Source organism: Mauremys mutica, chromosome 5, assembly GCF_020497125.1.
Source record: "Mauremys mutica isolate MM-2020 ecotype Southern chromosome 5, ASM2049712v1, whole genome shotgun sequence".
Lineage (NCBI taxonomy): Eukaryota > Metazoa > Chordata > Testudines > Geoemydidae > Mauremys > Mauremys mutica.
Window position 1 is genome coordinate 39,346,344 of NC_059076.1, and position 133,582 is coordinate 39,479,925.

Below are 133,582 nucleotides of genomic sequence, written 5' to 3' on the forward strand. Positions count from 1 at the left end.
TGGAGATGGCAGGGAGAGGACCTGGGAAGAAAAGTTAGTTCAGTATTAGCCAGCTTGTGTGAGATATCCCACATGATACTTAAGAAAAACAGATTTGTGACTGGATTGAAGGGGGAAGGTCAGGATGGACAGAGAGAGTTGTGAATCTTTGGTACAGAAATAACTGCTTGTAGCCATGTGAGTCACGGAGTAGGTTGCCCAGGGATAATATACACTGGGGGGAAAAGAGGAGATTTAGCATCTAAACCTAAGTCCCAGTTTTAGGCACCATTGTGATCCACAAGCCTCCTGCCGAACCCTGTAGGCACCTAAGTTTTTGCCTCTGGGCACATACATTGCTGCCTTGCTCTAGGTGTCTGGATGCCTATTTCCTGCCTAAGCCCCAGAGTAATCCATGAATCGACGGAAGGTGGGTGCTCCCTCATGATCTTGAGTGCACAGCCTGATCTTATAGGCATTCTCACTCCCTCTCTGGCCCAATGACTATTTAATATTTATCACAGTGGAGCAGTCATTGAACTAGAGAGAGAATGACTTTATACTCCAGTGGTTAGGGCACCTGTATGGGGAGTGGGAGACCCCTGGGCTAGTCCCCCTGCTCAAATCACTCTTTCATTATTTATCTGCAGTGGAACAGCTTTAACAGGAGAGATGGAGGAAGCCCCACATAAGAATATCCCATAAGTCAATGGTTTGAGCACCTCTTTGAGAGGTGTAATGGTTCAAAAAAAGCTAGATAAGTTCATAGAGGGATAGGTCCATCAATGGCTGTTAGCCAGGATAGGCAGGGATAGTGTCCCTAGGCTCTGTTTGCCAGAAGTTGGGCATTGGCGACGGGGGATGCATCACTTGATGATTACTGCTCTGTTCGTTCCCTCTGGGGCACTTGGCATTGGCCACTGTAAGCAGAGAGGATACTGGGCTAGATGGACCTTTGGTCTGACCCAGTATGGCCGTTCTTATGTTAAGTGTGAGACCCTTATTCAGATTATTTTTCCCTTTCAGGTAGAAAGAGGAGCTAAACCTGGGTGTCACATATGTGAGGCGAGTCCTCTAACCACTGGGCTACTGTTATATGGTGGGCAACACCATCTCCTGCAGCTGTTTTTGTGTGGAGTGAGACAGGTGTCTAACTCATTCCCACAAGAATAGCTTAGGCCCCTAAGCTGCTTGACTCCTGGAGAAGGCTTCCCATTTATGGATCACTAAACAGAGAAAGGTGCCTTCCTGTAGCCTGGACTTGGGGAGCTATCTCCGTGAGAGGGCTTAGCTCACACCCCTTTCATCAGGATCTCCCAGTGGCTAGCATAGGTGGTTCCCCACGTAGGATACTAGCTTTTGTGGATCCCATTCCAAGGGCCTATCTATTTCCATTCATTGTACAGGCACTCTAGGCACCTAACTCAGGCTTTGTGGATCACAGTGGTGTTCCTGTGATTTTCTAGGCATCATGAGGCTGAGTGTTGTAATGCCAAAGTCCCTTTGTGGTTCCAGGCCTAAGTCCTGAGGGATTCTGAGAGGAGTTATAAGAAGAGCCACCATAGGGGAGACAGAATGGCCTGAGCTGTAGGAGAAGAACCAGGAGAGATTAAAGCCATAGACTCTGCTCAGAAGAAGCAAGTGTGTAGCTGTACAAAGGCACAGACTATTCAGGGATGTTTAGGATGGAGAAAAAGCCGTGAGATTTCTCCAGGAGAAAGTTACTGGAGATCTTAAAGCAATTTCAATGAAAACTGTACAGTGCTTTAGTACTCTACATTCTAGCACATCTTAAAATAATTTAAAATTTAAAACTCTTTTAAATTGACGTCTCTACTAAAGAAAGGTCAGAAATATGGGTTGCACTTGACTGATCTTCCAGTCATTCCCAAAGAGCACAATCTTCCAGCCAAATGAGATTATAGATCATGGAATCTTATACCTGTAGAATGTGATGGAACAAAAATTAAAACCACATTTCATCAGAGTCTGTAATTTGTATAAATCTATTTGTGATTTTTGAGGGACTAGTAGAGGAATCTCCTAACAAATGAAGATAGTGACAGAGGTACTGAACGACTGAAAATATAGAGGTGTTGTACCTGTCTGTCAAAAGGGTAAAAATGAAACTAGAAATAGAAGGTAAATGCCTGATGTCTGTTCCCAGCAAACAATCAGGGCATAATGTAAGCAAGAATTGTATGTTTTTGGAAGCAATATATTTTATAACTGCCAAAAAATTGGATTATCATAAATGAGTAAATAATTTGTCTGGCAAAACCTAATCTATATGTATCTAATTAATCTAGCTCTAGTATTTCTAAGGCATCTATCACCTAATTACCAAGGTAGGACTTGATCCTACAATATGTTATGCATGGGCTAATCCTTGTGTTCATTCAGATCCCCATTGACATCAATGGGGCAACTTGTGGTTAAAGTTTGGCACATGTTTAAGTAACTAGCTGAACTGGGGCCTACTACAGCCTTATTGCTGTTGTTTTTACAATCTGTGCGAATCCTCCTCTCTTCTAAGATACACAGATCTTGCAATACACATGTTGTTATAAGTGTTTATGGATCCTGAAAAGCATTGTGTGTCAAGGGATTAGTGAAAGCAGATTTGAACACTACATATCAGATGCTTACAGCAAGCTACAGTTGACTTTGTAGGTAATAATGTATTCCTTGGAAAAATTGGCTAAGTGTTCTTTAATAGGGTTTTTTTGCATTGCTATAGGTGTGTTAATCCAGCATCTTTCACCAACACTAAATTCACTTAGATTTTAAAAACCATGTACAAGAGGAAAAAGGATTTGTGATCCTGCTCGTAGCTAACCATAAAGGAAAGGGTGGTGGTTGTAACACCATCTGGACCTCTTGCTAACCCCCAGATTGAGAACTTTTAACTGAAGGCTATTCTGTGCTCATGCTATTTTTACATCTATGTAACTCTATTGACTTACACTGTAATGCCTGTTTTTACATTCATGTCGGTGAGGACAGAATTTATACTGTCAACTCTTTGTGACAGGGACATTTATCATTTACTTGTCTGTATTGCACTGTGCATAGGTTTGGCATTGCAAACAGAATTATAAAAGTAATAATGTTTAGCCCCATTTCAATCAGTCATAATGAATTTCTATTTGTCACTGATTAATTTCAAATGATCAGTTCATGAGGACTCCAATGACTACTCCAAACTACATTATTAGATGGAGAAATAAGCAACATTTTTACAAAATTATCTATCAGTCCGTCTATCTATCATCTTATTAAAGTTGGTGAAAGAGTGGTGCCTTTAGGGCTGATCCATAAAAAGTTCTATTAGAAAGAAAAGTTTATTTGAAAAAAAAAATCATCTCAGTGTGAACCACCTGTGTATTTTTCAAAATTACACTTGAAGTAAATTACACAATTCTTGAGCTGCTTAAATTCATTTACTTGCAAGTAGCTTCAAAATTTTCATCTTGAAATGAAAGATGTTTCATTTTGAATTGTGAGAAGTAAAACAACAGAAGTGAAGCCATGGAGGAGTGAGGGGGGGCATACCAGGGGAGGTGATGGCAGTGTAGTTTGGGTGCTTCTGGTTAGCTGATTTACATAGAAAACATGGGGCTGGTCTTTGAAATGGCAGCTCAGTGATCTTGCTAACTGTAGAACGAGAAACAGCGATGCCAACTGTCCATTAAAAGGAGAGGGATTTAAGAATATAAAGAAGAAAAGAGATCCTGAGAGGGGTGCATGAGACTTCTGAGAAACTGATGTTTAAATTCTGCCTTCATTTACATCTGTTCAATCTCACTTAATTCACCTCCCCTCTGAAAACTAACATCTTTGGGGTTCCATGGATGCAAATAATGGCATTATTTGGTCTTTATTGGGCTAATTGGACCTACTTTTTTTTTTTTTTACTTTTAAGTCCACTACTCTTTGGTGGCCAACTTGATACAGCTAAGCCCTGATTTTTTTCCCCCAGAGGTATTGATCACTTGCAATTTCAGCTGATTTCCATGGGAGCTGTGGCCTCCCAGCATCACTGAAAATCAGACCCTACATGTCTCAAATTTCAAGTTGGCTGTCTGTAATTAGTTGGCAGTTTTGAAAACTAAGGGACACTTTTTACATTTATGTCAGCCACACAGTGAATCTATGGCAGAGCCAGGAATAGACCCCACAAGTCTTGACCCCTGACCTCAGGCTCTAACCATCACTTGCGTGCCCTCTTGTTTCAAATAAGCTTGCCCATAGCATGACATTTCCACCTGACATTTCCACCTGACAGGGAAATTCTAGGATTTCTACTCCTGGGCCAGACGCTCGACTAGGGTTCATTGGCATAGCTTACTGACATCAGTAAGAGCTATGCAATTTTATACCACTTTAAGATCTGGCCCAGTGAAATCCGATCAATGGAGCGATGCTAATTTATATCAGTGGAGAATCTGGTCACATGAGGCAGAGTCCTAAATGCAGAGCTACCCTATTGCCTCAATAGAGAACTTTCCTGGAAAAACATTTTTATTTATATAGAATAATATATAAATTTGTTTTATATATATTTATATAGGAGATACCTTGATGTGACATACACCAAAAAAGTAGATGATCACTAGATTTTTTTTAAGCAGTTCGCATAGCCTTTAAAATGTTCATTTCATGCAATGTAGAGTTTCCCTCTAGAGAAACTGTGCCTACCAAACTAATTTTTTTTTCTTATTCCACCATGTGTGCATGAAGGTACTATCAGGCCTGGCGTGAAAAGCCTTTATCAGGATGTTTGTTTTTATATGAGAAATAGCTTTTTAAAATAGACTAAAATTATAAGGAGATGATTTAAAAAAATCTATTTAATCATGGCTTGTTTTTTTTTCCTGACTAGCTGTGTTTATAGAGGTCTCTTTTGTGGACTTTCCTTAATAGGAATTAATACTTCATGCATACAATTCTGTTTAGAGGAAATAATGTATTATTTAACTTCCACATTTTGTCATTTGGAAAAATGATGATTTGTAACTATTTCAAAGACTTAATAAAAATAAATACATTCGAACATCTTCTGCTAGCCCCAAATTATTTGATAAGCATAGAAAATGTTTGCTTTGATTGTAACTAAGTATGTTTTTATTTCAAATGCAGGCGTAGGCGGTGTATTATGTTCACCTTATTTTTAGAAGATTGTCAGTTTTGTTGTTTCCGTAACTATGGAGTCAGTGTAAGTAAGCCATTACCTTCTATTACCCAGCTGTTGGGCTAAAACCCTTTAGGAATTTCCATTATGTCCAGCTGTTAGGGTAAAATATCTTCAGAAACAAGTGCACTGGAATGATACCATGTAGTATCCATTAGGACATTTATCACTTCTGGAGTAACACTGGCCTCAGAGACTTTCTTTTGCCGACAGCTCCATTTGATTTAATTTCAAGGGACACTCTCAAAGTTGTCAAAGTCGAAAACTTGACCTAGTGAGACAGTTGTTCCATCTGAAAGGACTTATTTTTAATAATGCAGCTACATAGATTTTCTCAGTCTATGCTAGTGCCAGATGAGTAATTTTTTTAAAAAAGCCCAATCATATGAGTGTCTTAGGGGGACTGACTTACTCATGGTAAACAAACTTGTGCATGTTCTCATAAAAGATAGAAAAAGTTAGCATTATTGTATTTTTGGGTACCTTGCTCTCCAACTGAGTGGTAATAATGAGGTGATCCTGTACAATTGTAAAACATTTTATAAGTGTTACTATTTTTTTTGAAAAAGGGGCATGTGTTCTGCTACATTTCCATACAAAGGGCCCAATCCTACAAGCATGTGCCCCAACTTTGGGCATGGGAAAAGTTCTTAACAGTTGTATATTATAAATTTGAGAGGGAGGCTGGTCACGTAGTTTAGGTGTTGGTCTGGGACACCTGCCACAGACATCCTGTATGGATGTACTGGAGCACTTAAGGCTCCTATCCTGCATTGAGAAGTCAGTAGTGCTCTAAGTGGGTGGTGGTGTCTGCCTGTGCTGATCACAGTATGTGTGCGTGTGTCTTTGTGTGAATACATAGCACAACAGCACTCTGTTCTCATATTTGATCTGTAGATGCTACAATATGCAAATAATAGACAAGATGGGTCAGGTAATAGCTTTTATTGGACTAACTTCTGTTGGTTAGAGACAAGTTTTTGAGCTTACACAGAGCTCTTCTTCAGGTCTGGGACCACCATGGCTACAACACTGCGTATAAATAATAAATAGTAATAATAAGACATTGAAATAAAAAAGTTATTTAAAAACAATTAAGATTGCTAATACAGCAGTGTAGTTACCTGACACATCATTTACAAAATCAAAGCACTTAAAACCAGGGAAATGAGTAGTTAAGCACAACCTAAAACTTACACTGTCCAATGTCTTATAAAAGAAAAGCATTTCTCATCACAACAGAAAAGCCTTAACTCTGCCCTCTGGATTATTGGGATTTTAATATATTATTTTTTCTTGATATTGGTATCTAAATATTTTCCTTTACGGGATACTGTAAATTATGGAACTTTATTAGTTAAGATATTTATCAATTGACAGAATAATTTCTTTGCAATTAACATTTATGATTGTTTCTTGAGAAATGCTGGAGAGATGATTTAACAGGAAAAGTGTATAATAATAATGTCAGTGGTTTATGGGAAATGTCCTGTGTGGATTTGCATTTGAGGCTGCTTAAGCTGCATCATTAATGTGTATATGTATTATTCATTTATTTGCATTTAATTGCTTGGGTTTTATAAATGACTTGATAGGTAACTTTGTATAATAATTTAGCAACCTAAACAAGTCATTATGCTGAAGTTTTGTGTTTGGGAATTTACTGGGTTTCTTTAATATAGTCTTTTTTCTTTTCTTTTTTTTTTTTTTGGTAGGACATAAAGACTGAGTGTAGAAAATTTTAAATAAATGGGATGGATAGTTCATCAGATAATTAAGTTCAAGGAGTGAGCAACACTGGCCACACTAATATTAGCTCTTACAGAGCCCTGTCTCATTCAGTCACACCTGCCAAGATATGCTGTTTCACTGGGTAGCTAAGTTAGCCATGCATACTCAGCACAGCCAAACTACATTCTGATTTCTGGGTAAAAGTGCTAAAAATTATGAGGTAGGTCTGACACTTAAGTTGCTATGTGGTGCTGCCACTAATGCCTAATACACTAGGTCCTCAACCTTTTCCATACCGAGACTCCTTTTGGACATTCTTAAACTTCATGAGGTCCTCCTCTGATCTACCTGGGCTCCTTCTCCCTCTTAGCAATATGGGAAGGGCAGGAAGGATTGTGATACCCAGACTGAGAACGCCAGTACTAGGTCATAGTCATGGGTGTAATTTTAAGGAAGTGACAAGGGGCATTTCCATCTCAACTTTGAGCTTGGGGAGGAAATGACACTATAGTACTTACAACCAATTTTCAGCCCTAGTTGGAGGGGAGAGCAGGTGGAAGAGGAGGAAGCAATCAGAGGCTGTAGCTTAGTGCAACTCAGAACTTTCACTGCACCTTACTAACTGATCAGCTGGGTAAAGAGGCATCTACAGCCTCTTGCCCTTAGGGGTCATTCTGTCCCTGCTGGTTCTGGAGAAGACACTGAGCCTTTATGATAGGGGAATTGGCACTGTAGCTGATGGGGCACTGGACTGTACACAGTATTAGGGGGAGGATCTTGGGGAGTCACAATATTCATAATTAATACCTATGGAGGTCTTAGGAAAAAGACCCAGGCTTAAAGGGGTATCTTGTGGGAGGGGAGCTGTGGGTGGGACAGAGCCTCAGATGAGACACTGGAGGCAGAAGAGTTGGGAGGAGGGCACAGACTCAGAGAGAGCCTTGAGAAGGGAAGCTGAGCAGGGAGACAGCTTGGGGGTGTCTTGGGTATGTGGGTAGCAGCTGGTTTGGGAGTGGGGGTTTGGTGGGGGAGAGAAGGAATGTTTGGTGAGAAGGAGGTGTCCAGAGCCTTATTGGTAGGGAGTTGCAGGAAAGGAAGAGGAAATGTGTATGACTGGGGGCCTCTGAGGGGTCTCATGGTACAGCAAGGATCTGTCTCTCCCCAGCTTTGCTGGCAAAATTACTCTACTGGCCACATAGTGCATTTTCATCTCTGGACCGCTAACCACTTTACAAAGGTGAGTACATCTTAATATCCCAATTACACAACTAGTTGAAGCAATTTATATAAAGCTGTGGTTTTCAACCTGTGATCTGCAGACCCCTGGGGTCCACAGACTATGTCTAAGATTTCTGAAGGGGTCTGCACCTATATTTGAAAATTTGTAGGGATCTGCAAATGAAAAAGGTTGAAAACAACTGGTATAAAAGGTACTGTGATCTAGTGGCTTAGGGATGGGGCTGCTACTCCAGAGATAAGGTCTCTGTTTCCAGCAGTGCCACAAACTTACAGTGTAAAATAGTTGGACAACTTTAAACTTTCCAGACTCCATCTTCTTGACCTTCAGAGTAACCAGGTCAATTTTCAGACCAAACCAATTTTCCAAGCCAAAGATGTAATGGAACTAAAACAGGGCTATATAATGGAAGCTGCTCACATCCCTTATTATAAATACCTGTGGGTTGGTGGGTTTTTTTGGTTTTTTGGTTTTTTTTCTAATTTGACTTAACTTTTAAAAAGTTGTAAGTAATCATCAGATATTCAGTATGTAGCACAGGAGTGTGATTTGCATCCGTTCAAATTGAATTCAGAAAAGAACATTCCCACCAATTCAAACTGAATTCAGAAAAGAACATTCCTATCAATTGTAATTGATTTTCTAGTATTTTTCAAGATTTCTCCTGCTGATGTTGAAGATTGTTCCCATTCACAAATTAATTTATCTATTTGAATCCTGCATGAAGTTATATCTCTGTGTTTCCAGTGTGACATTATTGCTATAACAACTGTGACATCACAACGGAAGCTTTATAATGTCTTTGCCGGTAAGGAATGAAGACAGGCTTTCAGCATTTTGCATGGCTAGAGAGGTATGATTCCCCACCTTCAGAATAGAGTGTAGTGGATCTTGTAGGCCGCATAATGGATTCTGTGGCTGTGTAAGAGGCCCAAATGGCTTCTGTGTGGGGTAAAACAAGATTTTAGCTTGATTATCAATTAGGTGCAGAGTTGAGTTCCATGCGTAGAGTGTACATTCTTTATCTGCCCTTCCTTCTCCAATCCTGCTCCTCCTTTGCATCACAGAACCTTACAAGTTCCACTTCAGGGAAAGACTACTTGGCTATGGACAAAAGGGCAGCATTTATCCCTGTGATGGGATGCACCTGGCCTTTGTGGACCCCTGCTGGAGGCCCTATGGTCCTACTACACCCCACCCCAGGAAAGGAGCAGCAAAGGTGGGTCCTCCAGGCCTGTCTAGAGAGGCCTCATGGAAGCAACCAATCAGCACCCACAGGCTGAGATAAAAGGAGCTGCAGGACCATCAGATCCTGGTTGGGGTCAGAGGGGTGGGGAACAGTGCTCCTCTCTGGCCAAAAGAGCTTGAAAAATAATCAGAGTTTGGTTCTGGCTGTGTTTGCTTAGGCTGGGAGAGAGGATCTAGGAACTTTAATCCTGAGGTGAGGGGTGAGAGTGCCAGGAAAGTAACAATAAGGAATTTAGGTGAGTAGTACATGGCTGCTATTTATAGGGTCCCAGGGTTGGAATCAGGAGTAGTGGACAGGCCTGGGTTCCACCATTGGGGCAAAGTGGTATAAACCCCAAGAAGAGAACAAGGCTCATTTGGAAGCCTGAGCAAAGGGCTGAATTTGAAGGCCCAAGAGCTGGGGCTGAAGACCCTCACGAGGGTTGATAGACAGTTTTGTTGGACTCTTTGCTACCCGGAAGGGGTGCATTTTGTTGTGACACCTGGCTGGAGGACTGAGCCACTGAAGACCCACCAAGCAAGGTTGACAATCTGCAAGGGGTGCCAGGAGCAGGAAGGGGCCTGCAGTACCGTGTGCAGCAGCAGAAGGAACTCAAGAGGTGAGCGTCCCCCAATTACCACCCCTTAGAGAATAAAACTACCCAAAACACACAAATAACAACCAATAAAAACCAAGCGTGAAAGAAGGATTTTTGTTTATTTTATTTTGCCCCATTTTATTTTTAGGCTCTGGCAAAAAATGTGCTGTAGCATCAACGGTGTATTTGGGAAATACAGTAATCAGCCCATAAATTCCTGTTTATAGTTCTAAAACAAACAGATTAGCTGTTTGTGTTGAACAGACTGGCAGTTTTGTGCTTTATATCAGGATAAGGATTTTGGGGGTGGGGGGGGGTGCATATGTGGGACAATCCAAATGCTTTTTCTGCCTGATTTCATTTTCTGAAATGCAACTTATCCTAGGTTATTTGAGCCCAGCACTTACACTAGACACTCTGTCCTATGGAATGATAAATAATGTGGATCACTTGGGAAAGTAGTGTGTTCTGTGATGGGAAATAGTTGTTTGTTTATTACATTGTAATAACTGCAAAATGAATAACAAATACAGTATTTTTTTTCAGCCAAGGTTGGTCCTGTAAAACCCTTACTCTCACAAATAATCCTTACTGCCCTGAGTAGTACTGTTGATTTCAGTAGAACTACTTGTGTGAGTAATGATAACTTAGGCTCCTCTTTTAGTCTAAATAAGTAATCTCCCATAGAGGAGAATACTAGAATTTTCTCTCTCCTGACTGGACCTGCTAGATGGTGCATTCACAACTAATTTTCAAGACTTTAAAACTAATCATATTTCATACTGTTGCTACAGTGAGTGCTCATCTCTAGAAATGTGCCTGCTTTGATGCTTCGTCGTTACATGAAGTTTCAGAGTGTGATCTTCCAACACGATCAGCATTGGCTTAACTTTGCTTCCATTGAAGTCAATAGGCATTCTTCAATTTATGTCAGTGGGAGAAGAGCTAGGCCAACGCGGAACACTCTTGAAAATTTCATCCTAAATTTTTAATCAAACATGTCTAACCATAGCACTCCATAAAAAAAAAAAAAAAGATAGATGATACTTAGGCTAAAAAAAAATTGTAAAAATACACCCTGCTTTTGATTAAACAGACAGCAGTGAGCAACCAAGAATTAATGGTCCTCCTTAGAATGATGCTGCTGTGTATTTAAATGAGAACTGGTTAGTTTTTTAACAAATGGCTGTCTCTAAATGTATTTATAAATAATCATTCTTTTTACAGCATAATTGTTCTAACTGAAAATCAGAAGCATGGGCTTCTATATTCCCACTTTGAGAAAAATATGAATGTCTTTCTGCTAATGGAAAAAAAATGGAAATCATACCTCCCAAGGGGGAGTGAATGAATTGCCTCCAAACTGTTTTGTTTTTGTTTTTTTCTTAGCTTTTTACAAAAGTCTTAAATATATGTAAATATGTAAACACTATGCACATAATAAGAGTTTGATCCTGGGCCTGTTGCAAGTCAATGACAAACTTCCCATTGATTTCAACAGTGCAGGATCAGGCGCTGAGCTAGTACAGTACATAGACGCCTAAGTCACTCAGGGGGCCATGGGTTCAGTAAAATGAAAGAACAGGTGCCCATTTCAAAACCAGCTGTCGGAGGAGTCAGACTGAGTGCTGAAAACCTTCCTGCACATGTTGGAGTTCTCTTGATGGAGAGGGTATTCAGAACCTGCCAGCAGTTTGACTTTTCCTTTCCGAGAGGTGTACCGTTTGCCAGATGGCAGGCTTTCGTATTTAGTCACATATTGCCTGCAAAGACACAACATTGTTATCTAGTATGGCAAAACTGATATAAAATCTGCATCCCTACATGTGAATCTAGGTAAGGGCATACCACATCCTTGCCTGATTGATTGGTTTCAGTAGGACTAGTGGTTTGTATATATAATCAGCATACATATCAGTACAACTAATACCATGTTTTCAGAGAGATGGGATTCCTGGGAGAGCTTTAGGAAATTCCCCTATTGGGCCAATCATTGTAAACATTGTCCTCTGGCCAAGCAGCACTGAATGGAAGCCTTTCTCACAGGGACAGAGAATGCTGTCACCAGACCATTCTCAATTCTTAGCAGATATGGACCAAGACAGAAAAGCAAACCTAGGCATCTTACATGGCAATGCAGTGCTACCACTTGCCCCTTGGAAAACATCTTTTACTTTATTGTATAGTTATTTTAAATTTCAAGGTGGAAAACTGACTGTAGTCAAAAAAATATTTCCAAACCTATTGAAGTTCTGTATCTACTGTAGAGCATGATAATTGATCTGAGCACTAAATATTCTGGCTAATTTCACAAGCATCAGGAAGCAGTAGGTCGTAAAGGTAACCTTGCAGGCTCAAGTGCTTTACAGCTAAGCACTTGCACCGTCATTGGCCTAATGAACAGAGGATAGACATTGCCGGTGGTGCTGCTTTGTTTGACACTCAGGTTTTTTCACCATCTATAATGATGACATGTTGAGGTAATTTAGTGAGGTTATTTCACTTGGTTTTTACTTCTAAAAGCTGGGTAGAAAATGTAACAAAAATGAGAAATCAAAGCAAGTGCAGTGGTGGTTGTCAAAGTCTCTACTAAACATTTATCCATATTTCTGGTATGTTGTAGGTCAAGGATGAATGGCATTAGCAGAGACATTTGTGTGTGGGAGTGATCTTGCACAGCACTTCCTTGTACTATGCTTAAATCTAGTCTCTGTTTTTAATCCCTCATGTTTGTGAACATCAAACATATGGAGGGAAAAAAGATCTGGAGTTCCCAAATGGTTAATTGGAAATCTCAGATAGTGTTTTTATTTCTTACCTGAATGGAGATTCAGTTTTGTCCATCTGAATGCAAACTAAAAATGGATATTCTGAAAACTGCACTGTGGAGATGAAGTTTAGTGTTGCCTCTGTTTCAAAACTGGTTTCCATACCAGCCTTCACAAAGAAGGAATCCACAAAGATGTTACCAACTACCACCATGGCTCCCCTACAAGTAAATTCAGATATTAGAATGTATTATTAACAGGGCTCAGAAACAAACAGGAGGTTAAACTGCAAACAGTCCTAACACTTGAACAGTATAATATTGACTGTTCTCTTGGAGTTTGTTCTTATGTAAGTGTAGCTAGAGAACTGGGGATTGACACCACTGGGGATTGTGCCACGTGTGCGTGCACACACACACATGCAGACGCAGAGAGGAGAAAAGAACCATTAATGTTGGGTGGAACATGCATCCTTTATGACTGGAGCTTGCTGCAAAAGCATGGTGCGTAGGCTGTTGTGATGTCCAGGGCTGATTCCTCAAAGGGCCTCCTTTAGTTATCTACATGAGGTAAAGAGAGGTAAAATACTACCCTGTTGATCTGGTAGTATTTTATACTCATTTTGTACTGGTGCACATGACCACACCAGGTGTCTCTGGAAGGGCCAGCTCCAGCTTTTTTGCTGCCCCAAGTGGCGAAGGAAAAAAAAATCCTATTGAGTTGCCGCCGAAGACTGAAGCGGAGGGACTGAAGGACTCACTGCCGAATTGCTGCCGGAGACCCGAACATGCCGCCCCAATAATGCACGGAGTGCCGCCCCTTTCTGTTGGCTGCCCTAGGCACCTGCTTCCTTCGCTGGTGCCTGGAGCTGGCCCTGGTCTCTGGCAAATTTATACCCAAAATCTTTGCTCACTGGCATTTTTGACAAAGCTGTCCGGGGCTTGCAGAACTTACAAAACGTCATTGTCGAGGAGTGAAACTCAGACTTGGTGGAAATGGGACCAGTGGAGATGCACCCACTTACACTAGGATGTCTCTGTTTCAGGGTTATCTTTGAAAGCAGTGGCATCCGTTTTGTAATTGCTTTATTGGTCACCAGTCAAGAACCATACTATATGGATGGGTAAACTTCACTCACTATCTAGGAGAGGGATCCTTGCCATTCAATGCTGGTAAAAGCCAGTAAGGAGAGCCTAAATCTATTATTAATGACAGTCATCGTTAATGTAAAACACACTACCCTAAAGCAAGTTGTGTTTAGATCTTGTTCAAGAAATCATAAGTGAACATTAACAACCTTGCCCATTTTCCCTCTTCTCTCAAACACCAACCCTTCTGGACTTCATCATGCTTTTCTCCCACATCCAAAATGCCCATGGAAGTCAACACAACTTGAGGGTGCTCAGCATCCTACAGGAGATGCTCGGCACCTTGCACGGGCAGACATCTTTTCCGCTCCCTTTGGAGACTAGTATCTCATAACTCCAGTTTCCATTCAGAGGGCTAAAGATGTAATTCTCTCAAGGGAGGCCATATCCTTACTTCTGGTCAGGATTGAGTGAGTAAACTTCTGCTGTACTGCTTCAAGCTACAGTTCCAGTAATATCAAATCCATTCTCAAATTCTAAAGAGGCAGCATAATCTATCAGGTTAGACATGAGTTTGGAAGCAAGGAACTCCTGTATTTTAATCCTTATTCTGACACTGATTTGCTGTATATTGGGTAAATTGATCTCTCTGCCTCTCTTTCCCCACTTTAAAGTGATGATAATTATTTCACAGGTGAGGATTAACTAATTAATTAGGGAGGTAACATTTTCAAAAGAGATTTAGGCACCTAAGGGCCTAACTCCCACTGACTTTCAATGAGACTTAAGTACCTGTCATTTTTGAAAATGGGATCTAGGTTCCTAAATCACGTAGGCACTTTGGAAAAATTTACCCAGCATATTTATAGCACTTTGAACACCTGGGGTCAAGTTCAGTTCTCACATCCACTGAGATAATTTCACAGAGACCGATGGAGCTGTCTCAATCTAAAAGAGGGCAGAATGTAGCCTTTGAAGCAATAACGTTCATTCAGATTTTCTATAACAGGTTAAAGGTGATTCATTTTTATATCTTTTCTTTCACTGGCATTTCCATACAGACAACATACTTATTGCCACATTATTTTCCCCCTGAAATGTGACTCTAATTTTAAAAGGCATTTAATAAAACTCTCCCTTAATTTTAATGAAAATGCAAGGTTGTTTCTGTTTTGAAAGCCTCAAAATAGAACAGCTCATTTTACATTTTTCATATTTCAGAGTATAAGGTTACTGCGTGTACTGTAAGTATCTCACCGGTTCTTAACACTGGTTTTGGATTCTCTGTACCAAAGACTGAACTCCATTCCACCTGAAATGTCAATAGCCAGACCACCCTGGAACTCTGCACTGGCCTTCAGCCCAGACTGTAACTGAATGACCTGAAAGCATACAAGAACAGAGATCACACTCCATTTTGCTAAATACAGATCAAAACGGTGTTCATTTTCTTTTTTCTTTGAGGGCTGTTCAAGTGGGGAGAAAGCACATGGCGTTCCCCTCTATCCTCTTCCATCCTTGTGGAGAGGATGAACAGAACTTCACTGGGGAGCATACATAGCCTCTGCTCTTGCCCAGCACCCTTATGAAAAGGAGGGGGTGAGATTGGGACCACGAGCGTGTCCTTCCTCCCACCTCACCCACCATACACCATTACTGGTCTGGTGCAGAACAGGGAGCATCCTGCCCCCTTCTCACAAAGTGTGACAGAGCTACCACACAGGTCTGCACCTCCCAGGAAAACCACGGTGGCATTCTGGCTTACTCTTAGTTTGTCTTGAAGGAGCCTGCTAGCAGGGAGCACCCAGTATAGTGTGTTGCCCCATAATGGCAATAAAATACCCACTGTTGCCAGCAGGACCATCTAGAATGATACAGAACTATAGTGGACGGATCTGATCTGATCAATCAGGTGGCTACCACAAATAGAGAGATTTTGCTATCAGTGCACTTTTTGCCAGCACTGGGCATGCTTCTGGCTGCTTGAAACCTTTACAGCTGGACTGGAAATGCATTGCCTGGAGTCAGGTTCGGAAGTGATAATAGCTCAGCCTCACAGCAGCTTGTTACATTTGAATTTTGACAGTCCGCCAAGTTTTTAAAGTTCACACGACTTGGTAATCTGATTTGCCTTATATAACTGCCCCACTCACCTTAAAACTAGATCATCTCATTCATTTTTTAAAAAGTAAATTTCATTTTGAAAAAGGGTGATTTAGGCCATAACTCCCCACCACCTAACTTTGCAGTGTCAATGGCTGGCACCAATCAGTAAATCAAACTTTTTGCTAAGGTCCATGGAACAGCATTGGTGGAGAGAGAGGTACAGCATAATGTACTGAGCACAGACCAGGGAGACAGGAACTCCCCAGTTCTAATCCTGGCTCCGACACTGAGTCCCTTTATGGCCTTGGTCAAGTCCCTTAGGGCCTGATCCAGAGCCCACTGAAATCAATAAAAAGACTCCAGTTGACTTCAGTGGGCTTTGGATAAGGGTTTTAATCTCTCTGCCTCAGTTCACCTTCTGTGCAGTTAAGATGATTAGAGCTATGCAGAGGATAATTTTATGAAGTATTTTTAAATTTGCTTCATTTTTAATTGGAATGAAACACAAACATTTCAAAATTCTCCAATAAGGTAAATTCGGGGGGAAGGGAGGAGTGTTGGATCAATCAAAATGTTTTGTTTTATACTTTTTAAAAAAAATACATTAAAATATTTCACAACAGAAAAAACAAATCCCAAAGGTTTATTCTGAAAGGTTTATTTATGGGACATTTTGATATTTTCACGTTTTTGTTTTCTCCAAAACAAAATCTGGGTGAAATCAACAGGGATTTTGCAAAGCATTCTGATTTTGAGGGACCTGCATTTTCCAGCAAAAAATGGATTTGTTGGTCTGACTAACACTAAAAATGATGATTTTCTACCTGATTTAGAATTAGTGAATTAAAGCAGCGCTCTGAACCTCACTTGGGAGAAGATAGTGGTTGCCCAGTACATTTTTAACTTTTAAAAACTGTGTGAATGTATGGGCCCTCGGAGCACCTCTCCCCGGCTACTGAAGTCTGACAGGCAGCCTAGGCCTCCCTTGTGGCAGCAGCAGCAGGAGGCCAGCCAGGCATCTGAGGGTACGTCTACACTGCAATAACACACCTGTGGCTGGCCCACATCTAGCTCGGGCTGTGGAGCTATAAAATTGTAGCCCGAATGTCTACACTGCAATTTTATAGCCCCGCAGCCCAAGCCCCATGAGCTAACTCGGGCTAGCCACGGGTGTGTTATTGCAGTGTAGACATACTCTGAGAAGCCACTGGGTATAAAGACCACTGGCTCCTCCATTCCTTCTGGGGCTTGAAGAAGCAGGATCAAGCTGCACCCTCCTCCAAAAACACCAGCAGTAATGGTGGGGGCAGGAGCCTCTGTCCCCTTTGCGCCTGAAGGAAATAGCAGGTGTGGGGCGTAGGCAGTGGGCACTCTGCCCGGAGAACAGTCACAGGAGAAACGAGAATGGGAGCAGCCACTTTCAATACCATGGGAGCTGGCTTTTCTTTCCCCTCCATTCAGGCAGCGGGCCTGTCAGCCCTCACTGTTGAGGGAAGAGGGGCCTGTGGCTGGCCATCTTTCACCCCTGTTGTCCTAGGGAGATGAATTCCCCCACGCTGAGCAGGGCTAGCCGTGTGAGAGGGGCTGGCCGGTGGAGGATGTACACACAAGCTGCTGGTGTCTACGCTCAGTGAAATCTGCCGCTCTCTTTCTTCTTTTCCCCTGTGACCATCTTTGGGATGGGGATACTTGTCCTCCCTCCTCCCGACCTGGGTCCCTCCCTCTGCCAGTTTCTCTGCTCCTGTGTTGTTCCCTGTACTACTGCAGGTGTCTGCAGCATGCAGGAGTGCTTGATGCTTCTGCCCCCCTTGCACGCCTAGGCTGGACAAAGGAGTCTCTCTATGTCCTTCCCTTGCTAGCTGCTCAGCAGCTCTGCTGTCTCCTGCGGAACACGCTGCCATGAGAAAGACCTAGGTTCCCTCCCCAACTCAATCAGCAGGGGCTGGTGCTTAAAGAGGTTGGTTGGGAGGGAGGGTCTTAAAACCTTCCACTCACAGTGTATGGAGCCTGGAGAAATGTGGTGACTGTATCTGGTTACTTCACCTTTTAAGGTCTGAATCATTCTGTGTGGCAGAGTTCAATAGGCTTGTCACTTGGCAGTCAGTTGCTATTGGAGTGGGCTGGAGATTTAACCTAAGAATGCAGTGGGCGTGGATGTAGCTTATAAACAAGGATGCCCCTCACTAGCCTGATCACATGTTGTTGTCCTGTATTCTTGTTATCTAGTTAAAGTCATTGGGTGAAATCCTGGCCCAACTGACATGAAAGGGAATTTTGCCATTGATTTTAATGGTCCCAGGATTTCACCCATGGTAGCTAATTAAAAATGTCTGGCTCATTTGGATCTAGAGACATTCCATGCCTCTCTTTTAAAAATTAGAACCGGACTGGGCTATAACTGAATGTATGTGAGTGTGTAATAGCATGCATTCTGAAAGTCATTTGTGCACAAACAGGGCAGCAGATTTTTTGAGATGCATGTCAAATTGCATTTAAGTATTTGAGTGAGGGATCAGTTTGTAAAGGCTGAATTATTAAATTTAACAGTTACTGTGGATGTGATTATTTAGGACTTCAAAAGCTGCAATAGTTAAGTTAAATTTGCCATTAAAACTCAAAGAAAATCTCATGAACACCCGTGTCTGTTTAATGTTTTTATGAGATTTGACAACAAGGTTGACCTGATCATCCATTACTTACTCCAGGGCTGAATTCTATCCTCAGTTAAACATGTGCAAATCCCAGTAAAGCCAATGGGAGTTGGCCTTTTAGATGCACTCCTTTCCTTTGCCTTTCTATTTAAAGCTTAACAGCGTCCTTTGTAACAGAAGACATGATATGAAAAACTGGGATCAATGTCTTGGTACTGATTCAAAATGCTGAAGTAGACCACATTTCAACAAAAACCCCACTACTGTACTACTGGAATGGGATGCAAATGGCAGGGCTGAAAAAGGCACTTATTTGGGGGTGGGGGCATCTGGTTTTCAAATGGCTGCTTTGACCTACTCATAAAATATTTGGTTTCCCTGCTCTTCTGGCAGGTGCGATACCGAGAAGAAATATTGTTCCTACACCCAGGAGCGTTAATGCAGGTGTCTTTGGGGCTCAAAAATAATTCTGAGAGAGCGGTTTCTTTTATGAAGAGGACTATGATTTCACTCTTAACCCTTGAACGGAGTCGGGAAAGGTGGTAATAGATGCATAGTGCACCTGAGGATTTTTGTTTGTAGATTTTTGGAATATCCTCTCACACAAAAACACTGCATCATGGGTAGTGGGCAGGAGCAGGAGTTTAAAGGGACATCATCAACTTAGAATTCACATCTGTCTGAGAATGCTGTCTACTATAGTAATGACTACTACCGCTGAAAGGAACTAGTGAAAGAAAACTCTTTTTCCTGGTATTTTTATGTTGTATATTTGACACTCTTTTCACCTGTTTAGTCAGTTAGCAGTGGAGCAACTACTACCTGAAGTGATCCATATACAGATGAACAAAAGAGTAGAAAACCCTTTATAACAGTTCTAAAGGACTTTTTAAAAAAAAATCAGACTATACAGTTTTGAGACCCTATAAAATAGAATATTCTGAAATTAGTTTTCAAAAGTTCAATTGGCCAGTTTTCAATTCCTCCTTTCAGCTTTCAAGTCATTCTCCTATAAATAGGATAGCAACTGTGCTATCTACATCCTTTACTGTTACACATTTGTTCCTGTCTGTGCTTGAAACCATATTGCCCCACGCCATGACTGACTGTGGATCAGGCTAGCAGGTAGCTGACCACTGGGCACTATAGAGAAGGATGAACAATGTTATAAACTCTTTTATAAAGCCATACCATTGGCCAGTATGGTTTACAGGGGCTGTGTGCCACTCTCCATGCTGGCCAAGGAAACAGAGTTAGTACCTTGGTAGCAAAAACCATGGGTAAGAAGCTATGTGAATCATGGCTATGGGTGAAATGGCGCAGCACAAGTGCAGGGAGTGACACTTTTCCTCTCTCAGATCTAGATTCTTAAATGCCAGTCTTACCATTCAATTAAGGCTCCATCTACACTTTTTACACAGTTTCCTGATACAGTTCTAGTTCTAAGCACAGTTTAAAGGCACTTCAGGTGAAAATATTTCTAACACAGTGTAGTGGGCTTATATGGAAGTGGCAAACCAATGTTAAGGCTGTTTCTAATCTTAAACATGATTGTTAAAAATAGTCTCAGTCAGCCCCATACACACTGACCAGCTGTACTGTGAAAAAAACAGTTTAGCCTGAAGCTTTTCTTTTTTTTAAACAGTCTTGTAAAGCAGTTGAGGACCCTGTGTGGATGGGGCTTAAAAGGAACCAGTGGTTTTCTGGCTAGGAGGGATCAGTTGAGGTATCTGCTACCTGGAACCCAGCTTGCTTGCACAGCAACTGTGCTGTCAGTGACACAGAAGAGAAAGCAGAGAGTGATCCCATCTGCTCACTGTGCTGTTACAGAGCTTCTACTGCCAAAGCGTCCTGAATTTCAGTGACTGACCTAAAATGATATGCCCTGCTGTTGTGAGGGATGGCATGCAGTTCCAACACTGGAGTGCCCTGCACTCTTACTAGGTTATCTGAAGTTAAGGAGTCCAGAATCCACTGGCTGGCAGAGTTCTCGGGGTGCTTAGCCAAGTGATTCTGCCAGAATATTTAGGGAGCTTTGGGCATGCACGGCAGTTGGAAAGATTTAGTTCTGGAAACACCGCCCTTATGTGATCTGAGCTTGAGAACATAAAGGTCTGATCATGTTTCCCACCTGCCAGGTTTGTAAAATAAGTCACTGACACACTGTCTGATAGCTGGACCTCTGGCGTGTGATCTTGTTAGAACCCAACCAGTTTTCTCAGTGAACTTGAGTTCACAGTTTGTGTACTGGATGTGAAACTCTTAGCTGACAGAACCATTTAAAAGTGGCTGTGCTTGAGTTGAAATGCAAATGCCAATCCTCTGGTGCAGAAGACTTGGGGCTCAGGATCATTTCTGGTTGGTATTGTCAAGGCTACAATGTTAGGCAGACTGTCTTTGAACAGTTTGACATTCTCCTCCACCAAAAAGTAGGGGAGATTAATGAGATTCTGTGAAGTGAGAAGTTCCACTACCTGAGCCTCTCTGAAATTTTTCAGTGGGAGCACTTTGCACCATGCTTGCCCAGTAATCCAATACAGTACTACTTTGGGATAAAACTGGAGCCTACTGTTCTTTATAGGTTGATTTCTACCATTAGATCTCCCAGTTCCACACACCTGTATTTGAGCAGAACAGAAAAATCAATCCAAATGCTGTCTCTTTGATCTAGGTTAAGTGTCCTAGATTTGTGCTACTCGGATGCCTGGTTGTTCCATATCTGAAGCTAGATATACGTATGAAGTAAGTAGAAAAACATATAACATAATGAACCATATCTTCATATGGTGTTCGTTAAAGATGAAAAGATTATCTGCAGTGCTATAGTCGGCACAGGAGTGACAGCTACATCTAAAGTTGTATAATAGCTTCAATTTTAAATCCCTGTTTTCAGATGGTTATAACTGTCTGAATCCTTCGCCTTTGGTGATTTCCATCTGAAGAGGAATTGTTTGGGAAAGTTTGACCAAATATAATTCAGTGGCTTAGCAATACAAGGACAGTGAAAAACACTTGGCCCATCACACAAAAAGAAAATATCTTGTAACTTTTTTTTTTTTTTTAGCATCTCTGGTACCAGTTTGATTGAGGGAAGAATGTTTACTGAGAAGAGCCTTTTAGACTTTCGATGACAGATCATTTTGATGTCACTGACTTATTTTCAAGGACTCATTGCACTCTGTGCATTCACGGTACATTCTGAATAATGTTAGCACTAAGCTTGTAAAGTGAGCAGTTAAGGAAGATCACACGGTGCATGCAAGCCTGGGTAACTTAGCTGAGCATTTGACAACATGAAGAAGATGAGTGTCAGATCACTGGATAACTTCTGCGCTATAAAAACAGATGGCTATTGGTGACCCCACCACTTTAATAGGAACTGTACATTACAAAATAACTGGGTAGAGAGGAGGCTGTATCTACTACTAATATGTTGGGAGTCAGCAGGGTTTTTCCACAGGGAACTGGTTTTTTTTTATAGTATTAATGTGGTTTTTTTTAGAGTGATATGTATTTGCAGCTTTTATCTTAACTCTCTTCTATCCAGGCTGATTTTCTGTCTTCTGATTTCATGCAATATATAATTTCCCTTTTAATAGAAAAGTAAGTAAAGTCCTATAGACTCTTCAGTATAAAATAAGTGGAGCAAACCGTCAGATTAATATAATGTGTCTGGAGGGGCAGGGCTAGGAGAGAGAGAGAGAGAGTGTGTGTGTGTGCGCCTCAGAGACTGAAAAAGTTTAGAATGAGATATTAGTACCTGTGAGTAATCTGTCAGAAGGATAAGTCCTTTCACCACATTCATAGGGTCTCCACTTGCCGAGAACATTTTAGACATTAAATCTCCATACCCTTGGAAAAAGGTAACGGGCCTGAGCTGAACATCCAACAAGATTGCTGACATGCCAGCAAAGGACTCCAGGTTTTCCTCGCCTTCATCAGCAGATGCAGCTATTATGGATTCTAGACCTTGAGCTTCAATCACAACCTAAAAGGCAAAAGTGAGACACTATCCATGACAAAGTGCCTAATCTGGAATTTTAAACACTACAAGTATTTCTAGTACACAATAGTTGAACTTTAAAGTTAACTTAATTTTTTTTTAAATTTTACTGTAGGTGAAAAAAGCATCTGATCAAAATATAACAGTGTTTAAAAGCAGTAGGAGAAACAGACAGTAAAGTAGTCTCATACCAGCTATTGCTATTAATTAGTTGTGGGTGAAATTTGCGCCTAGCAGTAGACTATATTGTCTTTCCCTAGAAGTAAAACTTTGGACCTGTTATATAAGGAACTGCCTTTCTTTTGTATCTCATTGTCAGCATTTTTTTCTGTTGGTGGCATATTCTCTGTCTGACCCAATAGTCCTTAAATGCGCACGCACACACATGCACTGGTTTTCAATAGGAGATACGTTAGCTTAAAGGCTGCCAGAACAGGCCCATATGCTAGCTCAGTGTTTACATAGTGCACAACAGTTACCTGGCTGGCATGAAGTTGAGCATTTTTATTGAAAAGAAGGATGTTCATGTTACTACTTCTTAAAATCCCAGAGCCTGAGTAGAGGATGTCAAGGCTGTACGTGGATGATGCATCAGGACCACCTTAATCGACAAAGACACCAGATATGAATCATGCCTGCAACTAAGTCAAGTTACCAGCAACATAAACAGGCTTAAAAAGTCATTTTTCTGGTTACATACGTGTCAGGTAGCCAGAATAGGCAGAAGACGACCCAGTCTTGGAGAAGCGATCATAGTTATGCACAACCATGTCCTTCAGAACTTTACGAATCATTTTGCTGCAGTATTAAAAAATAAAAAAACTAGTTTGCTACTGTACTGTCTTCCACGAGAACATTAAGAATGTTGGCCTATTGGGAAAGAGAAGATTTAACTTTGCTCACACTACTCTATGCCTGACTCAAAGCCTACTGAAGTCAATGGGAGTCTTTTCATTGACTTCACTGTACTTTGGATCATCAGTTCCTAAAACCTGACGATAAACAGATACGGGATAATAGATGGTATTTCAGAAACCACCTAAGAGATTTAGGAGCACAAGTCCCATTGAATCACTTATGCACTTCTGAAAATTCCACCCGATGTTGATTATTTCCTTATTCTTGAAAGAATTTTAAGGTCGTAGACGGACAAACCGCTGGGGAGTAAAGTTCTTATCCACAAAACAGGTATTATCTGACTTTTTGGTGCTTCACTTTGCACCTTTAATGTTCTTTTGAGTGTAAGATTTTTAATCTGTTTAGATAAATTGATATTTCAATAAAATAAATCTAAAAGATTACTACTGAAAGATTTTTTTGTTAAGTACCTGGCTGGCTTAATTGTTGAGATACTTTCTTAAGGTCTTGGCCACAGATCTGGGTTTGGTTGTAGGAAGGTTAGCAATTAAAATAGTTTTATTTGAAAACTAATATAGTCTAGAATGAAAGATATTTCAATGATTTTCTTTTAATGCTGCAACTTTTCAAAGAGCTTCACTTTTTGGAAACATAAGACATAAGCTCCATTGAACATCAAGAATGAAGACCAGGTGGGAAGATTTTCAAAGGCACAAACGGCAGGGAACCACCTAACCAATCGAAAATCAGCAGGGAGCTAGGCGCCTCACTGCCATTTGTCCCTTTGAAAATCTCCTGTCAGGCGTTCAGTGTCTGCCACTGGAATATATGGATTTATTTTAAAATGGCAGTACCCAAAAACAGAAAGATGAGCATGTGCCCACTTATTACCTCTTAAAAACTACATGTTTCTTAGCTATTAACTGAATACGCTTTGTTTTTATCCCGTGTCACATGAGTACAGAGAGCAATACGTTTGTGTATATCTGTGTATGCCTGTACGTTTGTGTGTGTGTGTATATACACATATATTAAACATAATGTACCTTGCAGGCATTTCAAAATGAAGTATATCTTGGACTAATGAGAGCATGTACTTGTTCATTTCCAATGGCAGTTCTCCAATAGAAAGCAAGATGTTTTTCACTTCCATGTAGGATGGCTTATTGCTGAAGATAATGGCAGCTGCTGTAGTTCTGAGGGTCTTTTCATAAATTTTATGATTCTGGTGATAAATCCGGTTCATGGTTTCCTTCACCTAATCAGAAAACAGAACATTCACCTAATAAGTCACAGGTATCCATAGAAAATGGAATCATACTAATTTATGATGTCAGAGATGCAAACACATAGCCTGACTCCTGCCTAGTCTAGGTCCATAGCTAATATATTTGAGTATGTTTTAATATAGTGCTTTTTATGCTCCCAGTGTCACTTTCCATGTTAAACACTAGTAGTACAGTAATTGTGTGGGACAATGGAGCTGCCGTTATGTTTTCAACAATAGCTCACACGTAGCCTTACACATTAGCACTGACAGCAAGATTGTTGGCCAGAGCATAGTGCAGGAGAATTAATACAAGGCTGACAATGGCTAAGGAGATTTCTTTAAATGGTTAAGAGAAGAGGTATCTTTAAAAATAATCGTACATTTTCCACAAGCTAAGGATTGTCTGCTACTGAGATATCCTACCATGAAGGGCTGCAGAGCTACTTCCTAACTAATGGAGTGACAGAGTGAAGCAGTCATGGTCTGCTGATGGACTGAGATGGTTGTGTGGTGAAACTGCATCATGGCAATGCAAGGTCAGCAGTGGTTGGTGCAGAACAGCAACAGAAGTACACAGGGCAATGCAATGATGTCAGGACTTTGCTCTGGGATCATCTTCTGTAGTTCCGTATCAGAGGGGTAGCCATGTTAGTCTGGATCTGTAAAAGCAGCAAAGAATCCTGTGGCGCCTTATAAACTACCAGACATTTTGGAGCATGAGCTTTCGTGGGTGAATACCCGACGAAGTTATTCACCCACGAAAGCTCATGCTCCAAAATGTCTGTTAGTCTATAAGGTGCCACAGGACTCTTTGCTGCTTCTGTAGTTCCATTTGCCATAATCTCTCAGTATTCCTCTTGACCAATCCCTTTCCTGGCTGCTGGGAAGGAAGACAGAGGTGCCTCTCTCTCTCTTCTTTCCACCCATTTTCCTTTGCTACTTGGGGGGCAAGGAAGGATCCTGTTTACTCTCATTCACATGTTCAGCATTCCCAGCATGTCTTTTGTGTGCCAAACAGCAAAGCGAGCACATCTGTGAATGGAGTTCAGATCAGAGCCGGGATCTCCACATGCTGTACCATAATTGTTGCATGTGACTCTGGAGCCACAGGTTAATTCTAGATACTGCTCTGTGGGAAGAGAGATGTGTAGAGATCAAAACTGCCATGAATAGTTTTCTGGCTACACCATGAAAGGGTATAAAATACCATTTATTGAAAGAAAAAATATCTAGTGTAAATTGAAATAGGGTGGGACAGGAAGAATGGGCTCCACTTAATTTACATTTGATTTTAAATGTCCGCTCTTGTCTTTTTTCCCTTGCAGTAAATCTTCTCACCTCGCTGGTGATGAAAGAGTTGCCGTATCTCTGCAGAGCTGTGGCAGCAATATTACTGAAGGGCCCTTCTCCTGATTCCGCATATTTTAGCAGCAGCGGAATTGCTTCAGGCAGAAGGGCGTTCTTCATTCCCAGCAGGTACATCTTCACATCATCCTCTTTCTTTGCCCTGTCTAATCCTCCTAGGATCAGCTTCTTAGCTCGCACAACAGCCTGAAAAGAAAATAGATGCCACATTTAAGATTTGATCCTCCAAGGTGCCGAGCACTTCCTGCAAGGTGCTAAGCTTGCTCAACGCCCAGGACTGGGGCTGGGCTGCAGGACTGGGTCCGGATACCTTTGGCTGCTTTAAAACATAACTGGTCACATTTAGCAAAGGTATGACTTTTCAACTGCATACTGAAAACTTCCTTACATCTACAGGCATGCCCTGATGCATGATTCCTAAACATGCCACTCACTCAGCATGCACCTGTTGATTCAAGGAACATACTGACTCCGCTGCTGAGGCCAACAGACACAATTTAAATAATTGTGACAGAAAGAAATGACACGGGAAATGTTCCTTCGTGCCTATTAACACAGCAGTATAGGAACGCATGGTACTTAACAGAAAAATAAAAGGTGTAAATCCTTGGATGCTGGCTGGATGCTTGAGACACTTCAGCAGTGCAAAGGAGTCTTACATCCAGCAGATCTGACCAGCTGAGGATTCCTTGTCCCTCAGGTTGCTATACTTCTTGTCATGACCCATAGAATGGCATAGAATCTGTCCTAGGAGCTCCCTGCACTGAGCACAGATTAGACACAGTCCACCACTTGGACCAGTATTCCGACTCCAGTGAATCTGTAATCTACGTTGTTTCCATGTTTTAGGTAGACCCTGACTGTGCAAAGTTCTTAGGGGATGCCAAAAACTTCTGTAAAACCAGACAAAAGTACCATGTCTACTGCCAGGCTAGGAACATACAGGCATTTGGGATTAGAGAGAGGTCTGATGTTAGTTACCCTAGTGTAAATCAGGAGGAGTTAGCGTTATCTGCATGCACAACAGATGTAACTGAGATCAGAATCTGGCCCCCAGAGCACAAAATAAAACCTCTTCTAAAGAAAGTCTGTCCGTCGTATTAAAGGTAGGTGTCAGTGAGCTACGTTTAAAACATGAGGGCAAATTTTGAGGGATGCTTGCATGGGTCTCCCAATACTTTCAGCAGGGGTTGTGCATGTGCATCCAATGGCAGAATTTGGCCAGTAGAAAAACAGCAAATACTTACTGGCAGTTTGCAGCCTCCCTTGTCACACAGCTTTTTGACGAGTGCACCAATGATGATGGTAACAGTTTCTCTGATTTCACTATTTCCAATCTGGCCCTGGAGTCTATTCTGGTATTGAAAGGGAACACTGTTAGCCTTCACATCGAAATAGAATGGTACAAATCCTGCAATGTGCTGAGCGCCCTCCACTCCTGTTGACTTCCCTGGGAGAGGAGGGTGCTCATCACCTTACAGGACTGCACTTGTACTCAGCAGAATACTGCTCTGCCGTCGAGTGTAATAACCAAATGTAGGTTTTTTTCCCTTTTAAGTTTCATTCAGAATATCTGGCACAGCAGTTCCTTATGAAGCTGATGTCAACAGATAATAGAAATACTTAGCTCTTATATATTTCATCTCTGAATTGGTATACTAACAAGAACAATTTGTAAAATGTTGCTTGATCTGGTAGTGTCTAGGATGGGTGGGCAAACTACGGCCCGCCAGCTGTTTTAATCCAGCCCATTGAGATCCCGATGGGGAGCGAGGTCTGGGGCTTTCCCCACTCCAGCTGGGGAGCAGGGTCAGGGGCCACTCCACATGATTCCCAGAAGCAGCAGCATGTCCCCTCTGTGACTCTTACGCGCAGGTGCAGCCAGGGGGCTCCGTTCCGCATGCTGCCCCCACCCCAAGCACTGCCTCCCGCAGCTCCCATTGCCTGGGAACCATGGTCAATGGGAGCTGTAGGGGTGGCACCTGTGGACGGGGCAGCGCGCAGCAGAGCCACCTGGCTGCGCCTCTGCATAGGAGCTGGAGAGAGGACATGCCGCTGCTTCTGGGAGCCACTTGAGATAAGCGCTGCCCTGAGCTACCCCCCGGTACCTCAACCCCCTACCCCAGCCCTGATCCTCCTCCCACCCTCCGAACCCCTTGGTCCCAGCCTGGAGCACCCTTCTACACCCCAAACCCCTCATCCCCAGAGCCCACACTCCTAGCTGGAGACCTCACCCCCCCTCGCACCCCACCCTCCCTACCCCAGCCTGGACCCCCCTCTCACACCCTGAACTCCTTGTTTCTGGCCCCACTCTGGAGCCTGCACCTCCAGTCAGAGCCCTCACTCCCGTGCGCACCCCAACCCCCAATTTTGTGAGCATTCATGTCCCACCATACAATTTCTATACCCAGATGTGGCCCTTGGGCCAAAAAGTTTGCCCACCCTGCTCTAGGAGAACTGGGGACGTACCTACATATTGTTATGTAATAGGGTTTCTGTGGTGTAAGCAGAGGTGACATTTTACGAAGTAGATATAGGTTCTGTATCAAAGTCGTATGCATTGTGGGTACTGTATGAGCCACAGCCTGCAGCAGAATATGCATACCTCAAAGTTATGAGATGCTTGAACAACACTCCTTCCCTCCCCTCTCAGCATGGCTTAGGCTCTTTGAGTAATAAATGAGCTTGGGTTTTTTTCTGCCATTTTGACTTACAATTAAAGATTTCAGTAGCAACTCATTGGGGTGGGAAGCAAATCCACAGGCATATAGGAACCGCTCCTGCAGGACAGAGCTGCTTCCATTCTTAAAGTCCAGGAACTCCAGCATGGCCTCCAGTGAGGCTGGGGTCTGAGCAGAGGTTACAGCATCCACCAGCTGAGGACTGTAAAGGGAGGAGTGGAAATTAATAAGTTATTGAAGTGTGTTAGGCAATGTATTGAAAAGACACGGCTACTTACAGAAACAAAGAGGTTGAGCTATTAACAGGTCTGATCATGGAAAGTAGTAAATCATAAGTCAAATTTATTACTCTTTTTGGCTGCTACTGCTTTCAGCATTTACATTTTTAGCAAAACCAGTGCTCCTGAAATCTTCCAGGACAAGATAGTTGAAGGACAGCAAGGGGCATCCATACATGTAGATGATATTTTGTTTTATGCCAATACAGAGGAAGAGTATGACAAAAGGCTTAGAAGTGTTCTTAGTGTTTTTAAGTCCACAGGATTAAATCTGAAAAAGGAAAAGTGTGTCTGTAAAAAGAAAAGAGCTATAACTGCAGATGGAGTTTCCACTCAGCTTGAGTTCCAGCTTTGACTCTGTTGTTTACCAGAGACCACACTGTCTGGGATGCTATACAGTTGCCAAAGGTATCTAGGGGCTGAATAATAAACTGGAAGAACATATTATTGCAGAAGCAAGCACTATCCTAAAAAAACTTCCCCTTCCCTGTAGATAGAAAAGTGTTAACTATTACAGATCCAGCATATCACTAATATGACTACACATGTATGTGGATGAGTTACTCTCTCCCATGCACCCACCCCACATTTTTTGTGTTTTATAAACCCTTTAGTACAGCATAAAAGTTTGCTCTTCGTGACTTACAGTACTTCATTTCTTTCACTTCTAAGAATTTGAAGTATCTCCTCTTTCGTAGCTTCCCTGAGATTCTGAATGAAGGACAAAAAACTTCTTGTTGCTTCAGCTTTGGCAAGGTTTTCAGGTTCCAATTGTTTCCTGATAGCCTGCCAGTGCTCAGAAATCTGCAAAATAATTAAACAAATTGATGTCAAACCTTGTGCACTGGTTTCAATTCTCAGAAATCAGTCCCATGATAGATATGTTGAGTATAGTTTATACTAGTTGAAATCTCATATACTGGAGATTCCCTAGATATCATTTAATATGCCTCTGCTATGGTACCATGTGTTTCTTAAACCTTTTCCAGGTCCCAGCAATTACATTACTGCAGCGAAACCAAAATTGAGCGTCTCATTGAAGTCTACAGTATCACTTGAATACTACATAATATCTGAAATGTGATATATTTTGGTCCAAAACATGGTTGCCCAGCCTCTGTAAATACAGTGTTCTCATGATATGTCTCTAGTTTTCTTGAAACTTCACTATTGAAAGAAATGTGAAATGTCACGTTGACATTTTTTTTTAGAAGATGGCACTTTTGTAAGAAGCCTTTGCAGATGCCCCCATACGACTTTCCCATTCTGTCTTCTACAATTGTGTATGGTGATGAGAGGTAGCAATTTGTGGCTGCTTTATAAAATGGTAGTTAGCAGAGTATTGGAAACAGGATGCTTTTGCATGCTTTCAGTTGTTGAATCATTAATATGTTACATGTATATAGCACATGTCATCCCAAAGTATCTTTAAAGTGCCCCACAAACTATACCCATATACCATTGAAATACAACTACCTCTGCTGTTGTGGATAGCAATCAAGTGGGGCATAGCATGCTGCACGACAGTTGTAGAAGGGAAAGGGGGTGAAATTTAGGCCACGATAAAGAGTCAGTCAAAAGTGATGTACCAGCACTACAGGAACACAAGAATAGCCATACTAAATCAGACCACGTCTGGTTCGTCTAGTCAAGTATCCTGTGCACAGAGGTGGGAAGTACAAGATACCTGAGAGGGAGGGGCAAGAAATCCTGCAGTAGGCAGTTATGGGACAATATGTCCAAAAGAAAAGTTTCTTCCTTCCGTCTGTGGTTAGAGATTAGTTTATGTCCTGAATTGTGAGGCTTTATATCCCATCCAATTGTTGTCATCTTCTCTCTCTCTCTTTTTTAATTAAATCCTTACTATTGTACCTCTGGATGTTCCTGTTAGTGATATAAATGTCCAGTCCCTTTTTTCAATCCAGCTAAACTCTCGGCATCGATTTTATACATTTCCAGGCTTCCCATTGCAGTGTTTTAGAAGCCCATGTTCAACGTTAAGAAATCTAAAGATGGAGAGGGTTACTTTCAGATGCCCTTTGGTAAGAAATCTGTACAGATATTTTGACCTTTTCTCTAGTCTATCACCTGCCTCCAGTTCTGTTATCTAGTATTATCTAGGACATTCCTTGGTGAAAACGCATCTGTTCTTTGCAGCAGTGTTTATTGCAGTTCTCCGAAGTGGGAAATCACATCAATACCAGTTCAATCTTTGCTAAAATATTCTACCTTCACAGAGTTTGTATTAAGCTATAGCACTTGAACCTGCCTGCAAACAGAAATATCACTTCAGTGGTACAGAGTGTAATTTCCATGAACTGTCACAGACAGTAATTAAGCAACAATGACAGAGGCACTGGGTATTTCCTGGGGATTAATGACCATCTGGGAGGAATTGATGGCCTGGGGCACAGATGGGGGCTGTTAATCTCTGCTGGTCACTGATGCCCAGCATCAAGGTCAGTATCACTATTGTAATCTGAAAATGAATAAATATACAGCGTAGAGAAATGAATGTTTGTGGTGAGTGATGCCCTTCGGTTGGTGTGCTCTAGACAATCAATGTCTTTTGCATTACTTTAGATTACGCTAAATCATCTTTTAACATTCATCCAGCTATAATGATTCTTTTGCATTTTCCGGCAGCTGACCAGTTTGAGGCGGCTAGACCCCAAGAAGAAGCTTGGGGTCTTGAATTCTGGCTCGTCATTAATTGCCAGGAAATGCTTCACCAGTTGCAGTTAGAAATCATGTAAAACGAATAAAGAAAAATTATAAGGCAGTTACTATTTTTATATGTTGACAGGTTAATAGTTAAACTACATGAGAAGCAGCTTCAAATTTCAACTGTGAATCAAATTTACTCTTTAGCTTGGGGAAAGTTCTGTAAGCCAAAATTTTCAAATGTGCGTGACTAAAGTAGCCATCTTAATAGATGGCTTGATTCCCAGAAATGTTGAGCACCCATTTAAGTAAGAACAATGATTGCTCAGCACTTCTGAAAATCAAGTGACTTATGTGAGGTGCCTAAAAATGAATTTACATGCCTAACTTTAAGGTTCCAAGTTTAAAAATGTTGGCATTCCTTTCTCTGTATCTAGGCTTCCTACTTGTAAAATGGAGATAATGGTTACTTTTACTAATCCTAACCTACTTGTAAAATGGAGATAATGGTTACTTTTACTAATCCTAACCACACCTAAGTGAACTAGGTAATGTTTGTGAAGGCCTTTGACAATGTAAAGGTGTGTGGCATACTATAACAGTGTGGCATTAATATATATTATAATATGGAAGTACTAAATATTATGATGTTGCTGTTCTGGATATAGTGGTCTATTTATAGACCCAGTCTTTGTATAGCAGTTACAGTAAAATACGGTAGGATAGTAGGACTCCATTGTCACCGTTCCACTAGGTTTACAGTGAGAATGCCATGCCTCATTCCTCATACAGTGCTCTGTAAATATACCCCATGATTTTTAATTTGGCCTGGAAATTCTCTCTACAACTGTTATGACAAATTCAGATCCAAATGATTTGACCTCAGCTCTCACAATAAGAAGTGAGAAACTGTTCATTGTAAACATTCATAAGCACAACCCCATGGGGAAGGAGGGCACTTCTCTTTCTCAGCTGTTTGCCTCCCATTGATGTACCCACCCCTTCAGAACTTCTTTACTACTCATGCAATATCCCTTCTGTTTAGCCATACAAACTCTAGGAAAAAACATTACAGCATGATTTTACTGCAAAATAATTTACACAGGCTCCAGACCAGCAAGGTATTTTAAGTGCATGAATAGACCCATTAAGGCTTCAAATTATGCACATACTTCAGTGTCTTGCTGAACTGGAGCCATACCTTCCACATCAAAAAGTTTTTAGAATCATAACTTCTAAATTGTAGGGTATCTGTTCACTGAAAAGAAACCCATTCAATATCAGTTAAAATATTTGTTGACAATATCAATACTTTAAAAAAAAAGTAGCTTTTACCGTAGATTTTGCTAGTGTGTACGTCAAATATAAAAAAATCAAGATTGTTTTGCTAGAGGGAGTGGGAAGAAAGATTAGACTTTCCAAAATATATATATAAAGGCCCATTTTATTTGAAAGTGATTATAATTAATACATTTATGAATTTACTTGTAAATTCTCAGAAACTCCATTCTCTATTTTTAAGAATATGTGCTGTAAGTTTAGAGGGAGATACATGATATTATTCACAGAAAATAAAACGGATTAATTCCACTTTAAGTGCAAAACTCAACTCAGCCTTGGTTGTTGACTCATTACAGCACTACCATAATGTTCAGATGTTTTGGGGAATTCCTGTGGCATTTATAATGATATATTACACATCTTTCTTTGGCATATCTGTTGGATAGAAATTTCTTTTTCAAACCTGTTCTGCTCACCTCCTTGAATGTAAGTCTCTAACAGTGTGGTTACTTACTGAGGGACAGTTTTTGCATTCAGTCTTCACTGGCTCTGCCACTAGTGGCACTGCTTTGTAATTAGAGTCCAAAGTATTGATAACGCTGGCAACCTGCTTCCCAGCAATCACCCTAGGGCCAGCTTCTGTTGACTTCAATTCCAGTTTCTGCCTGCAGCCACACATTGGAAAAAACACTGTTAAGTCGGAATGTGTTTTGAAGAGGTAAATGAATTATGTGGAGAACGAAATATATTATCCCATTGATGTGAATCACAGAATCAATGAATTTCTCATTTGAGAAGTTATAGGAAAACACTGTAAATCTTTTTTTCCATTTTAAGCTATTAGGAGGATTTAATACTAGTGGAGTTGCTGCTGGAGGGAAATGGAGGAAATTGATCTGTATAATTAATAAGGTGCCCAAGTATTAGGCTATCTAGGATTCAACTCCATAACATATGGGAAACAGCCTTCCAGAACTTGTAGGTGTAAATATACCTTACTGCCAGATAATTTAAAGTGGGGTCTTTAGTCTGAAATATTTCATGTGCTTCGGTATATGAAGCTTCTGACTACTGAAATGGCAAATGCCCTGCTTTCTTGAAACCATGTTATGCTTCTACCATAATGCTAGGGGCTTGTCTACACTGAGACTTAGTGCACTGCAAGCTGGGGTGTAAATCCACAGCACTAACTGTCCATGTGGACCCTGCCACCTAAACAGTAGTATGTCAGTGCTCACTGTGGATCTTTCAGTGTGCAGCAGCAGGGTCCACACGCCCTAAGCATGTTCCCGCACCAATTCCCCAGATATGAATGTCTTCAAACTTCGGTGGGGATTTTGGAGTCTGGACTCAGACATTGTTCCAAATTTTGCAGTTGATCCCGATCTATATAACAGGCCATGATCCAAACACCTCTGAACTTTCAGATGGTGGAAGTCTAGATGTGGAGCTGCATCTTGCAACTTGAGTCAATCTCTGTTTAAAATTCTACTGAAGAAATGAGAGGATGCAGAAATGGAATGACTACAAAACTAGAATGTTGTTATGGCTTAATACCTCCATTAAGAATGTGATCAAAAACTGGGGGGGGAAAAATCAGTAGCTGGAAAATCAGCACTCTTTAAAAAAAAAAAAAAATAATAATTCATGGACACCAGGGCTGCCGGGAGGGGGAGTCGCAATCGGCAGCACTTAGGCTGCTCTACTGCCGCCGCTTCATTCTTCAGCAGCAATTCGGCGGCGGGTCCTTCCCTCCGAGAGGGACCCACCGCCGAAGACCCAGCCCTGCCCCAGGCTCCCTCTGGGCGGCCCTGATGGACACTGAATTTTTCAAAATGGTCTGACCAGCTCCAACTATTATTATTTCATTATTTATTACTTGCAGCATGATAGTACATTTGCGCCCCATTGAACTAGGTACTCCACAAACATAGAGGTTAGACAGAAATCCTTTCTGAAAAGTTTATGGTCTTAGGCCATGATCGTGCAGACACTTTACTCACACAAGCAGTCTCATTGCAGTCAATGGCACTGCTTGCATGAATAAAATACAAGTGTTTGCAGACATGAGCTCTAATTTAAGACAAGACACCACAAATGTGTATAACAAACAATAGGAAATAGGGAGGGAGGGAGGGAGAATGATGACAGAAGTGACTGCAAAGTATAGTTACATACACTAAATATATACACTAGTCAGTGGTTTTCTATTTTAATTATAAGGTTAAGTAAACATCTAAAACACATATAATTAATGATTCCTACCCAGCCATTATTAGTTGGATTTAACAGTTAAACGTTTAAAAAAAATCAAATTAGCCACCTTACTTGGAAACTATTTTGGCATTTGTTGTTTGCCGGAAATTCAAAGACAAAACATGATTTTCTTCTGCTCTCACGGATTTAATAAAGCTGTCTTCTAGGACATAAATTGTAGCAGATGTGACTTTTGTTCTGACATCTAAAAGCTGAAAAATAATAACAAACAAGACAATAGGGCCAGATCCTACAGTCCAAACCCAAGGCAAAACTCTAACTGAACTAAGGCCCTGTTGAGGAATGTGGGACTGGGCCTATCCCCTGGTATAGGAAAGGGATCTAAGCCCAGGACTGGGAGCCAAGATCTCCAGAGTTCTCATTTCATTTCTGACATGATCACCTTATCTGTGACCATGAGCCAATCACTTCCCCATTATTTGTCTCAAATTTTTCATTGGCAAATTGCAATAATGCTTCCCTACCTCACAGAGGGTGGTGGGAAGAGAATTGAATATTGCTGAAAAGACACCTAATAATTTGTAGATCAAGGTGTTTTCTTTTTTTCTTTTTTCTTTTTAAAGGCAACCATCAGAAAAGAAGATTATCAAGCAAATCAGTGGGACAACTCCTAAGTTGTGAGTTGGTGTTGCTGGATCTGGCCCAACATGGTAGGCCTCCCATATCTAGAACATACTGTGGAAAGCAAACTAGCTATCTACTCTAATGACCTGTTCAGAAACAACTTGAATTCTGTGTGGTAAGCTTGAAATACTAGGCGCTCAATGCTTAGATCCAGCCGGACTGCCCTCGGTGCAAGAAGGAGCAGGACAAAGATGTCTGTATACCACCTTTGCACTTTATGGATCTCCTCAGCGGACAAGGACATGTTTGGCCTCTTGGGTTAGCTCGAGTATCCTTAGGATGGTTCTAATTTGCACTTGTTAGTAACAGCCTAAAAGGGGCATTTATGCTAGGGATGGATCACTAGGGCACAGCCACTTTGTGGCCACATCCATTATATACCATACCACCTTTGTCATGCCAGGGGAACCAGCTGTGCAGTTAGGCCAAATTTACTACCTCCCTATGCCAACGAAGTGCCATACCAGGGGTCGGGATCTGGCCCTACATCTGCAGTATGTACTAAACACATATATAATAGCTGGGGAAGGGTTTACAATTATTGCTAGCACTGCCAACATATATAGACGCATTACCCACATAGAAAGAAACACACATTAATTAAAATCACAAAGAAGACAGGACATCCTGGAAGTTTCCATAGACAATGCAAGTAAAATACATCCTGGATCAGATCACCAGCAGGTATACATGTTATTATTCCATTGACTTCAGTTGAACGATGACATTTTACGCTGGTTGAGGATCTACCCCCATATTTTCATTTGCTGGTAATGCACATAGTATTTGGGGATAAAGCATATACTAGGAAGTGTCCTACATGAAACATGAAGCTGTAGCATGCGCTCTACAATGCAAGGAAGGGAATAATGAGAGCAAGTAAAGAGGTATAATAAAAATGTATTTTAAGGTCAAACAAGTAATGTACATTAAAATGACTTCCATTGGTCACATATATCTACCACTGCATATGGGCAAACATAAAATAAACTATCACTCAGAGCTGGCTATTTTAATTTTAGACATTTATCTGACATGCTGATTCTTGTATTTATGTTTTCAAAAATGAACCACTTTGTACCTCATTATGGCTGGTAAATCCTGTCTTTTCTATTTCACAGGTGCCCAGGGCTTTAATTTTAGTCACTTGACTTTCTCGAGCATGGTAAGTAACATTGCATTTCCCAGAGACATCCACCTTGAAAAAGGAAAAGGAAAAATTATTTTCAGTGTCACCCATTTCTGATTTGTTGTCATGTTTTTGATGTTTGTTTTTTCCCCTCTCATACACATACACTGTCTATGCTGGATGGCAGGCTTGTAGTGTTTGCAACTGGGTAGGCACCTGCAGGAATCTTAACAACATGTCCAGGGGCAATTACTTGAATCAATCTGTTGTGCTATAGAGTGCACTCCAAAGATTATCTGTTTTCTTAACTCTTGGGTACTTGTGTGAGAGGTGGTGTATTGTCTGAGGTTGATTTTCATTTTGGGTTCATTATTTTCTAGTGGGGGGGGTAAGAGAGGCTGTTGGTTTTATTTTTGTTTGTATGATTGTTTTTAAATTATGCAAAAAGTACTTTCTCTTGGATGGGCAGAGATTATTTTTTATAAGCGGCATGTGAAGCAAAGTAAACATTAATTAAACAAATGTTAAATTATAAACAGTTGATGATGGCACTGCATTTGCCTGTGCTGGAGTGAATTTTGGCAAGACTCTGGCCTTGTCCATGTTCAAAGTCTCATGAGTTTAGCTCAATGTATTATTTTAAACTGATGTACTTAAACCATTGCTAATCCTGCCTGAACACTCTTAATTCTATTTAAACCTCATTTAGGATGATTTAGTTTAAGTTGAGTCTTTAGTGAACTAAACTAAATTGAAAAAAGGGACTTTTAAATCAAATTAAGTGTGTCCAGACAGGGGTAGCTCTGGTTTCACTAAATTAGTTTTTAAACCTTATAAAGTTAAACATCTGCAACTTTGAATATAGCCAAACACAATGTACCAAAGGCTCCACCGATGAACTTTGTAATCACAAGTTCAAGTTTAAACTAAAAGGCCAAATTCTGTCCTGGCCTTTAAATACTTGTGAAGTCAGTGGGAGCCACATACATACATTCAGGACTCTATCAAATTGTACTCTATATCAATCTGATTATCTCTATATTGCTGATGTAGTGCAGTACCTCCTTGGCAGCACCAGAGTGCAGCTGTATCTGAAATAGACTAGCCAGACCTCTCTTGAGATTTTGAATAACTGCTGGTTCATTTTTGTAGGAGTAGAAGTTTTTAACCTGTGGAAACAAAACCAAACAGTAAATCTATACATCTGATTCAATCAGAGAAACACCACGTGATCACCTGCAAACCTCCTTCCAGTTTCCAGAGTTCAGCTCAGGAAACTGAGCTTATTGGACCTTATCCTGTAGCTCTTTCTTAAGCAAAACTCCACTGACTGCAAGATCCAGCCCATAACTGAAGGGGGTGATGATGTTTCAAGCCTCTGGCAAAAACTAAATAAGGCCTCACCTGAGAAGACTTTCTGTGTGCTAATGAGACAGAATTTAGAAAGGAAATGGAAAACTAAATATAAGATCACAAGTGGTTCACTCTTACATGCATGTTGAAATGGGTCCCCTACAGCATTATTCTCTCAAAGATGTGGCCAAAACCATCACATCCCATAGTAATCCCTCCCTTCACACCCCATTCCCTCCCCACATACATCTAGTACCCATTGCACTTTAACCACAAGTTTACAAAAAGTCAGAATGAATCATAACTAAATCAGAGTTGGAGACACTTAAATGACGTGTCAAGCATGCGCCAACCTTTGAACCACAAGGGAAGACTGTCCTGTCTGAGCTTTTTGTTTAGTAACAAAAGACTTTGCACCTTCAATCTGCATTTAAGGAGCTTTTATACTGCCCTTCTTCCTAGAAACTGTAAATGTAATCAATATGTTATCTGTTAGTGTTGCAGCATTAGAGGGAACAGGCATGGAAGAGGAGATCTTGTCATTGTGACAGGGGATAGCATAGGGTGACCAGATGTCCTGATTTTATAGGGATAGTCCTGATTTTTGGGTCTTTTTCTTATATAGGCACCTATTACCCCCCACCCCATCCCGATTTTTCACATTTGCTGACTGGTCACCCTAGGATAGAGTAACATACTAGTTGGCAAGAAAAAGAGTTTTTAGAAAGCGCTATATGGAAAACTACATCTCAGCCTCTAGTACAAGAGCTGCATCTGCCAACATATTTGCAGTGTATTGGGAGCAGATGTTTTCAGTTTGTGTTACTCTGATACTTTAATCCTGGTTTAGAGATGTGTACAGTGGAGAGTCAGTGCCATTCTGTTCCTTTTTATGTTTTGTAAAACTGATGACAAGGCTAAGTTTGAAACTTACTGAGCAGGCCTGATGGCATCTGCAATGGGGCAGGCCAAGCTGACAGCCAGTGTATGTGCTCAGAACCTGTTTACAGCAGTAGGTGAAGATCTTTGAGGGTTAGATTGTCACAACCCTTAGTCAACTTTGCAGAGGGCTGAAAAGGAGTGACCCCCTCCGCTCCACCTCCCCCTAACCCCACATACTTCCTGCTCAGCACAACGCAGGTTTGTCACTGGCTGCAGTTGGGAAAGCAGCGGCTGCTTCCCGATACTCTCTGTGAGCCAGTGGGTAGGAAGGGAATAGAGAGGAAGTGGGAGTAATCTTGGCTCCACCCTCCCCATTCATTGGTCAAAGTAGCTGGCTGGACACACTGAGGAAACTAAGCTGCTCCATGAAAGAGGGTGAAGTAACTTATTCCTTCCCCTGAGTAAATGGGAGCTCTCTCTGAGTCACCACGGGTTCTCCGAGCTGTTCCTGTGGCACTGTAGCTATGTGCTACCCTTTACTTGGGACAGGTTGTAAAATGACAATCCAGCCCCTTGCCAGTGGGGGGAAAAAAATATTTTTTTTCTCCCTGATTCTTGATGAAAATTTTACAGTACAGACACAACACAGAAGATTTCAGATTTTCAATCTCAGGATATTTTATCTAATTATTTTGTAACCAGTGGAGGCTCTACATGATGATCTGACGCGAGTGCTGTGTTGGATGGTGATCTCGGATAAAGTTTTCGTAAACACATACGTGAATTACAACCTACGCCACGTTTTCAAAAGTGAATTAGACAGTCAGGAGCCTACATCTCACTGAAATCATTGAAGATTCAGGGTTTTGGATATCATGCCTAATTAACTTATCTGACTACAATAATCTGCTGTAGACAGTAGGGATATACTCAAGTACTCACCTGAGTGATTAACATTGCTCCAGACTAGACTCAGTATTGTCTGTCTTCATGGTAAATAATATCTCCTCTTCTCCCTCTACCTCTTGGGTGAAATCCTGGCCCCACTGAAATCAGTGACACAACTCCCATTGATTTCAGTAGAACCAGGATTTCACCCCTTATCATTGGATGATATCATTCAGTTTTACAGCTTCAGTTACTGCCTGTATACTGATAACTCCCCAATCTACCTCCTCCTCTCTGTTCCTCTGGGATGCTGTGGCCTGCTCTCTCTGCTGTGCCATGCCCAGCAAGTCTGTGGGCTGGAGGGGGTGCAGCCATGGCTTTGCTTTTTCCTGGCCCTCTTTGCATAGCTGCGTGCCTCCAGATGTGCACAGAGAAAGCAGGGACTAGTTTTGGCTGGCCCCTATGCAAGGTATTAAGAGCTGGTGTAAAGAGCTGCACAGAGGAAGCTATCGGCAATGCAAAAAAAGCCAGTTTTATTGATCCTACCTAGGAACTATGCTACATATTCTTGAATGATATCTCCTGGCCCGTCCCCTGAACAATTTACATATATACAGACATAGAGCACTCTCATAACACAAGAATCCAGGTTCCTTATGTCTTCCCCACAACGCATCCAAATAATGGCAAGGCACAATCTAGCCCCAAATGAATATATTTTATGTACAAAAGTAAGACAGGATGGTGTATTAGTAATCTAAAGAGACAACAAATTACTAAATCTTTTCATGCCAACAAGAAATTACTTGTTCAGGGCTTCACCAAGGAGTATGCATGAACTTTAAAAGGCAGGGACTTACCTTTCCACGGGTCCATTGGAGAACTACAGGCCTTTGTAAAGCTGACAGATATTCCTTTCCAATTATATTTTCTGAGTGTTTCCCTTTAAAGATGTTTTTTGCTGCTGGACGTTCATTCACATTTTCAATCTTAACATCTTTTATCTAGAAAAGTAAAAGCAAACAACAACATAGGGAGCAATCATAGGGAGGAAGGCACCTAACTGAAATGGGTAGATTTTCAAAAGTATCTAGCAAATCTCATTGTTCTCAACAAGAGCTGCTGGATGCTGAGCACATCTGACAATCTGGCCAGCTCATGTTGGTACCTAAATGGAAGCTGTTGGGTGCGGAGCTGTTATGTTAATCTGGCCTATGTTTTGGTACCACATAGTGATTTTATATTCTGTAGGCAGCTACTGAACTTACAAAACTAATTTTAGTTGGCGAGACTCAGATAGGATGGCATGGTGATATGTTCATCTTCTAAAAAAGAAGTGTACCCCAACAGGAAACATTTCTTCAAGATCTATCTGCCTATACTGTCAATTAAACAGAACCTACTAGAATATCTGCAACTCCTAATAATGTTTACAACAGGGTCATACGTAATGACTGTTCGATAAGGCAGTTAGATCTTTTTTTGTATAGACAGATCTTGGAAAACTTTATTTTTAGTTTGGATGGAGATTTGTTTAGAATCTGAGCATCACTCCGGCAAAGTATAATCACTCCAGTAAACAAAACATTACGTGGTGCCAAAATATTACATATGTTACATAGACATAATGGAGGACTTGTCATAGAGTCAAAACTTAGGATGGAAAGGACCTATTAGATCTTGTCCTCACATGGATGTTTCCTATAGCAACAGGAGGTGCTCAGAACATTGTAGTGCCTGGCCTTTACCTCAGATATCTTGTTTCAACAGGTAACAGATTTCTGGCTTGTAGATGTGTAACAATCTCTTTTGTTTGAGTAATTCATCTCAATTTTGATAAACACTCTTAATTTATTGTACATGTCACAAAGCAGCACACAATGGGAATAGACGACTGAAAAAGGTGTGGTCTTTAAGTAATTTGTCTGCTTTTATATGCTTTTGAAAACTCCTACCATAATTTTGATCAATTGGTCATCATCATTGTTGGGGTTTCTCCATACTAGGTTGACATCCACACCGGATGAAATCCGGTAGCCCACGCTATCCTCTGGTAATCGTTTAACCCTGTCGATAAACACTTCTGTTGAATAGATGAATTTGTATAGCTTGTCATTATTTATTCTTGGTCCTGTAGTGTGCCCTGGGTGGAAAAAGACAAAAAATGCACATGGCATCATTTTAGCAATCACCACAGACCCAAATTATCTGTCATTTTCTCTCTAACGTGTAGAATCAGCTTTAGAAGAACTAAAGACCTTTTCTCTAACAAAGGATTCAGTGTCTGAACCTGCAACCTTTACTGAGTTACATTGACTTTAATGGGACTGCTTTTGAGAGTTAGGCAATTAGACCAGAATATCCGTAAAAAACCTTTGTAACTTTACACAGAGATGATAGACGATTTGGCTTAAGTTCCAATTCTTCCCTTTGGATGGGTTTTTTAAAAAAATGAATTCAGAGTGAGCTCAGAATATAAAGAATTTCCTATCACTAGAAAGCAATCTGTCTGGCAACCTGAGAAGTGCTGAGTGCCTTGATCTCCCATGGGAGTTAATGGAAGTTGAAGGCACTCAGCCTATATTAGGAATCACTCCTCATCTTTCAGGACCTTGCCTGTAGTCACTGCATTGAGACTCCATCCAAGGGATGACACAAATGAAAGTAATGAAGATCAGTAGAAAACAGTGGGGTTGTTTTTTGCACTCAGAGCAGTAAACCCATTTTCTTCAAATAAAATACATGTCTCTGGGAGTTATCACTTGATTTTGTTACGTTTAGACCACACAATGTATTTTAAAAGACACATGTCCCCACAATAAATAAAATAAAATCACAGACCCAGCTTTCAAATTAGGCATCTAATTTAGGGCACCCCCTGCCATAGGTGTGCTCCTATTGATACTTCCAGTGCTTCTGCACCAGCAAAAATGGCACATATTGTTCCCCAGCGGTTCAGCTCTGCTATTGCTAATGTAGGCCGAAGCTGGAGTGTGTAGACAAGGCTCAAGAGTTTTTTCCACCATCTCAGCTAACCTGCCCAGAGTGCCCAATGCCCTATCCCCTCCTCCCTTCTCCTCTGCACAGCTACGGCAGGGGGACACATCACACCCCAGTTCCACTGTCAAGGATCCCTCCCCAGCCTCAGAAGTGGGAGCTAGCTTTGCCGTAGGCCTGATATGAGAGTCACACTGCATGGAGGTTTCACTCACTTTAATTGCAGCACATGGAACGGTTACCCCATTTGATCCATAAAGTGTCTTGAGTAAAGTGTTTGTTTTTAAAAGGATGCTATCAATTGGAATTTTTTAAACTCACCTTTTTAAAAAAAAAAAGTTTCTGGTAGCACATCCTTTAAATGGTATGCCGTGAAATAAATGTATAAAATTCCCTTTAAATAAATGTTTACAAGGGTTTTTCTCCTCTCTTGTTGATCATTATAAAGGCCTTTTCTGTGCAAGGGAGTATTGACTAATTCACTCATCATATAGAGGCTGGGGCTGGAGATGGGATGTGAAACTGACTGACTATGTACAAAGTGCTGCCAACAGGGCACTGGAACAATTTGTATTGTGGGGTTGCTCAGAGCCACTGAACCCAACTGTAAACCCTGGATATAATAGAAACCACTTTAAGCCAGGGGGTGGGGGCTGGGGCAGCACCCCTAGTTTCAACACCTCTGGCTGCCAAAGGCACAAAGTAAAGTAACTGGACAAAAATGAGATCCCTCCTCCCCCTTGCCCTCCAAATTACTTTGCATTATAATGATTTGACGTTCTATTTGTAACTAAAGCGCTGAGCCCTATTAGGCTCCAATCCTACACCAAGGGAGGCTTGCCATGGACTTCAATGGGTGCAGGATCAGACCCTTAAACTGAAGAAACTGCATTCAAACCTCTGCAGCAGAGTTAAACTGGAAAAGGTAGTATTGTTTTCTACAGGACGGACGAATAAGTCTCTTGGGAAACACAGAAAAGGAAAATCCCCCACATCACCTCAGACAGAGTCTCAAACCAACTGGAACTCAGTCAGTGTGTTCTATGTTCCTGTCAGAGAATTGACAGTACTAGGGTTTCCCAATTTGTATAATGTCTTGCACCATTTGATATGACGTGGCTAAATACAAGTTTCAATACATCTAATCAAGAAAAAATGCAAAGTTTGTTTTTGTTCAAATGGAAGATAAAAGTTTAAATTCTTCTTTTGATTAGATACATCTTGGAAATCCACCATGACAGGATGGATTTCTTTTTTTAAAAATCAAGTGTCCATAAGTTTAAAAAAAAAAATCTCTCAAGGCACTTCACACTCCCATTTTTTGGTCAAATGTTTTCAAATGTGATAGTCAATAGCAGGCTAAGGTACAGTCAAACGGAACCGAAACGTACTTCTCTAAGGGAGGCTGTACTCCCAAAGAGCCAGATCTTCAGCCACTGTAAATTGGCTTAGCACCATAGAAGTTCAATAGAACAACGCTGATTTGCACCAGCTGAGGATCTGGCCCTGAGATTTTGCAGGCCCTGATATTGAGACCTACTACCCTAGAGCTGAAAGTTGGGGCTGTTGTCTTGTTTTCTTGCTACAGTAATGATGCTGGGAAGCACTTCCTTGTGGGCAAGAGGGTTTTCTTTAAAAATCAGAGCTTTACAAATAAAGGGCCTGCTCCTGAAAGGGTCTGCGAGTGCTTCCTGTGAAGTGCTGAGCACCCTCTGCTCCTATCAACTTCAGTGGCAGGTGCTCAGCACCTCATAAAAGCTTGTCAACACTATCAGACCCCAATTCCTGGAAATAAATCTTTGCTGAAGTCCCATGGCTTGTTTTACGTGTACTGTAACTTAGTACCAATTACACTGTTGAGTATTTAATATTTATTGCGATTGGGGTCGTGCACTGTGCTAGGTACTTTCTAACCACAGAAGATGATGCTGTCCTTACCCCCGAGAGCATTCAATCTAAAAAGGCAAAGGCAAATGAAGGATGGGGGAAAGGACATGTGAGTAAAATGATCAGGGCGATGATAGACAGGTCTTGTTAGTTACAGCATAGGATTGATTGTTCTCTTTTTACATTTTTCTTAAATTTAAGCTCCCTACATTCCCCTTTTTTCACCCTTCCTCCACAATTCAGCCCATGGGTATTTTTCTACAGTAGTTCTCATTTAATATTCCTTTGTGCCCTACCCGTCCAGCACTGGACCCCTCCCCACACAGAGGAGCAGTTCACTCATGCAGGAAACGGATACGCAAGTGACTTCACCGGCTAGTTTCTCCTGGTAGTCATGGAAGCAATGAGTGTCTGGGAGGTACTGAAATGTGGGGAGGATAGTGGCTTTATGCACCAGCTCAGCAAGGGCTTTCCATGCATAAGAGGCAGCATGGAAGAAAGTACAGACAGGTGTTGGAGTAGCAGACACACCAGTCACAAGGCTGAAGAGGGTTTGTGGTGGGAAGACGTGATAAGAGACTAGGGAGGGCAAGTAGGGAAGGGGGCAACCATGAACTTACTGCACTAGAAAAGGGGAATTCAGTGGAGATTAAAGAGGCAGTAGGGTAACGTGGCTAGATTAACAGGCAAAGAAGATATTAGCAGCTGTGCTTTATGTGGACTGGGTGATGTTATGCACAAAACCAATACCCAAGATAGCTTTACAAAATACACATACTATTTCCATCATAAGAAAAATAGCAGTACTGTTTATGTAAATAATTAAATCATGATAGTGTATAATATAGAAGGTTACACTGCATTTCTGTTCCTAGCCAATAGAAACCTCTCCCAAAAATCAGAGACTTAGTGTTATGCTGCCTTTCAGAGATCTGCACTGTCAGTCCTACATAATGTTGTTTATTCCTTTGATCCTATTTCCATTGCAGTCAATGGCAAAACCCTCACTGGCTTAAAATGGACCAGGACTGGACCCAGAAACAGCATTCTGCTATACTGTGTTGGGGTCAGAAATGCCTGCATGGACTATGTCGCTTTCAAGGTGGAGTGCATAACACATAGTTTGACTAGTAATGTTAAGTGTCTGTCATTAAGGGTAACATGCCAATTCTATAATTAAATTATGATAGTGTATAATACAGAAGGTTACACTGCATGAGCAGAGACAGCTGTCAAATCCTGTGCCTTTTATTAATACATTTGGCATGCACAACATGTGCATCTCTAACCACTAACTGGCTCTAAGACCATAAATTACATTTGCCAGTTCTTATGATATTGGATACCTTTAAAAAAATGAAAGCCATCTATTTATTTGAAAACATTTTATAATGTAACCAAAGCTAGAAAAGTATCATGTGCAATTATCCGACTGACTTGAATGTAAAGAATACTCCGTAAGTATTTTAAAAAGGCAGCACAGTCTGGTGGACTGAGAGCAAAGAACTGAATTCTAATCCCAGCTCTGCCACTGATTCACCCTCTGGCCTTGGACAAATCACTTAACCTCTTTGAGTTTCAGGTTCCCCATCTGTGCAATGGAAATAATGATTTCTCACATGGCTGTTTTGAGAATTACTGAGTGAGTTAATGTTTGTACAGCACGTTGGAGATGTAAAGTGCTAAGGATTTTTATTCCATATTACTTTACATCATGGAGAAGCTTGGCTAAAATAACATTATCTCAGAAGCTGAGAATAGCAAATACTAGAGGTACAGCACGTTAGTGAGTAGTTATAGAAGATCGTTATGGCAGCGTGGTGAAATTCACTTAGTGGTAGAGGGATTGTATGATGAGCCCTGTGAGCAGAGAAGATGCACAGGGAGCCTCTGCACCCATTGCAAACTGAGGAGGTGGTTCCGCATATACTGGTGTGGAAGAGAGCAGTGGGGCCCAAGTGGCAGTGAGCTGGAGGAGCAGCCACTTGGTCTGTGCTTACACAGATCCAATGACCTGGATTCTCTACATGAGGGACGAGGAGGGGCAGTAACAACTAATCTATCCCACAGGCTGCCCTACCGCCTGGCCTAATATTGGAGGGTTGGTTAATTATGGATGCAGGGTACCTGCATAAAACTATATGAATTACCGTTTATCTGAGTTTTAAGAATGTGGCCCTTGAAGTACACTCATAGAACACAATGCTCTTACATCATTTTCACCCAAAATGTTGATTGGTTTGGCCTAAAAGTCTTTACATTTACTCTATCATTTACTAACAGTGGCAGAATATCCCCACCTAGGCATTGTGCAAGGACAACTTCTACAATTCCATAGGTTGGTGACACTGAAGTGTACAGATGGGCTGCAGGGAAGTCCTGTGTGTGGATTTTGTACCCCTGACTCTTGTGCAGGAAACCTGCATAAAGCCACTTTATGTGGGCATCCAGAATTTCACTGTGAGAGCAGATCCAGCTCCAACTCCCATTCAAGTTAATGGGAGTCTTTTTATTGATTTTATTGGGAGCTGGAACAGGCACATAGGGCTCAGTTATGCAGAGCTGAGAGCTCTGGCTCTGATCCATCAAAGCTCTTAAACAAGTGCTTAACTTTAAGCATGTGAGTAGTGCCTTTGAAGTCAAAATAGCATTAGCCCCATTTAACAATTAAGAAGCAGAAAGGTGAAGTGACTTGCCCCAGGTCACTTGTAATGCCAAGACTAGAAGCCAGATCTTCTGACTTCTAGGCCAGTGCCAAATGCACTTGACCCCTTTGCTTTTTCTATAAACTAGGGTGAAACTAACTCTACAAGAGCGTGTGCTGCATATTTATTTTCATTTAGTAAATCCATTTTAAAATTCTGCTCCTCGAGAACCCATTTAGCATAAGATCTTCCTTTCGTATGTAAAAAATATACCATTGTACATTCACCACTGCTACCACCAAAAGATCAATCAAACACAGCATAGACCTACCTTTAACTGAGGCAGAGTATGTGGAAAAGATGCAGAGGAAAAGCACAGTAAGAAGAATCATGTTTGACTCGTCTGAGCTCTTGAGTACAGCATTAAATGTTAAAGCTACCAAGTGAACTCTTCAGATTGGAGTGAAGTTTGCAAAGAGAGCCTCTGAATCTGCAACCCTGTTTATCTAGATGTAGTAAAGGTCAGATTCCAAATTCCACACTCAGGTACTAAGTTCATTGATGGTTTTCCAGTTAATCATTAACAACTGAGGTAATTGGGGCTTTTACCTATTTTATTGTTCACCTCAGTTTTCATTTTTTAATACTAATCAGATTCAGCCTGTACAAGCTCCTCTTCCCCAAGTCTGCACAGTCAATGCTTTATTTTGGAGAGGGTGAGTGGAATGAGCCTGACAGATGGCCATTGCCTCCCTTAAACCACCAGGCTTAAACCAAGATAATGATGGCCTTATGCTGCTTCCACATCTGTGGCGTGAAACACTCCCCAACCCCAGTGCAAAGGTGGGAAGACTGAGGCAGAGAGAGGCTTATGTGGAGACCATAGCAACACATTTCCTTAAGGAATGTGGGGCCAGAGAGTAGGCTGATTCTCCTTACAAGAGCCCTAATGTTCGATGGATTTCCCAAGATCTCGGTACACCAGTGGCTTTGGAGGGTCAAGCCCACTTCACGTTCTGCAAGAGGACAGCCGCTCACCTCAGCTTAGAAGATAGGTGGAAATTGATTTTCAGTTTATAATGTTTCCTAGCACCTACATGGGCTTTTCCCTTGAAGAAAATAATAACCTTTTATTTTGATGTTCAGGGTCAAATTCTGCCTTTAGTTACAACTGAGCAAATCCAGTGCAGTCAACAATATTTCATGTATGTAACTGAAGGCAAAAATTGTTTTAGGGTACAAATTTGAAATAGGTTTGAATGGAGCTTTCTTTGCAAGTCTGGTGCAAGGCTGCCAGCTGGTTACATATTTTCTGTGGTAATTTTAATTTATATTATACCTTCTATGCGATATACTCTCGCATTACAAGAGTTGTATAATATATGTATGCCTGGATTGCAGCTGATACTCCCGCTGTGTTCTCTATTTCGTGGAAGCATAGAACTTTGCAAACTGATGTACTCTTTGAAAACTGAATAATCTGTCACCTTGCACAGGTAATTTTATGGTTGGTGAGAGCATGGAGATGTAGATTCTGGGCTGGAAATGTTGAGGTATGGAATTTTGTCTCCAAAGGAGAGTTATGTCTGTTTTTGTGGAAATGCCTTATCAGCATTTTGCATACATTTTACATCTTTGGAATTTAATCCAGAAAAATATTTCATACATCTTGTCCATCCTTAAAATAAAGTCTAGAAGAGTGTCTTTTAAACACTCAAAACATTAGGAGCCAAATTCTTAGCTGGTGTAAATCAGTTTATATTCTGTGAAGTCAATAGAGCTATGGCAATTTACACAAGCCAAGGATCTGGACACTGTACCTCTATTGGTAGATATTGTGTGTGTGTGTTGTGTTCTCAGAAACAGAGGGCTTAATTCTAATCTCAATTATACTGGGTACAAATCAAGAGTAAATCCACTGAAGTCAAGGGAATTTACATCAGAACTGACTTTTAGGGGTAAATCCTGCACTCACTGAAATCAGTGGAAGTATTTACAATTGAATTCAGTGGGTGCAGGACTGGCCACTTAATGTACACCTCAGTTAAGCCCTGCTGGCATGTGTTTCAGGGTTAAAGTACTACCGTTGTCACCTATATTCCAGAGTCCAGACAATAAACTTATCATTATTACCTAATAAAACTAATTACACTCCTTTTGCTCATTTGAGTTCAATAAAATAGTCTTGCTGTTCTTCACAAAAGATGGAGTGAAATTTTAATTTTTCCCTAATCTATCCCAATCAAAATTTTAAAAGAAAGGAGTCGTTCTAAAACCTTGTCTTCATTAGGTAAGTTACTTATTGGTCATAATAATGAACTAGTTTGACTGAACATGTAGTTGCTAGGGTAGCCAAGAACAAACCACACTGATTTAGCTATACACCTTGATGGCAAAGGGTGCTACAATGGGTAATTTTATATGCTTCGGAGGAGTGGAAGTAGGAGGTTGTCAACCAGAATCCAGGGCAGGCAGCTCTGGGGAAATATGGCTACTCACTCTGTATGGTTTGTACTTTTCTGTTTTGTTGTTCTCAGTGTGAGAGAACCCAGAAGAACCTCTGCAATCAAACCTTACCAAGAGACTGATTTCTGTGTACAAACCTGAGCCTCCAATTAATGTTGTTTCTCTCTCATTATTCTGCAACTTGCCCTGCAACATCACCTTCCCTATAGATGTTCTTATTATTAAATAATATCATTAGGCTGCTGATTTTTAGCTGCTCCTGTGTTTGTTTAGTTTGCCTCTTACATTTTTGCTTCATTTGTTTTTTGATTTTGTTGATACTTTTTGTATTCAGTGTACTTTTGTTCATGCAAACTCACTTTTTAAATGAACATCTTCAAGGTTCACATTGGACTCTATCAGAATACTTAGTCTAGCACTATTTTAGAGCTTTATGCAACTGTTTGGGTCATCAATTTACCCTATCACCACTTGGCATTGTGACAGATTTTGGACCAGAACAGTTGCATTGCTCCACTACTGCTATTTAAAGAAACATAGGTTTGGATCCGCAATGCTGCCATCCTGGAAAATTGGAAAGTGTGTGTGGGATAGGGGGAAGGGAATGTTATGATAATCAAAATGTTTGAGGATCTTCACACTCCTAAGAAAAAACAGATTTGAACGCTGCTGCTTTTTTAAAAACAAAACACGAAAAGAAAGAAAGAGAACCAAACAAAAAAATGAATGGGCTTTGGTCAGCAACCAAACTGCAGCCCTCTACTGACCAAATGAAAATGAAGGATTCTTTATTGGGACTGTGATGCAATTGAACGTGTGTGATTCTAGTATGTAAATCTAGATATAAATAGAAACATGATGAGGTTTAAAATAGACACTAGCATAAGCAAATGTAAATCCAGGTTTTTTAAAGTAACCCAGGATATATGGGGCCCCTGGGAAAATCTCTACATATGGAGGAATTTGTGTACCAGTTAAAGGTAAATGTCTTACTATGGAGATACCACACTATTTTGTGACTTCTAATATAGCAGCAGTAAATCTGAAACTAACACTGTGACTGAAAAGCAGTGTATATCTGGAACCAATGAAACCTGAGATAAGCATTAATATACATGAAAAAGATATCATCGTTCCACAGACTGATGTGTTTGCTGCCTTCATGTGGCTCAGTAATGGAGCTAGGAAAGTATCACCATCTATACCAGTGGTTCTTAACCTGGGGTGCATGCACCACCTAGGGATGTGAGATGCCCTTTTTGGGGGTGCGAGACATGTCAAACAGATTAAGCACAGGCATGTAAGTACAACTACTTTTTCATCAAACCATTATACATTTTTTAACAATTACTGCCTTAAATTTTAACTGTGAAATTAAAATAAATATATAATTCACTCTTTCATTCTATAATTATGATATATCTAGGTTTAAAGAACTGACCTACTTCAACAATTTTTGATAAGGGGTACGAGAACGTATTTTTGAGAACCAAAGGGGGTGCAGGCTGCAGTAAAGGTTAAGAACCACTGATCTATACTGTCACGAAAGTGTGTTTATGTCACATTTCACACACACTGAACTCCAGAATAAACTCCAGTTCTATTGCAACATTCTTCCAGCAGATTGTCTGGTTGGGAAAGATAAGTGCATAGTGTACTTCAACTCCAATTAGGTAATGGCACTGCAGTCTTCAGAACTTAGTGATAGTGCCAGTTGAATGTGAAATGTGAATACTGTAACACTTTTTAAAGGGGTGAAATGGATATGGAATTGATTTTTTTTTAAACCATGGTTCTTCTCTGAAGAATGTGACACTGTAAATAGAACATGTTCTTACCCCCTGTGTGCACTCAGTCACATCACTAAAACCAGCAGATAAAAATAAAATTTTCTTACTTTTCACTCTTGAGCCTGTAGAGCCAACACAGCTAAGAGAGAATAAACTGAATTCTGAATTTCTTGCCCATTCTCAACAGAATTGTTAACTTACCTCCTCCAAACACTTATGCTTGTGAGTAGTCCCCTTGACTTCAACTGGACTACTCATTTGCATAAATGTTTGTAGGAGTGGAGCCTAAATTGCAATTGCAGGGCCCTGGTCTACACTACAAAGTTATGTTGACGTAACGGTGCCTTGCATTGACCTAGTCGTGCATGTGTCTAGACTTAAATTTGTCTCCCAACAATGTAAGTGCCCTGTTATGCAAACATAGTAATGCCACCTCCCTGAATGACATCGAGCCATGGTCGATGTACTATGGTCAACACAGCACAAGTATAGACACTGTTACCTGTGTTGATCCTAACAGTCCTCTAGCAGCTATCCCACAATATCCCAAACTGACTGCTATGGTCACCATTTTGAACTCCACTGCTCAGAGGCCACAAAGATTGGAAACTCACCCCCTCCTCTTAAAAGGAATTTTAAAAATTCCTTTTCCTGGTTGCCCAGCTTGGCAAGCACACCTAGCGGCTCTCCATTGTTGAATGCAACTGCCCAATGACGCACTCGTGCCTGAAGTACACAGGAGATAGTGGATCTTCTCAGTGCATAGGGAGAAGATGCTATGCAAGTACAGCTCCGAACAAGCTGTAGAAATGTGGACATCTATGAGCAGATGGCTTGGGTGATGCACGAGAAGGGGTGCAATAGGGACCAGCAGCAGCACTGAATGAAAGACAAGAAGTTGCAGCAGGCATACCAGAAGGGTGGCCCAGGGATGGCAACAATCGATCCTGTGCCAAGCTGCAGATATACCACTCTTAAAACAAGCTGCATGCCATCCCGGGGGAGACCCCACTACCCACACATCACTGTGGATACCTCTGAGGAGCCTGAGTCCCAGGCCCCTGCCATGAACAGTGAGGATGAGATGGTGGATGAGGAAGATGAGGGACAGGCAACTGAGGGATCCAGCTGTGCAGCAAGACAGGACCTGTTTTTGACTCCACTGCAGTCCTGCCAGTCAAGCACTCGTGAACCAGATACAGAGGAAGGAACTTCGGGTAAGTGTGTAGATAAATTTTCCATTACTGGGATGACATCCTCAAAATAGCAGGACACGGCTTTTGACTTTTTAGTAATTTGCTAGTGGTAGTGGTATAACTGAGAGTCGCTATCTTTTCATTCTCCTCTAGAGTTAGGCAGGGGGGCCATGTGGAATAGTTTACTTCTTAGAGCAGCAGCACATTTCATATGACTAGCATGCAGGAAATGTCAGTGACAAAACTGCCATTTGAAAACCTCCAAAAATCCACAAAACAGTTACAGGCTAGACAGTGGCAGGATCAACTTCCCCAAGGCTGTATTACACTTTTACCTTCTAATGGCTGATGGGTGGTTTTAGTTGTTGTTTGCTATTTTTATACCAGATTAAAATGGTGACCTATATAGTAAATGTGAAAGGCTTCCCGTCCAGTTACTAAGCCCCTGAATCAAGAGACCCTACTCCTTCTGAGGAAAAATGATTAAGGCTTTTTCAACATTAGGAAGAGTGGTATTGTAAAACATGTTAATTTATGTAATAGTCCCAGTGTACATAACAAGCTGAATGGTGAATACATACTGTATCTCTTCTTATGCTGCCAACTGTCATTTTAAATATATATATTTTCAAATGTTGCCAATAACAAGAGCATGATAGACTTTTTCTCCCCCCATATAGCGTAGTCATGAGACATGAGTTTCATAAAGAGTTTCAGAAACACTCTGGTCAAGAAAACTTACTCTGTGAGATCAAGGGAAATTAACCCAAAGAACAGTGAAGTCTAAAAATAGTGGGATGCATGAACATAAATAAAAATTAGATCTATCAAACACAACCTCCATCATAACAGCGTACATAAATGTTGTCCTGTAGCTTTACTGTTATCCAGGAATACCCTAGTGCTTTAGGCCAGGTACCATCATGCACCTGAGTAAAGTGCCTCACATCCTCCCTAAGCAGGGGTGAAAGTAACTTACAGGACTTAGCAGTACTGCCGGAGTCCTGAGGGGAGGGCGTAGCCTCATCCGGAAGAGGCGTGGCCTCTCAAGATTTAAAGGCCCTGGGGCACGAGCTGTGGCGGGGAGACCTAGAGCCTTTAAATCAACCAGGGGCTCCCAGCTGTAGAGGTGGCTGGGAGCCCCACGGGGCTCAGGGGCACATTAAAGGGCCCGGGGCTGTAGCCACCAGGGGGAATCCCGAACTTTGCAGGCTGGGGCGGCACATTAAAGGGCCCGTGGCTCTAGCCACCAGGGGGAATCCCGAACTTTGCGGGACTGGGGCAGTGATTTAAAGGGCCCAGAGCTCCTGCCGCTGAGGGAAGCCCGGAGCCCTTTAAATCCCGGCCCCAGCCCGGCCGCCGGAGCTGCGGCTGGGATTCAAAGGGCTCTGGGCTGCCCGCAGCAACAGGGAGCTCTGAGCCCTTTAAATCCCTGCTGTGGAAGTCGATGCAGTCCGGCATGGTGTACTGGCTCGGCTTACTTTCACCTCTGTCCTTAACTGTATTTGGGAGCTTTCTGTGAGTACAGGCGTGACCAGGGGTGAGCTGGAGCCGGTTCGCGCGAACCCGTTGTTAAATTTAGAAGCGGTTTTAGAACCGCTTGTTAACTAGCTTCCCTGCGAGGGAAGCTTTGATGGGCTCTGCCTGGGAAGCCTGTAATTCCTCCTCCCGGCCGCCGGGGGGCGCTGCGCTGTGCTGTGCTGCGAGAGCCATGTGAGCTGCCTCCTGGCCCTGTTGCTGCTCCTGCTCTTTGGACCTCTGGCCCTGGGGCTCCTGCTGCTGCCCCGTGAGTCCCCGGCTGCGTCCTGCTGCTCCCAGCCCCCCCCCCTCCCCGTGTGAGTATCTGCGCCCCTCCCCCACCTTCCCTGCCCGCAGCCAGCCCCTGCCCCCAGCCGCCCCCTGCCCCACCCCCTGCCCGCAGCCAGCCCCCTGCCCATAGCCGCCCGCAGCCAGCCCCTGCCCACAGCCACCCCCAGCCAGCCCACAGCCGCCCTCTGCCCCACCCCCTGCCCACAGCCGCCCCCTGCCCGCAGCCAGCCCCTGCCCACAGCCGCCCTCTGCCCCACCCCCTGCCCACAGCCAGCCCCTGCCCACAGCCGCCCCCTGCCCGCAGCCAGCCCCTGCCCACAGCCGCCCTCTGTCCCGCCCCCTGCCCGCAGCCAGCCCCTGCCCACAGCCGCCCTCTGCCCGCAGCCAGCCCTTGCCACAGCCAGCCTCTGCCTGCAGCCCCTGCCACAGCCACCCCCTGCCTGCAGCCAGCCTCTGCCCGCAGCCACCCCCTGCCCACAGCCGCCCGCAGCCCGCCCGTCTGCATCACCTGCCCACAGCCAGCCCGTGTCACTCCCTGCCTCTAGCTAGCCCTGCCCCACGCCCCTGTCTGCAGCCAGCCCCACATCCACTGGTGCCCTGCAGTTCCCAGGGCAGTAACCCAGCACACCTGCTTTAATGGGGGGGGGGGCAGGGAGCAGCTGGGACCCACACATGTGCACACCCTAGAGCGACCAGACAGCAAGTGTGAAAAATCGGGACGGGGGTGAGGGGTAATAGGAGCCTATATAAGAAAAAGACTCAAAAATTGAGACTGTCCCTGATCACCACCCACACATGTGAAACGGAGCTCATTTCTATTTCAGCCCCATCTTTTTTAAAAAGAACTTTAGGTAGGGTTAAAATACATCTGTATTTTCCTGGACATGTCAGGCTTTTCGGTTCTTAATCACCTCCTGGGAAAATACGGACGTATGGTAACCCTATTGGTACAAAAAATACATGCTGTCGCACATCCCTTAAATCAGAACTTTTTATAAGGAACCCGTTGTTAAGATTTTGGCAGCTCATCACTGGGCGTGACCCTGTGGATAACTATCGGGCTTGTTCCCCTGTAGATGGATCAGCCTGGTTTGTGCTGTTACAGGCGTTGGGGCGCCACCCCGCACAGGCTGCCTGCCGCAGGTAGGCTACACAGGTGCCTCAGGCCTGACTCCGGCCCCTGAGCCAGGCTACACGGCGCTGTTGGCAGGGGGCTGGCGGCGCGGGGTCACTGCCCCCTGAGGCACCTGGCTGCGGGGGGGGGGGCGGGGTGCTCGCTGTGCGTACAAGAGGAGACCGGCTGGGCGGCACCTTCCCGCCCCTCTGACGCCGCGGCCAGCTAGTCCCGAGCCGCCTCCACCCCGGAGCCGCGCGCCTGCGAAGACCCACAGGCAGTGGCGCGGGCCGATGACGTCAGACAGGCGACGCGGTTCCGGTCGCTGCCTGAGTCGCGGGGGCCGCCGCTGAGGGGGCTTTGGAAGCGCTGTGGTGGTTCTGGCCGTGGCGGGTGGGCGCTGCCGCGCGCCGGTAAGTGCGGTGCGCCCGGCCCCAGCGCGTGCGCGGAGTCAGCGCTGCCGCGAGCCGCCTGCGCTGAGCCTGGGGACGGGGCTCCCCCGTCACGAGTCATCAGCCCCGGCAGCCGGGGCCGCGCGCTCTCCGCAGCCCGGTGCGGGGGCTCCCTGGTCCCCGCGGTTGGCAGAACAGCGACTGGCCGCAGTCGGGTTGCAGGAGCTCGGCGAGGCCTTTCCCCGGGCGCTGCGGCGCGCTCCTGGGGCTCAGCTGCCCCGGCACCAGGGCTCCGGCGTAAATCCGAAACAGCTGGGGGTGCAGGAGCGTCTGTCTGGCTCTGGCTCGCCCCTGCATTGAGCAGACAGTGCCCTTTCCAGAGCCGAACAGAGATTTTCTGTCTTCTTAAAATCTCTTCCCCCCCCACCCAGGTCTCTTAAAATCAAACCTCTGTCTGAATTAATTTGAACTTCTGTTGTTATAATTCATCTCTAACGTTACTATAACTGAAAGGGTAGCGAAACGTGCTCTGTTTTACTTTGTGCCTTTCAGGGACTGTGTATGCATGGTAGTTAATTTAACTCTTTCCCCTATACAGTTGGTCTGGGATAGCCCCCTATTTGTCTCAGCATTTACACAGCAACAGGGTAGGGGAAAAGAAAAACACTTAAAAATAGGATAATGTGATTGGAAAACCAACAAATTATGAGACTTCCAACTAAGAACTTTATGCAACTACAGATAATTCTTGAAAAAAATGAAAGGGTAAAACTGTTTATTGAAAGTGATAGCTTTAGGAAATTTGCAGTAAACAGGCTGTCTAAACAGCAACGAACTTTATTTAAAAACAAACAAATATCTGAGCCATACTTTCAGAATTCTGTCCTCCTGGTATTCTTTCTCCAGCACATACATTTGGGGATCATTTTGAACTCAATTTTGACTTGGGTGGTCACAGAATTTAAATGAGTCTAGTCATAACACAGCATAGGCTGTCCCCTTCTGGGTTTAAAATAAACCATTAAATAGGTGGTATGCTATCTGTAGCTAAGAGGTGATTTTCTAGAAAAGTATTGAATACTACAGTTATATGTGTTACTATTTGCTCTTGTGCATTAGTTGCTTGTTGAGGCACAGACCAAATCTTAGAATGGGGGAAAAGCCTGTCTACAGCTCTTGTTTGTCTCTCTCCCCCTCCCCCCCTTTACATTAGCTTTAAAGTGATACTAATCTAAATTAGACCTCTTGCGGTATTTCTGAACTGTTCTGTCTTCTGCTTATTGCAGAAACAGTCTTGGGGAAAAAAGACTTAGTTTACAAATTCAAGCTTCTTTAGGCAAGATCCACTAAAGCCATCGGAAAGCAAATGTCGTCAGAAATGCCAGCAGAAAATCTGTTACCCACAGATATTCCTGATGTGGAAGAAAAGATTAATTCAAATGACAATCAAGGCAAGAAAGGGGAGCCAGGATCAGACAAGACAGAGAGCACTGGAGTTATGTCAAAGAGGCAAATGAAGAAGCTAATGAAGCAGAAACAATGGGAAGAGCAAAGAGATTTACGCAGGTGTGATTTGAATTATGTCTCCGATGTTGCTGATTCCAATCCAGTATTTAATTCTCCTTTTTTGCTGTGCATGAAGTTTATGTACACATTCCGTTCACATACATAATCATTAAAATTAAAGCCAGTGTTGGTTCAAATGTGGAGTATGAGAAACATTCTGGGCTTCTGTGTCAGAGCATCGGGGAGAACTTATTTTAGATGAATGTCCTCCTCAATGGTCTTTGATTCAGCAACTGTTTCTCAGCAGATTGAGGATTTCAGGAGGGCAAACCTGCAAATACTCTGCACTAATTGGTCAAAATGGTTGTTGCTGAGCAACGAGAGGTATTATTTCTACTTTTTGAACTGGCTGAGTGTGCTGCCCCTGGTATCACTGCCAGCCCTGGTAGCCTGATGAGCAAGGCTAGAACCAGGAATCAGTGAGAGTCTCCTCTTTTTGATAATACAGGATGCTGTCACAATCAGAGTGGCTCATTATCTTTTAGGATGATGTGATGGTAGGAATTTATTTTGGGGTAAAGAAAGGGGTATCAAAGCATGGGCTCTTCTAGATCAAGCTGAACCATGGCGATACACCAATTGGCACCTTCCCAAGACAGTGGCTATTCAGAATGAACTTTTTGAGCCTCAGTTTCCTGCCTTGATCTTGGGCTGACCCTTCCCATGTCTCACACTGTAGTATACTTCCTTAGCCACTGAAAAGATACCTGTTAGAATCTGCAGTATAAAATATATTGTTTCACTGAGACCCCTAACTGGCCCTTTTGTCCATAGTGGTTTGTTACTAGTTTATGACCTGATCCAAGTCCCATTGAAATGGATGGGATTCTTTCCGGCGATGTTAGTTAGCTCTGGATCAGACACATAGTGTTATAGGTTTTCTCACTATTCTACAAACCGAGAAAGATGAGCTTTGGGTTGTTTCTGAACTTGTCTCCATTGCTACAGTACTACCCAAGAAACTGGGGCAGCCTCACACTATCTCTTATTTGAACTTTTCAATAAAGCATATGTTTATCTCCTAACCATCTGCCACATGCAGAACATCTAACCAACTGTACAAACCTGGCAATCCTTATTTTTTAACTTTTTATATTTTTTTAGGCAGAGACGAAAAGAGAAACGCCAGAAAAGAAAACTGGAGCGTCAGTATCAGTTGGAATCTAACAATGAAGGGAGTGACAGGAAGCGTATACGTAGAGATGTTATTCCTAGTACTCTTCGCCTTATTATAGACTGCAGTTTTGACAACTTGATGGTATTAAAGGTAAATGAAATTTTGCTATTGGAAGCAAATGGATTCTCTGATACTAATATGGCGTGATCTGAGAATGGAAGAATTTATGGTCAGATGAAAATGAAATAATCTTTGTCTTGGTGCATGAGGGATAGCTTATACGTTGGCTTCTTAAATTTGTCAGATTTCAAAAGATTACCTCTATGTAAACTTGCTAAAAATAGCAGTCATCTTTCTGGAGATCTGTTCTTGAAAATTGATTTGATTCCAGAATAGAAAGTAGAACCTTGTCCCTGATATCAGCCATTAAATGCTCTCATGCTCCAAGAGCACTCTGCTGGGGGGTACGGCAGAGGTCTTTCCTCTCCCTGACCCCCTTTACTGTTCCAGGTATGTTTGAGGCCCCTAGCAGAGTTAGTGAGAACACATGGAATACTGCGTGTTCAGTATTATGGTGATACTCAGCTCTGTTTCAGTCACCTCAGAGCTGGATGGTCTAGTAGAGAAAGTAATCTAGAGTTTTAATGAAATCTCAGGATAGATGAAGTTGAACTGGCTTCTGGGTAATAAAGAAAAGATTGGAGTGATTTTGGTGGGTAGGGGTACAGAATAGGGAGAATCAGAAAGGGCCCCCCCCTGTACTCTAAGGAAGTTTTTTCACCATTTGTAAGCCAGGTGCCATCCAGAGCCATCCCTAGGATATGGCAAATCAGGGCAACTGCCCCGGGACCTGCACTTTGGCAGACTTTGCGCTTCGTGAGGAGGCGGGAGGGGGAGGAGGAGCCCACCTACCAACCTCCCTTTCCCCCCAGCACCTCCTGCTCACCTGTGGGCCCTGCCGATCACCACCTCCCCCACCCTCCCAGTGCCTACCACTGGTTCGGCTCCTGGGGGTGTGGGGGGGAGCAAGGGTGCAGCACGCTTGGGGGAGGGGCGAAACTGGTTGGGGCTGTGGGGGAAGGGGTGGAGAGCGGGTGGGTTCTGTGGGAGGGCACCCCCCTGGCAGACAGGCACCGAGTTTCTGTGTCCCTGGCCCTGCACCCCTATAGGGATGGTCCTGGTGCCATCTTAGTTTTACTGTACTTCTTGTTGACTAAACAGCTATAGCCAAAAAGGCATTTTTTTCACCTACATCTGGCTAGAAGAGTGTGCCCTTTTCTTTTTTGATGCAAGCCTTTCTACCATCATCTGTCTTTATTATTTGTATTATTGTAGCACTTAGGAGCCCTTGTCATGGACCAGGATCCTATTGTGGTAGGTGCTGTACAAATACAAACCCCAAAGACGGTCTCTACCCTGAAGATTTTAAAGTCTGAGAAATGCCTCAAGACTAGACCACCATATTGCACTCTGTGTGAGGCTGCACGCTGAAACACTCAAACTAGCACAGAATACACTGGCAGCTAGAGTGTAATACAGGGAGCATATAACACTAGTACTCAGTGGCACTATTTCCAGTAGGTTTCTGGGTAGAGTTCAAAGTGATTTTTCTGAACCTATTTAAAGTCCTAAATGGGTTGGAACCCAGTTACCTGAGGCATTTCTCTTTATGCTGTACTGTCACAACTGAGATCAGAGGTGCTCCTCTGAGATACATGAGAAGGAGCTGCTGGTAGGGCATTTTCCATAAAAGTTTCTTGACTCTAGAATGCACTTCCTCCTTTTGTGTGCAAAGACGATAGCTTTTCTCAGGTATTTATGAAGGCTGAGGGATTAGAGGTGGAGGGTCTGGAGACTTTGATTGTTTCATGGTACGGCTGGTTAGAGGAAGGCCATTATTTGTTTTTATTTTTCTGTCCTTTGCTGAATAATCTAAACATTTGTTTTTATGTAACTGAAATAAAAACATGGTATTGATGAACTTCATATCCCTGACTTGTTTGAAATTAAAAAAAAAAGAGTATAATTTGCATGAGGTCTTTTGTGTGTGTGGGAAAGGGTGTTTTTATAATTAAAATATGCATGATGATAAAAACAATGAGGAGTCTGGATTCCTTGTTGTTTTTGTGGATACAGACTAACACGATACATGATGATAAAGGAATCTATTCTATTCCTGGAAGTAGTTACACAATCTGTAACTCAATAGTAGTATGTGTATTATTCAGTCGTTCATTGACATATAATTATATAGAACAATGTGAATCAAGTCACAATTTGCGTAAGAGTGGTTAAATATGTACTCTATGGGAGATGCATATATTTGTGTGTATGTGTGTACATAATTCCCTCACAGCTGTCGTTCTCCTTTTCTCTCGGAAGGTCTAATGCCGTCCCACTCAGGAATCTATTTTGCTGGTTAAAAGCTTCCTTTCTCTCTCTCTAGCTTCTGACTGACTCTTGGTAAAGCATTTTGTGGTGATCTGTCTGAAGGACTGTATAAAAACAAATTGTGTTATATACAGGATGTCAAGAAGCTTCACAAGCAAATTCAGAGATGTTATGCAGAAAACCGTAAAGCATTACATCCTGTACAGGTATGTTACAACAGCAATCTATATTTGAGCACTGGTCATGCTTACTGATGTACGGAGCATGCAGAAGAGGCAGTCCTTGCCCAAAAGAGGGTACAGTTTTAGTAAAATAAAAAAAAAACTTAGTTTGATCATATTTCTGTCATTCCTCTATTAAAGGAATGCTAACACTACCTTCCTGATAGTGAGCACCATAAAAATACCTACATAGATAAAAAGGCATGTGAATGCCAATATAAAAGCTGCCAGTCCAAAATACCTTTTGGATGTCCACTTTTCTTTCCGCAGCACATAAGGCAAAAAATGCTTAGTCCTTAACCCTTTGTACTGACGATTCAAAAATGTTCTTGGTGCCAGATTCCTTTAGTAAATAATGAAAGTGAGTTTTAGTTAACACTTCAGAAAAAAAGCTTGTCTGATAAAGCATGTGTGGAGACAAATCAGCATCTTGAATTTGAATATTATACACTTTTTTTTTTTTTTGTATCCCTCTAAGTTTTACTTGACCAGCCATGGAGGCCAGTTGAAGAACAACATGAATGAAAATGACAAAGGATGGGTCAACTGGAAGGTAATGACAGATAATTAAGTAATTCGGTGACTCAGTGGGAAATTTCTATCTTAATATTCCTTCAAGGATTGCTACAGTTACTTTGGTTTGTATCTTTTCCATGTACTGTATTTTATCAAGACACAAACTAACACCACTTTTTTGATCTCTTAATGACTTCAGTTTTGAGTGAATTTAGTGTTCATATGAGTGACTGCCCTGACTTAAGGCTAGCTTTGTATCAGTAGGTATTTCTTCAGTTAATATTACTGATGCATCTCTGTTCTGACTTGTAATGTTCCCACTCCTTGATTCTTGCTATTCATGGCTTTTTATCTCAGATTGTATTGACTAACCATGAAGCTAAATACATCTGTTATGCCTTGATCTAGACTAGATTCTGGTTTCCAGAGGTGAAGTGTTAGTGAGCTGACCCATACTATCTTGCCTGACACGAGTACTGTCAAGAATGGCACATTCAGAAAGACTGCTGACATACTGGGTTTCTTGTAACTCCTTTTCTTTAATAATGTTCCCACATTATTTTAATTGTTTGCATGAGGAAGCATTGCCTAGGAGGAGGTCAGAGTTCCTTACTCAGTTCTATCAAATGTTGTGTGACCTTGAGCAAATCTCTTTCGGTACGTCTATGCTGCACTAAAACACCCGTGGCTGGCCTGTTAGTGTGGGGCTATAAAGTGATTTTAAATAACATATGATCTACATGTATGTCTGTCTTACCTAGGGGCTTACCGTCCCCTGATGGTAGTCTGGGTGGCCCTAACTTCTTCAGATAACCCCAGTGGGTGTCTGTCTAGTCTGTTGGTTCTGAGTCGTCCACACAACTACTCCCTTCTTGAGAGTGATCATTTTTAAACCCTGTGATAGATCTGTACATAAGTGTCGTTAGGAAAGAAACTGAGTGTTTGTAGAGAAGTGGCATACCTTGAGCTATTCTTTCCTTCCTGCTTGATTTTTCTTACAGCACCTATTAACTAAACCAATATATTCATACAATAACTTGGTCAACAAACTATATTAATAAGTTATAGAGCAGTTCCATCACACAAGTCCCGGTGACTGCTTTTAAAAAGCAGTAGCAGAAATCTTTCTTGCCAAGCAATAGTTGAGCATTTATCCTGGCTTCCCTTTCGAAAAAAGATCTTGGAAGTGATTTAGGTCCACAGGGACTTTTTAAGGGAGTCACAAGGGTTTGGCCTCTTCTGAGAGTCCAGAGGAATTGCAGAAGGCCTTAAACTTTTCACAAGCCACTGCTTCTGAGAGCTGTGCTGGGAACTGTGGGATAGGTACCTAGAAAGCAGTACAGTGGATATGGGACAAAACTGTATTTGACTTGGCATAGACAGCATGGTCACACTGCTCCATTGGTACTTCTGTTGGTGTTTAGCCTGGCCAAGCATTATTCAATAGTGTGAGTAACCTTTGAACTTCTTTGTATCTCAAAGGATATCCATATTTCATCAGAGCATTATAATGAGCTAATGAAGAAGGAAGACCTCGTGTATCTTACATCAGACTCCCCTGATGTGCTGAATGAAGTAGATGAGACTAAAGCCTATGTAATTGGAGGTCTGGTGGATCACAATCACCACAAGGTAGACAGATACTACGTTCTTTAAAGCTGCTCTTTCAGCATCTAATTTAGTGTTCTTACTGAACACATGCAAATCAGCAAAAACAGATACTTTTTAAATAACATATTGGTTGATTTTGTGCAGTAAAACTTTTAAGAGCCAAAAGTGGAGGTGGTTGTATGTAGTGACTTTTTGTAGTTCATGTGTCATTAAAAAAATTGGAGGATAAATTTTGTCTTGGCAAATGATTCTTCAGAACAAAGCGGGTTGAACTACTGTCAAAGCTAGAGAGCTAAATGGGGCTCTGTTGGCCTGCAGAATGTAGTCACTGCAGTACCAATTTCTTAATTTTTCATAAGTGTTAAAGGAATACTAGAATTTAAAATAACAAACCAAAAACACTACTCTCTCTTTAAAAAAAATAATAATTAATAAACAGCTCAGGTAACCTTGAGTTTTAATATTTGCTAAATAAGATACAATTCTGAATAATTTGTAGTAATTCTTAGTGTTCAACACACATACTACCTTAAAACAGACTGTACTTCGCACTTTGTCTTGAGTTGCGACAGTATAACACTGCTTGCAAAACCCTTGCCTGAAAACAGTAATTATCTTACTCGTTTTGTCTTTCTTTCCTAGTGGTAGACAGCTCATTATATAGTACAGTCTTATCAGAAATCGTGATTTTTGGTTAACTTTTGGGGGGGGGTGTCTTTGCTGCAGGGGATTACTTACAAAAAGGCACTAGAACAGGGAATTGGTCATGCACAGCTTCCACTTGGAAATTTTGTGAAAATGAACAGCCGGAAAGTATTGGCAGTTAATCATGGTAAGTCATGAGTTTGCAAAATAAAAATGAAAATGTGCAGAATGTGTCAGCAATATCAAGTTATATGAATCTTCAAAAGTACATCAGAGCATAAAGACCTAATTCTTATTTCAGTAGTGGCTGGGTGCCTTTAATCTTTATAAAAGTGAGATTTTTTTCCAATTGTGCCTGAATGACTTAGGACAACTCAATGGGACTTAAGTTCCTATGGAAACATGGCACTCTGGAAAATCCTACCCACGGTGGCTAAATTTCTTCCTTGAAAACAGTTAAAGGACAAGAATATTAGGATTTGCCATTGTGTTTCTATTCCCTTTAAAAGATAAATGCAAGAGATGAAAAACTGGCCCTGTTTCACAGTTTTGGTGTTCATTGATTATGTGGTGGATAGTTGCACAATTTATTCAACTGGCTTTTAGCAATGTTCTGTTTTCTCTCCCTGATTCTCTTGCATTGACATTCAGCAAGATCCCAGAATGCATGTACTTGGTTTTCGGCATCTGATAGGTTGAGGTATACAACCACACTCTCTACCTAATCTATCTTTTTCTTTTTCTAAAAAAGCCCTTAGTCCTTTCAGTTTTGACACCTGGGACCTTTAAGTGATTAGTTAGATTTAAATATAAGCATATGCAATATGGTTGCTGCTCAACTTTTTTTTTTTTTTAAATTTGGTTTTACTATTTTATGTGTCTTTATTTTTCACCATTTGAATTTCCTCTACCATCTCTTATTTTATTGAAAATGTCCTTTTATTGTTGCTGCTAAAAGTATTTATTATCTTAAATATTATCAAATGTTGATGATGTGTGCAATGGCATGCTCATCCAGTCTCAAAATTACCAGTGGATGTACATCATAAATTTAGCAGAGAATCAGCTATAACTTTGATTACTTAAGCTTAATCATTAACTAGTGACTTAAGTATTACCAAAACGCATATATTGGAAGCATTTCACACACACACACAGCTGTAGCTTTAAATATTGTATCACAAGGTAGGGAAGAGGGTTCCACATATTATCCATTTAAAACTGCAGGATATTAGCTGGGGCCATTTTAGTAGTTCTCCTGCAACAGTCGTATACTGACCTCTAGTATCATTTCTGGGTGCTATCTTCTAGGCTGGGAGTCAGATCACAGTTCTGTGCCTGACTCTTCTGCTGATCCACTGTGTATTTTGGGCAAGTCTCTTAGCCTCTCTGAATCTATCTGTAAAATGGGATTTTTTATGTTTATCTGCCATTGTAAAGCATTTTGAGAACGACAATTGAAAAGCAATAAACATGTAAAGTACTTCTATTAAAATCTCATGTTAATGCAATATCCTTGTTGAGGACTTTAGGCACAAAAGACAGGAAATTCAAAACGTAAGGTGCCTTTAACTATTATAATTCAATCCCTTGCATATATTGTAACCTTAATATTATTTGGCCCAATTTCAATAGGAATACTTTGATGCGAAGTACAACTTGACATGAATAAGGATGGCAGAATTGGGCCAACAGAGCATGTTCTGTAATTGAGCAGGGACATAACATTGGAACAAGGTTAAGCGGGACAATGTTAAATGATGAGTTACTGTATTGGAAAATGTTGTTTAAAATTTCCCTCCACCTCTGAACATTCTTTCTAGTTCTGGCTGCTATTTTGAGGCCACTCTGTCTATCAAGACTGTGAGCTAGGAACTGCTAGCTTGGATTCTGAGTCCCTCTCAGCATTAGGCAGAGAGGTTAAGCAACTTTCCTCCATTTCCCTATCTGTAAAATGTAGATATTTATTTGTCTGTTTGAGGATCATTGTGAGGATCTAAGTGATTATAAAGCACTAAGAAGATTAAGCATTCTACATAGAGTAATTACAAAATATTATAACAAGGCAGGTCAAATTTAAGGTGTACATTAACTTGTGTCCTTTTATTTAAAAACAAATACAACGAAATCAGCGTGGCACAAGTGTAACATGTCAGAGTGCGGTGGGTAGGAGGAAGAGATGACTGTTTTTGTTTGGGTAATTATCTTTTCTGCACCATTCTTTAGCATAGTAAAAGGAAGCAAGTACATTTTGTGCCTGGGTTGGGTGTATCATCCATGACTCTGTAAGGCTGTTCTAAATAATTTTCAAAGCATACTTATTTTGGGAGCAGAGGGAAAGCTCATACAAGAACAAGAATTGACTGCTGCAGCTGTACTGGATTTTCTGTTTAATCCAAAGGGCTTGCTTTATTTTGTGGTGTTGGGGGAAGAGGTAAGATCCTTGCAACAGTTGGCTTATGTTTTTAAACGTGTGTTCTTTAAGAATTAGTCTCTGTTCCTGTCAGAAATTCAGTTACTTCACTATTGAAGAGCTGGTGGTCTCTCTTGGTTGCAGTGTTTGAGATAATCCTCTCTTATCTGGAGAAGAGAAACTGGAAGGAAGCATTTTTCAGTGTCTTGCCACCACGGAAAGGGGCCAGTCCTCTGGGCGAAGCCAATGACTCCTCCAAATGTGAGCTGCATGAAAAAGAGGCTGGTGAAGATAATAGCTCGGACAGCGACTAGGCAACTGTGGAAGAGGGCAGGAATGAGAAGTGCATGTGGCACAAAGGATAGAAATAAGACATGAGTTAGATGAAACATTTGAGAACAATCTATCTCACTAGTGGTATTTGTTTAAGTGGCTACACTTGGAATGACGTTGTAAAGATTAATGTTATTTTTACCTTGAAAATACTTCATTTTTGGAGCTTTTTATAAAGTAAATTAATGGCAAATGCAGAACTTATTTTGTTATGGAAGCTAATATTTATTTTCTTTTAAAATATTTTATTTGATACATACAGAGCGGTATTATTTTATTTTTCCTGAAGCTTGTGATGAAACCTAATAATTAATGTGTTTGTAACTGTCCCTGTTTTGTGTATGTACCCTTGATATTTTATTATTCTTCCCTATTCACCCCTATCATATATTATGTCTTAAAAGCAATGAGTGTCAAAGGTTAATGAATCTGAAAGCTCCTTCCAGCATTGTCTGTTGCAAAGTGTGTATAACCTCTCATCATCAGTGTGGGGGGTTTCTGAGCAAAGAACAGTCTTATGGTCTCTGAAAAAAACATTGGGAGCCAAGAACTCTGCTTTGGACACTTTAAAACATAATTTTTTAAAAAACATCATCTGTCACAGCAGACCTGCCTATAGAATGAGTATCCTCCTTCTCTGGCAGGGTTGTGAATATTTCAAAAAAAAGTTACTCTTCTTGCCTCCTGAACTGAAGCTTTCTGTTCTAACTAAATTTTTAAAATAGCCATTTCAGTACTCCTGAAGCAGGCCAGAAGACAGCATTGGGGGCAGAAGGTGCCCTTTCACACCTGTGAGGCCATTCTCTCATCCCTTTCTGCAGGGGCTATCGAGAAGGTAGCCAGTTGTAGTATAGCTTTTGGGATGTGGACAAGTACCTACCAAGAGCAAGTCTGCAATCATCAATAGACTCCCAAAGAGCATTTGGATGATAGCAGCTTCTGGGCACTTGTGACGTGGGCGGGTTTTGAACAGGGGCCATAGATGTGACTGGCTCTGTACCCAGCTCCAGTCCTCCTTCCACTGTCACCACTTTCAGACTGGGAATTGAACTGGAATTGTGTAGATTTACATGTGGCCTATAGTTTTACAGGGTTGGCAACAAGCAAATTATGATTGGACATGTTCAGTGTGATCATTGTTGTGCTTTCTTTTTTTAATATAAATTAATTTTGAGAACTCATTTAGGCAGCCATCTGATAAACTACAGTGAAGATTCATCTGCCTTAGGTCGTTGGCAACAGTTTGTTGCTCAAATGAAATGCTGTGGTGGGTTCATTGTGTAGATATGCCACAGAGAAATATGTTACGTTTTGTCTCTGAACCTGGAGAAACTTTTGGACAAAAGCATTGTCTTGTTTTGTTTGAAGAGCCAAAGAAATGTACAGCATAAACAAAGTAAAGCACTTGCCAGTACCAGTTTCCTTTGTTAATAAACAAATGTGTAAAATGGCAAAGGTTCAAAGTGTACATTTTACAGTTGAGGTATTGCATACTGCTGCACATAGTATTCATTAAATCTGATCTAAGCATTTCATGTTTCAGTTAAGATTTTCTAATTCTGCCATGTGTCTTGTTTCCTTCTCAGATTTGAGCACATTAAAATTAAATGCTACAATTTATTCATGTGGAATTAATTCTACAACTCTAAAAGGTAGCTCTTCTGCATTGTTGTATTGACCAGACTTTTTTTTGGTATGGTGGAAGTTACATTTTTTTTTTTTTTTTTTTTTTTTACAACAAAATATATTCTCTTGTCTCTTCACTGGTGTGATTTACGTATTAAGCAAGAATTAATTTCTTTTTAACCCAAAAGCTCTGAAATGAACACTTTACAACATCTGCTGCAGATAACTTTGAAATATATTCATGTCTTTGTTTCAACATATTACACACTATTTAAAACAATTTCTTTCTTACGTTTTCCTCTCTACTGTGTGTTAGCCACTGCCTCTCTCATTTGGCTTCTGCCTCAAGTTTTTGTTTTCTCTTTTTTTTCATTTGCACTAACATATCACCATGTCTTATGTCTTATTGTGTCAAATATAATGATTTGAAAGTGGTTGTAGAGTGCTCATCATTACTGTTTTTAAAATAATGAGTTGCATAATGTGAAAATCAATCGTTTGCAAGTAGGAGACTCTTGATCAATGAAACATTCAGGACTTCTGTCATGGGCAAAGTGATTCATTTTGGAGAGGAGATGTGACTCACTTAAAACTTTGTACTAACTTCAAATTTGCACTTTTTAAGACAAGCAACATCATTTTTTCAGCTCAGTTGGCAATTGTAAGGCACCAAGGTCCATACATGAGCCAGATCAGTTTAACTTGACTCATTTCTCTCTCTCCCAATGCATCCTCTTCTCCTTTGTCAGTATTTTAAATGACATGCACTTTGGGGCAGGGACATCTTAGTTTTATTTCTTTTCCAAGGCTGAGTATATTGTTGTTGATAAACCATAAGCAACATCAATTGAGCTGTGCAATCCTGATGCCTCTCTGAGGCAATATCAAGAGTGGATGACAAAAGGTAATCAGTCTTTTTCCCCCCCCTTCTTCTCCAGATATTTAGGTGTTGTTTATCACAGGACACTATACCTCCCACGTTCATTTTGACATCAAGTTTAACTTTAATTCACTGTTTATAGTCAACTAAATAGTATTCAACATTATTCCTACTTATTTGTTACTCTTTTATCTGCTTCCCTTTTAACTGCTTATTGAAATTACTTTGAACTTCTACCCAGCCAGCAGAGCTCTGTGCTCACTTTTATGAAGAGTGAAGCTCTTGAAAACTTGTCCTTTAGTAAGGACTGTAAAGGGTATATAACTCATCGCTATTTGTTTATTGTGCATCGCAAAGATTGTACACTTACTAAATCAGCCTAGTCTCCAATAACATGGGAATAGCTTCCAAGAACAATGGAGTATAAATACTCTGAGGAATATTGGATTGCAACCTGAGCACTTCATGAAGTGTTTAAAAATGCTTGAGGTGGAGTGTTTTAAACTAGTGTAGCAAAATTCTCAATTACTGAGGGACAATCTCCACTCATTGATATATTTTGCTTTCCACAACCAAATCTCTGTACAACTTTTCATGAGTGATGTAGCTGAGTATTTGGATTCTAATATCTAAACTATATTGTTAAATCTATTCACCTAAAGCTGGGTTATTGCTGATTATGTACTCTATGTATCATGACTTTTTAAAACAAACTTTGTATTTGTGGATGATCTAAGCACTATACCCAGATGTACAGACACGCTTTTCTTAACCTATGTATTATATAATTTGGCCTTCTTATCAACATAAAGAAAACCGAAGTGATGCACCAGCCTGCTCCGAAAGCCCAACACCAAGAGCCCATCATCACAGTGAAGGGGCAAAAGCTGCAAGCAGTGGACCAATTTACATACCTTGGCAGCACCCTCTCCCGTGCAGTGACAATTGACATCGAGGTCAACTGCAGAATCGCCAAGGCAAGCTCTGCATTTGGCGGACTGCTGACCAACGTGTGGGACCGCCGTGGAATAAGCCTTGCTACAAAGCTTAAAGTCTACCGAGCAGTAGTGCTAACTACCTTGATGTATGCCAGTGAGACCTGGACTGTATACAGGAGGCACGCTAGGCAATTGAACCACTTCCACACGACTTGCCTCCGCAGACTTCTGAGGATTCGGTGGCAGGATAAGGTGCCTGACACAGAAGTCCTTTCCAGAGCAGGCCTGCCATCAGTTTACACTCTGCTTATGAAAGCCCAGACACGCTGGGCAGGCCATGTTGTGAGGATGCCAGACCACCGCATCCCCAAACAGCTCTTCTATGGTGAGCTGTCTCAAGGAAAGCGATCGCACGGGGGACAAAAGAAGCGATACAAAGATACGCTGAAAGCCTCTCTTAAGTCCCTGGATATCGACATCACCTCCTGGGAAACCCTGGCACAAGACCGATCGACATGGCGTACGCTGATCCACCAAGGCTGCCAGACATCTGAAGCTAGAAGGATAACACTAGCACAAGAGAAGCGAGCACTCCGTAAAGCCAGAGCTGCAAATGTTGTAACAGTGGTGCCCACGCATGTCTGCCCGACATGTGGCAGAACATTCCGTGCCCGTATTGGCCTTACCAGCCATTTGCGGACGCACTGTGGACAGCTCACAACCTGATAGATGTTAAGGTCTTCTTCGAAAACGATGGACGAACATCATCATCATCATCATCATCATTATATAATTTGTTTAACTTTAGCTTTAATAAAATTTTAAAATTGAGCCTTTTCAATCACAGTAGATAGGATCCTGCAGACTCAGCTGTTAGTGTCAGGGACAGTGATAGTTTGAAGATAGGCCATCTCATTTTATTATAGTAGGATGAAATGTGACTACCTCACAAGAATAGTCTTATGGGAGTGTCCATCATTGCTACGTACTGTCTTTTTGAAGGGAAGCCACGTAACTGAAAGAGCAGATGCTCAAGGGCATGGAGTGAAAGGAGGACATGCACACTTTCTTTAGCTTAAGAAAACTTCATCATGAAGCATTTTTATTAGGATCAGTCAAAAATTGGATTAAGTACAATGGGTTGTCACTAATATGTTAAAGGACTATTTAACCTGTTAAATATATTTATTGAAGCACTTTTGCCACATGTGTGAGTGTACATATCTTACAACTTATCTTCAATGAGGCAGATTTGGCGGGGGACTAGCTTTATGTTCTTATGCAAATAAGTACAGACGGTATTGGGAAAAAAAACTTATAAAATGTTGTTGATTGTAGTTGTCTTTGTAAACCAATACACTTCTCACTCTAATATATTTGCTCAATAACCTACCAGGACCACAAGCAGCTTCAGAGGAAAGTTAAGCATGCTGTTGAAAGGACACATTAGCATTGTTGCCATCAATTGTTCAGTAATGACTCTCTCATACTCTGTTAGATTGGGCTTGTTCTACTGTTCTTGAAGCTGACTTTTTATTATTTACTTTAAAGAACAAAGGTAAGTAATGAAATAAAATATCAACTCAACCAAGAGATTTCAGTTGTTTTCTCTTCATCCTTAACTTTCCCTGTTGTCCTTTACTCCTGGAGCAACAATAGCAATTGCTTACATGGAAAATTAGTATTAATTTAAAAGATTTCAAATTGTTTCCTTTCTTTTCAATGTGACTTAGGTGCAAACAAGGAGTGATAGCATCATGTAACCATTCTGTTGTTTTGTTAACCAGGGAGCCGCAGACCAAAGGTTGAGAATCTCTGGCCTAGATCTTTTAGTGAACCAAAAACAGAGGTGTGACTTCTCTTATCCAAACATGCCCAAAAGGGTGGGTTAAGGTAGGGTTTCAATAAATGGTTCCAGTTTTAAATAGGCTGTGCTTGCCACCATTTCTGTGATCTCGGGTTTATTTAGTTGGTTTTGTTGGGGCTTTTTGTCCTCCCTTTCTTTCCCCTCATTCCCCTTCCCCCCACCTCACCCCCAGTGTTAAATACATGACACTTCTCAGCTATTATGAGAGGAATTGATCTAGATAATCGCTTACTCTTTTTGCAGAGAGCATGTCATTCTGCCTGTAGTCATGCTTTTTCTAGTGAGCTAGGATTGAAAATTTAGGGTCAGCTTTTCAAAAACTGGTGTGTGACTTGCACCTTGCAAAACATACATGTGCCCATGTATCTCTATAATTACATGAGCAGTTGGCATATCCACACACAATGTATCCATTTGTGGGCCTGACCCCTGTGCACAAATATGTGTATATATGCACATACTTGTTAGGGGGCAAGTCAGCTGCCAAGCTTTTAAATGCAGCAAAGAATCCTGTGGCACCTTATAGACTAACAGAGCTTTTAAATGTGTTGCCTGAGGTTTTTTTGATCAAGTTGCGACACTCTCTTATGGTGTCATATAATAAACTCTAGAATGCAGAGAAAAAGATTAGTTCTGTGGTTACAACTCCACCCACAGCTAAAGTTGTAATCAAGGTGTAATATAGTACTGCCCAGTTGCTGTACAGTGCATCATTTCAGAGAGGCTAGAAAGCATAACAGCAGTGGATACTCTTTTCACTTGATGTTCCAAGTTAATAGCAAATTTAGGTTTCCTTAAAGATGAAATGCCTGTGTTAAGAGTCTTGCAGGGTAGATGAAACATCTTTTATTTACAGTTCTCTTAATCTTACTTGTATAGGCATTTTGAATGAAATATCCAAAAGTTTCTGGAGAAGTCATTCTGTATATACTCTTCAGTGGTCTTTGGTGAAACACTTACGGACTAAATGAAATTAACACAAGTTTTTGTTTTTAAAGGGGAAGCCAGCGTTAGGTATGTTTGTAATTATTGCTGCTAATAGTACATATGGTAATACTTGAAGGGAAGAGTTGTGCTGTTTCAGAAGCTTTAAAGAGGAAGTTATTCTCTGGCAGTAAGATGTCTCTGATCAGTGGGTAACTTGCTGTAGCGGAGGTGGGGCTTCTGTCGGAGTGCTAAGGAAGGACTGTGGCACCTTCCTCTGTGTACGTTTTCAGAAATTGGGATTGTAAGTCTCTCCCCTCTTGTGGACAAATGACCATCTCTCTCCCTTTCTGGAAAAGATTTTTGAACAATAAAGCTTTATACCACATTAAGCTTAGGCTTTGTTTTTCAATATTTGTTTGGCTTTTAGCATGCGTTTCTGGTAGTATTATGAAAATAGTAGCATGGAGGATCTCCAACTGCATGACTCTTTGAGAAGAGAAAATTGTTGGTCTCTGAGAAATTACAAAATTCCTTCTCTGGTTTCCTTTCTCATCCTTCCCATGTAAAGTCTCCACCCACAGGTATTCTAAACTATACTTTCACTCACTATGGAATGATAGTAGTACTTTTGAACCAGTGTAAATAGAGTGTACCCCCCTTTTTGGGTGGAGGGTCAAACTCACTATATCCTGGTGTGCTAATACAGGTTACTGCTAGCACAGTCTCATGATCATGTAAACAACTCAGACTACCACTTTCTTGTAGAAGGGGTAGTCTTTTTTTTTTCCCCCATGTGCTGCTTTGTTAACCTTTATTGCACTCCAGATGTATAACACCTGGAAGGTGGTGATCTGAGGGAGGTGAAACTGTCTGGGTAGGGGCTGCAAATGTGTCTTTGGTAGCTGAGGGAGACTGACTAGGAAAGCATGTTTTATTTAGAGGACGAGGGAGATGTGCTGGTTGATGGTGCAAGGCAAGGTGGAATCCAAAAGCTAGTTGACAGGAAGAGTTTGGGCACATGTCTGAGGAATAGCGGGAGGTTTTGACTGTGTGGAGGAAGAAATCAGGAGAATTTACAGAAAGGTGAATCCTAGTGGTGGTTGAAGTAAGATTGTCAGCAGCTGCAAATAAGTATACTTTGCACTGCTTTGTTAATGAGGTGCAGTCAGTGGGGAAAGTGATACATGAATGTTCTTTCTAAGGAGGCTGAATCAGTGGTGATAATAAAAAGCGCAGATTCTCAGAAATCTAACTCCCAATTAACTTGACATACTGCTGTATTTTTCATACTGCCATTGAATTCTCTTCATCCCAGTGTAAAAAATAAACTCTAAACTGTTTAAAATTTTCAAGGATCTTACATACAAAACCTTAAAGTGCAATATGTCTACACTATGGCATTGGATACATTTCTAGCTGTATAGTGTCTTAGAATTTCCATCACCTACCTTGTTCCATTCCTTTACTTGCTTCTGATGCTTTACTTGAAGGCCTGAATAGAACAGGGAGAGCTTATAAAGCCATAAAAAAAGAAACAGCAGGCATTTTGTGTGAGCTGATATATACAGCAATGGCTTAAAGGGTTCTTTGGTGCCTGTAAACCTTGGCACTGTTCCACTTGTATAACTTTGTACCCAAGAATGGAATCTCTCCTACCTAGCAACATTTTCAATTCAAGCTCTAGCTGACAAGCCTCAATCGCAAAACCAACACTTTCACGACTGACATCTTTAAACTTAATTCCATTCTTCATTTCTATTCTAAATTCTCTGACTTTTCTGCATGAAAAGTTTCCTTCCAAAAAGCAGTCTGATTGGGTGAGTTAATTTCTTTAAAGAACAATTGAATAATACAAACAAAACAGCTCCTAGGTCTACAGGCATAGTCAGCAACAGATGTACAGAACATATTACACACTGAAGATTTGTAGCCCAGGCTCACCTCTGGTAGTAAAAGGCGAATCTCTTCCCCAACACGTCATTTATGTGTTATTGATGACTGTGGGCAACGATGAGAAAAAAACAACTTTCAGGATCTAGAAGCAGAATAATCCTTTGCCCCACATAAAGGATCAGGATTTGGGGGAGTTTTGAAATAGGAACATGTACAATTTCAAATATCTCTTGCAGAGCTTCATATAGTACCTTGCCAAAGCATGAAAAAGTTGCAAAACCTATTAAGCTTTTTTAAAAAACAAAACCAAAAAACTCTGCTCAATATGAAAACGTGTTTTCTCCATCTTAATTAGCATGGAGTGAGCTAAATTCAAACTGAATGTGTTAGGGCAGTTGTGAAAAGCCTGACTAATTGAGAGTTCTTTTTGTGTACTATTTTAGGCCCTTATCCTGCAAATGTACACAAATGGGCACAAAAGTAACTTCACCTGTGAGCAGTCTGCCTTCAATGGAGCTACCCAAATGCATACATTTTAAGCACATGTGTAAGTGTTTGCAGGCCTGGGCTTTTGTTTCTAACACAGAATCAGCCTCTGTGGTAATATTTCAGTGCTTCTGTTCTTGGCAATATTTCTGCCAGGACTGGAAGTAGAGAAGCACCTGAAATCAGGAGGAAGAGAGAGAAATTGTTCTCTCAAGATTTGCAGCTTAAGTTTGCAGACATCAGTGCTTTAGGTAAGTTTCAGAAAATCGTTCAAAATTTGAATCCTCCTTGTACAATGAACATGAACTCCTAACCTTTTGATTTTAACAAATTCCTGATCCTAACCAATATTAAAGCAGACTTTACCTGAACTTGTTCACTTCTTCCCTTGGTTCTGTCCAAGGGGCATGGGAAGGCTTCATGGTATCATGCACATTCCTGTTCTCCACTGTACTTCCTTTTGGCGCATTTTGCCGATAATTCAGCAAGTCCCTGCTAGTCATTTCTGAGCGAATCAAATTTGATACAAACTCTTTCTCTGAAACACCAAAAATCATTAAAAAAAAAAAAATTCTTTGAACGAGGTTGCTTTAAAAAATTGAGGAAAATGGAAAATGCTGTATTAAATCTGAATTGTATGTAAATATGCACAGCATGTATAGTTCATGAGTGCTAGACTGTTCTTATTAACAAACTATAATTGTTTCAGTTTAAAAAAGCTGGAAAGGAATTTCCAGTTAAACAATGACAGTAGTTGCTCTAACAATATTAACCGCAGGTTTCTATTGTATATCCAACTTTGCCCAGCCCCTTCTCCCTAGAGTGTTAGTCATATCTGCCTCCAAATTGGTTGGGTAGAATTTTTCTACAAAAACATGAAGTGAGCAGAAATGTTTAGTAGAGTTGAAAAACTATACCACTTGCTATTTTGTTTCTTTAAACCCATAGCTTACTGACATCCCCTTTCTATGAGATGTAGGCTGTGATATTCTGGGGTTGGGGGGGGAGAGTCTCTCTCTCTCTCTCTCTCTCTCTCTCTTCCAATAGCCTTTGGGACCTAGCTCATTCAACTTAAATTTGGAACATCACAGGGCTCACTGACTCTGATGAGCTGAGTGTAGCATGCCTGTTGGAGATTTAACTTTCTCAGGATAGATCTGAAAATGTAAACATGCCCAAGGAGGCTCATTAATTAAATTTTCTACCAAAAAGTTTGCACCTCTGGTTCAGGCCTATGTCTAGCTAGCAGCCCTAGCCAAGTTCTCTGCATGGACACTTCCAGGTAAGTCCTTAAAAGCAGAATTAAATCAATTTATAACAGGGTTGGCTAAATAAAGAAGTTGGCTGGTATGATCATCTGGGGCAGTGTAACTACCCATAAGTAGGTAATAACACATGACTGGCAGACATTGTGCTGGCATAAACTGTGCATTAAGCAGGTGCTGAGGCTAAAGCCAAAGAATGAGTGCTTGGAGCACTTGTGAATTGGTACTGTAGCAGTGTAATATACACACTTTCCTGTGGTGTTTTTTTTTCTTTGAGCAGTGTGTTTCAGGGGCCTTTCCAATTTACGGATCAGCTTCTACTACCATCATTGAGATATGATCCTTCTTACAGAAGATGTACCTTTCAAAAAGAATAATTCAACCAAGGCTGTTGTGGGAAGGACATACTGTCAATGATACCCTACTAATCAAAACTACTACCCCTAGTCCAACCACACACGACCAGATTCTGCCCTCATTTTCATCTTTGCAGGCTCACAAATTCAATTCAATGGGAACTCCAAAGGTATTGCACAAGTGTAAGAGAATGCAGAAAATGGCCTTGTGGTTAACTGGGGAAATGTGTATGTTATTTATAATGTGTGACTCAGTTTCCCTGTTCAATTTTCTATTGCTTACTTACTGACTGCATAGAGCTAAATCAAATGAGGCTGTAAAGGGGTTGTTGTAGAACTGAACAGAAATGAAACAATGACACAAATAAGTCTCTCACATACCCAGCTTCAAGGGAGTGAAAATAACAATGACTGGACTACCAGTTGGTGATGAATTGCCTGGCTGGCTAAATTCAGGCTCGGATGTTTTACTCTTCCCAAGGCTAAGCCTCAGATCAACAGACCCTCACTGGTTAAAAAAAGTTCCCCTGGCAGAAAAGTTTTTTGGGGGACGTGAGCTGATGGAAGCTGGCTGGGATGTATGTGTCAGTGGAAAAGCTGGGAGGATCCACTCAGAGCCAGAGGGAGAAGGCCACAAGCAGGTTAGGGTATTTCTCCTATGTAAGAGGGGAAGTAAGCCAGACACACCTCCACTATGGATAGAGTGGCTAAGATTAAGGAAGGGAAAATGGATGTAGGTCTTTGTTGTTTTAAATCTGTTTCTCTAAGCACTGTGTACCTTTTAGGCAAAAGAAATGATGTTCTGTTTTGAAGAAGCTGTGTCTGTCTCATCAGGGGCAGCTCTAGGTATTTTGCCGCCCCAAGCACGGGAGGCAGGCTGCCTTCGGCGGCTTGCCTGCAGGAGGTCCCTGGTCCCGCAGATTCGGCGGCACGCCTGCGGGAGGTCTGCCGAAGCCACGGGACCAGCAGACCCTCCGCAGGCATGCTGCCGAAGGCAACCTGCCTGCCGCCCTCGCGGCGACCGGCAGAGCACCCCCCCGTGGCTTGCCGTCCCAGGCATGCGCTTGGCATGCTGGTGCCTAGAGCCACTCCTGTGTCTCATTGCAAATGTGTGCTGTCTTATGCTCCCAAAGAGAAATCCAGATGGAGCTGCTGAATTAGTCACAGTTAGAAACCAGGGAGCTGTAACCCAAGTCCTGGTCTGAGAGTGTGTGGATTGTGGAGTTCCACCCACAAGTTGTAAAGACCTGACACCTGTGGGGTTGCATTTGGTGAGACCGTGAGAAAAGATAGTAGTGCAGCTAGCTAGGTAACTGTGACAAGTCTACTATTATTTTAACAAATGCTCATTTTACCTCTTATACTTGCCCTTGCCAGCCACTCTTGGATCTCTGCAAGGGAGTCTGTCTGTAGAATGTCACGGAGTTTTTCCAAGACCTGGAAGAAGGGCAGTACAATAATGACTAAAAAGGGGGTGCAAATATGCCAGACAGATTTATAGTAGGGCAGTGAAATGATTGTTGTTTTTTTTTAATGTGAGATTTAAAAAAGTCTACGTTCATTGCAGTTTTAATCACACTGTTAATAATAGAATACCAATTTACAAGTTCACCCGGTCCTACTTTTTTCAGCAAATCGCTAAGACAAACAAGTTTACATGTACGGGAGATACTACTTCCCACTCTTTCTTTACAGTATCACCTGAAAGTGAGAACAGGCGTTCATGTGGCACTGTTGTAGCCAGCATTGCAAGGTATTTACATGCCTGATATGCTAAACATTCATATGCCCCTTCATGCTTTGAATTCTAGGGTCTAAAGTTTGACATTGTTTTGTTTTTGAATGCAGTTATGTTTTTAAAAAAAAAATTCTACGTTTGTAAGTTGCACTTTCACAATAAAGAGATGGCACTATAGTACTTGTATGAGGTGAACTGAAAAATACTATTTTCTTTTTTTACAGTGCAAATATTTATAATCAAAATAATATAAAGTGAGCACTGTACGCTTTGTATTGTGTTGTAATTGAAATAAATATATTTGAAAATGTAGAAAAGCACCCAAAAATATTTATAATACATTTAAATTGGTATTCTGTTGTTTAAAAGTGTGATTAACACTGCAATTAATCACAACTATTTTTAATCTAGTTAATTTGTTTTGTGTTAATCGCGTGCGTTAACTGCAATTAGTTGACAGCCCTACTTTATAGCACTAAACCGTTTACGATTTTTGCCTGTTTCAGTTCAGCCCCAATTTTGTGAAATTGAGTGTGCAAAATTTTACAGTTGTACAAACTGCCCAGAATGAAATTGCCTTTAAAAAAAAAAAAGTTTTGTACCACCCTAATAGACAGACAGACATACCATGCAATGAGGAGAGCACTATCTATGCAGCGGAACTGGAGCTTTGGGGAGTATGCCATGTACACAGCATTGCAGAGAGCACTGATTGCAGCTCAGGTAGCTACTATTCTGCTCTGTCCATTTCTAACATTTCCAATAGGAATACTTTATGAGGCTTCCAGTTTGGCAGGGGCAGCTCCCTAGGAACTCCCAAAATAACTTCTGAATACAAATTAACAGGTCAGCTAGATCCAGGCCACAAGAATTGAAACCTCCATGCGCCCTCTTCTGGGAAATGGAAACATAACACAAAAGGTTACCACTTACTTTTATTTCCTGATCCAGATAGTTTGGAACATAGTTCATATTCTCTCTGACTTCTGGCTTGTAATGCATAAAACGGGCTGGAGAAGAGGGACGGGTAAGAGAAGAAGGATGGATCTCATGGCCAACTGCAGTCAGAGGACGAGCTGGTTGTTTTTTCAAAGGATCTTCCTAAGTGGAAAGTAAGGTATGAAAGGATTCAGCAGATACCACTTACACAATTAAAGGCTAAATGAAGAAGTACCCAATCTTGCGTCCCTAGAAGCTAATGATTATTTTACCATTGGCTTCAGTGGGAGTAGAAATCATTACTAAAACTGTTAGAGATTCCATGCAACAGGGCCAGAAAAAGGGAGAAATACACTTCATAATTTAGTCTCCAATCACTGGTCACAACCGATGCAATGCCCCAATATGCCCACATGTTGGTGCCATAGACCCAGATCCACAAAGGGACTTTGTTGAGTTAGTTTAGGCACCTACAGAGTTAGGAGGCAGCCAAACGGATTTTGTGGATCACAAAGGTACCTAAAATTGGGACTTAGGTGCCTAAAACTGTGGTTTAGACACCTAAAGAGCTTTGTGGATCTGGGTCATAATCCTTAAATCTGGATTTTTCATATTAAAAAAGAAAATCTCTGTGGATGTGAGTCATTGTAGGCAAAGGTTTGCCTTCAAACCCCTGTTATGGGAGAGTTATAAACTCCCAAAAAAGCAGGGAGTTGGAAAAGCACTCTATGCAAACTGGTGCCAGGGGATCGGGACTCCTGGGTTCCGTTCCCAGCACTGACACTATATAGTGTTGCGTGAGTCACTTAATTTCTCTGTACCTCAGTTTACCAATCGGTGAAAAAATGGGTATAATATTGCCCTTAACAGGATGTTGTGTTTGTAAAATGCTTTGGGGATCTTAGAAGAAAGGTGCTCTAAGTGCAAAGTGTAACTAATTGAATTGTTAACTATAGCAGATTACTGAGCATGGCTATAAAAGAAAAACTGTCCTCTTGTATATAATGCAGCACATGCTCAGACTCTTAATTAGTTTAAATTATTGACATGAAAATGCTGAAGAATGAAAAGTTAGACAATGTTTATACGTTTAGAGATGAAACCACATCATTTCAAAGCTCCCTCCTCTACTTGCTTGATGTTTATGATCCCTCATTTTGGGTCCTTGTAATATTTTAAAGGGTGCAGTGTGTGTTGCACAGTTGCTCTCCCTGGCAGTGTGAGAGCTACAAGTGAATGTACAGGACCTAGGTGCTGAGGCATAGAGCTGCTATGAATAACTGCAAATCTCTCTTTACCTTTCTCAGTAAAACAAGGGAGTCTCTTGACCTTTTAGAGAACTCAGCCGTTTCTTCTCTTCCAGGCTCTGGAAATTAATACAGAAATGTGTTTTCCATTAGCTTATGTTGAAATCAAGACAATAAAATTTAATTTTAACAGTCTGTGGGGTTATAGGGGCAAGGTTGCGGAAGATTGGCGAGGAGCTAAGTGGCAGACCGAGTATGTGATTGAATGTGGGCGGAAGATGCAGGCCATTCAGTGGACTTTGGCTGATAGACCTTGCTAAGATATGGTTTAGTACAGTTCAGCATATTTTTGTCTGTAAACAAGTCAGTTTATATAATATATACAATTTATGAATGTAATGAGTGTAGCCAGCTGTTGACCCCATATAACCCTGAGATTAGCGTGGGGGATATAACCGCAAAAAACTCCCCTTGGCGGAGTCCTGCCTGGCCAGCTGTCCCGGACGGCCAGCTCCGTGCACCTCAGGGACTTACACTCCAAGCTGCGTGGGGAGTCCTTCTTTCAGTAAAGCCTTGCTTATTACCCTCAGGCTGAGTGTTATTCTTTCGCCAGTATCTTGGCCCTCCTTCCGGGCACAGGGGTTATGCAATATTGTGGCTACTCACGTGAACCTGGTCGCAATGGACCTTTCCCAATGTGTGGATAAGCCTGGAGGCTTAGTGTAGTGCTGCTAGGAGATGGCGTGCCCATGCCTTGCCCAGTTAGCCCATGTTGCTGATCATATTCTCGCTGTGGGATTAGGATTTTGCCGACAGCCTGGTATGGTCTTGAAAAACTCCCTGCATCTCTCACAACACAGACAGGTGCGTTATTTAACCCTGGAGGAGAGGAGCACACAGATGCAAACTTTATCACCATAAACAGACCATCTCAGGGATAGGACCTCTGCTGGATGGGTGGAGGCTGCAGCTATCAAAACTCATTGATTTTTGTGTGGCGTGAATTTAGTGCCTGTGAAAAGGAGAATGTATACAGTACCAGAATATGTGCCGCACAGAAAGGAGAGTGCCAGCGTCTCCGTGACTCTTATGCTAATCCAATAGGCCTTAATCATGACTCTGGGTCGTCTGCTTGGCCCCTCGTAACCTGTTCTGGCAGAGACCAAGAATGCTGCAGAAGGTGTGTGCACAGCCCTTGTGGGGAGTGGACACCTCATGTCCTTTGAGAAATGACCCTTCTAGCTAATGCTTGAAGAGAGATGCTTTGACAAATTCTGCATCCAGCTCTTTCTAGGTGGAGAAAGGAGGTATTTTTATTTATATTGCTTGATATATATATGCTGGCAGGATTGGCAGGTTCTGTGCAAGTTTCCTCTGCATCTCAAATAGTTCTGTGTGTTGCTCTGGGCTTCTTCTCTTAGCAGGCCGCTCTTGGGGCTTGTCTGCATGGGAAAGTTAGTGCACAGTAAGCTAGGGTGCGAATGTAAAGCACACTAAGAGTGCTCTTGAGTGGCTTAGCTTAATGTACTCCTAAAACATTAAGCTACTGTGCATGAAGGTGAGAAATGTGTGTCCACACTGTGAACTAGTGCAGGGGGCTAGTATGCACTGGGTATTCCACACTAGCTATTGCAGACTTTTTCCTTCATGTAGACAAGGCCTTACAACCCACTGAGATTTGCTCTAGATTCCCTTATGTTTTTAAATTGGTATGGAACCAAAACCCCAAGTGTAGCCCTTCGAGGCCACACCTGGGTAATCAGAAACCACCTGTTATAGTTCCCCCAAAACAGACAAAATTAAATCAGCAGGTTTTCCACAGTTCTGCTTGTGACCATACAAACACCAAGTCTCTGCTTATGTAGCTAAAGGAGCCACTGCTAGCACAGTTGGCAGAGGGAACTGTTAAACATTTGAATAATAGGTATGATCTATTCCAGTAGAGGGCAGAGTAACATAGATGCTGGCCTGTTTGTAGTCACCTGGTAATCTAGTGATGATGATGTCCTAACTGCTTTCCTTTTTTTCCCCCTTGGGACAGCTGCCCGATAGAGCAATACAAATTTACTTAACAGGGGTTAATAGATAGAAAATGCTAATAGACTGCTAAGTATTAACCATGGACCTGCCTGCAGGCCTCCTCTCCTTGGATAAGGGATGCAACAGTTACAGTGTAAGGCTTTCTAATTTTTGTCTTTCAGATGCCATCAGGCACATGTGTTTTGCTTTTATAAACTTATTTTAATAACTTGTGTGTCCTTCTTATCTCTGTGCAGATTCAGAGAGTTCAGGGCCAGAAGGGCCATTAGATCATCTAGTCTGGCCTCCTGTATATCACAGGCCATTACATTTCACCCAGTTATCCCTGCAGGCTAAATTGTATCTTCTAGAAAGGTATCCAGCCTTGATCTGAAGATAGCAAGAAATGGAGACACTGCCACTTCCCTTGGAGGTGTGTTCCAATGGTTAATCACTGTCACTCTTGAAAAAAAATTGTGCCTAATTTGTTGTTTGAATTTGTCTGGCATCAACTTCTGGTCATTGGTTCTTGTTATGTCTTTCTCAGCTAGATTAAAGAGCTCTTTAGTGCCTGGTATTTTTTCCCTATGAAGGTACTTATACACTGTAATCTAATCACCTTGCAGTCTGTTCTTTGATGAACTAAACAGACGGAGCTCTTTAAGCCTTTCTGCTCCAATTTTTCAACATCCTTTTTAAAAGGTGGTTACCGTAACTGTATGTATTATTTCATATCAGTCTCGCCAATGCCATAATAACCTCCCTACTGCCTCCCTCCTATACAACCCAGGACTGCATTAGCCTTTTTTGCCACAGCATTGCCCTGGGAGCTCATTGTGAGTTCCATGTTCACTGTGACCACTAAATCCTTTTCAGGGTCACTGTTTTCCAGCATACAGGCCCCCATTCCGAAGGGCTGGTCTGCATTCCTTGTTCCTAGGTGTATAACTTTGCATCTGCCTGTATTAAAACACATTTTGTTTGAATGGTCTCAGCTTCCCAACCAACCTAGATCACTGTATGGCTGCTTTGTCCTCGTTGTTGACTGTTCCCCCAATCTTTGCGTCATCCACAAATATTATCAGGAGTGATTTTATATTTACTTTCAGATCATTGATGAAAATGATGAGTAGTATCAGTCCTAGTACAGAACCCTGCTAGAAACACCTGCATTCAATTATAATTCCCTATTGACAACTACTTTTTGAGATCTGTTGGTTAGCCAGACCTTAATCCATTTAACATGTGCTTTATTGATATTATATAGTGCTAATTTTTTAATCAGAATGTTCTGTGGTACTAAGTCAAACATCTTACAAAAGTCAATGTCTCTTACATCTATGCAGTTACCATTATCAACCAAACTTGTAACCTCATCAAATGAAATAAGGTTTGCTTGACAAGGCCTTTTCCATAAAACCATGTTGGTTTGCATTAATTATATTCTTTATCAGTTGACTCCCATATCATCTTTTCTATTATTATGCCCACGATTGATATCAGGTTAACCAGCCTATAGTTACTTGGGCCATCCCATTTGCCCTTTTGGAATATTGGCACAACGTTAGTACTCTTCCAGTCTTCTGGAATTTCCCCAGTATTCCAAGATTTATTAAAAATTAACATCAGTGGGCCAGTTATCTCCTCAGCCAACTGGGATGTTTTTGGCCAAGTTTTTCAGCCCTGCTGCTTTTAAAATGTTTATCCTTAGTAGCTGTTGTCTAACATCCTTTTCATTAGACTGGAAAGCTCTTCATAATCAGAATCACGTGATAGGAGTACATCATCCTGCTTCTTTCCAAAAACAACAGAAATGTTTATTGAATACTTCCACTTTTTCTGCATAATTAACAATTTTACCATCTCCATCTAGGAATTGGCCTACACTGGTGTCTCTCACTGGGTTCTAGATGGGTCACATGACCAGTTTGAAGGGGAGGTGGGGATGATTGGAGAGCAAGCCCATCCCATAGTTACCCTTCAGCATTGCCTTCTGTCCTAGGGGGAGCTGGGTCTGGTGCTGCAGGACAGGGGCCCTGCTGTGAGGTGAGTGCAGGACCTCCCTCCCCTCTGTACTGGATGGGGGTTGCAGGTTGTGGTGCTAGGGCAGAGGGCGCAGCTATGCAGGGGTCAGTGCCCCCTCAACACAGGTAGGAGGAAGAAGTGGCCATGAAGGAGGAGGAGGACACTGGCCTATCATTTTGGGCCTCTTTCCTCTCCTCCCCATCCCTCCCTCCCCCCGAATTTGGACCCTGGATGTGTTTCAAAAGAGGACAAAATGTAGTTGGTGGGTGTGACATAGAGGACCATTTGTGGTTCACTACTCTGTGTTAGCAGCTCTTCTCAGGCCTGACATACTCACTACACTTAGCACACTGTTGTCATTATCTGCATCTAAAGGGTAGCATGTAAGATACCAATGGAAAACTCATAACTCACTGATCATTAATATTCTTGCAAGATGTCTGCACAGGGTGTGTACAAAGACTTATGAATATGTGCTAGAATTATGTTCTTAAAATGTGTTTGGCAAGCCATCCATAAGTCCAGTCTGCCCTAGACAAAGGAATGTGTATTTGTCTGTCTGTCCAGCCTGGGCATCAGGCAGAGACAATGAGAGTCCATCTACATATATAAGGTAAACAAAGCTATCCAGTGAGAGAGAAGACACCATGGCATTTACTCCCCAGCAAGAGAGAGAAATTTTCTCTTGGCAATAAAGGCTGGGTCTGAACCTCAAGTAAGTAATTGAATTAACTGATTGTATATAATATACTGTATTATAGAAGTATATCAGGTAAGGCCTCTTCTGAAAGCTAATGACATACTGGTGATTAATATCATTCTGAAATGTATGTATTAACACTATATGAGGAAATATGGATACTCAGTGATCTCATGCTTTAACGTCTGTGACCAAACACAGGGAGAAACAGCTGCCTTCCTTCCTGTCTGGGAGAAATCCTATCTACCTGTCTCCAATGAAATTAAGCAAGGGGAAGCCTCATTTTCTACAACTCAGCAGAGGGATGGGAAGTCCACAGGAAGAGAAGAACAGCATGAGGTCATCCTGAGCCTTGGAACAAAACAGTAAGTTTGGGAAGATGTATGGAGAGAGGAGAAGTCATCTTGGCATCTATTATTGGACAGACACAAGGGGCCAGAGCTTTTGCAAGCTGAGAAAGATAGTCCTTCAACCATGGGGTGTCTCCGGGAAGGGAAGAGTGGTAAGGACCTTGAACAAAGATTGTAGCTTATTAAGTTAGGCCTCAGCCATTAGAATGTGTATTTTTACTTTTCTTTGTAACCCTTTCTAACTTCATTCCTTCTACTTGGTATCACTTAACCCTGTGCCCTTTTGTTAATAAATGTGTTTTATCTTTCCAATAAACCAACTCAGTGCTGTGCTTGAGTGTGTATTTATCCCAGTAAAATTATTCATAGAATATCAGGGTTGGAAGGGACCTCAGGAGGTCATCTAGTCCAACCCCCTGCTCAAAGCAGGACTAATCCCCAGATCCCTAAATGGCCCCCTTAAGGATTGAACTCTCAACCCTGGGTTTAGCAGGCCAATGCTCAATTCACTGAGGTATCCCTGCCCCCAATAAGCTGCAATATGCTTTTGTCTCTTTAAAGGAGTAAACAAACCTTATTATTTCTCTGAGTGTTTCAAAAGAAGGCTGGACCCCTCAGGTCAGACAGTTTGGGGGAAATTCGGGACTGGGAATGTGGAGTCATGGCTGCATAAGGTAACTGGGAGATCAAGACCACTCTAGTCTTATTGTCATCCTCATGTGTGTCCCTAATGCAGCTGTTCCCCCAATCTTTTAAACACTTACATGCATGCTTCAAAGTTGACTTCACTGGGACTATGCGTGTGATTAAAGCTGAACAAGTCTGTACTATTTTCAGGATCGGAGCCTTATAAATTTAGGGCTTCAGAGCAGTTTCCATTATAACTCCATGTGTTAAACTTACAACATTCCAAAATGTGTGTCTTTTGGGCTGAAATTTTCGATGTTTGTTCCCTGACAGGAGGTGACTGTCAGGTAAATGTAGGTGCAAGTCCTTTCAGCTAGGTTTTTAATAATCCAAGAATGAAAAATATTTTTTCATAGTAAAAATAAATTTAAAAAGTAAGCACAGTTTTTATCAAGGTTACAGCAAAAACAATGGATTTAGTTTGTTGAAAACTGGGAACTTCTGATTTATTTTCTTATGAAAAATGTGTGACTGTTTGTTTCCCTTCCCCCCACTTCTGCCTTTGTATGGTTACCCCCCAGATGTGAATGGATTGTTTTGTTGTTTTTCTTGAAACCAGACAAACAAAGACAAAACTAGACAAATGACTGTGGGGAAATCATCTAGCATGAATGAACTATCAGGAATTAAATTAACCTCAGTGGTTTTATTGTAAATCTCTAGACAGATAAACATGTCTGGAGAAATAACACACCCTGGAGGGGATTAGAGGCCCAGCAAACAAAGAACTGAGAATTGTATAAAATGCCCAGCCTGATATAAAGGAGGGTTCACTCTCACTTGATGCAAGAACTAATAGGACACTTTGACCTAGAAGGGTTTAAAAGATCTGGAAACCTACCAGGGTTGTGTGTGGTTGATAGGTGTTACTTGGGAGTGGGCATGTAAGCTGTTTATTGTTTTATGGTATGTTTTCTGTATCATCCTTTTCCTCTGACTACATACTTTGCTTTCCGAAGACTGGATGGTTCCTGGTTAACCCTTTCATTGCCCCTGAGTCAGAACAGAATGGCTGTTGCTGCACTAAACTCAAACTTATTAAAGTGATCACAGTGAATTGCAGGAGGAATTGGAGCATGCACTATACATTCGCCCCAATCCTTTAGGTGCTGACAATGCACAAGGAAAGAATAGGACAGGTTTCATTTTTCTAGAAACTGGATGCCTGTGCTGCTGGCAACACCACTGCACTTTTCAGTAACAGGGACATCTATGAAAAAATTGCATAGGGGAAAGGAGTATGATAGAAATCAGCAGCAGTGCTGCACAAAAGCAAAGGAACCGTGGCAGGCACCACGAATAGACTCAGAAATACTGATTTAAAAAAAACAAACCAACCTCAGAATATATTTTAAAATACAATTTGTGGTATGTGTGCATCATATATGGGGGGAAATCCTGCTCCTGGTATGAATTTTAAGAATGCTGTTGTGACTAATGTGCTGTAATAATTATGGATCTATGAAAAGTTGATATCTGTGTCTTGAGCGCTTGGGGATGGGCTGAGCGCAATCTTTAAATTTAAATGTTAAAAGGAAAAAGCCATGCAGATGCTTACCCGAGGTCCCTTCCCTTTCATGGGCTCATCTGTACTCAGCAGGTGGGATTGACTAGATTGTGGTGGAGTCTCAAATAGGTCATGGCTGGAACCCCCCACCGCATCTCCCTCTTCCTTCCCGTTCATGGCAGGTGTGTCTGTCTCAAGCTCCTGAGAGGTATCCAGAGTGGTCTGTGGGGTGCAGGTGGGGTCTCCACTAAGTATGGCATGCTGCTCATAAAAGTGACAGGTCTGCAGCTGAGCATCAAATCAATTGTTGCCCTCCCTGGCGGTGTGGTATGCCTGCCGCCAGTGCCGCACCAAAGGCGAGTGAGGCACTTGCCTCGGGCGCACAAAGCCGAGGGGCGCAGAAAGCGGTGGAGGAAAAAAAAAGCTGCTGGCACGGAGATATTCATAACCCCGGGTGATCTCCCCACCCAGCCCCCCGTGCCTCCCCCGAGTATCCCCCGGCCCCGACTTCCCTTCCCCCCCATGGGGTCCTAGTGGCCCCCATCTTGACTTCCAGGGCAGACTGACTCTGAGCCTGCCCTTCTCCCTCAGACCCTTTCATTTTCCAATGGGACCCTCCACCAGCCCGCCCCCCCCCACCCGCAGTCACTGCTCCTGCCCCATGCTGGGCAGGGAGGCAGCCCCATCCCTCACCCCCAGTGATGCTACAGTCAGGGGCAACAGCAGGGGAGGAGGCGCACGCAGCACCCTCTGGCACCCACCACAGGGGAGGGGAGGGAGATTCCTGGACCTGAGAGGGGCCCTAGGGGCACATGCAGTGACAGTGGTGGGGGTGAGTGTGCTGCTGGGTGGGCAGGAAAGGGGGTTCTCCTCCCCCAGAGCTTGCTGCTGCCGGCAGGGAAAGGGCTGGGGGGAGTCCTCCTCTCTGGCCCCTGTCCCGGAGCAGCCTGCCTACACCCCAAACTCATCCCCAGCCCTGCCCCACCCCAGAGCCCACCACCCCAGTCAGAGCTTTCACCCCCCACACCGCACCCTCAACCCTCTGCCCTGAGCCCCTCCAGCACCCCAAACACCTCATCCCTAGTCCCAGATAGAGCCCTCGCCCCCCCACACTCGTACTCTGGCCCTGAGCCCCTCCCACACCCCAAACCTCCCAGCCCCAGACAGAGCCCTCACCCGTACTCTCGCCCCGAGCCCCTCCCACACTCCAAACCCCTCATCTTCAGCCACAACCCACAGCGCTCACTCCTGCAGCCCATCCCTCTGCACCTCTCCCATCCCCAAACTCCCTCCCAGAACCTGCACCCCCTCCCTCCACACTCCCCATCCCCAAACTCCCTCCCAGAGCCTGCACCCCAATCCCCTGCCCCAGCCTAGGGCCTGCACCCCAGACCTCCCTCACCCAAACTCCCTCCCAGAGCCTTGAGCGGGTGGGGGGTGGAGTTTGGGCGGGGGTGGGTTCTGGGCACCACCAAAATTTCTACAAACCTGCTACCCCTGATCCTGCCCTGCAGACCTGATTTCCCAGCATTCTCAGGACACATGCTGATCCCTAGTGGCCACTGCTGATATCCAGCACCTCCCTCCGCTCTTAACCTGTGAGTCCCTCTCTGGATTAGAACTCGACTGGAACCAAAGACCATCTTGGAAGCAACATTACCATCCCAAGCAGTTCAAAATCATGAGTTAGACCCCACCCCCCCAAAATCACAGGCTGTACTGCCGCCGCTTAATTAATTATTCGGGGGCAATTTGGCGGCAGGCCCTTCCCTCCGAGAGGGACTGAGGGACCCGCTGCCGAAGAGCTGGCCCTGGGGGAGGGTGCAATTTTATATTCTTGCCTCGGGTGCAAAAATACCTAGTTACAGCTCTGCCTGCTGCAGTTCCTTGGCTTTCACGTGGCACTACTACTTATCCCTGTCACACCTTTTTCTCTGAATCCCCAGTGCAATGTTTTCATAGATGTCTATGTGTCTATGGCTGGTCCATAGCTGTGCTTGCATAGCCTCTTCTCCCCACAGGCCCAGGAGAGCCAATATCTCCTGTCTACTCCAGGCAGGAGTGTGTCTAGCATAGTCATTGGGCAGCTGCACACAAGGGAGAGCTGCTAGTTGTGCTCACCCAGGTAGGTAACCAGGAATAGATATTTCAAAAATACATGGGGGGCTACAAAGGAGGTTGTGGTTGCTGGGTTTCATGTCGCCTGGGCAGTGGAGTGTGAAATACTAGTTTGCCACCAAAGAAGTTATCTCCTGCGTAACGAAAGAAGACCCATCAACACAGGAGAAACCATTGTGGAACATGAGAGGACCAAAGATTTTGTTGATTGCTTCTCTTCCGGAAACTGCCCATGAAGAGGAAATGTGCAACTGAATTCCTCCCAACTGCTGAACTTGCAACTTGAAGCAGAAGGAGGGAGGGAATAAAAGGTGCTAACAAGGAGAAACTGTATCTTTCATGCTGCTTGGACTCTGAGGAACAAGAAGTATAAGCAAAAGATCCCCAGTGCTGGGCCTGTTTTAGCACTAAAGGACATATAGCGCTTGCCTATTATAGTAGTTTCTATTACCTTTTGAAACTTAAGACTTCTGTGTGTATATATGTTTACCTGCTTTAACCTTGTAAATAACTCTTACTTCCTTTTCCTTGTTAATAAATCTTTTTATAGTTCACTATTGGATTGGCTACAAGCATTGTCTTTGGTGTGAGATCTAAGGTGCAATTGACCAGGGATAAGTGACTGATCCTTTGGCACTGGGAGTAATCTAAATATTGCTGTGATCTTTCACCAAAGTATGCTCACTTGCATGTCAAAATAGATTGGAATACCCCAGGGGACTGTCTGTGACTCCATGTTAAGGCTTTTATAGTGCCTGAGGAGTTCACGCTTGATAATTGGTTGGTGAAATCTGAGAAAGGAACTCACAACCAACTTGGGGTTTGTGCCCTGTTCCCCAACAGTCTGCCCTGTGGTTGATACTCATGCTCTTGAGCCACTCCCAGGACCGCTGGACAGACACATGCACAAATAGGTCAACACAAGGTGACTTATGTCAACCTAACTTCATAGTGTAGACCAGGCCAAAGGCGATCTTTTATTCTTTCAAAAACCTCCATTCCAGATACAAGAAATAGTGTTACCTATTATGTATCTTTCAAAACTAGTTAGGAGCTGCTTTACCCTTCATTCCTCACTGCAAAAGGTACGTAAGCCAAGTGCTCCATAATTACTCCCTCCAGTCCTACATCCACTAATCTAATGCTTCTCTAATAACCAATTAGAGAGGGGTTTTTGTTCCCCTTAATGACTCACAATATATCTTTGGCAAAAGGCACCTGGCCATGTGTGACCATTTCCCCCCCAATACCACCCACACAGTGTATTTATACAGAAATTACACACAGGTGGGAAGTTTGATACTGAATATCCAGATAGCTCCATCAGTCTCAGCCTTTCCCAGGACCCTGCATCATGACCACCACTATATTTCTGGAGAAGGGGGATTGAATAGGGACTCCCTCCAGAGCCCAGCAAATGGTTAAGGACTGTAAACAAAAAGCCCAGAAACAGCTGCCCCTGAACTTTAAGGAAGTTTTGTATCTGGACCCAAGATTTGCAGCACAGGACCATTTTGTTAATTTGCTAAGTGACATGGAGCCCTTCCTTTCTCAGGGCCTTTGGGGGCTTCCCTCCTTGTATCTGCTGATTCAGGAAAGAAAGGAGTAGGAATGATGATCGCACCCTGGGCTCATGTATCAGTGAGTAGCACACTATCTCTAGACCATTGAGCTGGCATTACAAACTATATTGAAACGTATGACTGCTACTGGGGAAGGGTGAGCATTATTTAAGTGATGGCAGGTAGCTATGACATGTTGGTAGTTGTATAAGGGGATTTTTTCTCAATATGCTGTGCAGAGCTGTGCCAAATACAAGGTGGGAGGAGATGGGCTTCCTAAGGCTATGTCTACACTACCCTACAGATCGACGGTCCGGGGTTGATGTAGCAGGTCCACTAAATCGACTGCGGATCACTCCCCAGTCGACCGCAGGACTCTACCCAAACGAGAACAGTAAGGTAAGTCAACGGGAGAGTGCCTCCCGTCAACCCAGCGTAGTGTGGACCCTGCAGTAAGTCGACCTAAGCTATGTCGACTGCATATGTGAATAACGTAGCTGGAGTTGCGTAGTTTAGGTCAACTTACCGCAGTAGTGTAGACGTAGCCTAAGTATGATTTCTCAGAGCCTACGTCTCACCTTGTTCCACGGTAATCATGTTACATCCAGCCTATTGCTAGTGGGTTCTCGCAGCTGTCATTTATTGTTGCCTGCTCGTTTACATTTGAATTGTGCTTGGTAACTGGTTTTTAAAAAATGAAGTAGTTTGTAATGCTTTCTTCTTCAGAGAGAATAGTAAAACAGAATAGGAAGGAGAAATAGGTCCAAACTCTGCTGTCAATTTCAATGTTGTAAATTTGCCTTGTACAGAACACAATGGAATTAACTCCAGATTTACACCTGTATAACTGAGAGCAGAAATTGGCACTTAGTCTGCATATGCAGGTCTATTTACAGGAGATGCCTTTTAATTTTTGTTCTCTGAATGGAGCTGAAGCAGCGAATGTTCAAAGTCAGAGTAGGTCTTCGCTGCACAGTGAGGGTATGTCTGTGCTGCAAAAAAAAAAAAAAAAAAAAGCCGCAGCAGCAGAACCTGGGTCAACTGATGGGCTCTCAGGGCTTGCACTGTGGGGCTCAAAATAGCAGTATAGATGTTGTGGTGTTACTGTGGCTTTAAGGGAATGAATAGAATCTTCGGGGTGTGGGAGCTGACAGCTGGAGGAGGCAGTCTGGCAAATTCTCACTGCTTTTTCCAGATTTAGATCTGGCTCCTCTAACAGTTCCTTTCTTACACTGATAACGTTTATACCCATCACAATATGATCTCCTATTACTGACTGTGATAAAGCCAAAGGAGACCTTTTCAAAGATTTATAGAAAGCTATTTAGAAAATTCTGTTATACTTGTGCTAAAAAAAATCATTAAAAGAAGTGAGATGTGATGTTAGTGTGGCTTTAAGAGGGTGACTAGAATTTCCAAGGTGTGGGAGCTGACAGGTGGAGGAGGCTGTGGGTTTTAGGTTAGACATTAGGCTGACCTGAGCTAAGATGCTCTGTGTATATGTTAACTATGTATCTAATAAAGACTGTTGTTAAATTACCAGCTATGAATTATTAGTAAGGCTAGCGGATTACTTGAATATAAAACAACACAGTCATTTCTGCTCCGGCTGGAGCCCACGCTGTGAAACCTGGCGAGGAGAGAGGGTCTCGGAGTCCAGGGTCCAGCCTAACCGGAATATCTACACTGTTATTTTTAACCCCATTGCGCAAGCCTGAGTAAGATGACCTAGGCTATAAGACTCACTGCTCTGTTTTGGGGGCAGGTGGTGGTGGTGGTCTTTTGTTATTCCAGCATAGACATACCCTGACTGTCACCCAGGTTAGCCTAGCCTGGGTTTGAGCATCCCCCCTGCTAAGCCATACTTGAGTTACTGCATCTGCACTGGTGCTGCACCCCCCCCCCCCACACACACATACACATCTCACAACGTGTGTGTCACTAGGACTTCTGGGGCAAATCTCATCTTTGTACTGTGATGCTCTAGGATTGTTTCCCAGTCAGTTGTGAGAGAACTCATCTGTCTTGTGGGGATTGGAGGGGGGGAGGAGTGGGAGAAGGAGGACTGTCAGTTCCCAAGTGATTTATCCTGCATCTTCACTGCAAAACTGGTGGGTTCCATCAGTTAAAGTGGATCCTGGGCTCTAATCTGTACCCCCCGCCCTCGCTGGGTAAACTAACCCTGGCTTATAGCACCTAAGAGTCTGGGTAAAAGGTTTGTCTGTGTGGACAGTAGAGGGGTTTGGGCTAAAACCCAAGTAAGAGCCAGGGTTAATTCTACAATGAAGACTTAGCAATTTCCATGTATTAAGGTATCTGGAGGAAGGAATCACAGGATTCTGAACATGACAAGATAGGGTAGATTGTATTCTGCATCCCAAAAGGGCTCAGGTCTTCATTACTGCACAGTAGGAGACCTCAATGCTTTTCTACCTGTGCTATGAACATGCAGTGGTACATTCCTCTCCAGCAGGGAGTAGCAGGGCCTGGATGGTTTTGCCCTATTAAAATGAAGCAATTTCGTTAATAGGGACAATGGGAGATAGGCACCTAATTGTCATTTGTGCCTTTGAAAATCTCTCCCTTAAGTTAACCTTTAACTTACAACTTGTTAAAGTTAGTAACTTTCCAAATGGGAAGCAGGTGCCCTAGAATGTCAGTTGTGACTCAGCAGTTTAGTACCCTGTTAATTGATGACAGACTTTCACGCTAAACAAGGCTAACTTTGAAGAATGGATTATGTAAAAATGACACCTTCTTGCTTCCGGTGTGTGTTCAAAAATGGAGCTGGTCAGAAAATGAGGTGGGGGAGCATTGCAACATTTAAAAAAAATATATCATTTGTGCTGAAATTTTCTGACCAGCTCTAATTCAGAGTCGCACCACACCATCCTCTTGATTGTAGGGATTTTAAAAAACAAAAGAAAAGCTAACTCGTGTTAGTTGTATTGTCTCTCGTGTACTATAGAAGAATGAGTTAGGTTCCAATATGGTTCATGAATCATTATCCACAGATTTGTTAATTAAGTTCCAACCGCAGGGCCAAATTCTAAATGCCAGGCCCGCAAACCCAGTCTGAGACTTTTTAGATTATCTGACTCAGTCTTTCAGTATCTCCTTAGCTCTCCATCTCCTTTCCTCTCATTCTGGTACCTAGAGTTACACTTTGGATATGTTTTTTTCTTGTGAAACTGGAAACGAACACGTGAAGGATTTTTCGTGCATGCTGCTGAGTAATTTTTTTTTTTAAGACCTAAAACACACACATTTCTTTTCAGGAGAATCAGGCTGGATGTGCAACCTAGTTATGTGTCTCTAGGAGGATGCTTTACCTTGAATATGGCAGACTGTCCTGGGATGTGGGATGTGTCTGGAGAGAAAATAAGTTCCACTTGCTCTTCCAAAAGAAGAATCACTCGAACTTCTCTGTGTTATTACTTTGTAGTTGAACTCAGGCTCAGGCTGTTGTTTGAAATTGATATTCATGATGTAACTTTGCTATTCTCCCCACAGCGACTCTTGAGGTAGTGGGTCCTGACAGTGTCTCATCAGCAGCGGCCAAATGCTGGAAGTACAGAATAACAATAGTCATGGACACGAAGGGAGCAGAACACTTGAATTGCTACTTGTTTTTCTTGTGACTGTTTTACATTTTGTTACTGTCTCTTCAATATTCCTTCTGGGGCAGCCTTAAGTAAGCACAGGCTCAGCAGGAGTCTGTCTAAGGCTCCACTTCTAGGGGATGGCATAACAGTCTTGGGACTATTGGTCAATTACCGCCATCCAGCCCTGAACTGCTCTTCTACACATGCAAAGTCTCTTGCCCACATGGTCCACCATTCATTGCTGCACACAACTGAGCAGAAACAGGGACACCTCTTCGTAGGAGGAAATGACAGAGAGGGGAGACTGGATTTGTTGTTGAGTTGTGTGGGAAGAAGAGGGCAGGCAGTAATGGGTGAGGAAGAGGTGGGGCAGAAATGCTACCTTTCCTTAGGATTTTGATATTTTTATTAATACTAGCTGGTATTGTGATTGGATGGTAAAATACCATTCTACAGTTTGCTGTTGCCTAAAACTCAGATAGTGTAGTAGATAGATATATTTACAACTTACTACGTAGCTTTAGATATCTTTGACACACTACCTTCAGCTCGTTTCGTCCCCCCCTTCCCCTTATAATAATACTCTCACACTGTCTCTCTCAGCCCTGAATTTATCACCTTGGATAGGATATATTTGAGGCCACCAGCCCTAATGCAGCCTCCTAAGAATATTTGAATTATTTTATGCCATCTCTATACTTACATCATAAAAACCTTTCTCACTTATACTTCTTTCAATATGTATCAAAAGTAATTATTTTTCCCATGTGTGTGTTGCCAGAGGAGTAAAACTTGCTTGGCTGGTCTTGACTAATTTTTCTTTTGTAGATTTCCAATTCATAAGAAAAGATGAAAGCTGTTGTACCCTTTCAGAAGTCAGATGTAACAGTCTTGCCACCTAATTTCAGATCTGGGGTTTCTCTGGAACCAACATGACTATTTAATTCTTTCCCTTTATTACTGGCATTTATGTTACAGGGTTAATCATATAACAGGGAACAATCAATAAGCCATACACATGTTGTTGGTATTCTGCATGTCACATCATACCTGTATTTCAGTAGCTAGATGAGTACATAGGGTGTGCTGGTGGTTGTAACTTTCCACCTCCTCAATGCTGATTTGAGAGAGAACTCTAGTTCAGAGGACTCTAATCATTAGTAAATCAAATTCAATCTCTTTCCAGGAAAAGAAGGAAATGAAATCAAGGCATCATCAGAAAATCCCTGTTTGTAAACACTACATGCTGCCAGTTTTGGGTGTGGCAGGGTGGTCTGCCCCTTTAAGGGCTAGGCAGCCTAGAGCCAGCCTGGCCTGTTCTGAGGCAGAGCCCCTTTAAGAACAGGCCTTTGGGCTTGGTAGAGGGGGTTTTCAGACCCAGCTGGGGTAGATTGTATGATTGCCTGATGAGCACCTGATTCCTACCAAGGCTGACACAGCTCAGTTGAAGAAGGGAGCTGGAGGAAGCTGGTTGACTGCTTATGGAGGATGGGGTAAGAGCTGCCAGGGGCAGGGAGGATTTGGTAAGGAAGCACCTGGGTTAGGGGAGTTGTTCAGCTGTTGGCTATATGTTGAATGGTTTTGTTTGTGGGAAGGGGTGTTACTGGAGATTCTTGGTGCCACCAATAAGTGGTGCCCTGAAGAAAGCATCTGAAGATCCCAGGGGTGTCACTGGTTCTTTCCTGGGCTGTGGAGGCCGGGCAGCAGTTTACAGTGGGCTTTGCTAGTCAAACCTGTTCTCTGGTAAGTTGCACAAAAGTACTTTCCTAATTAGAATTTGGCATGATCTGGCAGCCCTGCTAATTAGTCAGCAGCTAACCGAGTAAGTAAAACAAAAAGCACTGCTGCTATCTATGGATTATGAACTGTTAGCTAGTTCATAGCTAATCCAGTTTAGTACAGTAGAAAGGTGGTTTTTGATGAGTTCCATGGAAGATACTTACAATAATCACATTTTAATTAAACTGCCTCAAGGAAGGATTAATGTTTTTACTTAAACATACTAAAGCATGGGTTATTTACCTTTGGGTCTCCTCTGAGCACAGGAATCCCATTGCTTTCAACAACTATTTGTTTCTAGTAGCACCCACAGTGCTACTACAGTGGGGTAAATATTTTCCAGATATATGAGAAGGCACAGTCCCCACTACAAAATACTCACAAACTAAGGGGAGGTAGGCAAGGGAAAAACAAATTGACCAGGGATTTACCTACACCCCCCTCCTGAATTTCCCCATCACCCCCCACCCCGAACCCAGTGGTCAACTAAACTAGTTTTTTAACATTGTTGCCGATTTAGTCAATTGAAAATTTGAATTGAAATTGAAACATTAATACACACTTTAAAAGCATATACAGTGTATGATCAAATACTTGTACCTGACAAAGCATAATAGGTTTGAGAAGTATGAGCAAAAACTAGCTTCCTTTCACAGCTGTTATTTTTTATGACAATGTCTGCACATTCATTTTTGTGATGTTGGCCAAACTAATAATTTCAAATTCAGATTTGTAAGCAAGATCTGAATGAGCTGTCCCCCAAGAGCTGGGAGGATTGGAGGGCAGGGGAAGGCTTTAGGACCAGACTGTATTTTCCTAAACACACCTACTCTGCCTCAGTATCCAGCAAACAGAACTGTGTTGCTAGGGTTGCCAATTTTGATTGGATGTATTCCTGGAGGTTTCATCACATAACATAGTCTTTAATTAAAGATTACTCTTTAATTCCTGGAGACTCCAGGACACCCCTGGAGGGTTAGCAACCGTATGTGTTGCCCAAATGATCAATTTTGGCTGGTGTTGGGTTACAAAGCACTTCTCTAGCCTCCTGGCTAGAGGGGTGAAAACATTATTTATTTTTGGGGTAATTAAATGTTGTATCCTTATTGTATGAGTAAAGGGCGTCAGAACTGTACTTAGCCTGTGCTGATTTAGGGGGTCACCCTCACTGCTTTTTTGTGCCAGGGCTTGTCAGGGCTGAGCCCGGCACACCTAGGCTTAGCAGTTCATAGCCCTGGGACTTCTGGGCTTGCCAAATAAGTTATGAAAGTAAAAACTTGCTAGAACCCTGGCACCTCTTTCATTACAAATTAAGCACTGGGTCACCCTCAGCTGAACTGCAGTTGTTAAGCAGGGGGTTTGGATGCCAGATTCCAGTGGAGAGAAACTGGGTGGGGGAAAACATAGTGGGTGCTGAGCATCCAGCAGCAGCTCTGCTGATCAGCTCTTCCTGCTCTCCCCCCCCACCTCCGTGCCTCCTGCCTGCCACGACCAGCTGTTCAGTGTGCAGGAGGTGCTGGGGGGGAAGGGATAGGAGTGAGGGTGGGGTACACTTGGGGGAGGGAGGAGAATGGGCAGGAAGAGGCAGGGGGGCCTTGGGGAAAGGGGTGGAGTGGGGGCAGAGTGGAGGTCGAGCACCCCTGGCAAATGACAAAGTCAGTGCCTATGTACCCCACCATCCATTTTCTGGAGAAATTATTACATAAGATGAAATTGAATAAATTTTACCTCAGTTCACTTGCACAGTGATCTGATCGGTGCCCAATGGGTATAAATAGCACTTTCTGTGACCAAGAGTCAGATTCCAGTTTCATATGCTTCCTGTATGATGTTGGCAATGCTGGCCTCTTGCACGCATTCACGAGAGCCAAGGTTTTTCAATATTTAATTGATTAAAAGTGCCGTAAATGTCTAAACCCTATGCCTCTTTCATCTAGCTGAACGATTGCACAGGACAGATGCATGCCTCGCTTACATAACAGCCTAGAATGCATTGTCGTCTTGACAATCCATTGATTAAAATATAACTTCTATAAGGAGAAAGTTGCATGGCAAATAGCAACATTAAATCTAAAGATATTTTTGTTTTTTTTAACTACTATACAGGGAATGCTCTGGGCAGAAGGTTACTTACTGCTTAATACTTATGTCTTAATGGGTGCCTGAGCCAACTCTCATTGACTTAAATGGGCATTAGACTGGGCACTAAGTTGCATGCTAGCCAGTTTAATTTCAATAGGACTCCCTGGTAAACTTCACCATAGTTAATTTGGTTACTGTGATTTGATTGCAAGAAAAAGCCTCCAAACCCATGTTGTGTTGTACTGCATCAAAGCAAAAGCGTCTATCTTTTTTGTGATCTACCTTAACCAAGTATTCTGCAGGGACATCTATAAGATGACTGACAAGATAGTGTATATAACATTAAAATAGTGTTACAAATCCACTGTTAAGTAGTTACACAGCACTAAGTTCAGATTTTATGAAGCTTCTGATTTGCTCTGAAGACTCTTGTTCTCCTTTGCTTGCCTGTACAAGGAAATGATCCCACTATAATTTATACCAGTATACCGCCCTGTGTGGACATACTCTTATTCTGGAATGAGTATGATGGGTCAAGAGCTACTGCCGGGATTGTGGATTGTTTGGGAACAGGGAGAGTATGGAACTAATGGGACATTTTTATGTGGGAAGGGGAAAATACGTGTACTTGATTGGTGGGGTTTCTTTGTGGGTGGATGGAGAGAATACTTTCCCAGGAGATTTCACATGTATTATCAACTAAAGCAAAACACTTTTGAGGAAGACCCCAGTTGAAATGTTGCTTTCCTACTCTACCTATCTTCTTGGGGAAAGAATGAGTGAATAAATAGATTTTGCAACATGCCCAGAGGATCAACAAACTCAGGGTTCTGCCTGATAACAAGGGAAAGTGAATTCCAGAGTTGAAGGCCTTCTAAGGAGATCATCCTATTCCCCAGACAAACAAATCTAGGGATTGTTAGCTTGAGTGTCCCAGCTGATCTGAACTACCAGGTTGGTGCGCTAGGAAAGATGCCATCTTTAAAATTATGCAGGGCAGAAACCATCTTGTGGAATGGTTCTTTAGCATTTTTCTTCATGTAAAATGTCTAAAATTATCTAAAATGCCTCAGTAGAGACCACAACTAATAAGTGAAGGAGAGAAATAACAGAAAAGCAGAAAGGGGAGGGGAAAAGGAAAGTGATAATGGAATAAAATCTAGTATTTATTAGTGAATTAACATTCAATCGCATATCCAGATTATTATCATCATATCCACAGGCCTAAAATCAACTTCATTATTGCATTACTGAAAATGTGTTCTTTTAGATTTGACCGTACAGATATCTGATCCATGGTGATCTTCTCCAACAGTTGAGATTAACACGGAAATCTTTTAATGTAGCTTTTGTGGGCCTGATTTTCATCTTCTTTTACAGCAGTTTCACAGGGGTGTAATTCCACTAATTTACTCCTGATCTAAATGAGGTAAGTAGACCCTATGATTTTTATTCTTGCAAAAATTATAAATTTGCACACTATTTTTAAAGAAATGCTTTTCCTCAAATTACTATATAAAATATGAAGCTGCAGCCTTCTGTGTTGCACTGTGATGCATAGTGTCCTCTCTGATGAATAGCTTACTATACTTGTCTAAGTGTATGATTTGATGCTAATGTCCATGTGAAGATTTAAAAAAAAATGCAATCCAGTTGCAGAAAAATTGTGTGATGGCACATCTAGCAGCATAGCACCAATTCAAAGCAGCCTAGTGGTTTACTAATTTATATATTCCAAGGAAGATTTTTTTTTTACTCTGAATCCTATAATGCACATACACGATTACACATGTTCTTAATCTGATATGTATTTTTTCCAGAGCTAGAAATGGTTTGCAAGTCCAGTTTTCCCTTCTCCCATAATAGGGTGAGGGCTTAGTGACTGAATTGTTTGCTCAAGTAAATCATGAAAAGAACAAAAATACAAACGTGCATGCCCTATGGAGCATTTTTCTATCTTAAGTGCATACTAATCCACACAAGACATTTTCAACTGGAACATAATCTGTCCAAGCATATTGTTATCCAATAACTTTTGTCAAGAAGGGAACAAGGCTTCTGTAAATACCAATGAGCTTGTTCACATGGCTACATCATAATAGCATGTCATCCTAGCTTTCAACTCCTCTGACTTTAAATGCAATCAAGTAACACAATAGGGCAGCAGAAAAGGTAATTGTTCTATATATTTAAAAATGAGACCATTGGATACCATGACCAAACTGGAAAGTAGTCATTAGAACTACAGAAGTGCCTAGTTATGGATTTTTTTCCTACCAGTATAGATAAAGAATAATGTCCAGTGGCTCTGGCACAGGCTTTACAACAGTCATCCTCCTCTGCTCCTGGAGTTTAAGACTTTTCTCTCATCATAAAGTAATCTAATCAAAATCCTGACGATTTGATTTGTAGAATGGATTGATCATTTTGGATCATGAATTCTTAGTAGTCTAGGGGAAGAATAGCTTAAATCAGTGATTCTCAACCAGAGGTCTGGGGCCCCATGGGGAGCCACAAGCTGTTTTCACGGGGGACGCCAAGCAGGGCCAGCGTTACCCTTGCTGGGGCTCAGGGTAGAAAGCCAAAGCCCCACAGCATGTGGCTGAAGCCTGGGGCCCGGAGCCCTGCCACCCAGAAGGTGCTGAAGCCTGAGCAATGTCGTATTGTGGGGACACCTACAGCGTGGGGTCCCAGACAACTGCCCTGCTTGCTACCCCCGAACACTGGCCCTGTCATTTCTATGCAGGAAACTAGTTGTTGTGGCACATGTGGGCTGTGGAGTTTTTATAGCATGGGTGGAGGGGAACCTCAGAAAGAAAAAGGTTGAGAACGCCTGGTTTAAATCATGCCAAATATCTTATTTCTGTAATGCATTGAGTACTTTTGTTTTAGTCAATGAATTGTTTTTATTAATTGGTAACTTCTGGTTAGACTTTTTTTTTAATCCGAAAGCTTTATAAGATCATTGCTTTCCAAGGGGCATAATGTTTGTCATTATACAATCTGTCGTATCTTTAGCTTCAAATCCGTTTTACAGAATTTACCTATAAAATCATTGTATGAAACATACCCACTTTTGCCAAGTCTATTTTAAAAGTCTCTCTTGCATGGTTTTTTGGTAATGTTTTGTCTATTTCTTACCAGGGAAATAGATCAAATGATGTTGTTTAACTATATAATAAGGTAATGTCAGGGGTGGCCCGTCCATATAGGTGAACTAGGCGGTCGCTTAGGATGCCAAGTTAAACGGGGAGCCAAATTTGAGGGAAAAAATACAAATAAAATAACGAAGATGTCATTATTTCAATTCCTGTGCGTGTACAGAGGGAATAGGAATTATAATTCATTTCTCTACATTTCTGAGAATTTATTAATGTCAAATATTTTATTTACTGCAAAAATAAATATTTTAGTGAATTTTTTTTCAATTTGCAACGTAGGGTCAAGATGACCCACTCCGCAATTTTGATGAGCAATAACTCATCCACAATGAAACAAATCTGCCAGCAGCAAGTGCTGCAATGCTAGTGACACACAAGGTCACGTAGCTGGAAATTCATGTAGAGCGGAGATATTGCGAGTTGATAAATGACTGTTTGACATGTAACACACATCACGGGTAGATGGTTAAGAATCGAGCGAATACTGTGGGGAAAATTGTTTCTTGGTGCCAAAGAATAACGTCTTTCAGCATTATAAATTCAAAATGTGAGTATCTTTAAGCATTATTAATTCTTAGCATTATTATCAGGCTGTATAAATATGAACTTTTCTTTGTTATGACTAGTTCACATGTAATAAATTAGGTCCATAAAAGAAAAATAACAGCGTTAACGCTTAATAGGCTACAAAAGTGGTGACATCACAGTCCAAGCAGGTAACCATGAGGAAGGAGATTACTTTCCAAACAACCGGTGTTGGGTTATAACGTCAAAAAAGGACATTTTGTTTCGGTGTAAATGCTGAAACTAACTGTTTTAATAGGTAAGTGAGTGTATGTTACTAATTGAACCTTTTAAGAAGTGAAAAGACATTTTGGGATAGCTGCAATGTGGTTTAAATCTCCAACCATGTGGTGTGTCAGCCATCCTTAACACTATAATGCTTGCAGTGGGGAGCACAGTTAGTACATAACAATATTCAAATGCCCCATGGCAAAAAGAGGAAAAAGAGAGCCCTCAGGAGTTGAGTATCGTAAATGAAAGTCTGAGAAGGAAAAGGACCAAGCAGAACAGCAGGGATCCTTCCTGAAATATCGTCTCTTTCTTCCGAATAAAGATGGAAGCAGTTCACAGCATCCAGATGAAGGAATTCTCCTTGGAGAGGAGGTTAGCTCACATCTGCATGGAAGCAGTTTGGAACATCAAGATGATGGAAACTTACTTCTAGATGAAGGCAGCTCACAGCATCAGACTGATATGGAAGTGGAGAAAATTTATTCACCTTCAGAGACACGTGCAGAAATTGAAGTAAATGAAGTAGAAGGAAGAAAGGATGAGGAAGTTACAAACAAGTTACAGTATAGGGACCCAGCTTCATGGCGCAGATGTGATGACTGTGTGGCAAATTCTTGTGGAATATGGACCCAACAAGTTCATGAATTTCCCTTCCCTAAGGATGGAAATAAAAGAAAATTCTCTGCTCAGCATCACAAGAGGAAACTCCTTAATGGGGAAGAAATTCATTGAAACTGGTTACAATATTCAGTGTCGAAGGACTCTGTGTTTTACTTTTGCTGCAAGTTGTTTAGAAATCAGCCTGTTGGTACATCACTTACAGAAAATGTTTTTCCAGTCCTTTGAACCATAACTTCAAATTTCTCTTCATATGAAAGAACTACAGAACATTTGGAATGTTTTCAAAATTGGAAAACTTGAATTATGATTGAAAAAAGGAAAAATGATAAGGAAAATTTACGTGTGATCAAAGAAAAAGAAGATTGGCAGCAAATATTAGAGCATCTGATTGCTTTAGTGAGAGTTCTACTGCGGCCGCAGTAGAAATGGAAAAACTATACACTCCTGGTAAATGGAAACTTTTTTTTAAACTTGTTAAATACCTAGCTTTTTGATCCAGTCATGAAGGAGCATCTACATAAAATAACTGATCACAAGACACAGGTTCATTACTTAGGGAAAAAATATGCAGAATGAACTGATTCAAATCCTAGCAAAAGCCATTTAAAAAGAGAATTGTAGAAGCTGCCCATTCTGCAAAATACTTTTCAATAATGTGAGTCATGTTGAACAAATGACGATCATTCGTTTTGTGGATATGGAAAAGTCTGCGGATGAAGATAATGTTGAAGTGCTCATAAAGGAACACTTTTTGGGTTTTGTACCACTGAAGGAGGCAACTGGAGCATTTATTCTACAAGAACTTGAAACAATGTCATTATCTGTTGAAAACTTACGTGGCCCAGACTAAGAAAATGGGAGTAATATGAAGGGTAAAGACAATGGTGTGCAAAGGAGAATGATGGAAATCAATCCTAGGGCCTTTTTCGTTCCTTGCAGTGTGCAGTCAATGATGTTGCTAGATGCTGTTTGGAGGCAAGCAGTTTCTTTGACCTGTTGCAACGTGTTTGTGTTTTTATTTTTCTCAGGCTCAACACATGGTTCAAAGATTCTGACTCACCATGTAATTCTCTAACTGTGAAACCACTTACTCAGACAAAATGGGAGAGTCACATTGATGCTTTGAAGCCTCTTTGCTATGAACTTGGAAACGTTTATGATGCCTTAATTGAAATTTCTGATGATACTACCTGTAGCGGGGTGGCTACGTGCTCCTGCCCTTTTGGGGCTTTAAAACAGCCCTGGGAAGGGGCTTTAGGCTGGGCTGATTGGGGAAGTGGCTGCAGCTGGGGCCATGCCCCAGCTGAGCAACAGGGCCTTATAAGAAGGCCAGGGAAGCCAGAAGCCAAACAGTCTCCCTCTGGCTGTAGAGGGAGAAGGGCCTGGCTGCTTAGGAGCTGAGATAGAGTACCTGAGTGGAGCAGGGCTGGGGAAAGGCTAAGGAGCTGGGGAGCTCTGGCCTGAAAAGCCCCAGGCTGCGGCCTAGCACAAGGCCAAAAGGTACTGGGAGTTGCAGGGGGTAACCCAGGGGTAGGCCAAGGCAGCAGGTCCAAACCCCTTTGCCTATGATGAGTGGCGGATACTGCAGTCTGCCCCAGTGAACAGGGGCGAGATGGAGACTGAGCCGTAGCCAATACTGAGGCAAAGTGGGGGTAGTGGGGTGGGGGTTCCCCTCGGAGGGGGAGACCCAGTTAAAGGGGCACCGGGGTCCTGGGAGGGACACAGGGGCCAGTAGCAGACAGGCGGCTCACCAGCCTGCAGAGGGCGCTCCGGACGCTGGACTGAGCTAATTCCCAAGGACGACCAGCAGGAGGCGCCGCAGGGGTGAGTCCGACCCGTTACACTACCTTTACTGGATCATCTGGAAATACAGCACGTTCAGAAGCTCTTGCAAATGGCCTTTCAGAGTTCAAATTTGTGACTTCACTCATTTTGTGGTATAATATCCTTTTTTTTTTTAGATTAACCTTACTAGTAGGGAGCTTCAAGAAAATAACTTGAACATACATTCTGCTATTCAAAAACTGCAGCAAACTAAAAATTTTCTGTAGGAATTCAGAAGGGATGAAGGGTTTGAGAGAACACTGGTAGATTCTCTCGAGCTTGCAGAAGAAATAGACTTTCCGACAGAATTTGAACCAGAGTCAGTTCACATTTGGCAAAAGAAACAGCAGTTTTCATATGAAGGATGAGACACACCCATTCAGAACTCAAAACAAAGGTTCAAAGTGAATTTTTACTTTGCAGTCCTTGATCCTGCTAGTCACTCGGTTGATGAAAGATTTCAAACAGATGCAGCCAGTAGAGTCAGTATTTGGCTTTCTATAGGATATCAACAGCTTGCAAAAGAAAACAGCAAAACAGATAAGAGAATTTTGTATAAAGCTGGAGTCAGCACTGACTCATGAAAATTCAAAAGACAGTGATGCTACAGATTTGTGTAGCATGCTTCAGGCTTTTTCAAGGCAATTTAAGAATCATAGAATATCAGGGTTGGAAGGGACCTCAGGAGGTCATCTAGTCCAATCCCCTACTAAATCATCCCAGCCAGGGCTTTGTTTAAGCATGACCTTAAACCTGTAAGGAAGTAGATTCCACCACTTCTCTAGGTAACCCATTCCAGTGTTTCACCACCCTCCTAGTGAAAAAGTTTTTCCTAATATCCAACCTAAACCTCCCCCACTGCAACTTGAGACCATTACTCCTTGTTCTGTGATCTGCCACCACTGAGAACAGTCTAGATCCATCTTCTTTGGAACCCCCTTTCAGGTAGTTTGAATGCAGCTATCAAATCCCCCCCCCTCATTCTTCTCTTCTGCAGACTAAATAATCCCAGTTCCCTCAGCCTCTCCTCACAAGTCATGTGCTCCAGATCCCTAATCATTTTTGTTGCCCTCCACTGGACTCTTTCCAATTTTTCCACATCCTTCTTGTAGTGTGTGGGGGGCCCAAAACTGGACACAGTACTCCAGATGAAGCCTCACCAATGCTGAATAGGGGGGAATGATCACATTCCCTCAATCTGCTGGCAATGCTTCTACTTATACAGTCTAAAATGCCATTAGCCTTCTTGGCAACAAGGGCACACTGTTGACTCATATCCAGCTTCTCGTCCACTGTAACCCCTAGATCCTTTTCTGCAGAACTGCTACCTAGCCATTCGGTCCCTAGTTTGTAGCAGTGCATGGGATTCTTCTGTCCTAAGTGCAGGATTCTGCACCTGTCCTTGTTGAAACTCATCAGATTTCTTTTGGCCCAATCATAGATTCATAGACTTAAGGTCAGAAGGGACCATTATAGTCATCTAGTCTGACCTCCTGCACAATGCGGGCCACAGAATCTCACCCACCCACTCCTGTAACAAACCTCTAACCTATGTCTGAGTTATTGAAGTCCTCAAATCATGGTTTAAAGACCTCAAGGTGCAGAGAATCCTCCAGCAACTGACCCATGCCCCACGCTGCGGAGGAAGGCAAAAAACCTCCAGGGCCTCTGCCAATCTTCCCTGGAGGAAAATTCCTTCCCAACCCCAAATATGGCGATCAGTCAAACCCTGAGCATGTGGGCAAGACTCACCAGCCAGCACCCAGGAAAGAATTCTCTAATTTGTCTAGGTCCCTCTGTATCCTGTCTCTACTCTCCAGTGTATCTACCACTCCTCCCAGTTTAGTGTCATCTGCAAACTTGCTGAGGGTGCAATCCAGCCCATCATCCAGATCATTAATGAAGATATTGAACAAAACCAGCCCCAGGACCGACCCTCGGGGCACTCCGCTTAATACAAGCTGCCAACTAGACATGAAGCTATTGATCACTACCCGTTGAGCCCGACGATCTAGCCAGCTTTCTATCTACCTTAGAGTCCATTTATCCAGCCTGTACTTCTTAAACTTGCTGGCAAGAATACTGTGGGATACCATATCAAAAGTTTTGCGAAAGTCAAGGAGTAACAAATCCACTGCTTTCCCCTCATCCACAGAGCCAGTTATCTCATCACAGAAGGCAATTAGGTTAGTCAGGCATGACTTGTCCTTGGTAAATCCATGCTGATTGTTCTTGATCACTTTCCTCTCCACTAAGTGCTTCAGAATTGATTCCTTGAGGACCTGTTCCATGATTATTTTTTTTTTCAGGGACTGAGGTGAGGCTGACTGGCCTGTAGTTCCCCAGATCCTCCTTCCTTTTTTAAAGATGGGCACTACATTAGCCTTTTTCCAGTTATCCAGGACCTTCCCCAATTGCCATGAGTTTTCAAAGATAATGACCAATGGCTCTGCAATCACATCCGCCAACTCCTTTAGCACCCTTGGATGCAGCGCATCCGGCCCCATGGACTTGTGCTCGTCCAGCTTTTCTAAATAGTCCTGAACCACTTCTTTCTCCACAGAGGGCTGGTCACCTCCTCCCCATACTGTGCTGCCCAGTGTAGTAGTCTGGGAGCTGACCTCGTTCGTGAACACAGAGGCAAAAAAGCATTAAGTACATTAGCTTTTTCCACATTCTCTGTAGATGCTTCTCCCCACCTGTGATTTAAGCAAGCATGTGCCAGATACAGTCCTACAGAGAGGTGCATGGGCATATTTTTTTGCCTTCTTTGGCTGTCGCCATTATCCACTCCATTTAGTGGAGAAGCAACAAGACAGCAGCAGTTGTGTTCCAAAACCAGAACATAAGGTAGTGTGGTGAGCCACAATGCCAAGTCATTCTCTAGCTGACTGACTTGAGTAAGTGTTAAAGCAAGACTAGCTGTGATCTTGCAGGATGTCAGGAATATGGCTAATTGCCAGCGATCAAATATGTTTAATATTTGTGATTACACATTCTAGTTACATTCCCTGGCACTGAAGTAGACAAGGGGCCCTAAGATTTTGAAGCATACTTGGCCAGTCCTAGAGATTTAGAGCATCAAACAAGTCCTCTTGGGTCTGCATTTAGAGTGCTTAAGTAATGTTTGTACTATGCTATGCACATAGGACTCTTTCCAGCAATTGAGTATGTATAGTTGGGTTATCCTAATAATCTTTGTGACAATTCTGCCAACATAAAGGATGTGCTCCTGGAAGATTTTACAAGCTTCTGTACAGAAATATTTCGGGAGATACCAGGAAGGTGCCCAATAGTTCTTTGCTCTCATAGCAAACTGAACCATTCTTAGATATGCTAAATATAAAGGAGGCCCTATTCTATAGTAAGGATATTTAAACTTGTTAGAAAAGTGGCTTGCTGCCTCAGCTAGTGGACTTTTGGACCTTGCTTTTTGTTTAACAGACTTACTGACATAGGGCCAAAGAGGTTAAAAAACATTCCACTCCTGAAGAAGTACTGAAGTTTGTTTGGAAAACTGTCGGAGAGTTTATTTTCAAACAAACATTTTTATAGCTCTACGCATTCTTTTAACTTTGCCAATTTCTGTAGCTAGTGGGGAACATAGCTTAAAGTTAAAATTGATAACATATCTGCGTTCAACAATGGTGCAAGAGAGAATTGTTGGACTTGCCACAATGTCAATAGAGCATGAAATAGCTGGAAAACTGGATCTAAAAGAACTAGTGACTGAATTTTCAAAACTTAAAGCAAGAAAAGTCATGTTTTAAGAGCACAGAGTGGTTTTTTATTTGGAGTGTTTTGTAAATACAGGTTAAAGTTCATTGAAGAGTTTTCTTATTTTGGTCTATATTGGATGTGGTGGTAATGGCAGTTAAAGCAGGATGGCGTAATGGATGATTTTTGGATTTGTAGTAATAAAAATTATAACACTTTTTTAATGCATTTTTATTTGAAATCTGACTGAAATATCATCTAGCTGTCATGTACAAATCTATTCTGAAAATTTCGTGTCTCTATTTTTCTGATCTCAGAAACATTGGTTGGACGGACAGACTGACAAACCAAATAATTAAGCCTCTTGTTTTGTTTTAAAAAACACTTAAACATTGAAAGAGAAAAGGGGCAGAATGTTTCCCAGTTTACCAAAAACCTCAGCCTAGATCTGCCCTTGGGGTTTGGGGGTGCGGGCACCAATTGCATGGTTCACCTAGGGTGCCAAGTGCTGGCAGATAGTCTAGGGCCACCCCTGGGTAATGCAGAGGTTTTTTGATGCCATTTAATATATATATTTTCTTTTGATGAGGCAAACAAAAGACACCCCCCCTCCCAAAAAAAGCCTAAAATCACATCTTATAATTAAAATCTTCAGTATTAATTATTTTACATAAATAAATGTTTGCAAACTTTTATGTATATTTTGCAATGTTTAAAGCTAGCTTTGTCTAGAGAGAACTGGGTGTGACAGTGGGTACATATGTATAATATTTACTCCAACAGTAACTTTCTGTCTGGATGCCTCTCTTAGAATAACAGGTTTTCATGGACAAGTTTCTGATGTCTGTACTTTGTCAGTGACATTTATTTAAAAAAAGAAGTGATTTTAAATAAACACTTACCATCTACATCTGAAATTTTCTAAAATGATTTAATATAAAGAAATTCAAAATACCTGACAAGCAAAATCTTGCAAGAAGATGGCTTTTTCAGTAAAATGCCAGGTCAGTAGAGCCTTTCTTTATTCTACAGCAGGTGAAGCTTTCTTCTGTTGTATTAGATATTTTTGCCTTTCTAGGTTAAATATTTTAATTGAACGGACAGTACAATCTTTTTTAAATAGTTCCTTTTATCTGAGTTGATTCTCTCAAACTTGTTGTTCCTTTTGCTCTTTTATCCTTCCTGGCTCCTTGGTGGTTATGGTACATTGAACATCTTAGTAACAGGCGGAAAAGTGTCCTGTGACCTGCTGAAAGTCTGAGTTCTAGAATCTTTTCTCTCTAGTGTTCTGTATATCTTTTATGACATCTTCTAGTTGCACACAGCTGTAATGTCCCTTAAGTAAGGAATACACCAGGTGGTTATTCTGTACTTTCTATTAGCAGAGATAAAAGCTACTGTGCTTCAGAAGTCCTTTTTCTATTATATAGCATTATGCTATATCTTTTCCATCGGGGGAGAAAAATGACACACCCTACTTCTGAATCAGAAATAGCTGATTTCTTTAGAGACTGGAAACGTAGCATGTTACGATGCATAGCAATATCTTTGGGCTAGATTTTCAAAGCCCCGTGACTTCATGATGTGCATGCAAAGTGAATGTTATGGGAAACAAATAAAATCAGAGATGCCCCCGTGACAATTGTGACAGCACAAGTGACCTAGCTACACAGTTAATTTCAACAAATTTGTTTGTAGAATCTAAATTGTTAGACATAAAAATGTCACAGAAACACCAGGGGAAATTAATGGGGGTGGTCAGGTATAAAATGTTTCCGGGCATTGACCAGTTAGGCATTTAAATATAGTCAGGGGATTGGCATCTGGAATATAGTTATTACTACTGAACAGAAGTGTCTAGAAAATGGATTGATATAATAGAAGGTGGTGATTGATTGATTGTTACCTGGGCTGTCTCCAGAGATACTTTGCTGATTTAAAAAATGTCTTCTGTTTCCTTGACTACTATACCTAATGTGTGACTCCAAATCGCCTTAAACTTCAGTGAGAAAGTGATGTCACAGGCCTTTGGTTCTAGAGGTTTTCATAGTCCTCTCAACCTCCAAGTCTGACTCCTTGTTGCTGTTAGACTTCTAGATAGCAATGGCTGCTAGAAATACCTTTTATTAGTCTACGGTGAGCCACGAGATCTCTTCTGTTGGATATAGAACTGACCACAATGACATACATTTGGGATATCCAGGCTCAACTGTTGTGATGTATTGTACCTATGAATGATCAAAGCAGCCTTAAAGGAGCTCCAACTGGTTCATCATTGTTCATTGCACATCCTAAGGAACTCTGTTTGATAGGAACACACTAGCCCAATGCATTGGCTCCCTAGCCAATACTAGATTGGATTCAGTGGTCTTATACTGACTTTCAAGGCCCTCAGCAGGAAGGATCCAGTATCTCTCAGGACCCTTTTCCCTCTCTGTATCTCCCTGTCTTTTTTTCTTATGACTGTGACAATTATGCTCATCAGGAACATAGATTGGTGGAATTGCCTGCAAACAGAGTGAGGCTCCTGAGGGCAGATTGTCAGCAGTTGGCTTACAGCTGCAGAACTCCCTTCCAGGGGAGATTAAACATGGGTTCTTTCATTCTTGAATGCAGTGAAATTCATCTTTCTGCAATACTTTCTTCCCTGGAAAATAGCTCCTATACTACTAGGGTACCAGATGTCCCTATTTTATAGGGGCAGTCCTGATATTTGGGGCATTTTCTTCTATAGGCACCTATTGTGCCCCCCCCCCTTCTCATTTTTCATCCTTGCTGTCTGGTTACCCTATATACTACACACATAAAAAGAATGCCAGAACCAAGAAGGAAATGAGGAAAGAAGACTTAAAGATTTTTTTTGTTTTTAAAGACTGTTCCTGGAGAAACCAAGAGCCATGCTGGCTTTTTACTGTGATCTTTGTCAGTCAGTGAGCTATGAGCTCTAAGAAAAGGGCTGGATAGAACTTACTAGAGCTGGTGCTATTGCTGTCCAAGAGAGCTCAAGGGTATCCTGCTGCTACCCAAAAGTGCCTCTTACTATTTCCCTATAAGGCCGTTATAAGCCACAGTACTTGTCTAGGCTGATTGCCCATTCTGGCAGTTTGAGTGCAGAAGGTGGGGGCCTGCAAGGATTCTAAAAATTAACACTGGCCACTCCAGGCTTGTATTAAACTCTCAAGGTTACAGCTTCTCTCTGACCTTGGATGGGTAGATGCTGCCACCACCCAAGTGAAAAAAACACTTTGGGAAGACAGAAAGGTGCACTTAGGAATTCCTTCCCATGGGGTACCCTCAAGTTCTTTTACCCCCTCTGAGCTGAGAAAGAAAACAAAGGAACTCAGCTGTTGCCACTAGCTAATTAAATATGTGCACAAACCTCTTAGAGGTAAATTTTATTAAAAACAAAAAAAATCTGAAAAGTTAGGCTGTTGCTGGATTTTAAGAAGAGCAAATACAATAATTATCAAGCGTGGTTTTCTTGCGGTCCAGCTTAAAGGTTACAAGCAAAACAAAAGCATTTGGGATTAGCACAGAGGAATCCACAAGCCATAAAGAAATAAACCTAATTGTGTCTTCCTAGACACTTCCTAGTCTACTTACATATCTGGGGTTTTAAATGAGTAGTTTCTAGGTGTGATCTCATGATTTTTCATACATGCCCCAAAGCTTTTTACAGCATAGTTCCAACCCTGTCTCTACTCTCTGGGAGAACAACACAGACAGACAAAAGGGAAGTTTTTTTCCCAATTTTAAAAAGTTCTAGCCTTCCCATTAGCTCCTTTAGTCAGGTGCCCACTCCCTTCCTTTTACCAATGGACTTTTTAACCCTTTACAGGTAAAGCAAGTAGAGAACAGCTACTAACAGGGATTTTATAGCTAGCTGGCTGGCTGGGTGCCCATAAAAGGGAGCCACCCTCCCTCACCTTCACTTATCACTGCACTTCTTCAGGAAGAACCCATCATATATCGATGCAGGTTGGCTACATGGAACAGACTGCCTGGTGTGAAGCAACAGTGCTGAGTAACTCCCCTCAGAAATGTGATGGAGGAGAGCTGAACTAATATGTGACCAGTGCCACAGAACAAGAGCTACATGAAAGTGAACCATGTGAGAGCAAATGTGGTCACAGAGAAATCGGTGGGAATTGGTAGTATCTCCACTGGGTTCCTCTCTACACAGAAAAAGCCTTCTGAGGCAAGATACTGCTGTGAGGAAGGAAGTGGGAATGTGAGGTATGGGCTGATGATGAATTGTGGTTTAAGTTGATGCCAACTTATGTTGCTCAGGGGTGTGAAAAAGACACCCCCCCACACACACCTCTGAGTGATGCATGTTACATCAACTTAAGCACTGTTCACATCAGTGCTATGTCAGCGGGAGATGCTCTCCCACTAACAGTAGTTTCTGCCTCTTGTGGAAGTGGAGTAATGATGCCAATGGGAGAGGGCTCTCTGTCCTGTAGCACCATGAAGCTGCACCAGTGTAGCACTGTAACGTAGACTTACTTAAGATTGTCACTACACCAGGAGATTCAAAGGCAGATCTTCTGTACTGCATGTTATGGATGTACACTTTATTAATCTTTTTTGGTAAAGGCTTCATCATTGGTATGAGAATGTAGGTTTTCACTTAAATAAACTCTGTGTGTGAGAACATGAATGAGTAGGCTCAAGGAATGTACATCTTCATTACAAGTAAATTCTAGGAATTAAAGTATAGTTCAATGGGCTGGCAAATAGGTGGCATGATTCCTTATTACTATTCGGTTCAAATTTCTTCAACATACTATATAATCTTCAGGGATACAATTGCAACAAAATATCTTACTGCAGTCTTGCTCCAATATATATACACAGTATACTATATAAGCTTTTAGTGGTGGCCACTATAACTCTTTTGTAGCTTCAACTTGGCTATTGCTTAGTTTGCTGTAAAGCTGCTATAGTAAATCATAGGTTATCAAGTGAAAAAACTGAACTCTATTTTTGTTGCAACCACATTAATGGCAACCCCCCCCCAAAAGGATTTTTTTAAGTAACTCTTTTTGCTTTTTTTGTCATAGGAAATGAACCTGGCAAAAATTTTAAGTACACTACACTTAACATTATAAGATCAGATCTATTTTTTTTAATTATGTGGTGCAGTCAAATTCATTGTTCTGTTGGGACCAAAAGTTTCTTGCCTGATATGATAGGTGAAGGCAAACTGTTTCAGTTCCAAGTTAGCATAGTAAAAAGGGACAAAAATGGAATTGTCATAGGGCTAAATAGAACCCTAGCATGAATGCAGTGCAGGGGCTATTGGCCTTTGGATCTACAAATGGATGAGTCCATAAGGTCCCCATAATCCCCGACCTATGTCACTCGTGCTGTGGAGAGAGGCACAGTGAGCAGAGCTCCAAGCCATGCCGACAGTAGAGTGTGCCCCTGCACAGCCTGCTCCTTACTCCTTAGGTAGAGAGAGAGGCTGTTCATGAACAAAGATGCACGAGGGGAGTTAGAGAGAACATCTGGCTCTAGTCCAAGGAGCAAAAATCATACTACTTTTACACATTCAAGGAAATATCTTGTTTCTGGATCACTTTCATGGTTTGACTTAAAGCATGTTATGTGTACGTAAGTGGCTACGTAACCGAATTGACAAATATGTACACTGTACACACAATGACAAAGCAATTAGAGATGATGGATAAAAGCCATTTGAGGAAAAATCTATAACCCTTCCTTGTTTGAATGTGTTGAACTTGTTGGGACTTAGCTCAAAAGGTGGAGGCTTTAAGTAGGGTGACTAGATGTCCCGATTTTTATAGGGACAGTCCTGATTTTTGGATCTTTTTCTTATATAGGATCCAATTCCCCCCCCTCCTGATTTTTCACATTTGCTGTCTGGTCACCCTACCTTTAAGCCACCTTTGAGCCCTTCTGATCCTGGGCTACTCCAGGAGCTGGAGAGGTTCCTGGCATAATTTAGACATCTCAGAGGACTGGAAATGTGTTTTTAGGGCTCCTGTACTACACTCCAGCCTTTTTACTCTGTGTAAAGAGCTGGAGTGGGGATGAAGATCTTGCCCACTTAGTTTTTAGCAAGGTTATATAAATCAGTTTGTACAATACTGTAACCCAGGGGTTGGCAACCTTTCAGAAGTGGTGTGCCGAGTCTTCAATTAGTCACTCTAATTTAAGGTTTTGCGTACCAGTAATACATTTTAACGTTTTTAGAAGATCTTTCTATAATATATAACTAAACTATTGTTGTATGTAAAGTAAATAAGGTTTTTTAAATGTTTAAGAAGCTTCATTTAAAATTAAATTTAAAATGCAGAGCCGCCAGAACCTGAGCAGTGTGAGTGCCACTGAAAATCAGCTTGCGTGCCACCTTCGGCACATGTGCCATAGGTTGCTTACCCCTGCTGTAACCTATTCCAAAAGCTATCTAGGGCAAGTGCTATAAGTTTGCTCACTCTTTTGACTTTTTTTACTGTAATTTTTTTGGTCAGGTATTACATATTTGGGTTTTGTCTGGTAGTCTTTAGATGCTCTCAGTAATATTTACCAGGAATTTACGTTCACAGTGATAGCAGAATAGAGCCTCAAACTCCCATCCCCCTTGGTTTGGCCAAAGCAGGAGAATCTCTCCTGAGTTACAAGTTGAAAGGCTAATCAACAACATGAGCTGACTGCAGTTCTCAGCGCAGTTTCTAGAAGATTCTTTACATTTTATTTTTATATATTCAAGAAACTGCATAAAATATATAGCATAACAGCATAGGCCCTTTATATATGCACGTATGTATTTGCTGAGTGCTGACGGTGTGCTCTGTGCTGTACAGGAAAAAGACCTATAAACTTCAGGGGAAAGTTTATAATCTGAGAAACAGGAAAAAAAACTTGAGCATGATTCTGGGAGGTGCTGAGCATCTGTCATTCCAATTGACTAGAAGACCAACGGATGTTTTGGGTGATTGAGTGGTGGAAGTATTGGCACAGGGATGCAATGTGAGGCTGTTCTTCAACCTCTTGCTTTTTAACTTCTCTAAACACAAACTAACTTACCTCAAATTTCCCTAGCCATCTAGCATCTCTTTCCAGGGTAGGATTTTTTTCTGGAAAATGTGTGCAGAATTTTACAAAAGCTCAGACATTGGGTTTAGAAACATCCCTGTTCACTTTTTCAAAGACTTTCCTAATATTGGCATTGTCACCTCTTTGAAAGAGCTTTAGCCTATGACTGTCACCTCTCCTGTAGTGCTTAACAAATAGAAATGTCTTTCACTGGTTTTGAGGAAGATCAGGTAGCGATTACTTAAAGGTGTTACTAGGCAAATATCATTAGATGGATGATTATGCACATATTGTAAAATTAAGTATATCATAAACATCATTAGTTGAGTGGGATTTTTTGTTATGTGCAACCTTACCTTGGAAGTTTTAATATTTGCAAGGGTGTTCAGAAAATTATAACATCCTCTTAATTTATTTTTTGGCTGAAGTGATAAATTCTTGTTGAACTCCTGATGACTAAAGCTTTTCGCTTGGGGATTTGCAGTAGCTCCAATCTGCAACTCATTAGGTAACCTTACTAAAATCATGTGATTCTATTGTTCAGTTTGATGTTGGCTTGTACTACTAGAAATTCTCAGCTTATGTCCACAGGGGAATCTTTAGACAAATTAGAGTTAAGTACGTGTTTTTGTGGGGGACTATACAGCGATTGGAATGTAGAGAGAAACTTTAAACAAATCCATCCTCCCTCCCTCCCCCACCCCCAACAATCCTGCTAGGGTCAAGCCATAAACTTCATATCTCTAAGAAGCTGGATAGTAGCAAAATGAAACTTCTGAAAGTACAGCACCTAGCACACTGTGGGCACTACTGGAAACAAATAAAAATACCAGCTCATACTTCTATCCCTTTCCATCATCTTCTCATCTCAAAGAATGTAAGTTAGACTTTTTTCTTCCTTGTGGATGTTATGGCTGACACTGAAAGTTGCTAAGATCCCTTAAAGTAAAATAAATATAATTGATGCTCCCAATGGTGATGCTGGAGCACAAGTACCAACCTCAAGGCTGTTGTAGCTGTGGCCTGGCCTGACATGAAAAATTAACATGTGGAGGGAGGCCTCATTTCTTGGACGATAGGGAGGTAAACAAAGTTTGTGCTAAGGTCAGTAGGCTAAAGGGACAGAATGTCAACTAACATAAGAGGGAGAAGACCTAAGGAACTATTTATTATGAACTAGACTAGTGGCTTTCAACCTTTTTTTCATTTGCAGATTCCTAAAAAATTTCAAATGGAGGTGCGGGACCTCTTGGAAAGCTGAGACATGGTCTGCAGACGACAAGTTGAAAACCACTTAACTAGATACTAGGGGACAAAATAAGTTAGGAATGTAGAGAGGAAGTCAAACTATGGACAGTGCATGCTGCATAGGGATTGGTTCCTGCAAAGTTGCCAAGCCAAAAACGTGTGACGCAATGCATAGTAAATACAATGAGATGTATATAAAGGGAGAGGGATTCTGTGTAACTTTGGAGCTGTGATGTCCCCTGCATTCATTCTCCCTGTGTTTGTTTGTTTAATTTTTGTAGCTTGCCAAATAAAAATACCAAAGTAAGGGAAGGCTGGAGTCAAACTGAGTTCTTGGGAAGCCAAGTGGAAAGAAGTCTTGAAGGAAATTCCAACCATAATTAAAAACCAGGGCACAAATCCCAAATGGGTTGTGTTGAAACGTAAATTTTATCCACTGTGACAAAGTTTCTCCTCTACCTTGGTGGGTCTTGTGCTTATTGGCAGATTTGCTCACCTCAGTGATCTTCCCCACAGTCTGGGTCAACTTCTCCTGTGTCTGATCAGGAGTTGGGAGGTTTGTGGGGGAACCCGGGCCCGCCGTCTACTCCAGGTTCCAGCCCAGGGCCCTGTGGATTGCAGCTGTCTATAGCGCCTCTTGTAACAGCTCATGACAGCTACAACTCCCTGGGCTACTTGCCCATGGCCTCCTCCAAACACCTTCTTTATCCTCACCACAGGACCTTCTTCCTGGTGTCAGATAATGCTTATACTCCTCAGTCCTCCAGCAGCACAGCCTCTCACTCTCAGCTCCGTGTGCCTCTTGCTCCCAGCTCCTCACACGCACTTCCTCTCCTCTGGCTCCCCCTCATCTGACTGGAGTGAGCTCCTTTTTAAACCCAGGTGCCCTGATCACCTGTAGCCAATCAAGGCAGGCTATTCTAATCAGCCTGTCTGCCTTAATTGGTTCTAGCAGGTTCCTGATTACTCTAGTGCAGCCCCTGCTCTGGTCACTCAGGGAGCAGAAAACTACTCATCCAGTGACCAGCATATTTGCCCTCTACCAGACTCCTGTACCCCACTGGTTTGGATCTGTCACACAACCAAGGGCAAACTCTTCAAGTATTTTAACAGTGTTAACACAGAGTCACAATACTCCAATCTGTGGGTATGTCTACACTCCAGGATTATTCCGATTTTACAGAAACCAATTTTTTGAAACAAATTGTATAAAGTCAAGAGCACGCGGACACACTAAGCACATTAATTCGGTGATGTGCGTCCATGTACCGAGGCTAGCATTGATTTCTGGAGCTTTGCACTGTGGGTAGCTATCCCATAGTTCCCACAGTCTCCCCCGTGCCTGATGGGGCAAAAAACATTGTCGCTGGTGGTTCTAGGTACAGCCTCACCCCTCCCTCCGTGAAAGCAGTGGCAGACAACCGTTTCGTACCTTTTTTCCTGGATGAACTGTGCAGATGCCATAGCATGGCAAGCATGAAGCCTGCTCAGCTCAAGACAGCAATCATGGATGTTGTAAACACCTCGCGCATTCTCGTGCAGTCTATGCTGAACCAGGACCTGCAAAACCAGGGGAGGAGGCGGCGGCTACGGCAGAACGGCGACGAGAGTGAAGAGGACATGGACACAGAATTCTCTCAAACCATGGGCCCCGGCATATTGGAGATCATGCTGGTAATGGGGCAGGTTCTAGCCATTGAACACTGATTTTGAGCCCAGGAAACAAGCACAGACTGGTGGGACCACATAGTTTTGCAGGTGTGGGACGATTCCCAGTGGCTGCGAAACTTTCGCATGCGTAAGGGCACTTTCATGGAACTTTGACTTGTTTTCCCCTGCCCTGAAATGCCAGAATACCAAGATGAGAGCAGCCCTCACAGTTGAGAAGCGAGTGGCGATAGCCCTCTGGAAGCTTGCAACGCCAGACAGCTACCGGTCAGTCGGGAATCAATTTGGAGTGGGCAAATCTTCAGTGGGGGCTGTTGTGATGCAAGTAGCCAAAGCAATCATTAAGCTGCTGCTGTGAAAGGTTGTGACTCTGGGAAAGGTGCAGGTCATAGTGGATGGCTTTGCTGCAATGGTATTGCCTAACTGTGGTGGGGCAATAGATGGAACCCATATCCCTATCTTGGCACCGGAGCACCAGGGCACCCACGACATAAACCGCAAGGGGTACTTTTCAATGGTGCTGCAAGCACTGGTGGATCACAAGGGACATTTCACCAACATCAACATGGGATGGCTGGGAAGGGTTCATGACGCTCACGTCTTCAGGAACACTATTCTGTTTAAATGGCTGCAGCAAGGGAATTACTTCCCAGACCAGAAAATAACAGATGGGGATGTTGAAATGCCTGTAGTTATCCTGGGGGAACCAGCCTACCCCTTGATGCCATGGCTCATGAAGCCATACACAGGCAGCCTGGACAGGGGTCAGGAGCTGTTCAACTACAGGCTGAGCAAGTGCAGAATGGTAATAGAATGTGCATTTGGATGTTTAAAGGGACGCTGGCGCACATTACTGACTCGCTTAGACGTCAGCTAAACCAATATCCCTATTGTTGTTGTTGCTGCTTGCTGTGTGCTCCACAATCTCTGAGAGTAAGGGGGAGACCTTTATGGCGGCGTGGGAGGCTGAGGCAAATCACCTGGCCACTGATTATGCTCAGCCAGACACCAGGGCGATTAGAAGAGCACACCAGGAAGTGGTGCGCATCAGAGAAGCTTTGAAAACCAGTTTCATCACTGGCCAGGGTACGGTGTGACTGTGTGTTTCTCCTTGATGAAAACCCGCCCCCTTGATTGACTCATTCCCTGTAAGCAACCTACCCTCCCCCTTCGATCGCAGCTTGCTTTCTAAGGAAATAAAGTCACTATTGTTTAAAAATCATGTGTTCTTTATTAATTGATTATAAAAAGAGGGAGAAAATTGAGAAGGTAGCCCGGATGGTGTTTGGGAGGAGGATAGGAGGGAAGGAAAAGGCCACTAAAAAAATTTCAAAATAATGGCAGCCTTTTGGTTGGGCTGTCCACAGGGGTGGAGTGGGCAGGTGCACGGAGCCTCCCCCGACGCGTTCTTACACCTCTGGTGGGTGAGGAGGCTAAGGAACATGGTGAGGGGGGAGGGTGGTTATACAGGGGCTGCAGCGGCACTCTGTGATCCTGCTGCCATTCCTGAAGCTCCACCAGACGCCGGAGCATGTCAGTTTGATCACACAGCAGCCCCAGCGTTGCATCCCGCCACTGCTGATCTTCCTGCCGCCACCTCTCATCTCGAGCGTCTCTTCTCACATTCGTCCCTCCTGTCCTCACGGTCACTGGTATCTTTCCTGTACTTTGATACCACGTCCTTCCACTCATTCAGATGAGCTCTTTCATTGCGGGTCACTTCCACGATTTCCGAGAACATTTCGTCTCGTGTCTCTTTTTTCCACCGCCTTATCTGAGAGAGCCTTCGGGACGGAGTAGGGAGGCTTGAAAAATTTGCAGCTGCAGGAGGGAGGGGAAAAAAGGGAGAGCAGTATTTAAAAAAATACATTTTACAGAACAATGGTTTCACTCTTTCACAGTGAACAACACTATTCATATTACATTGCACATGTGATTTCAGTACAAGGTTGCATTTTGCATCTTAATATTGAGTGCCTGCAGCTTTGGTGTTAGAGATCACGGACGCAGGTCCGGGCAACAGAATTTGGCTTGCATGCGGCCATGGTAAGCCATTGTCTTTCGGTTTCTGCAGCCTTCATATATCCAGCGCCCTCCTTTCCCAAATACCAAGCAAAGTCCATTGAGCGCTGCGTCTTTCCTGTTAACGTGCAGCAGCAGAAACCAAACTCCTCTCCCCCATCCAATTTTCTGGGATGATCGCTTTACCCCTCCCCGCACCGCATGGCTGGTGGTATGGAAGATCCCTGCTAGCCGCCACCCCCCGCCACTGTGGGGCTGGTATCAGGGAAGATCCCTGCTAGCCAAATGCGAAAACACTCAGCATCAATCACCCCCCCACCCTTGCTTGGCTAACTGCAGAGAAGGATTTTTTTTCAGCCACAGGCAAACAGCCCAGTAAGAATGGCCACCTCTGTCCCCTTTAATTTAAATTCCCGTATTTCAACCAGGTTACCATGAATGATATCACTCTCCTGAGGATAACACAGCGAGATAAAGAACGAATGTTGCTTGAATGACAGCAAACACCGGGACCATACGCTGCTAGGCTTTGTCATGCGATGATACCAGATTACTTGCTACATGCATGGCATGGTCAAGTGTCCTACCATGGAGGACGAAATAAGGCTGTGCTGCCCAGAAACCTTCTGCAAAGGCTTCTGGAGTACCTCCAGGAGAGCTTCATGGAGATGTCCCTGGAGGATTTCCGCTCCATCCCCAGACATGTTAACAGACTTCCAGTAACTGTACTGGCCGTGAATGCATCCCAAGTCCTTAGGGCAAATTAATCATTAAAAAACGCTTGCTTTTAAACCATGTTTTATATTTACAAAGGTACACTCACCAGAGGTCCCTTCCATGGCTTCATTGTCTGGGATAGTGGCTTGGGAGGGTAATTCCGTCAGGGTGAGAAAAAGCTCCTGGCTGTTGGGGAGAACGGAGTGCTGTGTGCTCTCTGCAAGCTCGTTCTCCTCTTCCTCCTCCTCCTCATCTTCCCCGTCCGCAGAATCCTCAGGTGTGGCTGAGATTACCCCCGCCTCAGAATCCACAGGGGTGGGGTAGTGGTGGCGGACCCCCTTAGAATTGCATGCAGCTCAGCGTAGAAGCGGCATGTTTGCGGCCTTTCCCCGGACCTTCCGTTTGCTTCTTTGGTTTTCTGGTAGGCTTGTCTGAGCTCCTTAACTTTCACACAGCACTGTACTGAGTCCCTGGTGTGGCCTCTCTCCATCATGGCCTTGGAGATTTTTTTCAAATGTTTTTTCATTTCGTCTTTTGGAATGGAGTTCTGTTAGCACGGAATCATCTCCCCATATAGCGATCAGATCCAGTACCTCCCGTAAGGTCCATGCTGGAGCTCTTTTTCGATTCTCAGACTGCATGCTTACCTGTGCTGATGAGCTCTGTGTGGTCACCTGTGCTGATCAGCTCTCCACGCTGGGCAAACAGGAAATGAAATTCAACAGTTCACGGGGCTTTTCCTGTCTACCTGGCCAGTGCATCTGAGTTCAGATGGCTTTCCAGAGCGATCACAATGGTGCACTGTGGGATAGCACCCAGAGGCCAATATTGTTGAATTGCGACCACACTAACCCTAATCTGACATGGCAAAACTGATTTCAGCACTACTCCCTTCATCGGGGAGGATTACAGATATCGGTATTAAGAGCCCTTTATATCAATATAAAGGTTTCGTTGTGTGGATGGCTGCAGGGTTAATTCGGTTTAACACTGCTAAATGCGGTATAAATGCGTAGTGTAGACCAGGCCTGACTTCTCACCTCGGTGAGTATATCTCTGTGATAGATGGCCCCTGGCATCAAGAATCACAGCAATATTCAGGTTTTTCCTAATCCCAAAAGATCAGTCACTTATCCCAGGTCAATTTGGCTTTAGGTTTCACACTATAGTAATCTCTATGAAGATTTATTAAATAGGAAAAGGAAATTAGAATGTTGTTTACAAGATTTAAGCAAGCAAACATAGACACTTGAATAAGTTACAGTCTTAAGTTTCAACAGGTAAAATAGGCTTCTACAATCAGCAAGCTCTATTGTCCTATAGGGCTAATCCAGGCTAAGCCGCTGGGGATCTCTTGTTTATGTCTTGAAACATCTTGCTGCTTTTCTCTCCCGAATCCAAGCAGCAAAATGATCCTTAGTTCCTTTGGTTTGGGATTTTTATCCCGCGCCTGCCATGTGCTGTGAGCTGTAAACTCAGCTGATGGGAGGAGTCCTCTTGCATGACTCATCTTCACAAAGAGGAGAGCAGACTAATGAGTCTTTAGTTCTTTTGTTGACAGTTTCTCCATGCAGAGGTAGGGAGTTTCCCATTGTAAAATCCAACCATAGCCACATGGAATCAATGGATCTCTTCTTTTGGGAGGGAGGGGCATAACAATTTCTGCAGAAGAGCAGCTCTTCACACTAATGTCCCTCACTTCTATGGCGATTCATACCATCACAGAGGCTCATACTACAGCCATTCAAATATAACATTGCAGTATGGAACACAGATATTACAAGTACAATCAATGCATGTAGCAACTCACCAGCCTTCACTAGACTCTAAACAATTTCTTAGAATTCTAATACCCATTTTATTAATTAACCACCACGTGACCCAAACAGAGTCCAGCTATATATCTGTTAGTGTCCAGTTGAGACAAGGGACCTTGCATGAGCTGACACCTGGCCTGCCAGCATCACAACAATATTCTTCAGTTAAAGGCTTTCATGCTTCGTTCATCACTGCTTTCCCTCTTCAGAGTCTTTGTTTTCCTTCTGTGGTTTGTCTGTCCAATGCACTCCAAATGATTTCAATTATTTTGTGTCATATATATATATATATATATAAGTGGCTATTTCTGTACAATCCGCTTTGCTCCTGCCTCTAATTAGCTGACCTCTTAAAATAAAATGATTCACTGGGAAAATACAAAACGGATTCTTTGAGTTCACAAGCAGTAAAATGCTTCCGTCATAAACTTCCCACCTGCTAATAAAGTATATAGTACATAGAGGAACAGTTGGGCTTTTTTTAGACACTATTTACTATTTTGTTTACGTGTTCACAAAATAAATGCTCACCATTCCGTGTTTATTTAATTCAGCTCTACCGTCTTGTCAAAACTTGCATAATCTGTCAGTCAGCCTGTCATATTTTAAACAAAATCTTAAATTGGGCGTGGCTTCAGCTTTATGCCCTGAAGCCTATCTTCCACTTAATTTCTTCCCTGAGCTTCATTCTAATAAGCAAACATATTGCCATGTGCAATTAGAGGTGAAAGGTAGGAAGGAGCCAGCATATGTACAACCTCAAACTAAGTGTGGGTCAATGTAGTGGGGTAGTCACCCCGCTCTTGCCCGGAGGGGTTAAAAAGCAGCCCGGGAGGGCTGTGGCTGGAGAAAGGCTGATTGGGAAAACAGCCTCAGCTGTGGCCATGCCCCAATCAGGGCCCAGCTGGCCCTTATAAGAGGGCAGTGGGCTAGGAGCAGACAGTCCCTCACCCTGTCTCTAGAGAGAGAAGGGCCTGGCTTCTGGGAAGCTGAACAGAGTACCTGAGGGGAGCAGGGCTGGGGAATTAGGGCAAGGGGGCTGGGGGCTCCCGCCTGGAAAAGTCCCAGGCTGTGGCCTTGTCAAAGGTCAGAAAGGTGCAAGGATGCAGCCCAGGGTCGACGCAGGCAGCTGGTCCAAACCCTCCCTTTTCCTGTGATGATTTGCTGGGGCTGACCGCAGTCTGTATAAGCCAAAGGGGGCTAGATGGTGACTGGCAGTAGCCACTGAGGTGAGGTCGGGTTGGGGGTTCTTTGGGGAGGGGAGACCCAGAGAGACCGTGGGATGCTGCAGGGGGCAGAACCCTGGCAGAAGGGGTCCAGGAGGGACGTGGGGGGCCAGCGGCAACGAGGCACCAGCCTGCAGAGGGTGCTCCGGGTCAAAAGAGCTAATTCCCAGGATGACCAACAGGGGACGCCGCAGGGGTGCGTCTCGCCCCATTACAGTCAGCTTCAGAGTTGTTGGAGTTTTATCTATCCATCACTGTCTTTTGGGAACCCAAACTTGAACTTTTTGGGCCTAAGTAAGTTTCAGGAGAAGATAATTGAAAGTTAGTACCCGACATTAAGAACAGAGGCCCACACTTTCAATTTATGGCTAATCACTAGTCTGAGGATTCCTGTCCTTGCCTTGTAGAGTGTGGTCATTGTTCCTCAGATTAAAAAAAAAATCCCTAAAACCATTACTGAAGAGCAAACCTTTATTGAGCCACAAGAATTTCTGTCTTGGAAGAAATATGCAAGTTTATTAAATGTAAACTGCGTAAACCCAGGAAGTGGGTAAACCACTGAGAAACCAGTAAACATTCTAAAATACAATAAAAACCTACTCAAATTGGAGGCTGAGTCCCATGTATATTAATATTTGCATATTTGAATGATCTGTCATTTAAAAAAAAATGTGGTACATAATTGTGCTTCTGAACATAACCCTCTCACTAACAAAGATTTAAGTCTTTTTAGCTCTGGTTACAATATTATGCTAAAGATAACTCTGGCAGGCTAGGTGCAAAACAAATGTTGCAGGAAATTGAATGCAGATAAGGGACTTTGATAACAAACTTTCACTCCCAAATTATACGTTTAATATATAGAAAAAGGCTGTGTCAGGAACCATCACTCGCCAGCTGTACTCCCAAGAGAGAGAACTCCACAATAACCAAGGGATCACAGGGACCGATGAGATACAACTGGGGAGGGGAAGACATGCTGCTGTCTGTTGGATGGGTGAGGGCAGAGAACGTTCACCTCTGATTACCTGCACACACGGTCAGATGCCGTTGTAAGTATCTTTAGCATGCGAACTCTTCCTTTTACAGACATTGCTAAATTTACCTTGGATATGCTGAAATTAACATGTTGTCAAAGAAAATTAGGAGCTATAAATCTGGTACTGTGTGTACCACTCCCATCACTTCTGCCAAGGGAAGAGTGGTTACGTGGAGGGCATGTCTATATTTTGTGTCTTGTTTTTAATCACAAGCAACCAGACACAAAATAGGCTCTTGTAACTGCCCTAAAAGGAGTGTTTCAGGAGAGCGTAGTATAATCCAAGCAGTGAGATTCACACAAATGAGAGAAGAGGCCAAAAGAGAAACATAGCACAGGTTTCTTCTGCTCTTAGCTGGTGCCTGACTGCAGTGGAGTTTGGTATGGCTACACTGCCATTAAAAATCTGCGAGCTGATTTGGGCTCAGGCTCAGGGCTGTTTAACTGCAATGGAGATGTTCAAGCTCAGGCTGCAGCCTGGGATCTAGGACCCTGCAAGGTGGGAGGGTCCCAGAGCTTGGGCTGTAGCTCAGGCCCCAATGTCTACGCTGCAGTTAAACAGCCCCCGAGCCCGAGCCAGCTGGCATGGACCAACAGCGGGTTTTTAATTGCAGTGCAGACATACACAAGGAAAGCGCCATCTGGGGATCCCACCTCTTTTTGCCAGTATGTCCCTATTAGGAAAAACTAATGTCAAGAAAAGGGATGAGGCTGTGGCGTGACACTCCATATTCTTCATAGAAATAGTGTTATGATATGAACATGGTCTAACTAAGATATTTTATGCAAGATGAGTCCTGTAAGGTGGTATCAGAAAGGTTATAATTTACTGGATGTGATTATCCAATTTGTATGCATGTATCATTTCTGTATCTAAAGTTAGGAATATTAACTATGTAACAATTACAACTGTGTGTGTATTTGGAAGACACCCACCAGACAACAGGCCACCAGCTTTGATGGGCCATTAGGAAAAAACAATAAGACTTTTTGAAGATTCTAATCTTTCTCCTTCCTGAGAGGCATCCTGGGACACAGCTGTGACACTACTAGTCCAGGTGGTCCTTTCACCTGGTACTAAACACAGTCTTGCACTTCTAGTAATTTTCCACCAGAAGGGGGAGAAGGGGGTTAAAACTGGGAAACAAAAGATTTCCACCTTATGTAAATTCTACTTCAGGTTGGGGAGTAAGGCAAACAGGACTCTTCTCCATTGCCTTAAAAGAGAACCGGATAAATTCATGGAGGTTAAGTCCATTAATGGCTATTAGCCAGGATGGGTAAGAATGGTGTCCCTAGGCTCTGTTTGTCAGAGGGTGGTGATGGATGGCAGGAGAGAGATCACTTGATCATTACCAGTTAGGTTCACTCCCTCTGGGGCACCTGGCATTGGCCACTGTCAGCAGACAGGATACTGGGCTGGATGGAACTTGGTCTGGCCCAGTACAGCCATTCTTATCATCTTATGTCCCTATGCCTTCCTGCCCAAGAAGAAAGACTGTTCAAAGTATCTGAGGAGACAAAGGAACTGAGTGGTGGGAAAGGCAAGGGCTGAATCCAGACTGAGACAGGAGTCTAGTCTGTAAAGAGAAATACCTGGAACTCTAAGCTACAGAAACTTTGCAAGTTGCCTAAAACAAGATTTAGGGTGAGAAATTATTTCTTGAAACCAGTTTCTTTAAGATTTTAAGCTTAGTATGCATGTTTTGTTTTATTTGCTTAATCTGCCTTGTTCTGTTTGCTATCCCTTATAATCACTTAAAATCTGCCTTTTATAGTTAATAAACTTGTTTTTGTTTATTAATAAACCCAGTTTGTGCTAATTCTAACTGGGAGGGGCAAGAAGTTGTGCATATCTTCCTCCAGTGCAAGACAATATTATTTTGGGTGTAGTTTCCAGAGGGGAGCTGCACTTGAGTGCTGGGTGATTTCATAGCTGTCCCTTCCCAGAGAGAGCTGTTTGCAGACTCTGTGTGATTCTACAGCTGGTGTGTCCCTACCTGTGAGTGTGCTGCCAGAGGCCGGAGAGCCTAATTCAGCAAAACATGGAGACGGAGCCCAGGTTAGTGGAGCAGGCAGGCTCAGTGAAATCCCAGTACATCAGGTGGCATCCCAGAAAGGGGGTTCAACCCATCACAGAGGCCACCTGCTGGCATCTACCTTCAGCCTGGAGGACATGGGGAGACACTGCTCTTAGGGGGACCTGAGCTGGGTTGTGCATGACTGGCCCTCACTGACCCATGCCTAACCCTGCTGCCTCCATATGGCATTATTTAAAGGAACTGGGCAAAAGGCTCCCTGAGTAGCTGTTGTAATCTGGGCCGCCCAGAGGATTCAGGGGGCCTGGGGTCTTCGGTGGGGGACCCCCGCCGCCGAATTGCCGCTGAAGACCTGGAGCGGAAGAAGCTCTGGGGCCCCGGGCCCCATGAGAGTTTTCCGGGGGCCCCGGAGCAAATGAAGGACCCTGCTCCAGGGGCCCTGGAAAAACTCTCATGTGGGGCTCGGGGCCTGGGGCAAATTGCCCCACTTCTCCCCCCCCCTCCCCCCACGGCTCTGGGTTTGCCAGAAACCGCCAGCCCCTAGATATGGTACCTGGTCGGGTTTTCTAAAGCTTTACAAGGACTCAAAGCAACTTCTCACAATCATCAGTGAAGATTTTTTTCCCCAGGCTTTCAGAGGAATGGAAATTGTGTTACTGTGTTGATTGGAGATGATAGATAATTTGTGTGTGGGTGTTCTGGCAAAAAGAGGAGTTCTTAGTCATTAAGACTTTTATTTAAAGATGTGTGCTATAGCATCCTGTGACGTGCTGCTAATATTTCAACAAGAAGAACCCTCTAAGTGTTCTACCTCATTTGACCTGCCTTCACTTCCTCAAAACACACCAGTTCCCTTCCCTGCTCCTTTCCAAATCTCTCAATCTTTAAGAATATAAGAGTGGCTGTACTGGGTCAGACCAAAGGTCTGTCTAGCCCAGTATCCTGTCTACTGACAGTAGCCAATGCCAAGTGCTTCAGAGGGAATGAACAGAACAGGTGATCGTGAAGTGATCCATCCCTGGTCACCCATTCCCAGCTTCTGCCAAACAGAGGCTAGGGACATCACCACTGACCATCCTGGCCAATAGCCATTGATGGACCTATCCTCCATGAATTTAACTAGTTCTTTTTAAAACCCTGTTATAGTCTTGGCCTTCACAACATTCTCTGGCAAGGAGTTCCACAGGTTGACAGTGTGTTGTGTGAAGAAATACTACTATTTTGTTTTAAACCTGCTGCCTATTAATTTCATTTGAAGACCCCTAGTTCTTCCACTCCAGCTCTTTATCTCTGCATCCCTCATTCCACTGGCAGACAGGATGTCCTGCGATTGCTGGCTGTAGGAAGGTTGGTCACATGGGGAGCAGTTTCCCATCTGGTGATGGGCTGGGTCATCTGTTGCAGAATGATGTTCTCCTTTGGTTCTTGAGGTAGACAACTCTTACCTGTTTAGCAAAAAAGTGTTAGGTTAAGAACTAAGGGTATGTCTACACTTATCAGGGATTGATGATGCGGCGATTGATGGATCGGGGGTTGATTTTAGCAGGTCTAGTGAAGACCCACTAAAGCGCTTTCCCGTTGACTATGGTGCTCCACCGGAACGAGAAGTGTAAGGTAAGTCAATGGGAGCTGACTCCAGCTACGTTATTCACATAGCTGGAGTTGCATAACTTAGGTTGACTTATCCCCATACTGTAGACCAGGCCTAAGTAGAAATTAGGTTGTTAGGCTAAGTGTAGAAGAGTATAGGGAATTGTTTGTTAGCATGAGTAAAAGTTAGAGATGATGGAGACAATCCGATGGAAAAACACATTAGCAAGGATGTTTCAGCTATGTTTTGGTTTTAGCATGGTTTTTTAAAGAGTATTTTTGAGAATTTTGAATGTTTTTTATTAAAATGCTATTTATATTGATCGCATGGGAAGGCCATTGGTGCAGATGTTTTTTTTAAATAATGTGTAATGTAAAGAACCAGTGAAGAGGTGGCAGAAATGTGAATATGGTAATGAATAGGTTTAATGTCAGTTAGTATTATAATAGTTGTTAAAAGAGGTAGCCTTGCTAAATTGCAGAGAGCTACAATTAACACCAGAAGGATACTATTAGCCTGGTTACAGGGTTATTCTGTTGCCAGTGGACTAATTATCCGTTGATATGCCATTCCGTGTTTGAATGCTAATACTAATGTAGTACCTGTGTAAATAGTAATTGTTAGCCTGTTTGCTTAACTAATTATTTTTCTTCTGAATAAAGTTTGATTCTGTCATTCAAAGTGTTGTCCAGGGACATCTACTAAAATAAATTGTCTGTCTGTCTAACTGATCTAGAGGCTTGAACTTGAAAACTAAGTTTGGTTTATTGCAGTCTTCGCTTTAACAATTTAGTATTAATTGGGAACATTTTAAAAACCAAGTTTACACCTGATTGACTGACTGGAGCTCTCTCTCACCTGGTGTGTGCAGGTGATGGGATTGGGTTTACCTCGGTGGGAGATGGGCTGTAAGCCTTCCTCCCAGGACCTGTCTTCAGACACCATGCTGGGTCTGGGAGAAAAGGCAGCTGGAGGAGAGCTGGTTATAATGGCTATAGGGCTCAGCTGGAGACAGTAGCAGTTTCCTCCAGTCTTTCCCTGGTGTGATGCTGGAGCAGCTGGTGAGAGTCATAGGGACAATGTGGAGTCTGCTATGGGTACCTAGCTGGTGGGGACACCTCTTGCAGCATATGCCTGCAGAGAGAGCTGAATGTTTTAACAAGCAAAGCCAGCTTAGAATTTGGGGGCAGGTTACAAACCCTATTATTGCTTGCACCCAAATGTAACCAACTTCTGTCTCTAAGTCTCACATGTCTCTGCCTGAGCCTGGCCTAAGGACTTCAGGAAGGGCAATTGACATAATGCGTTGGGGTGCATCACAAACTAAGCTGACTTTTATTTTACATAAATATGTTCAGTAGCCCCAGCCTCCTGCTGTGGACGTGGAGCGCAGCTGTATAGTCCTCCTTAGGAACTGGCTTGTATCAATTCACATTTTCAAAGGTGCTGCGTAAGGAATAGTGTTAAATACATTCATTTAAATACCCCCCCACACGGTCAGATTCTTTTTTACACGGTCCACATGCCAGCTGTTACCCAGGGGCTTGTGTGAGCCCCCTCCACCTCATCAGTGCTCCAAAGGACCATATCGCTTTTTAAAAAACAACAATGTAGAATTAAAAAATAAATAAATACAGGATCTGTTAAACACAATAACACGTCTGTTCTTGTTTTGCACTCAGCATGGGTAGATTTGCTGAGCCAGCATGAATCCAAACTGCACCATGATGAAAGGTACTTGACAATGTGCTAACACAGGGGTTCTCAAACTGGGGGTTGGGAGCCCTCAGGTGGTTGTGAAGTTATTATATGTGGGGGGGTCACGAGCTGTCAGCCTCCACCCCAAACTCCGCTTTGCCTCCAGCATTTATAATGGTGTTAAATATATTTAACAAGTGTTTTTAATGTATAAGGGGTGGTCACACGCACACCCAGAGGCTTGCTGTGTGAAAGGGGTCACCAGTTCAAAAGTCTGAGAACCCCTGCACTAACAGCACTGCTGGGTTAACTGCTGCCCCTCAGCCCTCCTGGTCTCTTAAAATCTCCTCCCTTCAGGCCCAGGTTTTGGGCTGTCACATCTCTTGGGATGGAATCGCATGATTCTCTCACTGAGACCAGGCCTAGGTTTCATTCCATTGTAATAACCCAGGATTAGGTCCTCAGGCCTGATTTTATCTTTGTTGCCTGCAGTTCTGTTCTCCCCAGGAGTAATGACAATGGTCAACACAGTGACCAAACAGCTTCCTTAAAGCAAAGTATTATTTATTTAGAACAAACATATTTAAAAGAGAACTTATCTTAAAACAATAAAACAGACTATACACACACCTAGATTTTTCTCTAAGCCATTGCCTGGATCTGGGAAGGCCAAACTTCTTTATGCTTCTTCCACAGAGTCTCTCTGTGTCAGTCTGTTTCCCTAGGCAGCTTCTGATCAGTGACCTTCCCCTTCTTCTCCTGAGGAGTATTTAACTGTTCTTGCAACATGTTGGAGCGGGGATCTTTGAAGCTAACTTCTTGCCCCATTGTCTTTCAAGTCTGTGCCTGACGCTTCTTATCTAGGCCTATTGTGTTGCTTTCTTGTTTGCTCTTTCCATAGCCCACTATTAAGTTAGGCTGATGTAGTGTATGGGAAATGCTAATAAACCACCATAATTAGACAGAAACAACAAGGCTTCCTTGCGGACAAATTAATATATTTGTTAGTCTCTGAGGTGCCAAAAGGACTCCTTGTTTTTGCTGATACAGATTAACACGGCTACCACTCTGAAACCTGTCATAATTAGACAGTTACTTTCCTTCATTGCATTATTGATGATGATTATTGCAGCTCGTTCTTCTTAGATACTACAAAGCAGCTCCACTTCTTCTGTCACAAACTCATTGGGGTGTGATTAGATTATATATATTTTTAGGGAACCAACTTTTCCACTTGTTCACTTGTATCACAAAGTTTATTCCTGAAATGTGAAGATAGAAACTATGGGATTACTGAACAGAGTTATTGAGCGTAGTGAATTACTTTTGGGTAGTTAGAAAGTCCAACCAGTTCAAGGCATCTTTGGCTAAATCATTGACTTATGTTTATCATCATGATAATGAACTTTGCTGCTATTTACTTAGAGGCCATTCCATAAGTTAATTAATGTCAGAGAGACAGCAGAGGGCACGGTTTGACTTTAGTAGGCCAACAA

General features: G+C 42.3%; 3 protein-coding genes and 2 long non-coding RNA genes across 8 annotated transcripts; 3 read left to right on the top strand and 2 right to left on the bottom strand.

The window, feature by feature from the left end:
- Positions 1-10,067: 10,067 nt before the first annotated feature.
- Positions 10,068-48,149, bottom strand: LOC123371501 (microsomal triglyceride transfer protein). The gene is made up of 18 exons (XM_045019202.1): positions 47,994-48,149; positions 42,089-42,276; positions 40,994-41,137; positions 38,072-38,179; positions 36,963-37,079; positions 35,309-35,448; positions 33,495-33,645; positions 29,682-29,839; positions 28,791-28,959; positions 27,324-27,431; positions 26,050-26,262; positions 24,488-24,699; positions 23,284-23,381; positions 23,063-23,184; positions 22,341-22,568; positions 15,081-15,205; positions 12,786-12,956; positions 10,068-11,730 (listed from the first exon to the last, which is right to left on the bottom strand). Exons 1-18 carry the CDS (start codon positions 48,052-48,054, stop codon positions 11,562-11,564), a joined length of 2,682 nt encoding a protein of 893 aa, XP_044875137.1. The 5' UTR covers positions 48,055-48,149; the 3' UTR covers positions 10,068-11,561.
- On the top strand, positions 26,064-35,902 carry LOC123371502. The gene is made up of 3 exons (XR_006579817.1): positions 26,064-26,187; positions 30,995-31,077; positions 35,821-35,902. It is a non-coding gene; the product is annotated as an uncharacterized LOC123371502 (long non-coding RNA).
- A 6,465-nt stretch (positions 48,150-54,614) lies between the features above and the next one.
- TRMT10A (tRNA methyltransferase 10A) lies at positions 54,615-68,966 on the top strand. Of its 3 annotated transcripts, none has more exons than XM_045018961.1 (8): positions 54,615-54,632; positions 57,716-57,995; positions 59,100-59,262; positions 61,638-61,709; positions 62,203-62,277; positions 63,723-63,872; positions 64,578-64,683; positions 67,054-68,966. In XM_045018961.1, the coding sequence occupies exons 2-8, from the start codon at positions 57,796-57,798 to the stop codon at positions 67,221-67,223; spliced, it is 936 nt and encodes a 311-aa protein (XP_044874896.1). In that variant the 5' UTR covers positions 54,615-54,632; positions 57,716-57,795; the 3' UTR covers positions 67,224-68,966. The 3 variants fall into 3 exon arrangements, with proteins under 3 accessions (XP_044874896.1, XP_044874895.1, XP_044874894.1); XM_045018960.1 differs by lacking the exon at positions 54,615-54,632 and adding an exon at positions 55,997-56,066; XM_045018959.1 differs by lacking the exon at positions 54,615-54,632 and adding an exon at positions 56,257-56,450.
- Positions 68,967-71,796: 2,830 nt separating this feature from the next.
- C5H4orf17 (chromosome 5 C4orf17 homolog) lies at positions 71,797-111,249 on the bottom strand. 2 transcript variants are annotated; one of them, XR_006579782.1, is made up of 10 exons: positions 110,912-111,249; positions 95,705-95,937; positions 82,071-82,283; positions 81,456-81,523; positions 80,152-80,319; positions 78,836-78,917; positions 76,226-76,397; positions 75,422-75,478; positions 74,929-74,972; positions 73,738-73,827 (listed from the first exon to the last, which is right to left on the bottom strand). XR_006579782.1 is itself a non-coding variant. In XM_045018958.1 (9 exons), the coding sequence occupies exons 2-9, from the start codon at positions 95,856-95,858 to the stop codon at positions 73,655-73,657; spliced, it is 1,074 nt and encodes a 357-aa protein (XP_044874893.1). In that variant the 5' UTR covers positions 95,859-95,937; positions 110,912-111,247; the 3' UTR covers positions 71,797-73,654. The 2 variants fall into 2 exon arrangements, 1 of the variants encoding a protein (XP_044874893.1); XM_045018958.1 differs by lacking the exon at positions 75,422-75,478 and having other exon boundaries at positions 71,797-73,827; positions 110,912-111,247.
- LOC123371387 lies at positions 97,481-118,364 on the top strand. Its single transcript, XR_006579784.1, has 3 exons — positions 97,481-97,720; positions 101,219-101,267; positions 118,235-118,364. It is a non-coding gene; the product is annotated as an uncharacterized LOC123371387 (long non-coding RNA).
- The last annotated feature ends 15,218 nt before the right edge of the window (positions 118,365-133,582 follow it).

What these genes read in the sequence shown, in the direction of transcription:
- LOC123371501 (XM_045019202.1), bottom strand. Translation starts at nt 48,054, where the DNA reads ATGATTCTTCTTACTGTGCTTTTCCTCTGCATCTTTTCCACATACTCT. An exon ending in ACTCTGGTGCTGCCAAGGAG is followed by an intron (nt 37,080 to 38,071) that starts GTACTGCACTAC and finishes TCCTTTTTCAAG; the next exon opens with GTGGATGTCTCTGGGAAATG. An exon ending in CTATTCTGGCTACCTGACAC is followed by an intron (nt 23,185 to 23,283) that starts GTATGTAACCAG and finishes TTGTCGATTAAG; the next exon opens with GTGGTCCTGATGCATCATCC.
- C5H4orf17 (XM_045018958.1), bottom strand. Translation starts at nt 95,858, where the DNA reads ATGAATATCAATTTCAAACAACAGCCTGAGCCTGAGTTCAACTACAAA. An exon ending in GACAGTCTGCCATATTCAAG is followed by an intron (nt 82,284 to 95,704) that starts GTAAAGCATCCT and finishes CCTCTCCTCCAG; the next exon opens with GGTTAAATAACGCACCTGTC. An exon ending in GAAGAAGTGAACAAGTTCAG is followed by an intron (nt 74,973 to 76,225) that starts GTAAAGTCTGCT and finishes TGTTCTATTCAG; the next exon opens with GCCTTCAAGTAAAGCATCAG.
- TRMT10A (XM_045018961.1), top strand. Translation starts at nt 57,796, where the DNA reads ATGTCGTCAGAAATGCCAGCAGAAAATCTGTTACCCACAGATATTCCT. An exon ending in ACAACTTGATGGTATTAAAG is followed by an intron (nt 59,263 to 61,637) that starts GTAAATGAAATT and finishes TGTTATATACAG; the next exon opens with GATGTCAAGAAGCTTCACAA. An exon ending in AGTATTGGCAGTTAATCATG is followed by an intron (nt 64,684 to 67,053) that starts GTAAGTCATGAG and finishes TCTTGGTTGCAG; the next exon opens with TGTTTGAGATAATCCTCTCT.